Source organism: Suncus etruscus, chromosome 9 (genome assembly GCF_024139225.1).
Source record: "Suncus etruscus isolate mSunEtr1 chromosome 9, mSunEtr1.pri.cur, whole genome shotgun sequence".
NCBI classification, from domain to species: Eukaryota; Metazoa; Chordata; class Mammalia; order Eulipotyphla; family Soricidae; genus Suncus; species Suncus etruscus.
In genome coordinates, this window is record NC_064856.1 from 49,070,760 (window position 1) to 49,196,126 (window position 125,367).

General features: G+C 41.6%; 3 protein-coding genes across 8 annotated transcripts; 1 reads left to right on the forward strand and 2 right to left on the reverse strand.

Moving 5' to 3' along the window:
- Window positions 1-1,013: 1,013 nt before the first annotated feature.
- NEU3 (neuraminidase 3) lies at window positions 1,014-16,452 on the reverse strand. Its single transcript, XM_049780565.1, has 3 exons — window positions 16,405-16,452; window positions 12,039-12,250; window positions 1,014-2,030 (listed from the first exon to the last, which is right to left on the reverse strand). Exons 1-3 carry the CDS (start codon window positions 16,427-16,429, stop codon window positions 1,014-1,016), a joined length of 1,254 nt encoding a protein of 417 aa, XP_049636522.1. The 5' UTR covers window positions 16,430-16,452.
- Window positions 16,453-22,643: 6,191 nt separating this feature from the next.
- Window positions 22,644-45,800, reverse strand: SPCS2 (signal peptidase complex subunit 2). Its single transcript, XM_049780566.1, has 7 exons — window positions 45,793-45,800; window positions 43,161-43,353; window positions 42,866-43,114; window positions 29,574-29,657; window positions 28,365-28,525; window positions 25,590-25,724; window positions 22,644-23,520 (listed from the first exon to the last, which is right to left on the reverse strand). The coding sequence occupies exons 1-7, from the start codon at window positions 45,798-45,800 to the stop codon at window positions 23,334-23,336; spliced, it is 1,017 nt and encodes a 338-aa protein (XP_049636523.1). The 3' UTR covers window positions 22,644-23,333.
- Window positions 45,801-50,481: 4,681 nt separating this feature from the next.
- XRRA1 (X-ray radiation resistance associated 1) lies at window positions 50,482-117,393 on the forward strand. 6 transcript variants are annotated; one of them, XM_049780270.1, is made up of 17 exons: window positions 50,482-50,578; window positions 56,532-56,713; window positions 58,545-58,616; window positions 61,845-61,917; window positions 64,813-64,910; window positions 71,473-71,606; window positions 85,112-85,240; window positions 85,915-86,132; window positions 101,468-101,508; window positions 104,920-105,045; window positions 109,694-109,787; window positions 110,326-110,441; window positions 113,056-113,388; window positions 115,410-115,590; window positions 116,324-116,439; window positions 116,618-116,723; window positions 117,129-117,393. In XM_049780270.1, exons 1-17 carry the CDS (start codon window positions 50,485-50,487, stop codon window positions 117,377-117,379), a joined length of 2,364 nt encoding a protein of 787 aa, XP_049636227.1. In that variant the 5' UTR covers window positions 50,482-50,484; the 3' UTR covers window positions 117,380-117,393. The 6 variants fall into 6 exon arrangements, with proteins under 6 accessions (XP_049636227.1, XP_049636225.1, XP_049636224.1 ...); XM_049780268.1 differs by having other exon boundaries at window positions 50,485-50,578; window positions 109,694-109,742; XM_049780267.1 differs by having other exon boundaries at window positions 50,485-50,578; window positions 58,545-58,592.
- Window positions 117,394-125,367: the final 7,974 nt, after the last annotated feature.

Below are 125,367 nucleotides of genomic sequence, written 5' to 3' on the forward strand. Positions count from 1 at the left end.
AGGAAATAATGCTTTCCTGAGCCAAGAAAAGGGAGAGCAGAGCTACAAAAGCTTAAAAAAGGTGGATGACCTCTTAAGCTTTTATAGGATTCTGCTTCGTCTAGTTCTCTAGAATATAGAGCCTATGAAACTCTGAGCGTAATTAAAAGGCATGGGTGTTTTTGTTATTAAAAAACAGAACCATGGGACCTGAGAGATAGCATGGAGGAAAGGCATTTGCCTTTCATGCAGAATGACGGTAGTTCGAATCCCAGCATCCCATATGGTCCCCCGTGCCTGCCAGGGGCGATTTTCTGAGCATGGAGCCAGGAGTAACCCCTGAGCGCTGCTGGGTGTGACCCAAAAACAAACAAACAAAAAGAACCATTTGGACCTTCATTCAACTGTATTTTTGGATGAGTTATGAGTCTCTGACAAGATGCGTCTTCTGGTATCAGTCTCAGACAAAGCCAACCCTTGCTGATCAAAGAACACAAAAGGAGCTCTGTTTCCATTTTTTTTTTTTTTTTTGGTCACACCCGGCAGTGCTCAGGAATTGCTCCTGGCAGGCTCAGGGGACCATATGGGATGTCGGGATTCGAACCACAGACCTTCTGCATGAAAGGCAAACGCCTTAACTCCATGCTATCTCTCCAACCATGTTTCCTTATGGGAAGAAAGACAGAAGTCATAGCCAATCCTCTCATGTCACAAATGGAGATTTTAGAGATCAGATGACATTGTCCAAGGTTCAAAGCCAGCTAGTTGCACAGTCGGGATCACAGTGTGGCCTGCTAGTCCTGTTCAGTGCTCTTTTGCCTGCAGAAGCTACTGCAAAATTTTCACTTTGCTCTTCGGAAAAGAAGTGATAAGTAGGGGACAGAATATTTGTTTTGGTTGTCTGTGAGTGTCAGCAACCTCTGCTGCACTGGCTTCCTTCCCTACCCCTTCCATAGTTCCCCGTCTTGGAAAAGGCACATCCCATATCAAGCTCTGAACTGCCTCAGAGTTTCTTATCAGTTTGGATAGTTTGTTTACACATGACTCAAGATCTCTTGGTCTGTAAACAGGCGAAAACCAATCTTTTCACACTCTTGCTCAATCCCACACTCAAACAAGCACCCAAATAAACCCTCCTTGTCCACAGTAGCCAGATCAGAATAGCCAGAGGGTCCCCAGTACAGGACCCAGGGATCGGACCAGGAAGTAGCCTCCAAAGGAGTCCGGTTGAGGTAGATGCCCAAGTCAACCCTCTGTGTCTTACTGGTTGGGTGTGAAAACAAAAGCCACATTTCAGTTCCAGCTTCCCTCTGTGACTTGTCGAGCAGATGGTGTGGCTTCTCGGTAGAAGAGTCTTTGTCCCTAGAGTTCTGGAACTCCTGTAGGTGCTCCCGTGGTTGGAAACTCACCACACTGCCCTGACAGCCATGCGGGGGCTCCAAAAGCAGTTGGTTCAGGACTTGACTCTGAAAGCTTTCACCGTTGTCAGTGCTGACTGCTTCTGCCCTATACCTCTTTCGTGTCCGGGCACTGCAGTACAATACTGGGTGGCCAGTTTTCCCAGTCACCTCTGCCACTTGGCACTCCCCTGTTACTAAGGACTGAAGGAACTGGCCATGGTGCCAAGTAGCACCTAGGTCATCACTATAGATCATCAGGGAATGGGGCTTGGTGGTACATGGCACTGAAAAATGACAGCACCAGTGGGTGATGTAGTAGGCATAGGCAGGGATGACCAGCCTTCCTGACTGCAGCTGAACACCATGACCTGGGCCCACAGCAAATGTTGCCCAATTCTTCACCTCAGATCCAATGACCTCTGACGTCAGATCCCTCACTTTACCCCACGAACGGCCATGATCCTCACTACAGATGACGCAGAGGCGGGCTGCATTCCTGCCTGACAGGATCTGTTGTTGCTCAGTAACATGGTCACACACACAGGTGAAGAAGAGGTACACACGGCCATGCTGCTTCTCCCACACCGGACAGGGGTTCATGGTCCGATACCCAGGTAATGTGGCTTCCATTAGAGGTGTCAGGGGTCCCCACTGGACAAGAGAAATGAGGAGAGAACAGGTGTGAGAGACTAATAAATACAAAGATATATTTCATTTCAAAGCATTAGCATTTGTCCAAGATTATAAATAGTACCAAAAATAACTGTAATGGCCCAAATATTTTATAATTATTATTTTGGTTTTGGGGCCATACTTGGCAATTCTCAGGGATTACTCCTGGATCTAATCAGGAATTCTCTTGGCGGTGCTTAGGGGGACCATATGGATGCTAGATATCAAACCTGGACTGGCCATGTGCAAATCAATAGTACACCCTACCTGCTGTACTAATATCAATCTAGCTCCAACTAATTCTAAAACATTATAAATCCGTAAAGCAGCAATGCTTTGGTATATGCTATCCTCTTTGTCTAGAATATTCTTTCTCACTTTGTCTAGATACCTAATTCATTTTCCAGCCTCAAAGTCGTCTTCTTTATGAAGTTGCCATGAAACTCCTCTCCCCTTCAAAGGTAACTAAGTGACTTTCTCTTCATAAATTCAGAAAACTTATAACAGTTGGTACAAAAGAAAATTTGCAATGTTATATGTAACTGGTTTCCTACTTGTCAAGCCTGTTAGGCTTAGAAACCAAATTATTCTAAGTTTGCATATCTGTGCCTAGTCTTGAAAGGAGCCAAATAAACATTTTATTTATTTTTATTTTAATTTATTGTTTGATTCATTGATTGATTGGTTTCTGGGCCACACCCAGTGAAGCTCAGGGGTCTTCCTGGTTCTGCACTCAGAAATTGTCCCTGGCAGGCTGGGGGACCATATGGGATGCTGGGAATCAAACTGGGTCCCTTCTGGGTCACCCACATGCAAGGCAAATGCCCTACAGCTGTACTATCTCTCTGGCCCGAAATAAATATTTTTATAACAACGAAAAACATGGAGTAGCACAGCAGATAGAGTACTTTGGCACTGTATCAGTCCTGTCATTGCACTGGTCCCCCAAACACTTCCAGGGGTGCAGCTACCAAACATTATGCCAGAGGTAGTCCCTAAATACGACTTGGATATAGCCTCAAATGTAAAACAAAAAAGAAAATACAAACATGAAAGTTTGAGGCAAAGGGAAATTTAATACTAACACCCCCTTTTCTCTATTACCTGAGAGAGGAAATTATAACATAATTAAAATCTCAAGGGCTAATAGCCCAAAGGGCTAGCTAGTACACATGCTTTTTATTCTGAAGACTGGTTTAATTCCAAAACACCTTTGGTACCCTTAAAAACAAGTATTAAGTATGGGGCTGGAGTGATAGTACTGTAGTAGGGCATTTGCCTTGCATGTGGCTGACCCAGGATAGACCTGGGTTCGATCCCCAGAGTCCTATATGGTCCCCCAAGACAGGAGTGATTTCTGAGCACATAGCCAGGAGTAACCCAAGTGTTACTAGGTGTGCCCCAAAAAACTAACAAACAAAAAACAAATATTAAGTATGGTATCAAGTCCTAACCCTGTCTTCATCAGTCATTGAATTACCTTGGGCATGTACTTAATCATATTTTACCTTGATTCTTTCACAGTTAACTGGAAGAAGTAATATACAGAGTATATTACTCTGAGTTTTAATATTACTTTTAAGTTTTGAGAAGAGTTTTGAAGACAGAAAGGGACAATGTCTACTCAGACTTATTACAAAGAAAGATAATAGTAATATGTTTTTAAGATATAAGAAATTAGTAAGAAAATTTCCATAAATTGGGGCCAGAGAAATAGCACAGCAGTAGGGCGTATGCCTTGCATGTGGCTGACCTGGGACTGACCTGGGTTCCGATACCTGACATCCCATTTGGTCCCTAGTGGCCGCCAGGGGTGATTTCTGAGTCAGAGCCAGGAGTAACCCCTGAGCACTGCTAGGTGTGGCCCCAAACAAAACAAAACAAAACAAGAACCACACACAAACACACAAAATTCCAGAAATTAATAGAAAAGAGCAAGATCAACTTTCAGAAATAAAAATTCAAAATATTCAGTCTCTTTCTCCCTCTCCTCTAGAGAAACCCAGTCTCTTTTAAATGTTTAACTGTTTTTCTGTCTCTGTCTGTATCTCTCCTCCATCCCCTGCCCCCCAATAAAACTACTTTACTGTTCTCCTCCTGAAATTCTTTCCAAGGAAAGATGACAAACCTAGAAATGTGGCCTGACAATCTCTTTCCCACAGGAGCTCCTTGCTCCAGCCTGAGTCCACTGCTCTCCCTGAGTCCACTGTTCCCCTGCTGTGGAGCTCAAGAAGTCTTTGGGGGTAGCTTGAGATCTGCCGGCCTAGAGGGATTGGTGGGACACTGGCATCTGTTTTATGCAGGGTTTGCAGTTGACCTGACTGACCACTTCCTCTCAGGCACTTCTGGGGCGGTCAAGATGGACCTAAAAGAGAGGCAGTAGTATCTGTTTCTCAGGGCCATTACCTAACCACTCACTTTACCCAAGTCACCCATATCATTCAGTGAAATGCAACATTTTCACAAGCTACCCAGGAGTTCTCCTTTTGGTGAGCCACTTTTCCCACCTGTATCAGGATGATCTCAAAAATACAATGATAAAATTTTTTAATATATTTTTGTTTTGTTTTGTTTTTTAATTCTGAGGAATTACTCTGGCTCTGCACTCAGGAATTAGCTCCTAGGGGGGCTTGAGGGCTCCATATGGAATACCTGGGATTGAACCCAAGTTGGCTGCATGCAAGGCACACCCTACCAACTGTATGTATTATTGCTCCAGCTCCTGAAGTAAATAAGTGAGCAAAACAAAATACAGAACAGAATGATACTTCTTACATCACACATGTATATTAAAATATTTTTAATTATTTCAGCCATATTTTGCAGTCCTTTTCCCCTCAGACTTTCTCTGTTAAATCTCAAGGAAATAGCTGGATGGCTGAGGAACTGAACAACATCTTTCACCATATAACAGCCTTTGGAGGACAAAAATTAGAGGCTCTGGTAAAACCAGAGTTAAACCATTGAGTTAAACCCTTCTATGTTAAACCTTGAAAGAGTGAAACCCAGATATCACGGTAAAACAACAAAATTAGCTATTACAATTGAGACAGGCAGGTAGATATTTGGAAGGCTTCAGTAGTGAGGATTTTTGGTATATGATTTAAAGAAGTTGCCCTGTCATCAGTCCTGATGTAACAATATCTCTTTTGATGCTCAAATACTGAGCTCTTTGGAAATACAAAAAATGAACAAATCAAAAAAGAAATTGCCAATAATTGAAGTCCTAAAATCAATTCTGAGTATTAATTCTTTGAAAAAGGATACTCAGATTCCAGAATAGTTTTCAAGGGACCAGAAACCAAATCAGGACAATCAGACCTAAGTCGTCTCTAGTAGAACTAAGCTGTTGAGTATAGAACAAAAGAAGATAGAGAGGACAACGATATCAAAGAGCATTTGTTTTTCAGAAAGGGGCTTTAGATATGTATACAATAAGGCACAAGAAGATCAATTGGACATTATAGATACATATAGATTGTCTTATTAAAAAAACACAGACAAGGGGCCAGAGACAAAGCATAGCGGTAAGGCCTTTGCCTTGCACGCAGCCAACATAGGACAGACCCTGGTTTAAATCCCGGCATCTCATATGGTCCCCCAGGCCTGCCAGGAGTGACTTCTGAGTGCAGAGCCAGAGTAACTCCTGAGCACCACTGGGTGTGAGCCCAAAACAAAACAAAAAACCAAACTGAGCTATAGAAGAATTAGAAGAACCATCTGAGACTATCAAGTATCCAAGGTCAGTAAATAAACAGTAGGCTTTTTTTTTTTTTTTGGTTTTTGTGCCACACCTCTCGGTGCTTAGGGGTTACTCCTGACTCTACACTCAGAAATTACTCCTGGAAGTGCTCAGAACTATTGGAATGCAGAGATTGAACCCAAGTCAGTCACCTCCAAGGCAACTACCATATTTTCCGGCGTATAAGACGACTTTTGAAACAAAAAAGAAGTCAACCAAAAATCGGGGGTCATCTTATACGCTGAGTATATCCCAAAAAATGTTTCAATATGCCACTAAACGAAAATTGTCAGAATATTGCCACAAAACGAATTTTCCAACTCGATCCTGCACCAATCACTGCTAGGCTGCTCAGACTGCCTCTCTAACTCAGCCAATCCAAGCGGGCTTTTTATGCATGCAAATTAGACAATGTTCTGGACCGAATCTACACTGTAAAAAGCCTGCTCAAATTGGCCAGAGTCAGAGGGGAAGTCTATTACAGTATAACCTTTGAACCTTTGCTTGCTGTGATTGGCTCACTGTGGTACATAGAGTTGCAGCACAGGAACACTCTGTCTTATACAGCAAATATAGGCCTAAACCTATGTTTTAACTGTAAAATTAGGGGGTCGTCTTATATGCCTGGTCGTCTAAATATGCCGGAAAATACGGTAAATACCCTGGCCTGCTCTAGCCCCAGTAGGTCTTTCTTGATTCCAAAGCCATTGTCTAAAATATTAATAGCTATAAAAGGAATATAGATTTCTATACTGGTGTTCTATATATCTTATGGTTTTGGGGCTGATATCGAGGTCTTTAATCCATTTGGATTTTACCTTTGTACATGATGTTAGCTGGGGGTCTAAGTTTAATTTTTTGCAAGTGGCTATCCAATTGTGCCAACACCACTTGTTGAAGAGGCTTTCCCTGCTCCATTTAGGATTTCCTGCTCCTTTATCAAAAATTAGATGGTTGTATCTCTGGGGAACATTTTCTGAGTATTCAAGCCTATTCCACTGATCTGAGGACCTATCCTTATTCCAATACCATGCTGTTTTGATAACTGTTGCTTTGTAGTACAGTTTAAAGTTGGGAAAAGTAATTCCTCCCATATTCTTTTTCCCAATGATTGCTTTAGCTATTCGAGGGTGTTTATTGTTCCAAATGAATTTCAAAAGTGTCTGATCCACTTCTTTGAAGAATGTCATGGGTATCTTTAGAGGGATGGCATTAAATCTGTATAATGCCTTGGGGAGTATTGACATTTTGATGATGTTAATCCTGCCAATCCATGAGCAGGGTATGTGTTTCCATTTCCGTGTGTCCTCTCTTATTTCTTGGAGCAGAGTTTTATAGTTTTCTTTGTATAGGTCCTTCACATATTTAGTCAAGTTGATTCCAAGATATTTGAGTTTGTGTGGTACTATTGTGAATGGGGTTGTTTTCTCTACAGGACATTACAGGCATCTTCAAGGAGGAAACTGCACTCTCCAAGCAAGTGAAAGCAGAGATTAACAGATGGGAATATATTAAGCTGAGAAGCTTCTGCACCTCAAAGGAAATAGTGCCCAGGATACAAGAGCCACCCACTGAGTGGGAGAAACTATTCACCCAATACCCATCAGATAAGGGGCTAATCTCCAAAATATACAAGGCACTGACAGAACTTTACAAGAAAAAAACATCTAACCCCATCAAAAAATGGGGAGAAGAAATGAACAGACACTTTGACAAAGAAGAAATACGCATGGCCAAAAGACACATGAAAAAATGTTCCACATCACTAATCATCAGGGAGATGCAAATCAAAACAACGATGAGATACCACCTCACACCCCAGAGAATGGCACACATCACAAAGAATGAGAATAAACAGTGTTGGCGGGGATGTGGAGAGAAAGGAACTCTTATCCACTGCTGGTGGGAATGCTGTCTAGTTCAACCTTTATGGAAAGCGATATGGAGATTCCTCCAAAAACTGGAAATCGAGCTCCCATACGATCCAGCTATACCACTCCTAGGAATATACCCTAGGAACACAAAAATACAATACAAAAACCCCTTCCTTACACCTATATTCATTGCAGCTCTATTTACCATAGCAAGACTCTGGAAACAACCAAGATGCCCTTCAACAGATGAATGGCTAAAGAAACTGTGGTACATATACACAATGGAATATTATGCAGCTGTCAGGAGAGATGAAGTCATGAAATTTTCCTATACATGGATGTACATGGAATCTATTATGCTGAGTGAAATAAGTCAGAGAGAGAGAGAAAAACGCAGAATGGTCTCACTCATCTATGGGTTTTAAGAAAAATGAAAGACACCCTTGTAATAATAATTTTCAGACACAAAAGAGAAAAGAGCTGGAAGTTCCAGCTCACCTCAGGAAGCTCACCACAAAGAGTGATGAGTTTAGTTAGAGAAATAACTACATTTTGAACTGTCCTAATATTGAGAATGTATGAGGGAAATGTAGAGCCTGTTTAGGGTACAGGCGGGGGTTGGGTGGGGAGGAGGGTGATTTGGGACTTGGGTGATGGGAATGTTGCACTGGTGATGGGTGGTGTTCCTTTTATGACTGAAACCCAAACACAATCATGTATGTAATCAAGGTGTTTAAATAAAAAAAAAAAAAAAAAAAAAAAAAGATTTCTATACTGGGATAAAAAGTTGGGCTAAAGATTTTCAGTTAAAAAAGCTGAATAAAAATAAAAAAAAGTGAAGAAACTGAGGCAGACAGGATGACAGTGAGGTCCTCTTTGTGACTCAGAAAAGACATTTTCACACCCAGGTCAGTGTGCCCCAAAGAAAAGAAAAGCACCAGGACAAGGGGAGGGATCTTCCAAACATGTCAGCTGTGCTCTGCTCAGCCAAACAGTCCCAAGAAACTTTTGAATATAGACAGAGTGGCAGCAGGGTCATCTTTGTGATTCAAAAGAAGCATTTCCATACCCAGATCAGTGCACCCTGAGAATTTCTTTCAGTCAATGAGCCAGTCTGTAATACATAAAAAATACCATCACATTGCAACAGTCACAATGAAGAACCCGACCACACATAGTGAATAAAGATGGTAGTTCTGAAGACCCAAGCAGTATGAGACATGTCCATAGCTCTCAGATAAGGACTTTGGAGAAGAAAGGCTGGGGATGTTCAAAGAACTCAAAAAGACCATGGAAACCACCAATAAGACTCAAGAAGATGAGCTGGAGTGATAATAGTACAAGAGGTAGGGCATTTGACTTGCATGTGATCAATCTGGATCTAGCATCCTAGGTGGTCCCCTGAGCACTTCCAGAAATAATTCCTGAGTGCAGAGCCAAGAATAACCCATAAGCACTGCCAGATTTGGCTCAAAAACAAACAAAATACCTAAGAGGATATGATAGTAGAAATAAGAAAACTTCAAACAGAAATGACAAAACTGAAAAACTTGGTAGGTGAAATGAAAAACTCACTAGAAGGCTTCACTAGCAGAGTAACAGTTGAGGATAGAATCAATGAGCTATAAGGTGAAGTGCAGAAAACCTCCAAATAACAGAAGTTAAAGAAGATGGAGAAATTTTTCTTAAGCAGATGACAACAGACCTTTGCGATAAATTTAACAGAAATAAGATAGGAATCACTGGGGCCCCAGAGAGCCAGGAAGAAAACCCCTATGAAGAAGCAACCAAGACATCATTATTGAGAAGTTCCCTGAGCTGAAGAGCACATGAACTCATATCCTGGAATCCTGAAGAGTACCAGCTAAAAGACCCCCAAATAAAAATACCCCAAGGCACATCCTAGTCATAATGAGAAAAATAAAAGTAAATTACATACAAAGAAGCATCCTTAAGATTTACAGCAGATTGGGGCCGGAGCTGTGGCGCTAGAGGAAAGGCATCTGCCTTGCAAGCGTGAGCCTAGGACAGACCTGGGTTCAATCCCCCGGCGTCCCATATGGTCCCCCCAAGCCAGGAGCAATTTCTGAGCGCATAGGAGTAACTCCTGAGCATCAAACAGATGTGGCCCAAAAAACAGAAACAAACAAACAAAAAAAAACTTTCCAGGCCAGATGGCATTAGTGGGCTATAATGAAAATAAGTAAAAAAGAGAATGAGTTAAAGTGGACATGCTTTGTGTGTGACTGTTGGTAGTGAAGTTCTAGATGATCTGATAAAAAATAGTAAATAATTCGATCTGCCTGTGGTAGAAAGCAAAGATAGCATTGTGATGAGATAATGCCTGTTCTGAAGCAAATAAAGAGCTACAACTCAAAAATGCATTCAAGCTAAGCTAAAGACTTGAGATTTTGGTGGGGTGTGAGGAGAGGCTAAGAGAGAAAAGTGATACAAGCAGTTTAGCCCAAAGAAGCTATAAAGACTCATAGCAAAAGAGCAGAAACTGGAAATTCCCAAAATTAATCATTTCACCATAGAAAATGTGAGCAAAGCATCAAAAATAGACTTGAGTGGCTGGTTGGGAAAACCTGTCTTTAGCAGAAAAGCATTTTAACTGTAATTTTTCATATGATAAATTTAAGTCCAGACCTACCTATGAACTTTATTGGTAATTTTACTAGCAGAAAAGCAGAGCAAAATAGGGCAGCTGAAGGAATCACCCCAGGTGGACGGGTCTGAAGAAAGGTAGCCACAAAAAATAAACCAAGCCAGTCAGGAGAGAATCATGGAGAATCATGGAGTTAGTGGTCAGCTCTGTGAGCTCCAAACCAAACTGAACCCTGTTTATTGCCCAACCAGGAAGGGGAGGATTGAGTGAGATCCAGTTGGACTTTTCCATATCAAAGGAATAGATGCAAAGGAAAGAGAAAATTGGGGAAGTACCTTTGTTTTGGGTAATAGCAGGGTGTCAACTAAGTACCTTCTAGCAGTGGTCCTTAAACTTTAAACGGGGCCAGTTCACTGTCCCTCAGACTGTTGAAGGGCCAGACTATAGTAACAACAAAAACTATGAACAAATTCCTATGCATACTGCATATATTTTATTTTGAAGTGAAGAAACAAAATGGAAACAAATACAACATGTGGCCCATGGGCCGTAGTTTGAGGACCACTGTTCTAGAGGGTTAGGTATTTAGTGCTGGCATACATACATGTGTTCCTCACGTATGGAATCTTGGATTTGACTCAGCCCCACCCCAATAAAATACCTACTAGAAATATTCTTATCTTTACTTTTTTGTTCTGGAAGACAAAGGAAGGCAATAATTTAAAAAAAAAAAAAACGTATCTGAAATAACCCTGGAGTCACAGGCCTCACAGCCACAATCATTCTATTCTTTCCCCCCTTAAAAATGCAGTTAAGGGACTGAAGCCATAGTACAGAGGACAGTACATTTACCTTACCCATGGAAGACCTGGGTTCAGTTCCCGGAATCCCCTAAATTCTAACCCCACTCCCTATCCTCAATCCCACCAGGAGTAAATCCTGAGCGCAGAGCCAGGAGAAGCCCTTAAGCATGCCAGGTATAGCCCCTAAACAAACAAAAACTTAAAAGTGAAGTAAAACTGTACCACTTGGAGTAAGGGATGCAATACACAGTCTTGCCACCTATTAGGTAAGTGCTTAAAGCAAATCACTAATTTTCCACCTTCTTTCCTCACGTAAAAGCAAGTGCTAACAGAGGAGTAGGAGGAATCACCTGCTAGTTGTTATCCTCAGAACCCACATTCTCTGCTAATGAGAGGTCAGGTCACCTGTTTCTATCTCTAGTGAGTCAAAGGAATAAAAAGGAAAATTACCCCTCTGTCAGGTGCACCTGAACAAAGTATGGAGGTCATTGGAGTCAGAGACAAAATTGGATGCCTGATTCCTTTATTTCATTATATTTTGAACTAGTAGACAATTCCTGTGGGTCTAGTTTTCGCTGAAAACTAACTGGCAGCTTTTTTGTTCGTTTATTTGTTTTGGATATACTTGGCGATGCTTAGGGGTTACTTCCTGGTTCTACATTCAAAGATCACAAATGGTGTTGCTTGGGAGACCACATGAGATGCCAGAGATTAAACCTGGGTCAGCTTTGTGCAAGGTAAATGACCTGTCTGCTGTTGGTCTAACCCCACCTGGCAGCCTTTTGATATCTGACTGGCTGAGAAAATTCAATAGGTTCCTGACAAACAATCACTGCTTTTACTCTTTTCCAGCTATCAATTGTTTTCCCTCCCCTTAGAAGACAAGGCATAGTTCTTGAAGTGCTGTTGAACAGTGTAGAGAGAAACAGGCCATGGTCCAGACCAGGGCTGAAGCATCACCTGCACTGAGCGGCCCTTCAACAGCCCTCGTCTCAGCACCAGATGGAGCGCATCGGAATCCCTGATTGTGGAACGTTTCTCTGCAAAGGCCAGGAAGGTGCGGACAGGGGGCATGTAGAGCAGGGCAGGAATTCGGTAAGTGATCCCTTTCTTATCTTCCTGCAGGAACAGAGGACTGCTGGAGGAGATCGAAGATACTTCTTCCAGGACCTCTGCAAGGACAGGAGACAGCTAAATGTATGTCCATAAAAACATAACTGAATGTTTTGTTCCAATGCTTTCCACATTACAGGGAGGCATAATTTTGATTTTAAATAGAGGTAACATCACCACCTCAACTGCACAAAGCAAGCATTGAACACAATTACTCTTCAGCCTTGTACATATCCTATGATGTGTAGATCATGTGCACAGCCTATGATATGTAGGTCCCTCCAGAGTAGTTCTGCAATTTCCAGGTATCCAGGGTCCCAGCAGCTCAAAGATATTTGGATAGTTTTAAATCACAGCTTCTTGGGTTGGTATTTTTAGGCCATTCAGGTTAATATAAATATAAATGTAAAACTGGGGCCAGGGAAAGAGTTTCAAGACTGGAATGGAATGCAGACCTGGCCTGAATTTTGATTCCTCACACCATATGACCCATGAACTAATAGGGGGCCATGTTGGCCCCTTGAGTACTGTATGGTAACCCCTCAATTTTAATTAATAAACCCAAATTTACATGAATCCATGTGTTTCAGAATTCTCCACTACCTGGGATATAGCGCAGTGACAGAGTACATTATAGACCTAGAATGTAAGGCCGTAGGTTCAATTTCTACTACTGCTTCTATTTCTCCAGGGCAGGCCAGAGAAATGGGCTAGAGCATTCCAACATTCCAGAATAATCCTAATCACGTGGAGTAGCTCAGGGTTCACTGGGTATGGCCTCCTCCAACATATATTTATTTTATAAAATTAAAATTTAAGAGGTTTCCAGGATCACTTACTTTCTCTATTGGAAACTAACATAAGAGGGAATCTCCTTTGGCTGGAGAGATATCCCAGTACATAGGGTGCTAGACTTGTACATGACTGACACGTTTGTTTTGATGCTTTTTTTTTTTTTTTTTTTTTTTGGAGGGATGGGAAGGCAGACATGGCAATGTTATGTGCTTAATTTCTAGTAGTGTTGGGGAGACCATTTAGAGCCAGAAATTGAACCAAGGTCAGCTACTTACCAGGCAAGGGCCTTAAATCCTCTTCCCAGCTCTCTAGGTATACTTCTTAAAGAAAAGCAGATGCTCTACTTTTTCTTTAAGCAGGTCCAAAAAAACCACAGATACCGATAGAGCAAAGTTCAGAATTTTTCTTTCCCTATCACTATCTATAGTGATAAGCCATCTGTAAAATTATTATTAGCCATCTATAAAATTCATTAGGCTTAAAGAATGAGGACTTACTCTTAAGGACTTACTTAGTAATTATTTCTGGATGCCTACCACAAGGCAGGCCCTGACATGTTTTCTGAGAGATCAGAAGGAATCAGAGTGCCTGTCACCCAATAGTCCTCCCATCGAAACCAGAAAAACAGACATATCCAGAGTCACGTACAATGCCGTTGTGCCACATTAGAAGTAAATATAAGGCTGTATCCAAATGCAGAAAAAGGTTAATCAACATTGAGCAACATTTTGGGAAAGGTAATGAGTAGGCCAGAGAGGAGTTTCTCACTTCTCCAATGCTTTGTGCTTACTTCTCCCCCTTACCGAGAGGTTCCAGAAGAGTAAATATGTTTATTTTCTTCACTGCTCTATCTTTATACCTAGCAATTGCTACTTAATTGGCAGGTTCACACATATTTTCTAAATGACTAATACTCAAACTGGATCTTAAAAGGGTAAACAATGCATTAGTCAATGTTAAGAATGAAAAAGGGGCCCTGTGTTGAAAAGTCTAAAGCGGAGATGACTCTATGTCATGAGAGATGACTATACTGTATAGAGAATCACTGAAATAGAATGTAAAGACCTGGACAGACAGAAGATTGGAGGGAGAATGGGAGAGTCCACAGTGAGAAAGGTTTCTTAACTTGTTATGGTAAATTCAGCTGGCAGTAATACCAGATACCTTCTCTCTGCTTCTGTTTGCATTTTCAACCAATCCTTCAAGACAGCCTGTGGGCAATGAACTGAAGGGGAAAATGGCAATGTTCTGGGCTCTTCCTTTACCCCACCCACCCAAGTTTTGCTTCATTTACTTTTGGTTTGGGGGCCTTATCTGGCTGTTCTCAGGGCTTACCATAGGGAATAGTCTTAGCAGTGCCTTGGAGATAAAGGGTTGTCAGGGATTGGATCTGGATAGGATTCACATAAAGCAAAAACCCTATCCACTATATCATCACTTTGGCCTTCCTGTTCATTAAAATAATCTTTAGGGCTTCTTACAACTTCATGTGGCAGCTATTTAAATGTAAGTGGGCTTATTTAAATGTCAGTTCATTGGGATTTTCTGCATAGAAAAATATTGTCATCTGCAGATATTGCTTCTTTTCCAATCTATATGTCTTTTATTTCATTTTCTTTTTTTACTAGGACTAAAGCTTCCAGCACCATATTTGATTAAGACTGAAGACAGAGAGACTCTTGCCTTGTTCTCTGTCTTGGGAGCAAAACATTCAATTCTCATCAGAAAGTTTAAAGAAATTTAAAATAGCTGTTAGAAGGCCCAAAACATAATTTGAGCTCGATCAATGTGACAGTTACTTTCAGACTCATTCACTGCATATTCTAGTCTTATTCCTCAGAACCTGTGGATAATAATGCAAATAATAATCACCACAATAAGGATTTCCTTTTTTAAGAGCAGTTAAACCTCACTATACCTCTGGAAGGGATAAAATCTAGGTTTTTATTAACTAGATACTATAATTTGATTTAGGAGTTAATATCACTTATTAGCAAACACATGATTATAGTTATAGTCAGCACATAAATAAGGTATCCCTGGATGAAGAAAGAAACAGAGCACAGCAGAATAGGAAGGAGCACAAGGGACAGGGAGAGAGCATGGGGAAAAAGGTACACCTCATATGAAATTGGACTCACATCCGGATCCCACTTCTTGGCCTGTGACCTTGTGCTAGTGACTTTGATTCCTAGCTTGTAAAAGAAAATAAAAATAATATGTGTCAGATGATGAATACGAAGAATGACTTCCAAGTGCCTTGTAAAATACTATAACAGTCCAAATTCCTTCCAGATTCTGATGCCATTACAATTTCACTTACTTGCCATGCTATCATTTTCAGGTCTGTCATTTCTGTTACCTTTCAGTCTGATGATGATCCACGGTGACTGGCAGGGGCAGCTGAGACACATGACTCTGACATTGAGTCCCCAACTATTTCACATCTGCCATCTTATGCTGAGAACAAGGGACAGAGGGAACTAAGATATTCTTTTAGCAGAGAATTCAAATTGCTGCTCTGCATTTCACCTTTTTTTTTTTTTTTTTGTGGTTTTTGGGTCACACCCGGCAGTGCTCAGGGGTTACTCCTGGCTCCAGGCTCAGAAATCGCTCCTGGCAGGTACAGGGGACCATATGGGATGCCGGGATTCGAACCGATGACCTCCTGCATGAAAGGCAAATGCCTTACCTCCATGCTATCTCTCCGGCCCCCTGCATTTCACCTTTTAATCAAGCCTGCCCTTTCGAGAGAGAGCATACTGCTTGTAGCTTTGGCATTTGCAAGTCACTTTACATCTGAGTAGTATTAAATGAAGAGGAGACTAATATCATCCTCCCACCCCGGGGTACCGGAATAGTTGTTAAACCCACATTTCATCCCCACCTGGGCAACGGACAGCCTGGAGGGTTCCTGTTTCCCTTCAGAACCCTGCACCAAAGCACAGACACCAGCGGATGCACCTCCGGTGGTTAACACTTGGCTGGTAACACAAAGTAACACAAATCGCAGCGCCTGCGTGAACTTGATAGGAAGCGCCTAACCATCACGTGTCAAGCTTTGAGGGGTGCAGTTGGGAAAGCTTAGACCCACAAAAGGGGGATACATTTGCCACTAGGTCGAATGCACAGCAAACGCCGGGGAGGGGGGCTAAATTACACTCAAGGCTCAGTCAGTCACCCACAGACACCGTCCCTTAGCAGGGCTTTCCTAGTCTAACTTGGCACACTATAAAGTTGAGAATGGAGGGAAAAGCAAACCCCCAAGGGGCCAGGACGCCCCTCTCACGGTCTGAGCAAGCTCTGCACGTCCAGCGAGGCTGAGTCAGTATTCTGCGGCTGCAGAGTTCCTGTTCCCCACCAACCATCCCCATAGCGCTTTCTGGGGGGCCCCTCCCAACCGCCCAGCCACGCTCACCGGCACTGACACCGGGCTTCTCCATCTCCCCGGAGACGTAGAGCTTCTTGGGGCGCGATAGCGGGTTCTTAGGTCTGGGGGCGCTGAAACCAAGAAAAGGCCGCGGCTTGGGAGACCGAGACAGCCGAGGCCGAGGGCAGACACCGACTCAAACCACGTACGAGAGGGAAAGCGGCGGCCGCCAGTTGCTCCGGGGAGGAAACGAAAACCGGGGGCAAGACGTGAGAACTGCAACGTGCAGAGGCCAGCAGCTGGCAACAACAGTTAAAGCGGCCAAGTCACCCCGCCCCTCCAAATGGTCACAGCCGAGGCCACGCCCCTTCAAGCAGGCCGCAGCCCAGGCCCCGCCCCTCCAGCAGGCCGCAGCCGAGGCCCCGCCCCTTCAAACAAGCCGCAGCCCAGGCCACGCCTCTCCAAGCAAGCCGCAGCCCAGGCCACGCCCATTCAACGGAACGTAGACGAGGCCACGGCCCCCAACAGGCCGCACCCGAGGCCCCGCCCATTCAAACAGGCCGCAGCCCCCTTCAACAGGCCGCAGCCCAGGGCAAGCCCCCAGGACGCCCTGTACCCAGCCTGCAGCCTGGGGAGGTTCACCTGTAAAGTAGGCCCTTTCCTCTCCGGTCAGTCCCAAATTCAGCTCAGAGCTCTTTGGCTTCGTGTCCCCATCTTCCTTGCACCCCCACTCCCCTTCTACCTATCTCATTAGTCCGCAATACCCTTTCCTGTTGGGATCCGGTCTATGGACAGTGACACCGCTTAACTTTTCCCTAGGGAGCCCGTGAGCCAAGAGAGAAGGTTCTAAGCATTAGAGGGGACTCCACAAGAAAGACCGGGTATTTTTAAAGTGTTAGGCCAGACACTTTTAAATAGTAACATCTGTCTCGTTATGTGCATGTGTAGATGGAAAATAGGAATCTTATATTTAAGGCACTACAGAAAATTAAAAGCCTTGGGCCAGGTGGTACAGTAGGTAGGGCGTTTGCCTTGCAGGCAAACCAACCTGGACTTGATTCCCAGCATCCTAGATGGAGTGATTCTTGAGTGTAGAAACATGAGTTTACCCCCTGAGTCCCGCCCAAAACGCAAAAAATAGATTACTGAGAACCCTCAAGCTAATGAACCTCAATTTCTGTTTGGTTTTAAAGCAAACTGTCCTATCATGTTAATGAGAATATTTGATGCCTGTACAGTAAATAGTAAAATATAACAGGCTTAAAAGCACCTTTCTTTGAAAGCAGTGTGATGTTCGAACTGTGAAATACATAAAATTTTTTCTAAAATAAAATGAAAATCCGTGAGCCCATATTGATAGGAGCAAGCTGGGGAGACAGGAAAGTTGTCCCTTTATAGTAAAATACTAATGACCGTGTGCCAACTAATTTAAGTATAGTATAGTATATATTGAATGTCTCATTTATTTTTGGGAATCTAAAAGTATTAGTAAATGCTAGCAAAGGATGTTCCAAAGGCAAGATCCTAGTAAAATTTTCAGGTGCTGAGTCTCTAACAGGTTCTTTATGTAAAAAGTAGAATAGGGAGTGTTTGTGACCGTACTGCAACCGTAAACATATCTTACTGTCTTGTATAGATCACCTCAAAAGGAAAGGCCTTGAGAATATTTCTTGCTATGAAATTGAGGTTACTGAAAAGGTATTGAACTAAACCAGTTTATACCACACACACACACACACACACACACACACACACACACACACACACCCTTCATTTTACTACTAACTAAACCAGTTTATGCCACACACACACACACACACACACACACACACACACACACACACCCTTCATTTTACTACTAACTAAACCAGTTTATGCCCCACACACACACCCTTCATTTCACACCCTTCATTTTACTACTAAAAAAAAATCACACTCAGGAGTAGAGCTTTAATGAGAAAAGAAATATACATGACTGATATATCAAAAACTGTACGTCATTCTAAAAATGACAAAAACTAACTCCCACTATAAAAAGAAATAAAACAAAAAAAGGAAAACTATCCCATGTTCATAAATTGGAACAATTAACTTCTGTTTGTTTTCTGGGTCACATCTGGTGCCCTCAGGGGTTAATCTTGGCTCTGCATTAAGAAATCTCTCCTGGCAGGCTCCAAATGCCCTACCCAGCCCTACCTGCTGTGCTATTGCTCCAGTCCAAAGAATTAACTCTTAAAATGAGCATCCTACCCAAATTATAATACAGACACAATGTAATCCCCATCTAAATACTGATAACATTATTCAAGAACTTAGTACAAATGCTAAGTATAAATAACATTATATGGGACATAAACTCCAGAATAGCCCAAGCAACACTGAGAAAACTGTAATTCCCTGACTTGAAATTCCATTAAAACTATTAGTAATCATTATGTGATACTGAAATAAGAGATTTCCAGACCAATGGAATTAAGAGCCAGAGATACACACACACCCTCAGATATATGGCCCAGTCATAATGAAGCAAGGGAAAGCCTGATGAGCAACATGATACTGAGAAAATAAGCCCTGTGGGAGGGAAGGGAAGTGGAGAGGGGACAGGAGAAAGGAGGAGTAAAGAAAAGAGAGGAGAGGGGAAGAGAAGGGAGAGGAGAAGAGCAGAGAGAGGAGAAGAGAGAGGAGAGGGGAGGGGAGGAGCAGAGAGAGGAGAGGAGGAAGGAGATTCTCTTACACTATACAAAAAAGTTCATTCAAAGTGGATTAAAGGGTGTTGGGGAGACAATACAATTAGTTGTTGGTAGGACATTTGCCTTGCAGCCGACTCCAGAATCCCACATGATCCACCAGGAGTGATCCCTGAGAGCAGAGCTAGGAGTAACCTATGATCACCATTATGTATATCCCCACCCCAAATAGAACAAAAATACCCAAAGTGGATTAAGGACCTTTAATCCAAAACTATACCAGAATCCAGAACTTTTTGTTTCTTTGTTTTTGTTTTTGGGTCACACCCGGCAGCACTTAGGGTTTACTCCTGGCTCTGTGCTCAGAAATCACTCCTGGCAGGCATGGGGAACCATATGGGATGCCAGATTTGAACCACTGTTGGTCCTGGGTCGGCCGCTTGCAAGGCAAGCTCCCTACCGCTGTGCTATCTCTCCGGCCCCCAGAATCCAGAAATTTTACCAGAATCTAGAAAGTACACAGAAGAAAAACTAGGCAGAAGCCTCTTAAGATATGAACTTCATGAAATCATTGGAGAGGTTATCTTTGATGATTTGATTCCATTGTAGCAATCAATCATCACAAATTGACCATTTTCTGTTAATTCTACTTGTCATGCCTTTAAACTTTGTTGGAACAAGTAATATGGAATAAATGTTATATGCTGTCAAGGGGGCAGGCAGAGGGGGTGGGAGGGAACCTGGGGACATTGGTGAAGGGGAGAGGACATTGGTGGTGAGATTGGCTTTAGAATATTGTATGACAAACAACTTTGTAAATCAAGGTATCTTAAGGGGTGGGGGATAGAGCACTTGCCTTGCATAAAGCTGACCTAGGTTTGATCCTTGGCCTCCTCTACTGCCCCTGAGCCCTGGCAGGAGTAATTTCTGAGCACAAAATAAGGAGTAACCCCCAAGCACTGTAGGTTGTCACCCAGAAACAAAACAAGAAAGCAGGATGCTAAAACAATGGCATCAAGTTTCCAAAAAAGGTGCTGCTGCTTAGTATGATGAGCAGTTTAACAGCACAGGAGACAGCTGCTGGACGAAACATTTGGTTAAATCAAGTGGTACAAGGTAGCCAAGGAAGATCCGCAGTCTCATGAACAAGTTTGATCAATAATGGGAAACAATCCTGTACCAAAAGTATGAGGGGGGAGGATTGGAAGACTACATACAACACAACGAGATGTTAACCCACTTCTTCAGCAAATCTGTTATCTATGAACTGGTTTTGGGTTAGAGAAAAGTCTTACACAATCCGTGAAGTCTTAGAAATCGTTAAGTGTAACACAGAAATATATTTAAGGTATCAGAGCACACATCTTCTTTATAGATTTAAGGACTGTTTTGTATGTCTGTCCTTCTATAGAGTATGTACTTGATAGTGGAGGGTAAAAAAACCATCATAATCTCAAAAGGGCTAGTTTCCTTATACTCTTTCCTATGTTCATAACTAGGTCCCAGAAAAGAAGTGGAGGGCCCGGAGAGATAGCACAGCGGCGTTTGCCTTGCAAGCAGCCAATCCAGGACCAAAGCTGGTTGGTTCGAATCCCGGTGTCCCATATGGTCCCCCGTGCCTGCCAGCAGCTATTTCTGAGCAGACAGCCAGGAGTAACCCCTGAGCATCGCCGGGTGTGGCCCAAAAACCAAAAAAAAAAAAAAAAAAAAAAAAGAAAAGAAGTGGAATTTATTCAATGTCACAATTTTGTTTCCCAGTGTATTTTTTCCCACTTGGAAATTTTTTGTTTTTTTTGGGGCCACACCTGGCGGCACTCAGGGGTTACTCCTAGCTCGGCGCTCAGAAATCGTTTAAGGCAAGTTGGGGGGACCATATGGGATGCCAGAAACTGAACCGGGAACTGTCTGGGGTTGGATGCATGCAAAGCAAATTGCCGTGCTATCGCTTCAGCCCATTTGAAATTTTAAATACCATAATTTATAAAGTTGTTCATAATAGTCATTTCATGTATTCAATATTCCAACACAAGTCCTTCCTTCACTAGTCCAAGTTACCCACCATTCACCCCACTCCAGCCTGCTTCCTTAAGCAGACACAAAATAGTTTACTTTATGTTGTTTGTTACAATATATATCTCTTAATGGTGTTACTGAAATTCTTGTCCACAGGTTTGCTGAGCTGTTAGGTGCTTGGTAGTTGAGCCTTCTGTGCTTACTGAACTTAGTGGGCATCTACACAACTTTCTCATCTATTTTCTGTGTTTCTACTGGGCAGTGAGTACTGTGGACTTTGGAGATGCCTTGTGGCCACATATGGAGGCAAGAGCTCCCACAGCAGTCATCACTAGTATGTTTAAGCATCACTGCATCTTAGATCTACAAGGTTTGGCAAGGAGGCAGCTTCTCACAGAAATCAGTCATGGGGCCAGCTTTTTAAATATGAGCAGAGGGTCTGAGTGGCTGGTTATGCTAGGTCCTCCAATAGGGCAAGGACTGGGCCAGCCCCATCGAGAAAAGGCTGATCAGACCTACCAGGTTCAGCATAGCAGAGCATCTCTCAATGTCACAAATTAAGATCAAGCCAGAAAAAAAAAACCAAAATCAGTTTCTTGCCTCTTACTTGAGGATCTAATTTTTCTCCGTCTCCCAAAACTCATTCCCCATTTCAAACAGTGAAAGATTGTTTAAAAAAACAAACAAACAAAAAAAAAAAAAGGGGCCGGTGAGGTGGCGCTAGAGGTGAGGTGTCTGCCTTGCAAGCGCTAGCCAAGGAAAGATCGCCACCGCGGTTCGATCCCCCCAAGCCAGGGGCAATTTCTGAGCGCCTAGCCAGGAGTAACCCCTGAGCATCAAATGGGTGTGGCCCGAAAAACCAAAAAAAAAAAAAAAACCCCCCAAAAAACCCAAACCCAGAAAAAACAAACAAAAAAACCTTTCTTACCAACGGAAAAATAGTTAAATAATAAACATTTATACTACAGAATATCCTACAGCTATTAAAAATGAGTATAGTGGGGGAAGCGGAGTGACAGTATAGTGTGTAGAGCACTTGCCTTGCACACGGCAGAGCCAGGTTCAATTCCTGGCATTCCACAAGGTCCCCTGAGTCAGGAGTGATTTGAGAAGAGAGCCAGGAGCAACCACTGAGCATCACTGAGTGTGGCACAAAACAAAAGAAAAAATGAATATAGAGTTGGAAAGTACAACGGTTTAGGTTTGGCATTGCAGTAACCTACTCTGATTTGATCCCCAGCACTACATAGGGAAGCCTAAGAAATGCCAAGAGTGATACCTGTGCATGAGGAATAGCATCTCACTCTACAAAAAAAAAAAAAAAAAAAAATGGGGGATGGGGAAGGGTTTGACATGTAATATTGTTTTTAAAATTTTATTTTGCTGGAAAGATATCTCAACCCCAGAAGAGTCTATATGGAGATTCATGTTCATATACTACTAGAAAACTATCTCAGATCTTTACCAACCAACAGTTTAACTAGAGGTCTCTGAATGAGAGAAAAACAAAACAAAACAAAAAACCAATGGTAGGTGTGAGAGTATTAAAATTCACTGTTCCGTTCTTCCATCAAAACTATGAATCCATTTTTTCACAGCTTTCCTTTTATTGAAAAAAATTTTAGAAAATGGGAGTTATAAAGGGCACAATTAAATCAATAGGATTTTACTGTGGAAAACATACAATATAAAACTGAAAATTCCAGTAGCTTCTTTAATTGGTTGAGCACAAAATGTAACAGGCAGAGGTCTGTTTTAAACAAATGAAAAAGGTATGATTCCCCCCCAGTTATCCCCAAGTATCAGATATACTAGATATACACACCCACAAAAATGGTGTGTGAATGAAAGCTGTAATACACAAGTTGTATCCTGAAGTAAGGGAAATAGCTGTTTAAATAGGAATTAACACAGGCAAGCCAGAGATTAATTTTAAAAGTCAAGTCTTTAAATGTTGCATGGCACAAAAGCTATATACTCTATAAAGTACTGCTACATAATAAGAACTCTATACAGCTTTTAGCAAAAATGCTTTTCTAGAAAAGCAAATAAAAACAATGTGATTGATCAGCAGACCAAGGAGGCTACAGCTAGATAGCATAGCTAAACTTCTCAGGTCTAAGTTAGAAAATCCTACTTATCCATAATGGACTAAAAACTCAGAACAAAACAGGGACTTTTTAAACACTTCTTTTTTTAACCATTTTACATTCTCTGTTTCTTCCCCTCTCACCCTGTAATTCAGTGTTATCCACAAAGTTGCTGCTTTTAGATTGGCTATTTTATTTTTCTTTCTATGGCAAGACTGTCATGGAGCCTGGAAATTTCAGGCTCATATGCATCCATGACCAGTGTCCCACTGTGGTCAAAGAACTTAGCAATGGACTTGGTGAATTCAGCTTCTCGCTGCTGCTTTGTTCTCCCACTGATGAAGGTCAGTTTCAGAGTGTACTTGTCATCAAACCTATGCAAAGACATAAAAATCAAATAGAGATTCAAACAATAATGGTAGTATCAAATATTTCCAAAGAATAGATAGATTTAACTACTGGTGATGTAGAAAAAACACAGCCTAGGCTTTAAAAAAAAATAACAAAACACTTACCAAGCCCTCCCACCAAGGCTCAAGATCTAATTCAAAGGTGTTGCCACATCTTCCCTGATTTGAATAATGTGTACTTCTTCTATCCTGTCATAAAATGCTATGCCTGATGATCATGATCTCTCACCTCTGGACCCAATAGCTGTTATGCTAATAGGGCCTTCATAGTTAACACTTCTCTCCCATCTCACACGATTAGTTCCCATTTGCTAATAGTATATTTGTACAGAAACTATTTTGGGAAAGCTTCCCCAAAGCACTCCCAAACTGGATCCTATGTTGCTTCTTTGTCCTCCAAAGCACCAATGATGGAGAGTATTCTCAAACAATGAATGCTTATAATGTGCCAGGCCTACTGGTAAGACTTCCCCCATATTGTTAATCTCTCATAACATCATCCCTTGATGTAAGTTTATGTATTTATATTCTTCACTAGACTGAGGGATTCTTCAGGGAAGGGGAGGAATGGTCCATACCAGCAATGCTCAGGATTATTTCCTGACTCTGTATAGGAGCTTAGACTCTGGTAGTGTTGCAGACCAGATGCCGTGCTGGGGACTGGATCTAAGCAAGGCAAGTGCTTTATCTCCTGTACTATCTCTACAGCCCTTAGACTGAGATTCTTGAGTGAAAACATTTGTCTTCCTGTGCTTTCTTTTTTTAGATTGACATTAACATTAGGCAAAGTTTTAGCAATGAATAAAAAAGCCTTTGTTTTCACAGATATTCCCTAACAGGTTTGATCATTCTGATATCAATCTGGCTTGATTACAGTTACTACCAAGATCCTAAGCTAGGGATATCACTACTTTACTACATAAATCTCACAGAAATTCCTTAGCTACATCTTCAAGAATCCAGAAAACCAGTACCAAGTTCACTTGGTTCAATGTTTATAATTGCCTCCTGGCAGGGAGACATTCCTCCCTCAATATTACAAGTTTCTTTCTGCATATAACTATAGTATATTCAATGAACTACCAGGCTGATATAACCTTCAGATAAGACAAAGCCTTGAGCACTTCCAGATCTGACCCCAAACAAACCACATTTAAAATTATTAACAAGGAGAAAATGATCCATGTGTCAAAAGCTGCTTAAGTGGAATGAGGAAAGGAAAAGTAAAGTCAAGAAGAGGAGCAAAGAAATATGAAGATCATGTATGAAGAACGAAAATAAAAATACTTTTTTTTTAAGCTGGGAGACATTACATTTGTATGCCAAAAATAAAGATTCCACAAAAGGAAGCATAATGGATATAATGGACAAATGGAAAGCCTTGAAATAGGACCTTGGAAAGAAGGTGGAGTAAGATAAGCACTAGATAATGTCCAGAAACTTATGAATGCTTTTCTCTTCTCAATTACAACACCACAACAACAAAAGCAGCTTAGAGTGAATATGAGGGAAAGTGCAAGATATATATATATATATATATATAGGGTCTGAAAACCCTCTAGGAAAATGAACAAATAACCAGTGAATTTTAGAAATGCAAGAAGCTGGGAAAGAGAGACAGTGAAAATGATTAGGCCCAAAGTACTGTGAATACCATTAGAGCTAAAGAATTTCTGAAAAAGGAGAAATTGGGTCATGGAGACAGAAAATGATGGGGTTCTTTGACAAGAATGGACTTCACATCTTTGCCATTTATATCTGTATTCTGCCTGGTTCAATTAACTGGCCAAAAGGAAAAAAGAAAATCCTTTTTCCACGAAGTATTTTTCCTTAGTTTATCCTCAGAGCATTTCTGTGATAATGCAATCTCAGAAGTGCAGAGCTTTAAAAACCCTTTTAATTACACCTTCTTTATTTTATATGACAAGTAATATAAATTTTACAGAGCAGTACGTAACAGTCTTGTTGACAATGGCTCAACATCCTGGTAAAATCCAACCTCAAGACTGAAGAATCTATAAAGTTACCCATACCTTTTGAGACTGGACGACAGTTGCCAAATATCATCAGGATCCATCCCTGTAGGATCTTTCCGGTGAGCCACAAGAAAGATGCTCTTCTCCTTATATGAGGTATAAATGGTCAGAATCCCCATCATCACAAAATAGGTTCAAATAAAGTTAAGGAGAACACATATAAACATACATGTAAATTGACTAGAAAAGGTAACACAAACTTTTCTAACCACCTAAAGAAGAGTTCTGTTGTCTTATACAAACACTGACATTTAATTACTTCACTCTCATCCTTTTATTTATGCATCACAAGAAGCAAACTTCAGACAGTTCTCCAGAGTAGAGGGAAAAAACAGCTTGCCCTTTTTTTTGTTCTCACTTAATTTCTCAAGACTTACATTTAATCCTAAGTACTCAACTAATTTTAATGATATTAGGTGGAAGAAAATTGGCTTCATCTTCATTTACCATATGAATATTTACATTCTACATATACATTGGCTAATATTTGGCTTTTAACAATAACTACCACATCTTGAGTTCCCACTGTGTGATACAAACTTCCTTAAGAGATGTGTACATATATCCTTGAAATTTTATGAGAGAGATAGAAAAATAGAATACACAGTGTTTGATCTTTGGAGTAAGGTAGACTAGATCTGATTTCTAGTTTTTAATGAATATAATCTTGACAAATTATTTTTTCCAAGTCATAGAATCATCATCACTAAAAATTACCATGAGACTTAGAAATATTATATTTGTATGTGATGTCCTAATATATACATATAAATGTATGTACATGTATATAAAATATTTGGTTATAAATTTTTGTTTTGGGGCCACTTCTGGTCTTAATTCCTGGCTCTGTGCTCAGGGATCAATCCTAGTGGTGCTCAGAGGACAAAACACAGTGCTGGAGATCAAATCAAAGTATATGTAAGGAAAACGACTTAACTTTTGGTTAATCCTAAAATTTTTTGTTTTAAACAAATTAATCCATCAAGATAATAATCTTATGAGACCAAATCTTTATAATAAAATTGCTCTCATTGTTCAGAAATCCTTGGAATTCCTTTGGAAACTGTCTCCAGAAATTAATGTATACTCTTGAATTCCAGTAATACAAAAAAATGCAGTAATTATTGTAATTATTATGTCAAATGCCAATGCTAAGGACTAGGATTTGGGTTTAATTTGGTGATAACAGTTTAGATTAGAACTGCTTTAATAAATGGCTTACTAACTGCTTCTAGAAGTAAACAGCAAAGTGAAGGTTTTAGAAATATTTCAGATAGGGGCCGGAGATAGCATGGAGGTAAGGCGTTTGCCTTTCATGCAGGAAGTCATCGGTTTGAATCCCGGCGCCCCATATGGTCCCCCGTGCCTGCCAGGAGCAATTTCTGAGCCTGGAGCCAGGAATAACCCGAGTGCTGCCGGGTGTGACCCAAAAACCACAAAAAAAAAAAAAAAATTTCAGATAGCAAAAACACTATTAAAAGAAGTAAACTGCTGACACCAGAGCAATAACATAATGGGTAGGGCATCTCTGCCTTGCACATAGCTGACCCATGTGCAAACCCTAGCATCTCATATGGTTCCCTGAGTCTGCCAGGAGCAATTTCTGACTACAGAACCAAAAATAGTCCCTGAGCACTGTGAGGTGTGTGGTCCAAAAACTTATAAAAAAGTAAAGCCTACCAAAAATGTTTTTAAATAATTAATGCATGGGGCTGTAGTGGTAGCACAGCAGTAGGGTGTTTGCCTTGCACATGGCCGAGCTGGGATGGACCCAGGTTCGAATCCTGGCCTCCCATCTAATCCCCCGAGCCTGCCAGGAGCAACTTCTGAGCGCCAGGAGTAACCCCTGAGTGCCACCAGGTAAGGCCCCAAAACCAAAATAAATAAATAAATAATGAACAGCTGACACACAGTAGTCTCTTAAAAGTATTATGCCTTTGAATAGGATTTTAAGCCTTTGTAATTTAAAATGGAAAAATACTCAAAATGAAGGAAAGTGCAGAGTCAAGGGAGTGATGGAGTGAGAAACTGGGGCCACAAACATGTACAACTGGGATTGTAACACTATAATAAATAAATATTCTATTTTTTTAAAATGCACAGAGTAAATAATAAATATGATTCTATATTATAAAAAAGAAAATAGGAAACATTCCAGGCTAATTCTATACCAAACACACTATATAATCACTTTGTATAATCTAATTCTGAGTGCACATTATTCATATTAACAGCAGTCTCAAAAAAAGTCAAGTTCTTATTTGCACAAAGATCACAAAACACCCTGGATTTCAGACCCAGGTTCCCAAACTTCTAAGTTCTCAATTCTAAAATTACACAAGCCATACTGTAACCTCATGCTTAGTACAGTACTCTCCAGTTCTGCCATCATCTTCAAGGAAAGCTGAATTGTCAAGATCTGATATTCTAATATCCTGGAATGAGTGGTTCTAAGTAGCCTGAATTCATGGGATAAATTCTGTTCTAGAAGTAAGAGCTAAAGTCTTAGAATTTTTAGAACTCTGTGTACTGCTATTAAGTGCTTATACTTGGATTATCATAACCATTATAACAACATCTAAACACAAATTGAAAATAGCCTTAAGAAATAAAAAATATTACCACATAAATTTACAGCTTCCACAACTCATAATGTTAAATTCTATTATTAGTAGACTAACATCGGTTTGTTTAGTGGGTTTTTTTTTTGGTAGGGAGGACAGAAAAGTAGTAATAATCACTAGAAAACAAACCTGATTTTAAAAAGGATATGATATGACGCACAAAGCCAGAACAGGCTTGGACTCTGGAAAGGGGTGCATATAATCCCAAATCAAAGCTACTATGGCAAAAAAACATGAGATGGTACAGATAGTAAGGCGTCCGTCAATCAGACCAAAATTCTCCACATACTTGTACTTTTCCAAAAGTACCTAATGAGAAAAACAAGAAATTGGACCAATTAAGAATGCTTCTTTCCAAATGTACCTGCTTTTATTTTTAATTTCTATGATAAAAGAATTATAAAAACAGTTGTCTCCAATCAAAAACCACATAATCAAAAAGTACTCAGACTATTTACAAGGGACTCCAAGGGGAATAATTCTGATCAAATTCTCAGAAATTTCCCCAAGAGAACCTAAACATTATTTATTTATTTATTTTTTGGTTTATGGGTCACACCCGGCAGCACTCAGAGGTTACTCCTGGCTCTCTGCTCAGAAATCACTCCTAGCAGGCTCGGTGGGACCATATGGGGTACCAGGATTCGAACCAATGACCTTCTGCATGAGAGACAACGCCTTACCTCCATGCTATCTCTCCGGCCCCAACATTTTTTTTTACTTTGTTAGAAATGAGAGACAATTAAGCATGAACAAATGTCCTATGTCCCCTGAACCTTCTCAACTCTTGAGAAATTAAACTCAAAACAATACCTTATACAAGCTCTCTTGAATTTAAATTAGAGAATTCATGGGAAAAGTTTGCATAGCTAGCATTACTTTTATTTATTCATTAATTTTTTGGATTTGGGGACCATAACTAGTGGTTCTCCAGAAACTATAGAGTTCAAGGAATTGAACCTAAACCTTTCATATGTGCATGCACTCCAGCCTGTTATCTGTTAAGTCCTAATACTTATTATATGTTAATATACATATATTGTATGGATTCTAGAAACTACCTTTGACTTAGTTCCTAACACTGAAAAGGAAGGTCACTCCAAATAAGATGAAAAAAAGAGTCTGTAGGGGCCAGAGAGATAGCATGGAGGTAAGGCATTTGCCTTGCATGCAGAAGGTCGGTGGTTCGAATCCCGGCATCCCATATGGTCCCCCGAGCCTGCCAGGAGTGATTTCTGAGCAGAGAGCCAGGAGTAACCCCTGAGACCTGCCGGGTGTAGCCAAAACAAAAACAAAGTCTGTGGCAGATGGGCCATCATTTGTATACAGGCTAACATTCCCCAACTCAAAAAAATACCTTTTTGGCAGAATCATCCAAAGAATTTTTCACAGCTGATCCATCCCATTTGTCAATTTTCACAGGCTTGTCATCAATCTTCCACTATAAAACAAACAAAAGAATTGTGCATCAAAGTTTGTGATGCCTTACTAAAAGTAAACAATGACTTTCTTAAGGGCATTCTCAAGTATACAGGACATCTATTAAGAAAAAAAATGCATGAGTCCTTGTATTCTGTGACCAAAAAACTCAGAAAGTACCTAAAAGCTAACTTTCAGATATTAATAAAGTGAGGCTCTGTCTTTTAACACATATTTGTTAACCACATTTTACTAGTATATCTGGTAAACCATTCATAACTCCACCCCAAATCCAGTGTTGTTTTTGGGAATTGTTTGAATTAAAAGCCAAGATCTTTGTAAGTTTTGAGACCCTCTCTACCTTTGTAGGTTCAGAAAATCCCCAGACTGAGCTCAGAAGAAGTGGTTCTCAGGCTGGGATGATACAGCATGCAGCCAACAAAGGTTCAACCCCAGCATTCCATATTCTCCCCAAGCCAGTTGGGAGCAATTTCTCAGCTCAGAGCCAGGAGTAACTCCTGAGCACGTCTAGGTGTGGCCCCAAAATAAAAAAAAGGAAAAAGAAAAAGAAATGGTTCTCTCAAATTGTTAACAGCTGCTCAAAATGATATAGCATCTATCAAATTAAAACAAAAAAGGCACCTGAAAATCAAATTTCTACCTCTCTAGAAATTTTTCTATACTTGCCTCTATGAAATAACATATAAGGCTACTCATTGCAGCACATTTATAATGGTAAAAAATCATAAGAAGGGGCCGGCGAGGTGGCGCTAGAGGTAAGGTGTCTGCCTTACAAGCGCTAGCCAAGAAAGGACCACGGTTCGATTCCCCGGCATCCCATATGGTCCCCCTCAAGCCAGGTGCAATTTCTGAGCGCTTAGCCAGGAGTAACCCCTGAGCATTAAACAGGTGTGGCCCAAAACACCAAAAAAAAAAAAAAGAAAGAAAAAAATCATAACTCAAAGGCTCATTTATCAAAGATCAGTAAAACAAACTATAATACAGCTCTAGAGAAGGCTCTCTATAGGAGGATAGAAAAAGAAAATATTGTTTGTTTAGGGGCCACACACAGTGAAGCTCAAGGCTGAGTCTGCACTCAGGAATTACTCTGGGCAATTTGAGGGAACATAGGGAATTCTAGGGATGGAATTTGAGGATGGAAGCCTCCTACAAGGCAAGTGCCCTATACTCTGGACTATCTCTGGAGCCCCTATCTTTACAGTTAAATGTGATTATTATACAGCAAAATAACTTCTCAAGTGAAGTAATTACATGAATATAGCTTAAATAGGAAGCTAAAAATAATCTGATGAATTCTTTCTATAAGAGCATACATAATAAAGCCCAACTTAATTTTTTAATAAACAGTGAAATGCTGGGGCCGGAGAGATAGCATGGAGGTAAGACAATTGCCTTGCATGCAGAAGGTCGGTGGTTAAAATCCCGGCATCCCACATGGTCCCCTGAGCCTGCCAGGAGCGATTTCTGAGCAGAGTCAGGAGTTACCCCTGAGCGCTGCCAGGTGTGACCCAAAAACCAAAAACAAAAAAACAAAACAAAACAAAAAAAAAGGTCGGGTCACAACTAGACAGGAACAATGAAATGCTGTCAATTTCATTAAATTATAAATCAGCTGGCAATCCAAATTTGACATCAGAACATTACCTAATTGAAGAACACAAAAGAGAACCCTCATTATCTTTTGAAATGAGCATAGTTCAGATATACCCTATAAGAAATAAGGAAACAACCAAAATACCTACAAAAGATAATTGGAAAAATTTTAAAGAAATGTAGAAATATAATTCACTTAAATTTTATTATTTTACTCGTTTTTTTTGTTTTTGTTTTTTTTTTTTAGAAGGCACAAACAGCAGTGCTCTGTGCTTGGGGAATCACTCCTGGCAGGACTTGTGGGACTAGATGGGGTTCTAAAGAATGAACCTGCCTCCTGAAATTGATTTATAAATTGTGATTCTACATGTTATAAAACTAAATTGTTGAGTAAAATTGAAATAAAACCACATTAAAGTGATTAAAATCTAATCAAGATTTGTTCTGCATCATTTCAAAAAAAAAAAGCATAAGAATTTTCCTTAAGAAAATGACTCACAAGGACTGAGAGATAATACAGAGATTGGTACTGCCCTCTTGAAGATCAATTCCAAAAATGGGTCTATCGCTTTAAGAGCAAAGGGTCCTTTCAATTAGAAACTCCAGTGTCAAACTGAGAAGGGGTTGCTTTCTGTACAGCATTGTTGCCCCGCTTTCTACCTGTTTTGTCCTATTAAACCTTTCAGAGAAAAGCCCGTTTGGCTGAAGTTGTTCAGAGCAACATCAGTAGGGAGACATGTTTGTTATGTTGCCCAGTATAGTCCTGGAGGCCAAAGAGTGGGGTGGCGTGGGTTATCCCTGCACTGCAGGATAGAATGGAACCACAACCTCAAGTGCCCCCAAAGAACTGGTGGCCAAGTACGTGAACTACTGAGAGGTGTGGGCTGGAAGTGGTCAGTGTCCTTGGGCCTCCCAAACACCACTTAGAAGTGTACCCGCCCCAGCAAAAGAAAAAAGAAAATTACTGGCAAGAGAATGTCACATTTGTTATCATAGCCTCTCAGTCTACAAATCTAACAGGACAACTAATTTTTTTTGGATTTTTGGCCACACCTGTGACGCTCAGGGGTTACCTCTGGCTATGTGCTCAGAAATCGCTCCTGGCTTGAGGGACCATATGGGACGCAGGATGAAATCTTGGTCTGTCCTGGGCAAGCGCCCTAACACAGTGCCATTGCTCCGCCCACTCCCACCCCCCATTTTTTGTTGTTGTCAAAAAGAGCTTTGTAAAATGGAAGATTTGGAATTCAGGGAGTTCTGGGCCACATCTGGTGGTGGCTCAGGAACCACTCCTCATCTCTTTGCCAAGGAACTATGTAGTGCTGGTGAGCAACCAAAGCCTTTCCACATGGAAAATAATGTGCCTTTGAGCTATCTTTCCAGCCCCATGACACCTAATTTTAAAATTGTAAAACGAACCAAGAAGAAAATGGCTTTCTAGCTAAACCTCATTTATAATGAAACCCTATGCAAAAAAAAAAAAAAAAAAAACCTATAGAGACAGAATCTACAATGCAATCTGATTTACTAAATACTGAAATTCATTAAAAAAACTAAGAGTCATTCCAAAAAGAAAAAATCTTATTCTCATAGAAACTCAGCCAGACATTCACTATCTGCACAGCCTTAAAGAGTCTTGTGCCTATAATTCAAAAGATAATTTCATGGCAATATTCAGGAATAAAGTAGAGAAACTATTACTGCATGTGCTAAAATAGCCTCAGCTCTAACCCCGTTGTTTGGAACGTAGAATCAATCTTCAGTACGTAGAAGAGGAACATTTTCAGTGAATTACACAAACCACAAATCCATAATCTAATTTCTAAGAAGATGTAACTATCATTTATTTTTGTCTGCATGATAAAACTAGTTATTTCAAGGCAAAAAACACCTTGGTTATAGTAAAGACACAGATATAAAGGCAGTATGTGCTTATTTTTTCTTTTATTTTAATGAAAATATTTTATTTATGCAACATAGTTACAAACATGTTCATAATTGGGTTTCAACCATAAAATGCCCAACCCCCCCTTCACCAGTGCAACTTTCCTGCCACCAATGTCTCTCATTTCCCTCCTTCCCCATCTCCTGCTGTATTCAAGACAGGTATTGTATTTCTCTATTATTGTCATGGTATTTGTTAGTGTAGTTACTTCTCTAACTGCACTTACCACTCTTTCTGGTAAGCTTCATATCATGGGCTGGTTCTTCTAGCCCTCATCTCTATTGTCTCTGGGTATTATTACTATTTTCTGTCTTTAGTATTTCTTAAATCTCACAGATAAGTGAGACTATTCTATGTCTATTTCTCTCCCTCTGACTTATTTCACTCAGCGTAATAGTCCATCCATGTATAGGCAAATTTTGACTTCATTTTTTTCTAACAGATACATAGTATTATACCATTGTGTAGAGTTTCTTTAGCAACTCATCTATTGTTGAGCATCTGAGTTGTTCCCAGATTTTGGCTATTGTAAATAGTGCTGCTATGGACATAATAGGGCAGAGGACATTCATTATTGTACTGTGTTTTTGTGGTCCGAGGGTATATCCTAGGAGTGGTACTGCTGGATCATCTGGGAGCTCAATGTCATTTTTTAAGGAATATCCATATTGTTTTCCAGAAAGGCTGGATTAGTCGGCATTCTAACCAGCAGTAATGAGAGTTCCTATCTCTGCACATCCACACCAGCAGTGGCTTTTCTTGTTCGTTGTAATGTATGCCAATCTCTGTGGCGTGAGATATCTCATTGTTGTTTTGATTTGTATCCCCTGATGATTAGTGGTATGGAGATTTTTTCATGTGCCTTTTGGTCATCTCTATTTCTTCCTTGAGGAAATGCCTGTTCATTTCTTCTCCCCATTTTTTGATGGGGTTAGATGCTTTTTCCTTGTTGTCAGGACCTTGTATACCTTACATATTATACTAGCCGCTTATCTGATGACTACTGGGTGAATAGTTTTCCCCATTTCTTTTTACCCTACTTTTTCTTATAAAGTGCAGAAGCTTCTCAGTTTGATGTAATCCCAATTTGTTTATCTCTGCTTCCACTTGTTGGACTGTGGTGTTTTCTCCTAGAAGATGCTATTAGTCTCAATGTCATGATATGTTTTGCCTGTTTTCTTCCATATAGTTTCAGGTCTGATAACAGGGGTTTTAGTTTTAATCCATTTGATTTGACCTTTGTGCATGGTGTCAGATGGAGGTCTGAGTTCTTTTTTGACGTGGCTGACCAGTTGTCCCAACACCACTGATTTAAAAGGCTTTCCTTGCTCCCTTTACAAAGATTTATTGATTGTATGGCTGGGGGGTCATTTTCAAATACTAGAGTCTATTCTACTGATCTGAGTATCTGTTTTTGTGCTTTTTTCCTTACTTTCTTTTTTTGGTTTTTGGGCCATAACTGATGATACTCAAGGGTTACTCCCGGCTATGTGCTCAGAAATCTCTCTTGACTTGGGAAACCATATAGGACGCTAGGGAATCGAACTGTGGTCTATCCTGGGTTAGCGTGTACAAGGCAGACGCCCTACCGCTTGTGCCACCACTCCAACTCCTATGCTTACTTTTTCTATTATTTTTTAATTTTTATTTTTTATTATGAGAACAATGATGCAAAGAAAGAGGACAAGGTAAGGACAATTACCCATAAACAGAGTTCTCAGAAAAAATCCTCTTGCTGATGCCTAACTTTTGAACTTACAAAGAACATTAAGAAAAATAAAACAGGGGCCGGGCGGTGGCGCTGGAGGTAAGGTGCCTGCCTTACCTGCGCTAGCCTAGGAGACGGACCGCGGTTCGATCCCCCGGCGTCCCATATGGTCCCCCAAGCCAGGAGCGACTTCTGAGCGCATAGCCAGGAGTAACCCCTGAGCGTCACTGGGTGTGGCCCAAAAACCAAAAAAAAAAAAAAAAAAAGAAAAATAAAACAGAAGCCATGTACAATTACTTTGTCCACAAGTCCCCAGATTGTAGTACAACTTTCTCTAATTTATTTTTCTTCATTCTCAAAAACTATTATTCAACCAAAATGGATCTTCATGTTCTACACTAATATTAACAGTAGCTTAAACTTATCCCTCACCCACACATTTTCAACAACCCTTACTGCCAAATTTGAGGGGTAGAAGAATAGTAAAATAATAATAAAAATAATAATAATAATAATAATAATAAAAAAGAAGGCAAAGATTGGTTTCCTTCTTGTGATATCCTGTAAGATGTTGAAAGGAAATGTTCTGTGCAGACAAGAGTTCACAGGGTGGGAGACTAATCCCCTTGCAAAACCTGCTTAAAATAATGGTTCTTGGCTGGGAAGGAGCTAGTATAGTATCCCTCACTGATTAAATATTAACTGCATTAAAAATGGTCTACTGTGTCCCAATCATTTATGTCAACAATATGGCTTATGAAAAACAAGAGTTTTTCCTTTCAGGAAGTCTGAAAATTGAGAATTAATAACGCAAAGAGCACCTATCAATTCCTTAAAAGAAAAAAAAAAGTGGGCACTGTGTTTCTACTGAACTTCTGGAAGATAACATCTCCCAGGTATTGTCACGTCATATTGTTTGTGGCAGAAGTACATTCTGTGTATTTTACTGGGACTTAGGCACCTTCACTAGGCTTCAAGTCAGTTCCTATGCACCCTTCTCCCTTGCTATAATACATCTTTCCCATGAGTATCATTATATACTGAGACCTGTGAATCCTAATGAAACACTTTAAAATGAGTCATCTGACCATAGCCCTCTTTTTCTCAGAAACCATGTCTTCCTTTTTTCTTGGTTTACTAGCCTCTTGATTCATACAAACACATCTAGTGGCTTGCTTCCTTGACAAATGACACAGGGGAAATAAATTTTGAGAATTTAAACTTAAAATGCATTTAAATACATTAAAATTCTCTTTATTGGTTTTTGGGCCATACCCAGCATGGTATGGTACCATATGGTACCATACCAGCATGGTAACCCAGGGGTTACTCCTGGCTATGCACTCAGAAATCACTGGCTCAAGGGACCATATGGGATGCTGGGGATCAAACCCAGGGATCGAACCCAGGTCTGTCCTGGGTCAGCCCTGTGCAAGGCAAACACCCTACTGCTGTGCCATTACTCTGGCCCCATTTAAAATATCTTTTTACACTATTACATGTTTAAGTAAAACAAGTAAACATTCTTCAAAAATCTGCTTCAACGTCCAATCACTGTTTTTTTTGTTTTTTTTTTTTTGTTTTTTGTTTTTTGCATTTTTAGAGTCAAAGACACAATAAACAGCAAACCATTTATTGGAACATAATGAGTAAAATTTCTAAAATATTAACTTTCTGCTGTAGTAAATGTGTACATGGCTGAAATAATCTAGCTTCTTGTCTACATAATTTAAAGGGATAAAGGCAAACACAAGGCATAACCAAAACCATCATTCACAAAATACACAGTAAATGCTATGTATTATGCTGTTGTTATTGCTTCTCCTTCAATCCTTAGAATAAATTAATAGATCACATACTACCTGCTAGGGATGGAAATTGGCATCCCTCCCTTCTCCCATACTCCTAATTAAGATTCTATACTTCATCAAGATCCTTGGAAGTGGAGCCAGTGGGAGAAAGCAGGTCATGAGCATTGAAGCTTCATGAACGAGATTAGTAGCTTTATAAAAACAATTTGTTCCCCCTTCCTCTGTTTTCCACCAAGTTAGGATTCTAGAAGACAGAAGTTCACAAGTTATTAGACTCTCACCAGAAACTCCTAACATGAGTGCCCCAATCTCAGGCTTCCCAGCCTCTAGAACTATTAAGAAATAAGTCTGTGTTTTCCTTCTAAATAGTATCCCAAATCAATTTTCTTGAATTGACTATGATACTTCTATTCTGCTTATGTTTTCTGAACTTAAGGAGATTGGAAGTCGGACAAGAGACAGTTTGATGAACTTGAGTGATGCTTTCACACAAGAGTTCTGGATTTAATTTCCAGCAATGCTGAACCCCCTGGAAAGCCTGAGAATAACCAGTTGTTATTCCATTTGTTTTCTGAAATAAAAATCTCAGAACTGGGGCGGAAGTGATAGCACAGCAGTAGGGTGTTTGCCTTGCATGCAGCTGACCCAGGATGAACACAGTTTGATCTCCGGTATTCCATATGGTCCCCTGAGCCTGTCAGTAGCGATTCTGAGCACAGAGCCAGAAATAACCCCTGAGCACTGCCAGGTATGGCCCAAATACAGAAAAAAAAAGTCTCAGAACTGGAAAAGACAAAAATTTTTAGAAATTGGAGAGTTCGAGTGGTAGAGTATATGGCACCCTGAGCCTCACTGGGTGTATCCCTGGTACCCCCTGAACTCTTCAGCCTTCAGGCCCATACCACAGGAAAAAGCATGGCCCTGGGTCCACCCCCACCATAACTGCATGAACACACTCATTCACATGCACACACATACTTTGCATAATGAAATAAGTCAAACACTACTGAAAGGTTGTTTTGTGAAAAAACAAGAAGTCCTACACCCCTAAGCACCACTAGGTATAGCCCCAGAATCAAAAATATAATATTGATAGAAACTGAGTTAGGTTAGTCTTTTCGTTATTGAGTTGGTATATGCCTTATTTTGTCTAAGTATATTATTAGATGTGTAATCTGCAAATATTCTCATTCTATGAATTGTTTTTTCATCTTAAAATTTTTCATTCTGATGAAGTAAAATTTTGGAATATTATAATTTAGTCTGCAGGCCAATATTTAAAGAGAAATGTTGTTTAAAGAGAAATGCACACAATTACAGGAATGTTGTAAAAATGCTAATCATTTTTGTAAAAGCCTTATCATAAGATATATGCAAACCACCGGAAATCTGCAAGGTAAGATACCATCAAGAAGAGCAACTAAGGATGGGGTGGGGGTGGTAGTTGATGAAACCTTTCGATCTTTCTTTCTTTTTTTTTTTTTTTTTTTGGTTTTTGGGCCACACCTGGCGGTGCTCAGGGGTTACTCCCGGCTGTCTGCTCAGAAATAGCTCCTGGCAGGCATGGGGACCATATGGGACACCGGGATTCGAACCAACCACCTTTGGTCCTGGATCGGCTGCTTGCAAGGCAAACACCGCTGTGCTATCTCTCCGGGCCCACCTTTCGATCTTTCAATCTCAAAACATGACTTTTGTGGACCTGGAGTGACAGCATAGCGGTAGGGCATTTGCCTTGCATGCAGCCAACCTGCGTTCAATTCCCAGCATCTTGAGCCTGCCAGGAGCAATTTCTGAGTGCAGAGCCAGGAGTAACCGCAGAGCACTGCCGGGTATGGTCCAAAAGACAAAACAATACAAAAAAACATGATTTTTGCACTATTAAATTAGTTAGTACACGATCTTTTCCAAATGTAGAATAGACTAACTCACTGTGTTGAAGCCAAGTTGCTTCATCTTTTGCTCTTTTAGATCATGTCCATATCTACAAAAGAGGAGTTGGAATAGAAATAGTTCAAGGTTTCTTCATCTTAAACATTTTAGAGGCCACTGATAAAGCAGAAACCATACACACAGATATACACATATCCCTAAAATTTAAGATGTCAGAAAACATACACCCCACACCTGAAAATGTCAGAACCAAAAAAAAAAAGGGATTGCCGTATTTATTCGAGTATAATGCGCACCCATGTATATAAAGTGCACCCCTAATTTTCTATTAAAAATCGGTATAATTTTGTTTCACACCAAGCAATGTAATTGACAAAAAAAACGTTGTTGAACACGTGCGGCCATAATGTAAATCATTTACTGACAAATCCGAAATAAAATGACCGGTAACAATATTTAAAATGCTTCAAAGTCAGATTCATCATCAGCTACACTAAAGAGTTGTTCCCATTCTTCTCGAGTTAATTTTTCATCAGTGTCCCAGCTGGCAGGAACATCTGTTTCTCCACTTTCTTCTGAGTCTGAATTCCACAGCAGGTCATCTTCTGTGCCATCCATTTGATTGCTGATGCCTGTCTTCAAAAAACTCTTGATGATCATTTCTTTTGTTATGTCTTCCCATGATGTCTTAACCCAGGATGTCAGGAGAGATAGGCCAGATTTCGAGGTTTTTTTCTTTTTTTTTTTTTTTTCTTTTTGGTTTTTGGGTCACACCTGGCAGTGCTCAGGGGTTATTCCTGGCTCCAGGCTCAGAAATTGCTCCTGGCAGGCACAGGGGACCATATGGGGCGCAGGGATTCGAACCGATGACCTCCTGCATGAAAGGCAAACGCCTTACCTCCATGCTATCTCTCCGGCCCCGAGGTTTTTTTCTTCACCCTCGTGTACAGTGTGTCCCTACAGCCCGGAAGAGGTGCAGTGCGAACTCACAATTTGCCTGCGCCCTCATTGGACCAGCCGCTACTGCCACCCCACTCCAGCCCTCGTTTATAACACGCACCCAAACTTTTTCTTTTTTGGGTAGAAAATTTTGCGCGTTGTACTTGAATAAATACGGTAAACTGTAACTACAAGTTAACTACAAGTACTGCGGAAACACACACACAGAACTAGGTTGCTCTCTATATTAAAACATGCTGCCATCCCAGGTTCCCACCTCCATAGAATCTTAATTGGGTCCAATATGAAGTCCAGAAATCTGTATTTTCAACTAAAATCCAAGGGAAACTGACATAGAATCTTCTTCATGCTATGGAAAAAAATTATTTGGATCAGAGTGGGTGGGTGCTTGCCTTGCATGTTGACCCAGGTTTGATCTGGTATTATTAGGTATAAGCTAAAAGATTATATTTGCATATCTCTTTTTAGAATCAGGAAACTAGAAATGCTTTACTCTTAAAGCAGTTTTATTTCAAAAGTCCGCATCTGTTTAGGGAAAGCTAGAATCACATCTGCCTCTTTTTATTACATTCTTCAAAGCAAATGAAACTAAAGCTACAGGAAACAAAATTTATAAACTATTCACAAAGATGTATACAAATCAAATTAGACTGCAAAGATACAACTCTCAATCTCAAGAGCAGAAGGCTCTCTATTCATTCAGATCCCCATTCCAAGTAAGAGTAAACAATTTTTTCCCACGTTCTGCAAGAGAGCATTCAGTTTTCAGAGGATCTGAGCAATCACCCCAATCACCCCCTAAGGCTGTCACTGAAGACAGTGGTAGCAGATTGGAGGGATTTTTCTCTACAAAATTCAAGGCTACAAATACTTTGTGCTGCTCCCTATAGAGAATTAAAGAACTTTGTGTCCAATTCACAAATAATTGGAAGCTGGCAGAAAACAAGATGACCTATCACTAAGTCTCATTTTAATATCCATGAGCAGTAAGTGCTAGGGTGGAGAACAACATAAAGAATGAACTGAATTTTTTCGTGAAAAAGTACCATAACAATTCTCTCTCTTCTCTCCCTCCCTCCTCCTCCTCCTCCTTCTCTCTCTCTCTCTTTCTTTGGTTTTGGGTCACACCCGGCAGTGCTCAGGGGTTACTCCTGGCTCTCTGCTCAGAAATTGCTCCTGGCAGGCACGGGGACCATATGGGATGACCAGATTAACATTTTTTTAAAAAGAAAAGTGGCTGCTTCTTTTAAATTGTATAATATCTGACCAGTCCTGGGTCTGCCACTTGCCAGGCTAATAATGCCCTACCGCTGTGTTATCTCTTCAGGCCCTGTTTTTCTTCTTTCACTCACTTCTGTCACATGCTGTTCGGTGAGGTCTTTTTTTTTTTTTTCATCGAATATTTCAGCTACATGAGTTTGGATTTTGTCAGTTTCATGTTATTCTTACAGCCTCTTTACAAAGAACACTTATCTTTATCATAAAATTTATCTTTTAAATGGGCTTATAATATGCCCCCAGTTTGCATAAAGAAAATTAGGTCTGTCCTAAAATGTAACTTATCTATAGCTATGTATGTAGCTTCAGAACAGTTTCATAATCTTTTCCAGTTGTGGCCACCTTTCCCTTGTTTCCCTCCTGTGGGCCAGGAGCAATTTCTGAGCACAGAGCCAGGAGTAATCCCTGAGCCCTGCTGGGTGTGAACCAAAATCCAAACAAACCAAAAAAAGTTAATCTTTTGTTAAAGATGCCCAAATCCAGTTCTTTCCATCACATCAGGGTGTCTCAGAGTGTTCTGCATGTCCCAGCATGCCCCTCTATGCCTTATGTCGAGAAGCTAAGCAAAGAGAAGAGCAAAGAGAATTGTACTAGAATAAGCATAGATGCAAGGAGTATCCCAGCAAGAAGACAGGATTTGTCTAAGATCACAGATTCCTAATTCTCTTAGGCTCTGGAGCAACCTGAACATGGGCTAAATGGAAAACCATGCAAAACCAATGGCACTCAAAAAGAAAGGTCAAAGTACTTAGGTCTGAATCCCTCAATGTGACCAAGTATTTCTTTTTATTTTTTTAAGTACCCATCACATGCAAAGCATAGATAAGCCTGTAAGTTGTTTTCCATTAAAGTAAAGCATTCTATTTAAAATTTCTCATCATACTAGTCCCTGGCTTTTCGATAACTGAAAGGATCCTGGGGTTACAATTAAGGCTTAGATCCCCTTCACAGACAAGCAAATGGGTGTATGAACTAGTAATAGTATTTCAAAGCTACAAAACAATGAGATTGGGGCCGGAGAGATAGCATGAAGGTAGGGCGTTTGCCTTGCATGTAGAAGGACGGTGGTTGGAATCCCGGCTTCCCATATAGTCCCCTGAGCCTGCCAGGAGCAATTTCTGAGGAAAGAGCCAGGAGTAACCACTGCCGGGGGTTACACTGCCGGGTATGACCCAAAAAACAAACAAACAAACAAACAAAATATAATTAGAGAGCAGAATCAGTATGAAAACCCTGATCCCCATGCAGCTGTGGCTGTCAAGAAGACATGCAAAGGACTAACAAGACGAAGCCTGAGCAGTATGCCTTTTGCCTTTCACAAGCCCAAGTGGCTGGGCTTCTTCGCTGCTGGGGTAAGGGGCCAATTTTTTGAATTGGACGAGAAGGGGCAGGGCAAGCAAGAGGCTAGTGAAAGAGAGAGATGGCAGCTGTCTCAGTAACACCACTCCGAGCACCGGCTGGGTGGCAGAGCGAGAAAGTGGGGACAGGTGGGTGGGTGGCCAGAGGCAAAAGCGATCAGCCGAAAGGCTTCCTACCAGCTAGCTCAGTAGGGGAAGCCAATCTTCCAGGATCGTCAATATTCCTGGGATGGTAAAGCAAAAGCCCTGACACGTCGCAAGCCGGAGAGAGGCCAACGGGGTGCTTTGGAATGTGCAGCGACGCGCAGGGCTGGCTGGTGATGGAGAATGTGGACTGAACATCCTGGCAGGTGCTGTTCTGATTTCTTCGGGGCTTCTGCTTTCCAGAACAAGGAACACTTGAGGCTTTGCACACACGACGGCATTGAAAAATAGGATGAATGCCCTCTTCGAATGCAGAAGAATTCCTGAGCAAAACTGTCGGATGTGGTGGTGCAGAGCATGGGCTGCAAGCGCTCCTGGGCTTTCCTGGAAGGTGGGACAGACCCAGAGGCTCCCTCGCAGGAGGCCACGGCGCGGGGATGCTGCCTCTCGCCTCGCTGAGCCTTCCTCGTTAAGGACCGTCCCCCCCTTTTCAACCCCGCCCGAGCCGACCCTCCTCACCTTATCCAACAAGCCACCTCGGCTCCCGCAGCTAAAGCCACCGCCCGCACCGCCGCCGCCGCCGCTAGATCTCCCGCCTTGAGCCGCCGCCGCCATCTTCTCTGCCTCCGCGGCTCCCGGGCCCTTCGACTTGTCGCCAGGCGATTGGCCGGAGCGGGCGGCGTGACGTACGGCGCGGAGCCCGTCGGGATCCGTAAGTGGGCGGGCCCACGAGGGCGCCGGCGGAAGTGGCCGCGGGGCTTGCCGGGACTTGTAGTTTCGGGAGCCGGTTGCCGAGAGACTGCCTGCTGCCTGCCTGCCTGCCAGCCGCCGCTGCGCGGTTGCTAAGGGGTGGGAGAAGCCGGACGACTGTGGCCGTCGCCACCGTGGAGCGGCTCAAAGGAAGTCGAGAGGGTCCCAGGCGCGCCTCCCGCCTGGCCGGGACGTCGCTTTTACGGACGCCTCGGAAGCGGCGCAAGCGACGCCGGAGACAGGTGCCGCTGCAGGAACTGGGTGTCCGCGAGGGTTAGCGAGCTCCCAGCCCTCGGGACAGCAGAGCAGAGGAGGCAGGAGTTCTCTCTCTCTCTCTTTCTCTCTCCTCTCTGTCTCTCCTCTTTTTTTGTCTCTCTCTCCTCTTTCTGTCTCTTTCCTCTTGCTGTCTCTCTCCTCTCTGTCACTCTGTCTCATTTCTGTCTCACCTCTCTCTTTCTCTCCTCCGTCTGTCTCTCTCCTCTTTTTCTGTCTCTCCTCTTCTGTCTCTTTCCTCTTTCTGTCTCTCTCCTCTGTCACTGTCTCCTCTTTCTCTGTCTCACCTCTCATTCTCTCCTTTCTCTCTCTCCTCTGTCTCTCTGTCTCTCCTCTTTCTCTGTCTCTTCTCTTTCTTCTCTGTCTCTCTCCTCTTTGTCTCTCCTCTCTGTCACTCTCTCTCCTCTTTCTCTGACTCTCTCTTTCTCTGTCTCTCCTTTCTGTCTCTCCTCTTTGTCTCTCCTCTTTCTCTGTCTCTCTTCTCTTTGTCTCTCTCTGTATCTCTCTTTCTGTCTCTCCTCTCTTTCTGTCTCTCCTCTCTCTCTGTCTCTCTTCCTGTCTGCCTCTCCTCTTTCTCTCTCCTCTCTGTCACCCTGTCTCTCTCTCCTCTTTCTCTTTCTCTCTCCTCTCTCTGTCTCTCCTCATTCTCTCTCTCTCCTCTCTCCTTTGTCTCTCTGTCTCTGTCTGTCTCTCTCTTTCTCTCTTCTCTTTCTGTTTCTCCTCTTCCTGTTTCTCCTCTTTCTCTCCTCTGTCTCTTTGTCTCTCTCCTCTGTCTCTCTTCTCTCTCCTCTTTCTCTCTCTTCTCTCCATCTCTCCTCTTCCTCTCTCTCCTTTCTGTCTCTCATCTTTCTCTTCTTTTTCTGCCTCTCTCCTCTTTCTGTCTCTCTTCTCTTCTGTCTCTCCTCTCTGTCTCTGTCTCTCTCTGTGTCTCTGTCTCTCCTCTTTCTCTCTCCTCTGTCTCTTTGTCTCTCTCCTCTGTCTCTCCTCTCTCCTCTTTCTCTCTCCTCTCTTCTCTCCATCTCTCCTCTTTCTGTCTCTCTTCTCTTCTGTCTCTCCTCTCTGATCTCTCTCTCCTCTCTGTGTCTCTGTCTCTCCTCTTCCTGTCTCTCCTCTTTCTGTCCCTCTGTCTCTCTCTCTCCTCTCTGTCTCTCAGTCTCTCCTCTCTCTCCTCCTCCCCTCTCCCCCTTTGTTGATTGGCAGTTATTAGTAGTAAAGCAATGGAGGACTCACCTTACTGAATACTTGCCTGCTGCTTCTGGATAGTGTCTGTTGTGGGTTTCCAGCCATCCTCTCTTGACAGTCTTGTGGGAGGAAAAGAAGATGCTCCCCAGAGTCGGACAACTTGGATCGATTGGCCTGGATGGTTCTACTTTTCCTCATTCAAAATGTATCTTATACTAGATTTTACTAATTCATCTTTTCCCCCTACCATTGACTGAGCATCAACGTTGCACGAAACTGAGGGATACAGGAAAATCAGAAGAGTCGTGTTCCTGTCATTCGTGGAACTCCTGACCCAGTGACAGATTTATCACAAGAGCATTGGCTTGTGCTGCGCCCTTTTAGAGTTTCATTTGTTATTTGAGCCCCTAGAATCTTTTTAAGTGACCAAATGATTGAATAAATACTGGTGCTTTCTCTGGAGTTCCGGTCCTTGTTGGCATCCCTGAGGCTATATCCTTGAGTAAATGGACAAAGTTATTGTCTGGATAAAGCTAGCATCCATGTTTTCCTATAGTGAAATAATATTAAAGAACTTTCTTCCCGCTGGAGAAACAATCCAAAGGCCCCTGTAACTTTTTGTTGTTTTTCATCTTGTCATACTTTTTTTCTTTTCCAAGTCAGCTCTAACGTCACCTCTTCCTGGAAGCCATCCCCAATCTTTCCTTCTTTCCTCTTCTCTAAACTGCATAGCTTTGAAACTGAATTCATCCATGGCTCAGATTCATTCAAAAGTCACTCTCCTTCTTTAATGGACTGGCCTCTGAAAAAGATGCCAAAGCATCTTTAGATAGTAGATCTTTAGATGATTAAATGTAGGGACCAGAGAGGTAGTCTAGTTGGCCTGGTGCTTACCTTCACTGCAACCAACCCAGTTTCTATCCTTGGTACCCAGTATGATCAATAATTATTTATTGTAAACCCACACCTTATCTACTATAGACTATCATCATTGAAAACATGTGTTTCATAGCATGACATAAAGACTTACCTCACCTTCCAAACTAGAATTCCTCAGCTTAACTTTTGGGTTTTGTTTTGTTTACTTATCTTGTGTTCCTCTACCTTTTTCCTTTGGTCTTGAAATGATGCTAACTTGTGCTGACTGGGAGTTGATGCATGCTTGGCTGACTGTTATCCTTAGACATTGTTTGCTGTGATGTCCACTGGAAGTTACACATCAGGTTGCAGTACTCACATACTTGGCCATGCTACTCTGAGGTTTGTGCTTCTTTCTGGATGGTGCCTTCACATGTATTCATTGTGGTGGCATATTTCCTACAGATCATGCTTCAACATCTTTTCAGTTGTGATGCTCCCTTAGCTGTGATGCAGCCAAGAAATTATTTGCAGAGACAGGGTTTACTGGCAGGCTCAAACAGCAGAACTTCCAGAATTAGGATCCCAGAATTTGAACTCAAGAACTTAGGTTTGCAAAGTAGATACTCTGAACACTGCATTATTATTCCAGGATGATAAGGAAGGAGTCTTTATTTTTCTTTTTGCTGTGCTAGGGAATCAGACTCAGGGCTTCACCCATGTAAGACTTGTGCTTTATTTCTTTTTTTAAATTATTTTTATAATTTCTTTATTTAAACATCATGATTACAAACATATTTGTAGTTGGGTTTTAATCATAACAAAAACACCCCCCTTCACCTGTGCAACCTTCCCATCACCAGTACCCCTATCTCTTCCCTCCCCCACCCCACCCCACTCCCCGCCTATCTTCGAGACAGTCTTTCTGCATCCCTCACTCATGGACATAGTTATTATAGTTCTCAGCATAGTTTTGTGCTTTATTTCTGAGCTCCATCCCTGGCCCTCAGAACTAGAATTTCTATGATTAGTTGTGTCTGGGTCTGTATCCATCCCTGGGACTAAATGAAGCAAACTTTGTGCTATATGCATAGAAAATACCATTTTCCAGATTGTATCTTCTCTTTTGACTTTGTCATTGCTACTTTTAACTGTGAATAAATATATTTTGTTTAGATAATCATATCACAGTTCCTATGTACCCCTGTGTGGGTAGGACCCCAAAATAAAATAAAATAAAAATAAATGCCAATAGCAGGTTAGGAGGAATATAACATCTATTTCACAGGTGAAGAAGAAAGTGAAGAAACAAAAAAAAAAGGAATTCAGGAGGTCCATATCAAAATCAAAAATCAAGTAAGTAGAGACCAGAAGGTCTCATATTCTATAAGTTATTATAGCCTACAACTGTATTCATCACAATATTGCCCTACCAGCCATAGCAGACAGGCATGGTCAGTCACAAATGAGATTTTCAGAGATAAACTGATTGAATTACTATTTATGTTTTTCATCCAAATGCCTTTCTATTCATATTCCCAATACATTTTTATTATTTTTATGTTGATCCCAGAGATTACAAAGGTAAATAATGCATTGTATGCCCCATAAGAGGTGGCAGATTGGTGAGGAGAGCAAATTTTTTTCTTTTTTTTCTTTTTTTTTTTTTTTTTTTTGGTTTTTGGGTCACACCTGGCAAAGCTCAGGGGTCACTCCTAGCTCTATGCTCAGAAATCGCTCTTGGCAGGCTCTGGGGACCATAGGGGATGCCAGGATTCAAACCACCGACCTTCTGCATGCAAAGTAAACACATTACCTCCATGCTATCACTACGGCTCAGGAAAGCAAACTTTTTTGCTGTTTGTTTCTGGGCCATATCCAGTGGTATGGACTGTTTACTCCTTGTTCTGCATTCAGGGATCACTTCTGCCAAGGCTTGGGGACATATTGGGGATACTGTGGATTAAACTTGAGTTGTCCACACTAAAGGCAAGCTCCTTACCTCCTTTACTATCTTTTTATCCCCAGGAAGAAAAATTTTACAAAATGATAAATATTAGGCATAAAATGGAGTGGTATGGGCACAATAGACAGGGCTTCTAGGGGTTGGAGGGGTGGTGCAACAATAGGGCATTTGCCTTGCATATGCTGACCTAGGACATACCATGGTTCAATCCCCCAGCATACCATATGGTCCCCCAAGTCAGCAGCGATTTCTGAGTGCATAGCCAGGAGTAAGCTCTGAGCATCACTGAGTGTGGCCCAAAAACAAAACAAAAAACAAAAAAAAAAAAGAAAGAAAGAAAAGGAAGGGGCTTCTAACTTGTTCAGTGTGATTAATGATCAGGAAATTCTCTGTGCTATATTGTAGACCAAAAGATACCAACATCATTGATTCCTCCCACAAGGTAATTCTTGGTATTACATTAGGTGGTGAGAATAAAGAGATGAACATGAACACCATAGAAACTGTTCTTCTTCTGGAGGAGCTTTGAGTCTAATTGGGGAGATCAAAATGATGTATAAAAATTCCCAGAATTAAAAAAAAAAAATTCCCAGAATTACTGTCACAGTCTTCATATGTTTATTGAGTGTTTCCTATAGTCATTCCAAGGATGGATGAGAGAAACAGTGAATTAGACAAGTATTCAAACCTGAAGGTTCATTGACCAGTTGGATGGAACGCCTTATGATTAGTAATCTTATGGCATGGAAAGAATTCCAGCAGTGGAAGGATTACCAAACAAATACTATAGTAATAATTATCTCTCTTTGGATATTTTAGTAAAGGTTTTATGGAAGGGATGGCCTCTGGACTAGAAATAAGCCAGTTTTTTTTCTTTTCCCTATATTAGGGGTCTCAAACTTGTGGCCCATGGGCCATTTGCAGTCCTCCGTACAACATTTTGTGGCCAGTGGCCGGCCTTCAAATATCGCAGTATTCGCGATTATTCACTTACCGAATAATAGCAATAAAAATCATATTAGTAAGAAAAAAATCACATTAAACTTTCGCATACCCCGAGCAAATGTTTAATGCGATTTTTTGCGACTTTTTTTTCTTACTGATGCAATTTTTTTATTGCGAATATTCAGTAAGCGAAATCCCTCATGTGGCCCTGCCTCACCCCGACTTTGCCTCCTGTGGCCCCCAGGTAAATTGAATTTGAGACCCCTGCCTATATATTTGTGTGTGTGTGTGTGTGTGTGTGCATACATGTACTATTGGTGATCAGAGTCAAGGTCTCTCATATTTGACCACTGGGCTGCATCACAAACCCTCAATTAATTCTTATAATAATTCTCCCATGCACATATTTATTTCTTTGTTGTTTGTTTGTTTTTGGGCCACACTCAGCGGTTCTCGGGCTACTCCTGGCTCTGCATTCAGAAATTGCTCCTGGCAGGCTTCAGGGACCATATACCACATGGTGAGGGACCAGAGTGACAGCACAGCGCATTTGCCTTGCACATGGCTGACCTGAGTCAGGCCTAGGTTTCATCCCTGGCATCCCATAAGGTCCCCTGAGCCTGCCAGGAGTGACTTCTGAATGGTCCCCAAACCCAAAAATCATTCTGAAAAGGGAAGAGATGGGGTTGGAGAGAGAGTACAGTAGATAATGTGTTTGCATTATACACTGACCCAGGTTTAATTTCAGTCAACACATATGACCAAGCCCTATCAGAAGTAATTCCTGAGCTCCACCAGGAAATTAACCCTCCCACCCCACCCACTGCCCCATATATACACAGGAAAAAGAGAAAAGGTAGCATATTCAACATAGAACCTAGACTTCTCCAGAGGGAAGAGAGTCTCATGATATAGAAGGAAAATATAATGCAGAGGGTAGAGTGTTTACCTTGTATATGGCATACCCAGGTTCAATCTTGGGCACCACATATGGTCCCCTGATCCCTGAATGCAGAGCTAGGAGTAATACCTGATCACAGTTGTATATGGGACCCTACCCCAAAAAGTAAGAAAAAAAAAAAAAAGATAGGAAGAAATTCCATATCCCAGGCTAGGTTATAGGCAATTCAAAAGTAGAATGTGCCCAGGCATATGCTCTCCTCCTATTTTACATGTGAGAAATATGAAGCCCAAAGATGTAAAAATGATTCACTCAAAGTCACTTTGCTGAGTGAAATGATAAACGAGATTGCAAACTGAAAACACTGGATGTAATGGTTACAGTGAGACATGGTATTTATTCAGTTCAAATATCATTATTGGCACATATATCTTTCCTCCTTTTTTTTTTTTTTTTTTTTGGTTTTTGGGTCATACCTGGCAGTGCTCAGGGGTTACTCCTGGCTGTCTGCTCAGAAATAGCTCCTGGCAGGCACGGGGGGCCATATGGGACACCGGGATTCGAACCAATCACCTTTGGTCCTGGATCGGCTGCTTGCAAGGCAAACGTCGCTGTGCTATCTCTCCGGGCCCTCTTTCCTCTTTTTTTTTTTTTTTTTTTTTTTTTTTTTGTGGCTTTTTCTTTTTCTGAACTCTGAAAACAAAATTTCAGGAGCCAGAGAATTACAGAGGACATGGTACTTTCTTTGCATGGCATACCTGGAATCAATCCCTGGAATACCATATTTTCCCCCAAGCCTTGTGAGGAATGATTCTTGAGTACATAGCCAGAAATATTCCCTGACTACTCTCAAGTGAGACCCTAAAACCAAAAAATAATAAAATTTCTGGTGAGCAATTCATATGAATCTTTCTAACTTGATCCTCAACTCAGCTATGAAGGTTTGATTAGACCCATTCTACAAATAAGGAAATTGGGCCATGCAGGAGTAAAATCACTTCCAGCTATTGAGTAAGGGATAATATAATGACTTCAAGCCAGGTTTGTCTGGTTCCAAATGTGTTGCTTTGCTTGTGTTGTACCAAGTTAGGATGAATGTCAGCTAAAAAAATAAACAACAACAAAAAATATCTGTTTCCCTCTTTTTTTTTTTAAAGGGCCAGCCCATTTCTAAAACTGGGGAGCAGGCCTTGAGGGCTTCAGAGAGAGAGAGCAATGACACTGTCTCACACTTCTTCACTCCTTTTTGCTTGACTCAGGGAAATGGCCTACTCAGGAATCTACAAAATGGACGAAGGGAAGCCTTCCATGAGCAACAGCTTTCCAGCAAAAAATTTGGTGCGACCCCTGGAGAAAGGTCAGGTGATTTCTCCAAATTGTCCTCTTCCTCCAGCTCCTGTTTTAGAATTTCTTTTTTTTTTTCCTTCTTGCCCTTTTCAGCCCTTCAGTCAAATCCCATCTCCCTCTGTTAGGGTCTAGTATCCGAAAGATCACACAAAGCAGTGAACTTTGTATTAAAGAATTTTATCACGCCCAAATCACAAGTCAAGCAAGTGTTGAGTCCCATAGCTTACTGGTCAGGATAGTCCCCTTTAGAAGGAGATTGACCCTAACCTTGGGTAAGGGACTTCCTTTCATGCTCTAATACCTCAACTCACAATTTCCTTCTGCCCTTTTTAATGGTTGGTTAGGTCCACCTAGAGGGTATACTGTTATATTCTTGGGAACTGTTAGACCACCAGTTTCTTCCTTCTTTTTGATGGATTGGCACTTTATTCAGACATGGTTGGGAGGTTCAAGACTTGGTTGGGAGATAACTGCTAGGTCAGCTCATTCTGCCTTACACAATGCCTCATTCTGGAGAGGGGGGTTGCTTCAAGACATGGTTGAGGATGGTGACTGAGAGGCCAGCCAGTGTGTATAAAATGACTGATATCTTAAGATGGAGGAACTTATGGTAAGTCTTAATTCAGGGTGACCTTACACTTCAGCCTGTCCACAGGAGCTTTCTGAGGTGAACCTCTGACCCTGAAACATCTAACCTAATCTTTTGCTTTATTCAGTGATGTTTTGCAGGTTCCTTTACCTATTCCTCTGTGGTTAAAGTCTAGCCTCCCCTCAACCTCTTATAACATTGACAGATCTACTCTTTTTAATTTTTAATTGAATCTCTGTGAGATACAAAATTGTTAATGATTGGGTTTCAGTTATACAATGTCTTAACACCCATCCCTCCACCATTACACACATCTTTCTATGTTCCCTATCCCTAGTGTTCTCTTTTCAGTTTTATTTTACTTACCCCAGAATGTTCTAACTCTCATTCCAATGGTTCAAACTCCTCTCATCCCATAAAGCCCAGCTCTTGCTCCACTTTTTCCAATAAACCATGTATTACTACTCCAGCCCTCAGTTCTATCCTATCTACTATCTGTCTTTCTCTCTTGCCCATTTGTTAAGTAATCATAACTTAGAATCATAACATAGAAATTAGAACTCATTTTCTAAGTAAAATCACTTAAATTGAACTCCACTGAGTAAATACTCATCACATTGAGTAATTCTATCCTTAGCGATGGCATATAGTTCAGAATTATAGGTTTACTAGATTATATGTGTGTCCTACTCTATATGTGAAATCTTGGAGAGAACTTCTTCTTGGATTGGTACTCCTCACTTCTCTGGCCTGATGACAATTTTTATATAGGAACTTTTTTTGTTTCTTTTGGGGGACACATCCAGCAGTGATCAAGGCTTATTCCTGACTGTTGTGCTTAGGGATCATTCCTCACTGGGCTTATTGAGTGCAGTGGATCAAACCTGGGTGGGACATGTACAAGGCAAGCAATCTACTCACTGTTACTATCTCTCTGACCCACATAGAAACATTCTTTTTTATTTTATTTCATTTTATTATTTTATTTTTGGTTTTTGGGTAACACCCGGCATACTCAGGGGTTACTCCTGGCTCTATGCTCAGAAATCGCTCCTGGCAGGCTCAGGGACCATATGGGATGCCGGGATTCGAACCAATGACCTTCTGCATGCAAGGCAACGCCTTACCTCCATGCTATCTCTCCAGCCCCATAGAAACATTCTCTTTTTTTTTTTTTTTTTTTTGGTTTTTGGGCCACACCCAGCAGTGCTCAGGGGTTACTCCTGGCTGTCTGCTCAGAAATAGCTCCTGGCAGGCACGGGGGACCATATGGGACACCGGGATTTGAACCAACCACCTTAGGTCCTGGATCGGCTGCTTGCAAGGCAAATACCACTGTGCTATCTCTCCACACCCCCCATAGAAATTAATCCACAGTCTTGTTTAAAATTTTTTCAGGGAATCATCAAATGACCTCATCAACTCATATTCATCAACTCATTCATATATATACAAATAGACAAATATAGATATTTGTAGCTATATGTGTTTATATATAAAATATTTGTATAAATATTTCCTAGTCTAGTGATTCCTTGGCCATGAAGAGCATCCATGAAATTTAGAACTGGGTTTCTAAACACCATTTTTCAATAAAATGCCTAGGTCTTCTCAGAAAAAAATATTGTCTCCTCAGGACTGGGGCAGGAAAAACACAAATTGAGTCCAGAACAACTTGTGGTCCTAGATTGCTTAGAAAATTGATGGAAAATTTTGAAAAGCCATAGAGCTCCCAGTGACATTAAGACTATTTGGGCAACAAATTTAATCAAGGTTCCTTGTCAGATAAAGGATAAACTTCAAAATAATAACTTGTAGTACATATGTTCCTTGGGCCCATGTGTGTTGCGAGCTCATTTACGTGGTACCTACATAAACATATGCCCTATTGCCCATATCACCCTTCTTGAGATGTGTGCTTTCCTATTTTTATGCTGGGATGTGTATTGGGTCTCTTTACCTTTGGAGAAGTCCATTTTCTCTAGAGTGTGTGTGTGTGTGTGTGTGTGTGTGTGTGTGTGTGTGTGTGTGTGTGTATGCGTGTGTGCTTGCATGCATGCACACGCGTGCCTCTTTCTCTTCCTCTCTCTCTGATTTAGGAATCGGATTTCCTTTTTGTTTGTTTGTTTGTTTTTTGTTTTTGTTTTTTGGGTCACACCTGGAGAGCTCAGGGGTTACTCCTGGCTCTACGCTCAGAAATCGCTCTTGGCAGGCTCGAGGGACCATATGGGATGCCGGGATTCAAACCACCGTCCTGTATGCAAGGCAAATGCCCTACTTCTATGCTATCTCTCTGTCCCCAAGGAATCAGATCTCCTAAATAAAAATCTGATTTCACTTCAAACAAAATAATAACTTGCTGGTGAGAAATGTCTATGACTGCTTTATAAGTAGAGATCTCCAGAGACATATAGTCAGAGAAGTCTATTTTTTATCCATAGATATAGATGTATTTCTGTCTTCTTTTCAACATATGTTTATTTTTATATTTTATATATAAATATATATATTTAATTTATATTTTATATTTTATATTCATATGTGTATATGTGTATTTCAAGAAGTTAGCTTTTGAATTAATGGGGTCTATTAAATCTGAATTTTTGAGGGGTCGTATAGACTAAAAAAAAAGTCAGGGAAGAGCTGACTCTGTATAATCAGGCAATTTTTTTCATTCTTTGTGAAGTCTCGTCTTTTGCATTTAAAGACTTTTTCAAATTTAAGTCTTTTATCTGCCTGGGTAAGATCCACACAAGTTCTCTTCAAGATCACACAGAAAAAGAAAGCCTGAAGAACTGTCTCAAGTTGGGGGGGGGGAGACTAAGAACCATGAGAACAAAATAAAATGTGAGATCTGGATTGGTTTCTGGATCAGCAACAGGACACAACCCATTGGGGTTGGTTGGAGGCTGATAAACACATCTCAGAGCAGTTCTGCCTGGTACCAATCTTTCATCCTCTGGGTACTTTTTGGGCTTTTTTGGGCTCTCTTCAATAAACAGCTGGCCAGGTTTTTTTTTTTCCCTAGTAATTTATGGCCTGTTGTTTTAATATATTAATTAAAGAGTCCTAGAGTTGGTGTGGGGATGGTGAGGCCTTTCTCGGTTCGGCCTGACTCCTGCCTTTTATGACCAAGGGTCTGAAAGCTGCAGGGTAATGGCCAAAAAACTCACAAAGCAGTCAGATGAAGTTCCAGGAGTTAGCCCGCTTTATTTCACTGTCCCTACGAGCTTTATTTCCCTGCCTTGTACACCACCTCACATGGCCTCTATACTAAGCTTTTTCCTAGCAGCTACTTCTCTACTTTTTCTGGCTCTCTCGGCCTCTGTCTCCCTTTCAGCTGCTTTTTCCAGGCTTTCTAGTTGGCTAACTCCCTTTGCTGAAGCTACTGCTGCTGCTTCTTTGATGATGCTGAATTGCTGATACTGAATCTGATGCCGAATCTCTCTGTTGAATCGCACTTCTGCCTCACTTCTCTAAATCTCCTTAATCCCTCTTTCCCCTCATACAGACTCCTTTACTTACCCATTCTAGGTGTGGGCAGTTCTGATCACTCAGGTGGAATAAATAAGAAGTTGGGGGAGTGGATACCCACAATGTCCTTTCAGTTTACTAGATTTAGCTCACATCCTAAGCCGGTAGCTACCTATCCCTTCTGTGTGTCCACAGCACCATTTATACTATTGAATCCCTATGAGTCAGAGCTTCAGTCTTCCCTATTCCTGTCCCCCAGCTTTCAGCACAAATTAGATTCTCAGAAAATATATGAATGCATGATTGTAGACAGTTAAGTTCTGTGCAGAGATGAAAGAGTCAGACAGCCAGGATCCATTCTCTTGGAGCTTTCATGTTAAAAGCAAAATACATTGAGCAAATGAATACATATATATATATATATGTATATATATACTCATTACAGATTGCAGTAAATTCCTTGACATAGGAGAAAACAATTTCTAGAAATTCTAGAACACTGATCACTTTTGTTATATGGGATTAGTGGTAATCCAATATTCTTTGTACTTGTACATATTTTCTAATTTTTCTATACCGAATAGGTATTTTTTAACTATACCATAATTATTTTTTATCCTAAGCCAGGGGTCTCGAACTTGCGACCCGCAGGCCGCAAACGGCCCTCTGTACAACATTTAGTGGCCCTGCCCTAGAGGAATCTTTTTATGTTTTGTTTTGTTTTAGTTGTTTGGGTCACACCCCCCAATGTTCAAGGCTTACTACTGACTTTGCACTCAAGGATCACCCCGACTTTGCCTCCTGCGGCCCCCAGGTAAATTGAATTTGAGACCCCTGTTAGCCATTGCATAACCTTTTTTCTACTGTGATTAAAATTAGGCTTAGGCCCAGAGATGAGAGCCGGAAGGACTGGCTCATGATCTGAAGCTTACTACAGAGTAATCAGTACAGTTAGAGAAATATGTACACTAACAACTACTATGACATTGTTAATCGGTGACAATATTAATGAGAGTAGTAGAATGCCTATCGAATACAGGCAGGGGTGGGGGAGGCAGGAAGAGTAGAAGGGAAAAAGGGGACATTGGTCATGGGAATGTTGCACTGATGAAGGGGGTGTTTTTTTTTTTGTTTGTTTGTTTGTTTTACTGAAACCCAACTACAATCATATTTGTAATCACAGTGTTTAGATAAATATATTATTTAAAATAAAGTAAAAAATAATAAAATAAAAATAAATAAAATTAGGCTTAGGTCTGAAAAGAGGGATCCTGTTGAGTTGACATGGCACTTTGGCCATGAGTTGACAAATCAGAGACTAGCTAACACAAGAGAGAAGAATCAGCTTTGTAGATAGGAGTAGAGCAAAGTGTCATCAAAGAAAGGGATACTTGGGGCTGGAGCAGTGACACAAGCAGTAAGGCATTTGGCTTGCATGCGATAACCTAGGACAGATCCCCCAGCATCCCATATGGTCCCAAGCCAGGGGAGATTTCTGAGCATATAGCTAAGGAGTAACCTCTGAGCCTCACTGTGTGTGATCCAAAAAAGAAAAAAAAAAAAAGGATACTTGATCTGGAATCTCAAAGTAACTCTTTGAATTTGGGTACAAAAACGAATGTGGAGGAAATAATCAGTCCATTCTCTCTGAGTCTTCAGTTTTAATCTTTCCAGGTTGGGGAGGGGAGCACAGAAATATGTTGTTCACTAGGTGTGGGGGCCCACTATATAGGATCCCTAAAGAGATCCCCACAGAAAAAATAGCACAGTGGTGCCTGTTAGGGGGCAAAGAACTATTATATTATTGGTTTGAAAGTTTTATTTTTATAACTGCAGTTATAACTGTAGTTGTGACTCTAGAAGAATTTGAACCTTCTCACTGTTATGATCTTCTCAACAGGCCGAGGACACTGGGTGGTAGCTCGGAAAGGCAACATCAAAAAGAAGCCTAAGGGTGTACTCGAAGTACCAGTGGAAGAACAGGCGAGCCAAGTTTCTTTGGAGGTTTTGGAAAAGAAAGTGTCTCCATGGAAAAACCAAGGGGAGCATTCTAAATATCAGATTCTGGATCGAAATTTGCTGGTGAGAATTAATACACCACACAATGACTGGGTGGTAGTAACTCATAATTGTCCTGAATGGGGTGGGGAGTAAGAACTTGCCATATTCTACTCTAGTACTACTGCCCTGATTGTCTCAATCAGATTCTAAGCATTGGCAGATTGAATATAATGGGGGTAATGTACAGCCAAAGTTTACTTTTTATGCAAAACTTCCTTTATATACTTTTTGTGTGAGAGTTTTTATTGTCTCTATTTGTTATTGCCATTATGAAGATGGGAAATTGAGGTCCCCAAAGGTGATTTGCCTTGACCATGACTTATTTGTAAGTAGAACACTAATTGTCTTAATTAGAACTATGCAGGTTTGGATTTTTGATACTGTCTCTAGAGCTTGTGTCTTTATTATATCAGGTGATACCTCTAAAAACAAAGGAGCATTTCCATGGAAACTATACACTGAAAAGTTCATTTTAGCCTCAAATTAGATATAGAGATTCCTGCTCTGTTCTGGGAAATCTATCCAGGAGAGAGCATGTTCTGAAAATTATACACATGGGGTCAGAAGGGTAGCACACTGGTAGGACATTTGCAATGAATTTTTCATTTCACTTACCAGTTTTTCAGTACTGACATTTCTGTTTGTATTTTTCTCATTTCTGCTCTCATGTTCTCCTGTGGTTAATTAGCCATCTATTTTAATGTTTCTCTGAACTCGTTGAACATTCTTAAGTATTTCCACTCTGAACTCCATTTCAGAAAGGTTTTATAGGTCATTACTACTAATTGGGTCTGCAGAATTTCAGTCTTCACCCATAAGGTTTGGTGATATTTTGAGCTGCTTTACTCCTATATTCATTACAGCACTATTTACAATAACCAAAATCTGGAAACTCTCCCAAGTGTCCAAAAACAGAAGAGTGGATAAAAAATTTGGTATATCCACACAATGAAATATATAGCTAAAATAGAGCGGAGGACTAGAAGCTTGCCACAAAGAATAGGGGATTGTAGATAGGTAAGAGAATAGACCACTGTGACAATCATTGAGTTGAAAATGACTATTCTGGACAAGAATTGAGGCTGAAAGGAGGTGAAGTGATATATATAATATCCCTACAATAACAATACTGTAAATCACAGTGTCTAAAATGGGAGAAAGAGGGACCGGAGAGATAGCATGGAGGTAAGGCCTTTCATGCAGAAGGTCACTGTTTGAATCCCAGTATCCCATATGGTCCCCCAAGCCTGCCAGGAGCGATTTCTGAGCGTGGAGCCAGGAGTAACCCCTGAGCACTGAGTGTGACCCCCCCAAACAAAACAATACAAAACAAAAAATAAAATGGGGGGAAAGGATAGCAGGGAGAGACAGAAGAAAAATGTCTGCCATAGTGGGTGGCAGCAGGGAAAGGAGGTGGGGGAGCTAAACTGGGACATTGATTGTGGGAAATGTGCACTAGTGAAGGACTGAGTATTGGATATTGTATGATATAAACTCAATCATGAACAACTTTGTAACTGTGAATCTCATGATGATTTAATTAAAGAATTTATTTAATTTAAAAAAATCTCATTTTACACACAAAAAAATCATTTTTTTTAATTTAAATAGAGGACATGTAGGTCAGGAAAAAAAATAAAAGGACAGTGGATATCCTCCCAATAACCACATAAAGCTACTGTCTCCAATGGAAAATGGAGGGGCAGAAAGACTGAGATGGCAGCTTTTCTGAGCAAATCCAAAGTCCCTAGGCTACCTTCTCTACTAGGCCACCTTCCTGAGTAAGCATCATTGATTATCTTAGACAATTATATAAGCTTTGTTGCCTATTGAGCACTATACTGTGTTCCAGCTGAAGCACCACTGTGTCTTGAAGCCTTCAGATTTGTGCAACGTCAATGTGAGTGGACTGAAGCTTTCCAAGGTAAGATCAGTGTGGCAGAGGTGTGATTGCCCTAGGCCAGATCTGTGGGGGCACACTGAAGTCTCTGGATACTGAAAATCTTAAAGAAAGAGGGTCAGCTAAGGACTCACTGTATGCAAACAATATTGAGATACCAAGTTTACTTTTATTTGGGATGTTGCTATTGTTCTCTTGAGGTGAAGAAGAAAAATCACCTCATAAAACTGGGTTTGAATTCACCAGGATTTGCTGTGTGATGTAGAATCTCCATTAAAAGAACCACCAGGAGAAATTTCTCACAGGTTCAGTGCCAGAGTGACTGTGAGTGCTTCTTCCCTCATGCTTGTTGGTTCCAGACTTGTAGACAGTGTGACTCATTTAATGAATCATGGTTCTTCTTTTGCAGAGACTAATAGGTAATTCAGAGTCAAATCTGTGACCCTCCATTTAGCCAGTGTAAATGCAGGGTTTTACTTATGGCATAAACCTTTGGTCTGTCAGCCTTCCGGGGCATCTGGAGACAGACTACTTGTCTCAGCCAGTCCCGGGGAGTTCTGAGCCCCAGGATGGTCATAGACACAGTGGAGCCCACTGCTTCCTAATAGTCTGCCTTGCTGCACTTAGCATTCATATTTCCCGAATTGAATTACACAGGGATAGTAACTCAATTATTAAGTTCCTTAGGAAGGCTTTCAGCTCTGGGCAGAGTTCCTCCAGAACAGACCAGCACACTGATGATCCCCAGAGATATTAATATGTAGTTCACATGTCATTGTGAGACAAAGCAGACATTGGCAGGGATCTCTCTCAGTGCAGCTTTGGAGGGCTGCAGTATGGACAACCAAATCTCTGCCCCCTCCACTAAGATCAGAGTTATTCCCTCCCTTATCAGTTTACTTCCCCACCTTCTGGGCATCTTTTGGGACCCCTGAACCTCCTCTTTCTTATCCACTAGAGAACTCACACCCTTGGCCCTCTGGAGCATCTTTTCCAACAGAGAGGGACAACTGAAATAAGCATGGAGACAGCTATGGAAATAAATAGACAAGGACTAACTCAGTCAGTGAATGAAGGAAGCATGAGAAGCTAGCTCAGAAAATGGGTCCCTCATGCTACCTTTTACTCAGAAAAAAGGCACCCTAACAGGATTAAGCTGAGTTGAGCTCCAAAGACTGAGTTTCTATGCTGCTATTTCCCCCATTAGACAGCTTACAGAATACTTAAAAGTTGAAAGAACACTTAAAGATATTTGAAGAATATAAAGCAAAGTTAGTTCTTTGTTGTCTGAAAGAGGGTGCAGTCATCAGAAGCAGCACTTGTGCCATATAAGTGGCATCCAGGTCTATATGGGCTATTTCAGGCCTCTTGAACCTAATTTCTTCTAATTGAAGAAATGCTCTGGAGAAATAATGGCTTTTTAGACAAGACACAAAGGCCTAAACCATAGAGAGTATACATAGAATTTAACTTTAAGTATCTGTTTAATAAAAGGAACCAAAGTCAAATGTGAATGCAGGCTTGGGGAAATCATTATAGCAATATAATTAAAAGGGATCAGATCCCAGAATATGCAAAGAGCTATCCAAACACATTCATAGAAAAAAATACATGAACTACCGAGGAGATACTTGGGCTATTGATACAAATATGTTAGATCATAGAGGAGAAATACAAAAATGTAACACTTTTTAGGAAGACTATTGAGCTTCAGATAGAATCAGAAAAATGAAAATACTCTGATGCAATCATCAGATGGAAATTGGAGGTTTTAATAATGTTTCTTGCAAAGATGTAAAGAAAAAAGAATCATTAGTCATCATATTTTGACTATCAGTTGATTTAGCTATTGGAAAGCAGTGAATTTCTTTCTTTTAAAGTAGGAGAGGTGCATTTCTTTCAACCCAGCAGCATATATCATTAGAAATGGGAGGAGCAGGTATATATAAGAATGGTCTTGGCATCATTTATTCAGAATAATCAAAAACCTTGAAATAGAAGAAATGTGCATCCAAAGGAACCAATAACTTGCAGTATATGCAAGCAATGGTACAGTGCAAGCAATTAAAATGAAGTAGAGCTCCATATATCACAATAACTAGATCTCAGAAGCAGGGCTGAGTGAAAAGAGAGGCTGCAGAATGCTATTTACAATACAATTGCCTTTCATAGAAAGATTTAAAATAATGCTACCTAGAGTTTATAGGCATTCACATATGCATACATAAAGTATAAAATAGGTCTGAGAATGACCATCACCAATTCAATATAGCTGTTACCTGGGAGAGAGGGTGAAGGGTAATAGAATCGGGTGGCTTTATTGCTTTTGAGGGTCAGATTATCTCTTAAGAAACTTGAATTATGGGGCCAGAGAAATAGTACAGCAGATAGGGTGTATTCCTGGCATGCAGCCAACCTGGGTTTGATCTCCAGCATCCCATATGGTTTACTGAGCATTACCAGGAATAATTCCTGCATGTAAAGCCAGAAATAACCCTGTGGCTCAAATACACACACACACACACACACACACACACACACATGCAAGGTTTCTTCGCCGTTATCTTGGCTGGGTAATTGTGAATCCAAGAACAGTCCCCAGAATGAGAAATTACTTCCCATCCCCTTGTCCCCTTTTCGGGGGAAGACCTTGGTAATATTTATCCGCAGCAAATAATAATCCACACAGACAAGAACGATAGGGTTTAAAAGATCGGGCAAGGAGAGCCAGAGAATCCTCCTGCAGCCAGCAGCTTTTTCACAGAAGGACCCCTCACTCCTGTCCCTCCAGCTATTTATTGCCAACTCCACAGCGCCCCACCTGGAAGGGTTAGGTGGGGCAAAAGTCACAGAACAATCCTAAGGAAACACTTTTATATACAATTCCAAGAATCATCTTATGGAAACTTTTTCATATGCTACACACACACACACACACACACACACACACACACACACACACACACACACACACACTGAAGCAAAGACACCAAAGTGTTCCAATTTATTAAAACCGGAGAGTAGTTCCACATAGGTTTCATTGGCTCTGCTTTTCTGACTATTTGAATTTTTTATAGAAAACAGGAAGCAGAAAAGGCCTCCCAGGCTTAGCAAATGACTAGTCTTACTCTCAGGAAGTGTCCTAGCTCTTGGGTTCTTGGATCCTTCTGACAACAGCTCTGGAGCTTCAGTCAAGTCTCCAGGCAGTTACTAATTGCATTTTTTTTTCTTTTTTGAAATGACTTTCCACAGGCTAAGGAAAAGGATTTCAAGCATTTTCATTCTGTGATTTATATCAATGCCTCTGAAAACCTACTGCCTCTAGGTAAGCTTTTTCTTCTTGTCAGTCGCTCATGTTAGGATTTGTCCACCCCTGACTGACCCGGCATCTTTCTTCTGGAGTGCACTGATCTAAATTCCAACCCACAGCTGGCACTATCTAATTAGAACATTTCTCTGTGAGCTGCTGCCTCTATAAATGGGGATAATTCCCTTCTTTCTTCCTCCCAAAGCAGGAAGCTTTGTAGGCTCAGATGAGATAGGTATATAAAAATGTTTCTAAGCCCTTGAAAGCTCCTGGAGGAAGAGACCCTTCTTATTTATTCAGCAAATCCACAGCGACCCCTGCTGGGCATCAGTATTATGTGCATGCTTGGCTTTTTTTAATTTATTGCTGTTAGTGCCAATGAGCTGGTAGTTTGGAAGGGAGATGGGCTGACAGTCATCACAAGGTACTTACTGACAGGGCAGTGATACAAGGAATCATTTTTTTAAAAAGAGAAATAACTACACAAAAAGAAAAATTGGCCTTCATCCGGGGTTGAAATTCCAGAAGAAACTTCAGAGTAAAGAGGGACCTAAGCCGAGACCCCCAAAATGAGTCACCTTCACAGAAATGAGAAGGTGAAAAGAAGTTCAAGCCCATGGAACCGATGTGGAGCAATGGGTCTGGCAAGGACCTATGAAAAGGCTTCGTAGGGAAGAATGGACCCAGGAAAGATTGGTAAGGACTCAAGGGCTCTGAGTGGCCTAAACCAATGTCCTGAAAACAAAGATCCTCAGAAGGCTTCTAAAGAGAGAGGTTCAGTGGTGGCTAAAGACCAGTGGATGATGAGAGAAGAAGATGAGCATTTTAGGGGTGCAGTTTTGTCCTTATAACTGGACAGGGGGTGTGGAGAGTGGGAGAGACCAAGGGAATTTACTAACAGAGTTGGGTTAGGGAGATACCTCTTTCTCCCTGAGCTGAACATGAATATGGTCAATTTGAGAGAGATTGTAAGGAAGTGTGCAGCTGAGTCCCTGCCCTTGAGGAAATAGTAAGGTCTGTCAGGAGCTTGGATTTGAAGTACAAAGGCTAATGCTCAGCCTCAAAGATATTGTAACAGAGTCACAGTACAATGCTCTGGTTAATAAATATTGACCAGAAATGAGAAAGATTTATGTCAGTCATATTGGCAGAGAGACACTGTCCTATTCAACTGGCACAGGCATAATAAATTGGTGCAGCATCTTTGGAAGGCAATTTGGTGACATCTCTGAAAATAGTTACTGTCTTTGATTTAGTAGTTCCACTTTCAGAAACGTTCCACAGACTCAGAAATATTCTATAGATACACACTTATAAAAGGGTATTCATTAAGAATAACCTGTTAGCCCTTCCCAACAGCCTTTTTTTAGAGTTTACTTAACATTTTATCCATGGGATTGGGAGATAGTTTGGTGGTTAAAGTGCAGTGCCTATCGTGTGGCCAACCTAGGTTCAAGTCCCAATACCACACAGATATATCCACAGTAGAACCAGATATAGCTTTGGAGATCCCCCAGACTCCAGTGGATATGGCTGTAGAGGGCCCAGCACTGCCAAAGTGGCCCAGGTATCCCTAGCACTACAGGACTCAAGTAGCATCGCATCCAGTGTCCCAATTGGCTGAGAATTTCTAGTGGGGCCCTGTTGAATAACAGCCCGAGATGGGGCTGATGGTGATGGGATGGATGGGGAGGCCTTTTTTTTCCAGCCTGGACCATGAGCCTCCAAGCCCCTTCAGTCAGCAGGTCAGGGTAGCTACTAGAAAATGATCCACAGTCAGGTTTCAGGAGACATGAAGTTTTATTCAAGGCCCTAGCCAACAGGTGTTCATGGATCATTCTTAGTGGTGATTCAAGGATCATATGTGATGCCAAAGAGCCAACAGAGATAGTTGCTACATGCAAGGCCAGCACCTTACCTTTTTTTTTTTTTTGGTTTTTGGGTCACACCCAGCAGCACTCAGGGGTTACTCCTGGCTCTATGCTTAGAAATCGCTCCTGGCAGGCTTGGGGGACCATATGGGATGTCGGGATTCGAACCACCGACCTTCTGCATGCAAGGCAAATGCTTTACTTCCATGCTATTTCTCTGGCCCCAACCTTTTTTTATTATTACTCCAGCCCCCATTACCTTTCAACAGTTATCCCCAGAGGAATAAATATTGAGGTTTTTGAGTGGTATTTTTGGTTTTGATATTTGGTTTTTGGACCACACAAAACATACTGGGGCTTAATCTTGGCTCTTAACTCAGGGATCACTTCTGGTGGGTCTCATGGGAATATATGGGATGCTGAGGATCAGTCCTGTCTCACTTCACTCTCTGCTGCTGTACTATCTCTCTTGCCCCTAAATATTGAGATTATAGGGAACATTTTCTAGGGCCAGAACATTAATATAGTGAATAGGGTGTTAAGCTTGCATGCAGCTGACCTGGGTTCAATCTGTACCACCCTATATGGTGCCTGAGATTATCAGGAGTGACCCCTATGCACAGAGCCAAGAGTAAGCCATGAACACTGTAAGGTGCTGTAAGGTGTAAGCCTAAATAAATAAAAAGTTACAGGAACATTTTCTGTCCTGCTTGGCATTTGGATGGGTTCTTAACTTTTTAAACTAAAATGATAAAAAATAATTATGATAAGAAAAATATAGATTCAATGTTTGTCTCTACTACCGACCAGTAATTATATATCTAGAAAATAACTTCACATGACTGAGCCTCAGTTTGATTAACTATAGAATAGAAGTAGTAATCCTTATATTTCAGGATGTTAGAGATTTAGAAGTCATGTGTAAGTCCCTCAGTTAATGCCTGGTAAGTCATTTTGGGGACCCCAAAGTGAACATTGTTTGGTATCTTTTTCTAAGAACTTCACAGACTTCAGAGTTTTTCGTTCTCTTCTCCCCCTCTAGAGGCATTCCACACCTTTCCGAGTTTAAAAGAATTGGAGCTTGCATTCAATGGCATCAAAACAATCTACGTGAAATATGGAGACTTTAGGTTCTTGGAAGTAAGTTGGAGGTAGGGAGTGTTTATACCACCTATTCTTCTGTAAGGAATGTAACTATTTGGAAGGGCTCTTTGGATCTTTCCAGCCACACCTTTGTTTCAGTGCTATCTCCAATGAGGGTGGTGGGGGATTGGTCACAGTGGTGGCAGTAGTGGTCGCAGCTATGGCAAAAAGATGACATGTCTGTCACCAAAGTGCATGGTCTTGGAAAATGAATGGCAGCAGCCATGTCCCAAGAAGCCTATGCAGAAAAGTAGGTTTAAACTGAATATTAGAGGAAGATATGTTTGAGAGAAAATCTGGATCCAGGAGGTGTTGAGGAACCATAGAGGAGGTAGGCACAGCGGAGTAGAGAAGCTAAAAATTAAGCATTAGGGGGCTTGTTCCAGAAACCAATTCTGGTCTGAGCAGGTCCGATTGGTTCCAAGGTAAGACTGGGCTGAATCTTAGTTAATAGGTCCAGAAATGAAAGTGAAATGAAGAATTACTGTGAGTTATGAAATAACAGTCTTGTCCTGCAACAGATGTATCATTTCTACCTCCACAGCTTTTGCCTAAAGCTCAAATTTAAAAACAAAACAAACTTTTTATTTGTATTCTTAGTTTTATCCCATATTAATTTCATTAATTACGTAGTTTGTATGCATGTCCTCATACTTTAAGTTAAACATGTAAACAAAACTTTAGTTACTCCCTGGGAATCAGTGCACACATGAGAGAGTGGAGAAAAGAGTCAGAGAGAGGTGTCCGGCTGGTTGTCCAGCCAGAAGTACTGGAGAATAGTGGACTCATCCCCACAAACTAATCTTATAGTAGAAATGATTCAGATGGAAACCTCAGTGAAGTTTCTGCATAGCATTAATCTTCGGCTTGACTCCAAAGAGTAGGTAACTTAAACCTTTATACCTGCAGAAATCAAGGATCAGCTAATCAGTCTTTATAATAGTCCCCGTTGGGCCCGGAGAGATAGCACAGCAGCATTTGCCTTGCAAGCAGCCGATCCAGGACCAAAGGTGGTTGGTTCGAGTCCCGGTGTCCCATATGGTCCCCCGTGCCTGCCAGGAGCTATTTCTGAGCAGACAGCCAGGAGTAACCCCTGAGCACCGCCGGGTGTGGCCCAAAAACCAAATAATAATAATAATAATAATAATAATAATAATAATAATAATCGTCCCCCTTAAGTTAATACCATTTAATTGCAAGTTTGAAAAAAAGCCTCAGATTATTTTATAAAATCATAAAATGGTTTCATAAAATGATTCATATGAGTCTGATGGTCTTTCATGCTTACAGCTTGCTGAAGATGTAATGGTTCTTTTTCTCCATGTGTTCAAGTCATTCCAGTCAAGTGGAGGACAACAGTGATATAAGATAATTTGGGACTAGAGGGTTTCTCAATTTTGTCCAAGAGGTCAAGTCCTCAAAAACCTAATGAATAGGAAGGGAATACTATAACAGTGGTAACATTGAGCAGTAATGCATCTGCTTTACGGGCACTAGCCTAGAATGGACCACAGTTCGACCCCATGGGCGTCCCACATGGTCACCCAAGCCAGGAGAGATTTCTGAGCAGATAGCCAGGAGTAACCCCTGAGCATCACCAGGTGTGGAACAAAAAACAAAAACAAAACGAAACAAAAAAACCTGTTTGTTATGCTGAAATTTTGTAGAGATAGTGGGAAACAGATGCCAGATGCTCTAGAGATGGAGTCAGGAAAATTTTGGCAAACTTACACTTACTTGTTTTGTAAAGGGTTGGATCTTTGTTGTTTTTTATTTTTGAAATAAAATAGTTATTTGGGTTTTGCGTGTCTTTACCAGGCATCTTTTTGTTGTTTGTTTATTTTTGTTTGGTTGTTTTGCTTTTTGTTTTTGTTTTTATTTTTGGTAGAATTTCTGACTCTGCTTTTAGTAATCATGCCTGAAAATGCTTGGGGGACCATATAGGATTCCAGGGTTCAAACCCAGGTGGGCCATATGCAAGGCAAGCGCCCTACCTCTATACTATCTCTTCAGTTTCTGTATCAGGCATCTCAAGGCTCTTGGAGAGAGGAACCTAAATATAAGCTCTGACATAGTCAGTGGGTCTAGTCATCAATTGCATTAAACTTTTAGGAGTTCTCACTTCATAGTCTGATAGTATCTGATATAAAAATATATTATATAATATAATAGTATAATAATATTTTATTATCCAACAGACCCACACTTACCTAAAGGAATTTATTTGCATGAAAGAATATCAGGGCTTTATAGTTTAAGCAAGGTCCTGTCATTACATCTGACTGATCACAGCTTGATTCCTTGTGTCACATATGGGTTCCTGAACTTCTAGAGATCACTTAGAAGCATGGAGCCAGGAAGAACCCTGAGCACTATCAGTTATGGCCAGAAAATGCAAAAAGAGAGAGAGGGATATATGAAGAAAGAACAAACTCAAAATGCAGAATATAAATGAAAAAGGAAAAACAATCTCCTGGGAAATCATTTGTTTTTGTTTCTATGACTTATGGTCTCTTGAAGGAAAGTCTAATCTGTCAATATCCAGAATTTGCAGCTCACACTAATGAATACTTGGATATATGATAAGACTTGATGTGACTCACCAGATTAGTTTATAGCTTAGAGATCTTCTGTCCTTGTTTGCCAAAAAGGCTGCCACCTTGAGTATAATTCTTAAAGAGTCAAGAAAAAGTTAACTATGCCAAACTTGATTTTCTGTGTACAAGTCTTAAATGGAGGCTCTGTTTCTCTTCCTTGAGAATTATGAGACTTGGTTCCTTGTCTTGGTCTGATCCCTGATTTGTCATATTTTTTGGTTCAAGTCAATTTCTTTTTGGGGGGCCACACCCATGTGATGCTCATGGGTTACTCCTGGCTATGAGCTCAAAATCGCCCCTGGCTTGGGGGGACCAAATGGGACACCGGGGAATCGAACCACGGTCCATCCTAGGCTAGCCTTGCAAGGCAGACGCCTTACCTCTAGCGCCACCTCTCCAACCCTGATCCAAGTAATTTAAATTCCCCTTCCCCTTCAGGATATTCTGAGCCAGCTATGAAATTTAGTAACCTGTGACTTTCAGCTTCTTCATTCCTCTGAACTGTCAATTGTATGGAAAGTACATTTGGACCCAACAGCTAGCACAGCCACGATAAGGTTTAGCAATTTTTTTCTATGATAGATTATTTTCTACAGGATAACTCATTTTTGGCTTTGTGGTCCATGTATTCATAACTAATCCTACTGTCATAACCAGTCAGCTCTGCTGATGTGGAAGGAAAACAGCCATGGTAATATGTAAGCAAATGAGCATTACTGCACTCCAGTAAAATTTTGTGATGCTAAAATGTGAATATACTATCATTTTCACACATATTTATTTGTATTCATTTATATAAAAATCAATTTTAGCTCATGGACTATAAAAAACAAGTAGCAGACTGGACTTGCTAGCCTTTGTTTGCACTACCCCAGATAGAACACTGATGATATGTTTCAAAATAGTAGGAAAGCAAGTCAGACACAGTCAAGTGTAGTTACAGATGAACCTCAAGAAGTAGGAAAAGTGGAGGGAACATGTGTAAGAGATAATAAAGAAACAGAATCCATAGATCTGTTGAATTCCCACATATGGATATGGGAGAAAAATTTTCCTACCCTTATATGTTGTTCTTATTCAAACTATCTTTTTAAATGTTCTTCCTTGGAGGCATATGTTTTTTGTTTGTTTGTTTGTTTGTTTTGGTTTTTCGGGCCATACCCATTAGATGCTCAGGGGTTACTCCTGGCTACGCGCTCAGAAATTGCCCCTGGCTTGGGGGACCATATGGGACGCCGGGGGATCGAACCGTGGTCCTTTCCTTGGCTAGCGCTTGCAAGGCAGACACCTTACCTCTAGCGCCACCTCGCCGGCCCCTGGAGGCATATGTTTTTCCCTGACAAGTAGGAACATCTATTTGATCAAACTCTTAAAATCAGGGATTTGTTAATAGTAACATGAACTTATCGCTCCTTTGGTACATGTTGCTTTTCATGATGTGGCCTCTCATAGCATGAAGTCTTCCTTATGCCAAGTCATCTGCAATTCTCAGAATGAGCAAGTAATCTCCTGGCCTCTATACTACTTCCAGCATTGCTTGTCTTTTTGCCCTTAGCAACTTGGCAAATGTTTATGAGTCTCTGAGAATAGTTAAAGCATCCCTTGCTCTCTAAAGACTGTCCAAATATGCAGTTGCAACTAACAAGTCAACACTTAGTGTCCTGATTTGCTCTCTGACATCTTTCCCAGCTGCAAGTATCTGGTTACTGGACTCATTCAGAGGAAGCTTTCATTGTAAGGGGTGGAAAATTTGATTGAAGGGTTGTTGGTGATGAAGATGATGACAGCCAATATTAAATACACATCTACTGTTTTCCAGGCTCCAAGCTGAAAGTTTAACTCACATTATTTCTCATAAGAAACCATGTCTATTTCACTTTGTAGATTGGGAAACTTAGGTTACATAATTTGCTCAAGATCATACAAGTAGCCAGGACTAAAACCTAGGTGAACAGAGTCCATCATCTAATTACTGAAGCAAAGTCAGTTCTGATTCAGGTCTCTTGTATCTGGCCTGCAGCATACATGCGTGGTGTGTGTGTGTGTGTGTGTGTGTGTGTGTGTGTGTGTCTGTCTGTCTGTCTGTCTGTCTGTCTGTCTGTCTTCCTGAGATGGCTGGCCACATGCAGCACCCCTATACCAGTTAGATATGATGCCCAAACCTATCACATTTCCTAGGCTTAAGTGGGTGTGGTGATGCAGGGAATGGAAGGTAGTTGAATTATCTGTAAAAGCTAAGGAAGGTATTCAGAAAGTGTGAAAAGCAAGAATACAAAACCATCTGATGGTGTTTTGTTTTTTTTTTTTAATCCTTGATGCCTTTATCAGAGATAAGGCACTTTAACAGAGTGCCACTATTTCTTGACTGACTTTTCTATTTCATGTGTGAGTGTGTGTGTTTGTCTTTTTTTTTTATTTCTGGGCAATACCTAGCAGTGCTCAGAAGAAAATACTGCCTCTGTACTATACTCAGAAATCACTCCTGGAGGTTCTTGGAGGACCATATAGGATGCTGGGGATCAAACCCATGTGAGCTGCATGCAAGTTGTTGTACACTGGCCCCTTGACCCCAGTCAATTATCTTGTTTGTTTTTTTTTTTTGTTACCTGGTGGTGCTTATTCCTGGCTCTGTTTAGGTATCACTATTGGTGGAGCACGGGGAACATATGGGGTGCCAAGGATTGAATCCAGTTGGTTGTATGAGGCAAGCATTTTATTCACTGTTCTGTCACTCTGGCCCCACTGTCTCTTAAACAGGTGGCCAGTGGGGTCATTATCCTCATATTCCAGTTCATTTCAGCTGATGTTTACATGTACCTCTGTGCAGAGCCTAAGCCAGGTCTAAAGGTTAAAACAACACAGTGATATAGTTCTTTTTTTTTTTTTTTTTTTTGGTTTTTGGGCCACACCCGGTAACGCTCAGGGGTTACTCCTGGCTATGCGCTCAGAAGTCGCTCCTGGCTTGGGGGACCATATGGGACGCCGGGGGATCGAACCTCGGTCCGTCTCCTAGGCTAGCGCAGGTAAGGCAGGCACCTTACCTCCAGCGCCACCGCCCGGCCCCAGTGATATAGTTCTTAACCCTGCAGTTTGTGGTTGTGTCTACTACTAGGTTCCAGGACTCTGCTCAGCATATCGGTGTCCCAGCAGCAGTATTCTTCTGTTTGGGGATATTATCCTTAATATGTAACCTCAGATATGTAACCACCTAGTACATATCCACTTACTGTGGACTGTACCCCCAGGAACAGTCTATATATAAAACACTCAGTCCCAGAAGATGACAAGAGCCCATCTCACAAGGAGATTAGGAGAGATTTGCAAGGAGGCAACTAGTGGGCTAGGATTTTGAGACCTAGATTTGGACATACATAAAAAAAATATTTTAGGGCTCAAGGAACATATAAATGCCAGGGAGAGAACATGGGTCAGCTGCAAGGCAAGTGTCCTACCTGTTGTACTATTGCTCCAGCTCTAGAGAAGCATTTTTGTTTGAGTGACAAGATAAGTCTCACCAAGAACACTCAGTGGTTTGGACTAGAAGAGGGAAGAGATCACTTTGATCTGCAGTATATGACTACTAGTGGGAGCAATGGCTAGTAAATCAACTGAGATCTGATTCTCGTGGGCCTTGAACTTTAATCCAGAGTCATGAGGGACTAGCCTGGAAGTGATAAGGCAGGGAAATCTACCCCTACACACACACACACAAAAAAAAAACATTTTTAAAAATGAAGTTCTGGGGGCTGGAGAGATTATACAGCATGTGACCAACCAACTTTAGCCCCAGAGTTTGATCCCTAGCACACCATATGGTCCCCTGACCACTGCTAGAAATGATCCCTCAGCCTTGAGTTCCACCAGGTATTGTCCTCCCCAACAAAAAGTGGCTGGCTGTTCCCTCAGGTATGGTGTCCTGGTCACAAGTATGTCTGTTTGCACTTTTTCTCTTTGCACCACAGTTTCTGGACCTTTCCTTCAACAGCCTGACAGGGCAGGCCATCAGTGATCTGGGGATTCTGCCGCATCTCCGCGTTCTGCTCCTCACAGGAAATGGTCTCACCTCCCTGCCTGCCAATTTGGCTGTCACAGAACAGTAAGTTTTCCATCTTGTTCCCTGTGTTCTTTTCTGAACCTTTGTCTGGGAAAGACAGACTCCAGAGGAGTAGTATAGAGCAGCTCACAGGGCTGTACGCAGGGAAACGCTGCTGCGGCTCCCTAGAAAGGCAGTTTAGGAGCAAGGTGTCAGCCCAAAGGCTGAGCGGCCTCCTCTGGCTTCACTTCCCTGTGGTGTGAGAGAACCCCCATGTTGGCAGTTCCTGTTCCTAGCCTCTGATGGGTCACTGATAAATTGTTGCTATGCTCTCTCCAGACTCTTCTCCTTCCTAGCTCTACCTCTTCCAAATAATCTGTGTCTTCCCACTCTGTACCTTTGCTGGCCAGATTCCATGGTCCCTTCTCTCTTTTTTTTATATCTTTATTTAAACAGCTTGATTACAAATATGTAGTTGGGTTTTAGTCATGCAAAGAATACCACCCTCACCAGTGCAACATTCCCATTACCAGTGTCTCAGATCTCCCTCCTCCTCATCCCACCCCCGCCCATACTCTAGATAGGCTTCTACTTCCTTCGTTCATTCATATTGTTATGATAGTTCTCAATATAGTTATTTCTCTAGCAACACTCATCACTCTTTGTGGTGAGCTTCATGTAGTAAGCTGGACCTTCCAGCCTTCCTCTTTTTTGTCTCTGAGAATTACTGCAAAAGTGTCTTTTATTTTTCTTAAAACCCATAGATGAGTGAGACTATTCTGCGTTTTTCTCTCTCCCTCTGACTTATTTCACTCAGCATAATAGATTTCATGTACGTCCATGTATAGGAAAATTTCATGACTTCATCTCTCCTGATGGCTGCATAATATTCCATTGTGTATATGTACCAGTTTCTTTAGCCATTCATCTGTTGAAGGGCATCTTGGCTGTTTCCAGAGTCTGGCTATTGTAAATAGTGCTGCAATGAATATAGGTGTGAGGAAGGGATTTTTGTATTGTATTTTTATGTTCCTAGGGTATATCCCTAAGAGTGGTACAGCTGGATCATATAGGAGCTTAATTTCCAGTTTTTGGAGGAATATCCATATCGCTTTCCATAAAGGTTGGACTAGACGACATTCCCAGCAGTGAATAAGAGTTCCTTTCTCTCCACATCCCCACCAGCACTGCTTGTTTTCCTTCTTTGTGATGTGCACCAATCTCTGTGGTGTGAAATGGTATCTTATAGTTGTTTTGATTTGCATCTCTCTGATGATTAGTGATGTGGAGCATTTTTTCATGTGCCTTTTAGCCATTTGTATTTCTTCTTTGACAAAGTGTCTATTCATTTCTTCTCCCCATATTTTGATGGGATTAGATGTTTTTTTTTTAAAGTTCTGCCAGTACCTTGTATATTTTGGTTATTAGCCCCTTATCTGATGGGTATTGGGTGAATAGTTTCTCCCACTCAGTGGGTGGCTCTTGAATCCTAGGCACTATTTCCTGTGAAGTGCAGAAGCTTCTCAGCTTAATATAGTCCCATCTTTTTATCTCTGCTTCCACTTGTTTGGAGAGTGCTGTTTCCTCCTTAAAGATACCTATAGACTCAATGTCATGGAGTGTTTTACCTACGTGTTGTTCTATGTACCTTATGGTTTCAGGTCTGATATCAAGGTCTTTAATCCATTTGGACTTTACCTTTGTACATGGTGTTAGCTGGGGGTCTGAGTTCGCTTTTTTGCAAGTGGCTAGCCAGTTGTGCCAACACCACTTGTTGAAGAGGCTTTCTTTGCTCCATTTCAAGTTCACTGTGGGTTTCACCCACGGTGGAGATGGAAGATGGTAGGAGATGGGGGAGGGGCCCCAGGTGGTTCCTTCTCTCTTAAAGAGTGACACAGTGAGCACCAGAAAGAGTACAGTAGGCAAGGCACTTGTATTACACATAGCTGACTCAGATTTGATCCCCAGTACCCTATATGGTCTTCTAAATACCTGCCAAGAGTAATCCCTGAGCACAGATCTAGAAGCCCTGAGTACTTCCAGGTGTGTCCCACACCCCCTTCCCCAAATAAAGAGTAACACAGTGTTATTGTATACCATGCCAGTCACTTCTCACACAGCCCATATATGAAATCACTTGACCCTAACAACTTACTAGATGAGAACATTGAGGCACTGCTATGTTTGCCTTGAGTTACAAAGCTAATAAATAGCAGATCCCAGATTTGAACCAAGACTGTCTACTCCAGAAACTTTGCTGTGACCATTTCCTTTTCCCTCTTAGGTTAATTCTACACTTTCTCTAAGACTTAGTTCAGACCCTCTGCCTTTCTACCAGAAACCTCCCCTGACTGTTCTAGTCCAAGCTTCATCCCATTCCTCTCAGCTTCTAGGGAATTTAGTGTTTTCCATTGAGCTAATTAAGAACAGAATACTTTTGACTGTAACAAATGTCTCAAAAGTATGCAGATATTTCTAATAAAGATAAATGGAGAGTGGATTTGGAGTCTTGCCAAGCAGACTGTGAGCTCTGGGGAGGCAGAAGTGGTGGGCTACTCATCTTTATCTGAGCACCTGGATGAAGACCCAGTGCTTTTACATAGGCAAGTTCACTGTCGGTGCACCTATGGTGGAGATAGAAGATGGTAGGAGATGGGGGGAGGGGCCCCAGGTGGTGATTACTATGAAGGTGATGGTTCACTGATGCTCAAAAGTTGGGCATGATAGTTATAATTGTTATCCTCTGAGGGGGTTATTAGAATAATTTTATTCATAAGCCAATTCAGACTAACCCAAAACATATAGAACATGTTTGGGCTCAGGTGTCTAAAACAATAAGGGAACAAAGGTAAATAGGTCTGATTCCTCTCAGGCTTGGTCTGGGATACAGGGTGTTGTCAGGGCTAATGGACCTCCATCAGCTTCGTGGGCCTCTCCTCCCTTGTTTAATAGGCAGGCCTCTTTATTGACATCAATGTGGCTGGACATTTCCAGTAGTCATCTACCCTACTCTGGAGAAAATGATTTTTCTCTCTGATCACAATCCCACTGGATATTTTATAACATAAAAAAATAAATTGCAGGGGCAGCATATAGTGCAGTATAGGAAAGTTATCTTGCACACAGCTGACCCAAGTTCCATCCCCAGCATACCAGATAGTCCCCTGAGCCTCTTTAGAAGTGATTACTGAAAGCAGAGCCATGAGTAAGCCCTGAATATCACTGTAAGTGGCCCCCCCAAAATTTATCAAGCCAGTTGCTCCCACATTCTATACACATATTCTTTACACCTCTGCCCTAAACATATACATAAAATAAGACATAAGTAAGGAAGAAAATATACATGAAAATGAACATTTGCTACAGTTGCTTAGCTGATCTGGAAACCATGTAATATGTGTATGAATTATCCTTCCCTTTCCTATTTAAAGTTTCCTTGGCCCATAGCCAGCTCCACAGCTGGTTGGGGTTCTTTCACTGATGTGAGATCCTAAGCATTCACCATGAAGAGTCTTGAGTCCATTAAGGACAGCTTTAATTGGGCTATTGCAGTCTTGCACAGACTTTTCTAAAAGCTAATAAAATACATCATACTGCTTATAGTGAAATTTGCCATCTTAGTCATTTCAAAGTGTACAGTTCAGTGGCATTAAATATGCCCTTATTATAGTGCAGTTGTCTCTTTCCACCCTCCACATCCAGAACTTTTTGCATCTTGCAAAAATTTCATTAGCTTTGACTAATGGACCTGACACTTCTAAGAGGAATATCAGCCAGTTCCCTGGTTTCCAAACACAATTATTTTTGCCTTTAGGGTATAGTAGCGACCATATCTACTTTTGACAATCAATCATCCAGCCAATATCTTAAACTGCACTTTTCCTGCCTATTGGTTTAAAGTAGGGGTGGGAAACATCGAGCCTGCAGGCTGTTGACCCTGATCCATGATGGGACAGATACGGATGTTTCCATTTGCCATGATTCACAGATGATGTTATAAATATAAATTTTCCTTGGCAGAAAATATGTCTCCTCTCTCCAAGTTTTGTGGAATGAAGACCTCAAGCTACCAATCAACTTCTAATTAAGTGGTATTCTTGTGTCCCCTTCAGAAGTATTCCTCCTATGAAATTTCAAAATTACAGAAAAGGAGAAAAATATGAGTGGATTGTGGGTTAAATCACAAGAGAACCTACTCTCATTCCCATTTATTAATTTCTGTTCTCTTATGTCCCTGATGCACTGGTTCTGAGAACTGCATCAGTAATTGTCATTGAGTTATCCATCAACTCAATACCCCAGCTTCATAGACAGTAGTCTCCTAACTAGAATAATAAGTAAGTTGCCAAGAGCCCCTTCTCAGTCTTTTGAGTGAGCTACTTTCACATGACAAATGTAAAAAATTGGACGTGGTGAAACAAAAACGTTGGATCTCATGCCTGTGAGTTTGAATGTTTGCCAAGAAATGTGTTGAAGTATGTAAAATATATTGGACACATGCATGAGACATCATGATAAAGGAAATCCACTAATAGAGATTCCAGCAGAACACTGTGCTCAAGGAATGCAACTTCAAAATACTTTATTTATCCTTGTAAGAAACAAAGCACTGCTTCTTTCAGGAAGGAAGTGTCCACAGTAGTCATCCTCCCAACTCCTCATTCCTTCCCATACTAAGAATCATCACTGTTTTCTGCTATTGGCTGGCTGGGTGACCTGCAAGAGTGGAAGCATTTCTTCTAACAGGTCTTTGGGATAGATTCACCTGGGACATAAATGACAGTTACACTCTTCACCAGTTCTGAGAGGTCCTTTCATACGCAGTTTCCCGGAAGCAGTTTTATACTGTTTCTTGTTTGATTATTGACAGCTTTCAGTAAAATTTTTAGCTACTACTATCAGTGAAAATATTAGCCACTACCCATGAATCAGCATAGGTCTATACTTCTGGCTCTCCCTCCAAGTGAAGTAAACTTTTGTAGCTTAATTTTAGAGCTGGCTTTCACTTGTCTATGCAGTACTGCTACACATTTCATTCATGCTGAGTAGTGACGTCCTATGATCAGGTTTCAGATTCTACAAATGTTCCATAAGAAATCAGAAACTGCTTTTCAAAAGTAAAGGAGTTCGTCCTCTGTAGAACAGGCATACCTTTGTACTAGAGAGTCTATAATTGGTGCCCACAACAGGCTTTTTTTCCCCAAGTGGCTATTTAATTTATCATCACAACCAGGATATGTTTGTTTAGGGATTTGAGTTTAAAATAATCTATGATCATTATTCAAGGCTTGTCTTCTATATAAGCCAAATAAACAAGCTATGCAAAGATGTATAGAACTCATCATCTCTACAGCCTTCTTATCTTTATGTTAGCAGTAATCCTTGCAATTAAACTCATGGATGCAAATTTTCTTTTGAGGTGAGGGCTTAGCCAGTGGTACTTGGGGTTAGCTCCTTGCTCTGAGCTCAGTGATCATTCCTGGAGGGGGTTGGGAATCATATGGGATGCAATGGCTTGAACCTGGGTTGGCTGTGGGCAAAGCAAATACCATACCCATTGTCCTCTCAATCTTCTGAAAAGTTCATTTTTGTATTATGTTCTGAAAGCAAATGTCCTGATGTTCCATTTAACCTTTCCACTATACTAGTCCTCTTATTGTTGGCCAGTAAACAGATGTTATTCTGTTCATTGTTTAGTCTGTCTATTCTAATGATGTATTTAAACACTGAGGAGAACCACAAAATAGGTGATGATCTCCTGACCTTCACAGGTTAAATTTTCTATCCTTTTACTTGATCTTCTGAATCTACCACTTTGAGGACTGACCACAGTGTCTTATATATCTCAAGAACTTAGCACCCACTCGTAGACACTGTCCAGTAATCGTAATAAGGCCTGGTATAGCTGTGCTAACTTGAACTTTCTGTAGTTTTCTACCTGTACAGTCCAATATGATGGTATTAGTTATATTGAGCACCTGAAATGTGCCTCGGGTGACTGAAGAACTGAACTTTTTTTGTTTGCTTTTTGGGTCATACCCGGTGACACTCAGGGGTTACTCCTAGCTATGCGCTCAGAAATTGCTCCTGGTATGGGGGACCATATGGGACGCAGGGGGACTGAACTGTGGTCCATCGTAGGTTAGCTGTGTGCAAGGCAAATGCCTTGCCGCTTACATCACCAGTCTGACCCCAGAGCTGAACTTTAAAAAAATTTTTTTAATTATTTTGAGTTTTGCCTCAAACCAAGAAGTACTTGATCTATATCCAAGTCTGTGCTTTGAAGCCCATGGAGTATCAGAAATCAGACCTACACTTCCCACATGCAAAGGATGTGCTCCATCTTTTGAGCTATCTACTGGCCTTGATTTTTTTTAAGTTTAATTAATTTTAACATAAATGTAAGTAGTCAGGAAATTGAATGGCAGCTCAAGCCTCTCCTCTGGGAGAAATTTGAATAATTTTTTCCTCTCTAGAGAATTTTTTATTGTTGAAGTTGTTTTATATGTCACTAATACTTCCAAATGATTTTAACCATTTCAGAAACTGAAGCTAGGGAAGGAACAATGGTACTTGCCTTGCATGAAGCCGACCTGGGTTGAGCCCCAGCAGCCCATATGGTCCTCCAAGCATTGTCAGGAATGAATCTGAGTGCAGAGCAAGGAGTAACCACTGAGCATTTCCAAGTGTGGCCAAAACCAAACCAACAAAAATTGAAGCCACACGAAGCTAGTGTTCAGTCAGTGCTAGAGCCAACACTGTTTCCATTTACATTTGGTCCTATGGATTTTATTCAGGCACATTCCTTGCCTGCACATTCCATTTGGAAAGCTTTGATCCCTGTCATTACAAGAGAGACCAGATCTTTGCTTTGCTCCTCAGCCACTCTGATACATCCTAACACTTCAGCAGTCTTAGGGGAAATGCGGCCCCAAATGGTGCATGGACATTTCTAATGCAAGGCAAACACCCTACCACTGTGATACTACTCCAGCCCCTCCTCTATGCATTCATTCAGTTGTGTTGTGAACTGTCTTTTTTCCATTTTCTTCAAATCTAATATGTCTGTTGCTTTCCTACCAAGTCTTTGTTTCTTTTTTGTCTCATCTGTTTTTCTTATTATCCAGAAGAGTGAATCTGAAATGTATGCTTGATTCTATCACTACCTACCTTGGCTTTCAGCAGCTTCCCCATGTTCTAAAGATAAATCCCATTAATTTTGAATTTCTGTAATCTGATTCTGCCTCCTCAACTTCCTCCTATTTCTCAATGTTTTCCATTCCATAATATAACTCATCTATTCTGAAAAATTTGTATCTCCACTTCTGGCCTAATCACATTATTATCTTTAGTCTGTGTGATTTAGGGCATTGTACTGACATACTCCATCTTAGATTGCTCTCTTCCTTGGTATGTCAGACATCTGATACTTTGACTTTCCCATTAGGCCTGTTTCCTTTCCCTCCTGAGACCACACAAGTCAGCACTCTCAGGCTTGAACATGTGGAGCAGAGTGAGAGTCTAGAAGTTAGAAGTCAGCACCAGTTAGAAGTCACAGAGAAAGCAGTGGCTACACAAGGACCACTGCTCCTCGTCTTCTTCCCTTGCTGTTTCTAACATGCGATACAACTTCTCATTCCTGTTTCAAAGCACTATAGTACACACTCTTAGCTTCTTAAAAATTAAATGGATTCATTTTAGATGCATTAATTCCTTTTACCAAGGGAATATGTAACAGACATAGCATCTCTAAGCAGCTAGAAATCCCAGCCACTCCTAGCAGACTCCAGCCACTTCAAAGTGCACTTCTTCCCAAATAGCCATGGAAGTGGCTCTGTGGAGAAGCCTGCTGCCTCCCCAAATGCCCTGTCGCTGTCCTCACCCACCTATTGACTGCCCTCTATTTTAAGACCTCTATTTCTGAGACCAAAATGAAACTACTTTATCATTAGGGTGACATGGCTCAAAGACAAAGTAGTGTCACTTGTCACAAAAGATAGGATTAAGCCAGTCTCACCATTATGGAATGTGAGAGAAACTTATTGATGGCTTGTTGGGTAACTTTTCCAGATTTTACTGAAGAAAGATTGGCCAATTAGTTATAAATCAATAGATCTTCTGTGTATCCTCCTCTAATCACTTTGAGGTAAAATCAAAATATATATTTTCTTGGGGCTGGAGAGATAGTATGGAGGTAGGGCATTTGCGTTGCATGCAGAAGGATTGTGGTTTGAATCCTGGCATCCCATATGGTCCCCTGAGCCTGCCAGGAGGAATTTCTGAGTGTAGAGCCAGGAATAACCCCTGAGCGCAGCCAGGTGTGACCCAAAAACCAAAAAAATTTTTTTTCTTAAAGATAGTTTGGTAATAATATCCAACGACAATAGAGATAAGCGGCAGGAGGACCAACCCATAAAGGGGGAGTGCAATTAGGGCAGATAAGGGACCACTATGACAATGATATTTGGAAATGATCACTCTGGACAAGAACTGAGTGCTGAAAGGAAATAAAGTGATAGGCATGATACTCTTCAATAATAATATTGCAAACCATAATGTCTAAAAGAAAAAGAAAGATAAAGAGAAAAATGTCTGCTATAGAGTTAGGCTGGGAGTAAGGAAGAGGGGACAGGCAGGAAGGAAACTAGGGTCATTGATGGTAGGAAATGTACACTGCTGAAGGAATGGGTGTTGGACCTTGTATGACTGAAACTCAATCATGAACAACTTTGTGTATCTTGTGGTGATTCAATTAAAGTGTTTATTAAAAAAAAAGAAAACAAATTTAAAATGAACATTAAAAAAAGAAAGCTGTGGACCCGGAGAGATAGCACAGCGGCGTTTGCCTTGCAAGCAGCTGATCCAGGACCAAAGGTGGTTGGTTCGAATCCCGGTGTCCCATATGGTCCCCCTGCCTGCCAAGAGCTATTTTTGAGCAACAGCCAGGAGTAACCCCTGAGCACCACTGGGTGTGGCCCAAAAACCAAAAAAAAAAAAAAAAAAAAAAAAAGAAAGCTGTGAACTGAAAGAGAACACAGGCTATTACAGACTTAACATACTCATGCAAAGAGTGTTTGAATATCTTTAGCTTTCTCGCTTAATGTATCAGAGCACTCTGCTTTTATTTTTATTTTTTTGAGAATACGCAATTTAAAAAATTGTGGCAAAACAAACTATAGAGACCTAGGAGATGATTAAAGAGCTGGAGTGTCAACTTTGCATGAAAGAACCCCATTTGTGTTTACCCTAGGATTATGTCAGGAGTAGCAGCTGAGAATCACCAGATATGGCCCCAAAACAAAAACAAAATATAAAAACAAACAAAAAATTATTTTTCTTTCCTGAATACTGCTGTCTCAGGTAGAATTTTTTTGAGGGGAGGCATACCTGGTGATGCTCAGAGGTGGGTTACTTCTAGCTCAGCACTCAAGAATTACTCATGGAGGGCTTGGGGGACCATCTGAGTTTCTTGGGAGCCAGTCCACATTGGCCACCTGCAAGGTAATTTCCTTATCTGCTGTACTATCACTCGGGCCCTGGGATAGAATTTTTTAAAATCCAGGTATGAAAATTGCTTTTTTCAGGAAGGGTAAGGAAGCCATTTATTGACCTTAAAGACCAAGAACTAAATGCTTCATGCTTCTTCTTTTTGTGTGTGTGTGTGTTTGTTTTTGTTTTTGGATCACACCTGGCAGCGCTCAGGGGTTACTCCTTGATCCACGCTCAGAAATTGATCCTTGCAGGCTCGGGGGACCAGATGGGATGCCGGGATTCGAACCAATGACCTTCTGCATGAAAGGCAAACGCCTTACCTCCATGCTCTCTCTCCGGCTCTGCTTCATGCTTCTTTACTGAGAGTTTCTGGTCTTTGGACTTCAAACTTCTGTCTCCCACACTGCCAGGGCTCTTTCTGAAAATACACAGCTGATCTGTGTCTATTTTAGTCAGAATTATCATGGTTATAACAGAAGTCTAGCCACAGGACTATAGGAAGTAACACCAAAGAGGGCATTTACTATAAGTATGCTGGTAAATCTCAAAGCTTTATTAAGATATACAGAATGCTCTCCCTGTGTCTCATGGAATAGCCTTGAAATCCTATCTCTCAGATTTTCCATGTGCTGTTTTCTATGACTTGTCCCAGTTTTCTTTATGAGGAAGTTGCCTGTGGCATCTCTGGACCCCTTAGGGAAAACTAGATGCCCAGCTAAATATATTAGAGATGTGGAATATTTTCTCATGTGCCTTTTGGCTATCTTTCTTTTTTGAGGAAATGTCTGTTCAATTCTTCTCCCCATTTTTGATGGGTTAGTTTTTTTTTTTATCTTGTAAGTTCTATCAATACCTTGTATGTCTGAGATTTTTACCCTCTTATCTAATGGGTATTGGGTGAATAAATTCTTCCATTCTATAGGTGACCTTTTTACTGTAGTTGCTATTTCCTTTGAAGTGAAAAGCTTCTTAGTTTGATGTAATCCCATTTGTTAATCTCTGCTTCCACTTGTTTGGACAGTGGTGTTTCCTTCTTGAAGATGCCTCTAGTCTCAATGTCATGGAGTGTTTTTACCTACATTTTTTCTATAGACCTTATAGTTTTAGGTCTGATATCAAGGTCTTTAATCCATTTTGTTTGACCTTTGTACATGGTATTAGATAGAAGTCTAAGTTCACTTTTTTGCATGTGGCTGACCAGTTATCCCAACACCACTTGTTTAAGAGGCTTTCCCTGCTCCATTTTGTATTTCTTGCCCCTTTTTCAAAGATAAATTGATTGTATATCTGGGGGTCATTCTCTGAATACTTGTCTTTTCCATTGATATGAGGGTCCTTCTTTATTCCAGTACTATGCTATTTTAATGATTATTGCTTTGTAGTACAATTTAAAGTTGGGGAAAGTGATACCTCATTCTTTTTTACCCTAAGGGTTTCTTGTGCTATTCTTGGGCATTTATTGTTCCAAATAAATTTTAGGAGTGTTCCATCCCTTTCTTTGAAGAATGTCATGGGTATCCTTAGAGGGATTTTATTAAATCTGTACAATGCATTGGTAAGTATTGTCATCACTAATCATCATGAAGATGCAAGTCAAAACAACAATGAGGTATCATCTCATTTCACAAAAACTAGCACACATCACAAAGAACAATCGCTGCTGGCATGGATGTGGGGAGAAAGGGACTCTCATTCGTTGCTGGTGGGAACACTGTCTAGTCTAGCCTTTCTGGAAAACAATATGATATTCCTTAAAAAACTGGACATTGAGTTCCCATATGATCTAGCAATAATACTACTAAGGATATACTATAGGACCACATAAAATAATACAATAATGCCCTCTGCACTCATATGTTCATAGCAGTGTTATACAATAGCCAAAATCTGGAAACAACACAGATGCCTGACAACAGATGAGTTACTAAAGAAACTGTGGTACATTTACACAATGGAATACTACACATGTGTTAGAAAAAATTAAGTTATGAAATTTGCCTATAATGTTGAGTGAAATGAGTCAGAGGGAGAGTGAGATAGATACAGAATAGTCTCACTCAGCTGATATTTAAGAAAAATAAAAGACAGTTTAGTAATAATACCAAGATATAATAGAGATGAGGGCTGGAAGGACCAGCCCATGTTATGAAGCTTACCATACAGTGATAAGTGCAGTTAGAAAAATAACTACACCAACAACTACCATGACAATGATAGAGAAATGAAATGCCTGTCTCGAATATAGGCAGGGATTGGGGAAGGATGGAAATGGGGTACATTAGTAGTGGGAACTTTGTGCCAGTGGAGAGGGGTATACATTTTATGGCTGAAACCCAATTATGAACATGTTTGTAATCATGATGCTTAAATTGAGGAATTATTATTTTCAAAAACAAAGATAACTAAGATAGTAACACTGTTCATTTGGGGGGGTGTAGTTTTTCTTTTGAGAATAAGAAAAGCTGAACATTTTAACCAAACTAATAAGTAATTAAAGGCATTTTTGTTGTTGTTAGATTGACCTTCAGAATTTCATCTGAACAGTAAATGTTTTCTGAGAGGAACAGTGAAAGTTAAAAAACTTTTAATTGCTATAAATAAATATGTTAGAGAGCTAAGTATATTAGCTCTCTAGCCATAGAGATTATTTTTCTCCCTAGTTCACTTTCTCATAAAAGAGAATGCCTCTCCATTATGTAATAGTTTAAGCGCTGCCTTCCTTCCCAGATCCTTCTCCAGCTGAGTCAGTGACTCCCAGAAAGCTTTGCACTTGTTTCTGTGATAGCATTGGTTTCTCTGTGGTCTGTGTGTCCATAGCCCTTCAAAAGATTGTGAGCATCTCAGGTGTGGTGAAATTTGTTCTTTTCCTCATTATACTTGGTACTCTAAATTCATGGGAGGATGACTGATTGATTGACTACTGTATTTCCTCTTTAAATTCACCTACAAAATGCTCCTGACTTCAGGTGTTCTACTAGTCAGCCGTTTGTACTTTTGAAAGACTATTGCCTATCTTTGTCTTGTTCTTTCTGGACTCCAGCAAAAACTCCCCTTTCATCTTCCCACTGTTTCATTCACATTGGACTTGAAGCTAGAATGAGAAATGGGTGCTGTAAGGGAAAGAACAGAGTTTGGATGTTGAATTTGACCTCTGACACTTTCCTACTGTGAGAAGGTAGGCAAGTCACCCTGCTGAGATTTTCCTCACCTGGAAAGGAGCTAGCTACTACCTGTTCTTCATGCTTTTCCAGGATAATCTATGTCAGACATCCCAGCCAGTGCCAGAAACAGGCTCCAGAATGCAGTAAACTCCAGAGAAATGTTCCTTCCTCTTACTGTATACATCTATGGTTTATTTGAGTGTATTGTGCTTGGGATTCAACCTTCCTTTATGTTTATTTTGGTGTTTAGAGGGCACAGAATTGGAGGGAGGAATGAAAACCTGGTTTGGGTCAATTTTCTTTTGTGGGCTTAAAATAAATGACCTCATCTACCAAGAGATGTCCATGAAGCCACATTATTGTTAATAATGTTAATAAGATGCCACCACATCCTGGAAATCGACAAAGGCTTTGAATCTGTGAGATGCCTCCACACCTCACTGATGTATGTATTTGATGAAATTGCCACAGTGGAGTATCTCATCATTTCCTGCTACCTTACCCCTCTCAGTGAAAAGCTGTAATCCAAGCCTAGGGCATTGTCCAAGTTTACCAATCCTAGGGGTACTCAGCAGACCTGGCTTATGCCCTGACCCCAAATTGGAGAGAATGTTTTCCCCATTCCATCATACTTTGTTCATAGCAGTATTTTCCATGAGTATTACAGGTGACCCCATCCTGCCCTAACCTGATCTTTACTGAGTCTGTCCACAAATGTGCCTATCAGTTCTCAAAGGGAAAAATCTAACTATATAAATGAGGGTGGGAGAATGGGTCAGCTGGGGAGGAAATGAAGTCTTTGACTACCAGCAAAATTCCCACTCTGATCAGGTCTCTTGGTAAAGTTTCTGCCCTCCACTGCTTCCTGGGGATGACAGAGCCCTTGCTTATTACTCAAGGTCTTTGCACTCACAGGGAGGTTTCTGTAACTTCGACAGCAAGGAAGAGGTACATTCTGAGATTCCCAGCGCTGGAGACACTAATGTTGGATGACAACAAACTCTCCAGCCCCAATTGCTTTGCCAGCCTGGCTGGGCTCAGGAGGTAAAGCCACCAGCCTCACTCTACAAGCCCTTTCTAACCCCAAGCTTGCTTATATGTTCAGGCTCCAACACTTACTTCTGCTATGTGTCCATGGGGATGCCTTTCCTCCCCTTTGAGCTCATCTATAAAAGCTTGTCCTTTGAGTTTATACATTAAAGCAAAGCCTCAGGAAGGACATTTTTTGATCAAGTGACCAGATTAGAAATTGCAAAGTGGGTCAATAGTCAGAGGAGATGTTATTTTAGATAGTATTCTGACTGAAATAGGGATGAACAGAAAGAAAAAAAAAGAATCTGAAAGAAATTTCCTGCTGAACTCTGACAGTTTGGTAAAGCTAATTTAAATCATGGCATTTCATTGATTATACCTTGGTTCTCTAGAAAATGTACTTTGATTCGGCTTCCATTTACTGAACACTATGTTGTACAAGTTAATTTAAATATTATCCCATCTAAAATTCTCAAAAATTTGGAGAGAGTAATAAGTATTAGTCCCATTTTAGCGACAGGGATAGTGTGGCCCAGCAAAACTAAGTCACAGGCTCAGAAAGGCTCTTATTCTAAGAGGAATAAGAATTCAAGCCCTGTTTCATGTTCTTTCCCTAAACTTGGTTGGTAAATGCCCCTGAGGTATCATTACTGCTGTGATTCTGTATTAACTTTCCTTAATTGAAGACTGAAGAAGTTAAGCCTGGAGCAAAACAGGATTTCCCGGATCCCGTACCTACAGCAGGTTCAGATCCAAAGTGAGACAGAAGACTGGGTTGAAGATAGGGGGAGTGCCCACAGAGAATCCCAATCCATACTGCATTCCAAGCCGTGGATGGATAAGGCTGAAGATGAGCAACCAGATTATACTGTACTGCCCATGAAAAAAGATGTTGACCGGACAGGTGAGTGATGTCTCTCTTTCAGAGACTCTAACTCAGTGATGGGAAGCAACTTTTCAGCATTATTCAAGAGTCCCTGGCTCCCTCAGGAGCTGCTACAGTTAGACTGTGGGACCTAGGGAAATGGAGGTCTCACAAAAGAGTAATTTCAGTGATTTTCTGACAGGTCCTGTTAGCCAAGAGCTTTCATTAACTGGTTAAAAGTGTTTTATTTTGTTTTGTTTTTATTCCCTTAATCCCAAAAACAAGAAACTCAGAAATAAGGTTTTCCAGAGATAGTTTAACTGACCCTCTTCCTTATCCTCTTTTCTTCCTTCCTTGGCCTGATTATCTTCTCAAGATGGTGTCCTCCATCCTGGTAGCACATATACATGACACCATTTAGAGGTAGAAAAATGAAAGAAATGTCATCTTATAAACCCTAATCCTTTTTATACAGGAGTCTAAATTGTTAAAAAAATTTTAGTAGGGGTGGGAGCTTTGGCTACACTACAAATGTTTAAAAGTTTTATTACTTGCTCTGCACTCAGGGATCACTCCTGACAATGCTAGGGAACTATATGGTGTGCCAGGACTTGAACTCATATTGGCCACATGCAGGAAACTGTTCTATCCCTCTTTCTAGATTCTATATTCTGCTCTAATTAGTAAGATACCTATTACTGTGCCAGTACTATACTTAATATGTATATTTTATTTTATTAATTTTAATAAATTTAAATAAATAAATTTATTTATTAATTTTTTGATAGGTAACCCATCTGGTATACATTTTTATGCTCACATGTATTACATGAGTTCTACAAACATCTTATGTGGTAGTTTTGTTTATTTATTATTGAGATAATTTATTATATAATAGTGGTTTTTGATGGTTAAAGTTAATGCACTTCATTCATGACCAGAATATCCCAGTGTCCTTGTGTCAACTCTAGTTCATCCTAAATGTTTAGTTTGCTTTATGTTATGAGCTAGTTGTTTTGGTTTGGTTTAGTTTTTCACCCATCAGCCATTCTCAGGGCTTACTCTTGGTTCTGGGCTAAGGGATCACTCCTGGAGATGTTCATGGAACTATATAGATGTTGGAAATTGAATCTAGGTTCGCCATGCGCAAGTACCATAACCACTGTGTTATTTCTATGACCCAAGTGCTAAAATTATTTTTATTTTATTATTTTTTTTCTTTGGGGAGTCTTACTTTGTGCCGGTGTCTGCTTTTCAGCTCACCTGGCAACATTGGGAGGACCAGGCATTGTGTGGCAGCTTGGGCACTCAGTTTGGGCTCAAAAAGGTTAGCCATCACTGTTAGAACATTCCTAGTGTCCCCTATGGTATCCTCCTAAATCAATTCTTTTTGTAAGAATCACCACCATTCTGATTTCTGTTGCCATAGTTTAGTTTTACTTGATATAAAATTCATGTTATATAGCAGGGGTTTTCAAACTTTTTAAACAGGCCAGTTCATTGTCCCGGAGGGACAGGTGGGCTGGACTATAGTAAAAACAAAAATTATGAATAAATTCCTATGCACATTGCATATATCTTATTTTGAAGTAAAGAAACAAAATGGGAACAAATGCAATACTTAAAATGAAGTAAAATTAAATCAACAAACTTATCAGTATTTCAATGGGAACTTTGGGCCTGCTTTTGGCTAATGAGATGATCAATGTCCGGTTCCATGTTTGTCACTGCTAGTTGTAACAAATGAGGCAAGTGTGCATCCGTTAGTCTTGATCTGGTGGGAGACTTCAAATGTTTCATTCTAGAAAAAAATCTGTTCACAGACATAAATGCTGCTAAAGATGCTTGCCATTTTGAGTGTGTTGTTTCTGAGATGAGGATATGTCTGAGGGATAGATGCATAAAAATTAAGAAGGGTTGACTTGAATGCATCTTTCAGAGAGTCACAATTCTGCAGTTCAGCCAGTTCCATTTGGTAAATCGTATCCACATTTTCAATGGAAAATGGGTTCCAGAAAAGCTGTATGTCCTGTTTATGGAGATGAAGCTCTTTAAATCTTATTTGGAACTTCTTTTGCAATATTTCCAGTGAATCCACACATGTTTTGTTTGGGAATACAACCGATGGGTTTTCAACCTTCACTGCCCACAAGCCACTGTGCATGCGGCCCTCCCAAATGATTTCTCTGAATCCTGTGTCGTTGTAGTCAGGCTGCGATGTTCGGATCCTCTCATTGCCTAAAGGCTGGACATCGATTCTCATAATTCCCCACCCCCTCTCCCACTGATAACTGTCCTTCTGGAAAAATAAAAATGACAGGCAGCAGCTGGCCTGGTGGGCCGGTGGGACAGATAAATGTCCTCAGCGGGCTACATATGACCCGTGGGTTGTAGTTTGAGGACCCCTGTTATATAGAAGTAAACATTGTGTGCTATTTTGTGTCTGGTTTATTTCACCCAACATGATGTCTTTAAAACTCCCTAATGTCACATATTTTGGTAGATCTTTCTCTTGTTATTTCTGAAGTCCATGTATACAATTATTTTAAAAAACCTATTTTACTTTAATAAATATTTTAGTCATTTCCAGTTTAGGGATATAATGCTGCTATGAAATTTCTCTTATCTTTTGGAGAGTCTCATTTCTGTTTGTCTGTGCCAGGTGTGGTTAGATCAATCATCAAATATCAAAGTACAGTTATCTTTAGCAGAGAGCACCAAACACTTTCAGTGTGTGTGTGGTTTTTTTTTTTACCAATTTTTAATTTCGCTATTAATAGAAGAGGTTTATGTTTATTCCCTGTATATTCCATATCCTTATTTTAAGTCTTTTAAATTTTACCTATTTTGTAAATTGGTATCTCATTTTGGTTTTAATTTTCATTTCTTAAGTTATTTTTACATATTTATTAGTCATTTTTATATCCTCACTTGAAAGTGTCTATTCAAGTTTTTATACCTATATTTAAAATGAATCTTTTCAAATTATATATTTGAGTTCTCATATATTTCAGACATAAATCTGTTTGAAAGAATTCATTAGTTAGTCCATCTGGGCCTGGCTTTTGTTTTTGGTAAGTCTTTTGATTACCATTTTAATTTCTCCAATAGTGATAGGTCTGTTCAAATATTCCAGATCATCTTGGTTCAAACTTTGGAGGTTATCAGAATCCAAAAATTTATTAATTTCTTCCAGGTTCTCTTGTTTTGTGGCACAAAGTTTCTCAAAATAATCTCTGATTACCTTTGAATTCTGTATTTGTGTTAATCTCTCCTGTAAAATAAATACCCAGAATTTGTGATATCACCCCACACACCATATCTCCAGGCAGACAAGTCTGAAGCAGGTAGCTATTCACAAATGATTAATAAACCAAGTCAGTTAGGAGAGAATCATATTGTTAGAGTGTACCCTATGGTGTCTCTCTCTCTCCCTCCCTCCCTCCCTCCCTCCCTCCCTCCCTCCCTCCCTCCCTCCCTCCCTCTCTCCCTCTCTCTCTCTCTCTCTCCCTCTCTCTCTCTCTCTCTCTCTCTCTCTCTCTCTCTCTCTCTCTCTCTCTCTCTCTCTCCCTCCCTCCCTCCCTCCCTCCCTCCCTCCCTCCCTCCCTCCCTCCCTCCCTCCCAGGCAGGGGCAGGGTGTACTTTTACATATCAAAGGAAAAGGTTTAAGAGAAAGAGGAGGGGCCGGAGAGATAGAATAGAGGTAAGGTGTTTGCCTTTCATGCAGAAGGTCATTGGTTCAAATCCCGGCATCCCATAAGGTCCCCGGTGCCTGCCAGGTGCAATTTCTGAGCATGAAGCCAGGAGTAACCCCTGCACACTGCCGGGTGTGACCCAAAAACCAAATAAATAAATAAATAAATAAACAAACAAATAAGAGAGAAAGAGGAAGGTGGGAAGTGGTAGCACATCGGTAGGGCACTTGCCTTGCATACGGCTGACCCAGGTGGACACAGGTTCGATTCCTGGCATCCCATATGGTCCTCTGAGCCAGGAGCGATTTCTGAGCACAGAGCCAGGAGTAACCCAAATGCCACCGGGTGTGGCCCAAAAACTCCCCATTAAAAAAGAGAGAGAGAAAGAGGAAGATGGGGGAATGCCTTTGTTTTGGGTTAATAGCTGGGTGTCATCTTATACTCCCCATTTTCATTTATAATGTTTCTCTTTGTGTCTTGCTAGTTGTTTATCAATCTTAGTTTTTTGTGTTTGTTTTCAAAGAACCAACTCTTGCTTTCATTGATCTTTAGAATTGATTTTTGGATTTTGAGCTCATTGATTTCTGCCTGAGCTTTGTTATTTCCTCTTATCTGCCTATTTTTGGTTCATTTTGTTAGTCAGTTTTTAATCTTAAGCTGTTCCATTAAGTTATTCATGTAGGCGCTTTCTTCCTGATGAATGGTCACAAAGCTATAAATTTTCTTTTTAATACCACTTTTGCTCTGTCCCACAAATTCTGTTAATTTGTGTCTTCAGTTATTTGTTTCCAAGAATCTTTTGATTTTCTCTATGATTTTATCTTTTCACCCACTGGCTGTTTAGTAGTGAGCTGTTTAATTTCCAGGTGTTAAAGTTATTTTTCTGTTTGTTTATAATTTACTTGTAATTTCAGTGCATGATTATCTGAGATCTCAATTGTAGTTGATACAACTTCTATCCTCTTGATTTTATGTTGAGTGTATGTTGTGTGGCCCAGCATGTGATCTATCTTGGAGAATGTTCCATGTTCATTGGATAATGTCCCATTTTTGTTGGAGAAGGTGTATCCAGCTTTTGGGAATGTGGAGCTTTTTTTTTTTTTTTGGTTTTTGGGCCACACCCAGCAGTGCTCAGGGGTTACTCCTGGCTGTCTGCTCAGAAATAGCTCCTGGCAGGCTCGGGGGACCATATGGGACACTGGGATTCGAACCAACCACCTTTGGTCCTGGATCGGCTGCTTGCAAGGCAAACGCCGCTGTGCTATCTCTCCGGGCCCGGGAATGTGGAGCTTTATGTATATCTATTATGCTGCTCTCTTCCATTTCTTCCTTCAGAGTCAGTATATTTTGTTGAGTTTTAGCCTGTCTTGGCTTATACTTCCATAAAAGGGATTTGTCCTTTTAAGAACAGAGAAATATTATAAAGGGCCCACTGGTAACTGTCATTTTGAGTCAATTGCCTGGGGGGATATCTTAGCTTAAGTGCTGAGTGCTGGGTGACTGTTTTCTCCTGTTTCTCCTGGATGCTGACTGCATTTTCCAGATGGCTTTGCTTGAAAACTGTTGGCTGAACTCTATTTCTACTACCTTGTAGCTCCTGCCTATACTCTCTTCTCTAGTCTCTCTCTTATTGAATAGAATACTTGTCCTGGTCCCAACCTCAGCTCTCTCTCCTCTCTCTGCCCAAGAATTGGCTGTAAGGCCCCTGGCTTCCCTATCCTGCCAGTTCCCTCATTAAACCTGGTCTCCAGAAAAATTCTTTCTTGTCAGAGTCATGTCATCTTGGCCTCTGGCAACTATGGTTGACTTATCTAGGGGTGACAAGATGGTTTTGAAGTCACTCGCTATTATTGTGTTGTTATTGATGTCTTTCTTCAAATCTATCAACAATTGTTTTAAATACTTTGCTGGCCCCACAATGGGTGCAAATATGTTTAGGAGTGTGATTTCTTCCTGTTGTACATATAATTGATTATTAAGAAATGTCCATATTTATCTCATAACTTTTTTAAGCTTAACATCTGTTGTCTGATATTAGTATGACCACCCAGCTTTTTTTTTTTTAAGGGAATTGTTTCTTTGAACAATTGTCCTCCAACTTTTGACTTTGAGTCTATGTTTGCTCTGACTATTCAGATGTGTTTCTTCCATGCAGCAAAATGTTTGGTTCAACATTTTTATCCATTTGCTACTCTATGTCTCTAAAATGGTGCATTTAGTCCATTGATAGCAAGAGAGATGTTTGTCATGGGATTAAGTGCCATCTTTTTGTAGAAGTTTGGTGTTTTTATTGAGTTTGCATTACCTTAAAATAGATCCTTCTCTTTTTTTAAAGTTGGGTTTGAGTCTGTAAAGTTTCTCAGCTGTTGTTTATCTGTGCAGCTGTATATCCTTTCTTCAAACCTGACTGAAAGTCTGGCTAGGGGAAGTATACCTGGCAAAGCATTTATACCATTAAATTTTGTCATTATATCCCACCACTGTCTTTGGGCCTTGAGAGTTGCTTGTGATAAATCTGCTGTAAATCTTAAGTATGCCTTTTTGCATATTTTCAGTATTCTTGTTTTTTTTTTTTTTCAGTATTCTATCCCTAGCTGTGGTTTTCATTATTGTGACTAGTATGTGCCTTGGAATGCCTTTCTTTGGATCTCTTTTATATGGTACTCTTTAGGCATACAGGATGTGGTTGCATGGATTCTTTAGTTCTGGGAATTTCTCAGCAATGATGTTCTTAACTATTGATTCTTCTTAGAGGTTTTCTTCCTGGGTCTCTGGAACCCTAATGATTTTTATATTTTATTATGTTTCTATTCTTAGTTTCTATTAAGTTTATTCCAGAGTTCCATTTTCTTCTGTTCACTTTTTTTTTTTTTTGAGGATTTTTTCCAGTCTTTTCTGTTGTATGGAATTGCTATGCAGCTTATCTTCTTTTTTTTTTTACTGATTCTGCCCTCAGCTGTTACTTAGCTGTCACTCTGCTGGTGAGGCTTTCCAGTGAGGTTTTCTTTTCACTTACCATGTTTTTCAGCCTGATATTTCAGTTTGAAGTTTCTCTTTACTACTTTCATATCATTTTGAGTCTTATGGGCTAGTCATTCCATCTTTAAGTTCTTTGAACATCTGTTGTTTTAATTAATTATGGATGGAGCTGGATGGATGGAGGGGCCTTTCTTTGCCATTTCAGGCCACATGGTTCCATTCCCCTTTAGCTGGCTGGTCTACCGGTTCAGGGATTCAGGAGAGCAGCAGGTATAAAACTCACAGGCAGTCAGGTTTCTTCAGGAGATAACTATCATCTTTATTTAGGTTATGATGTGGCCTATCATAACCATTTACACATGCTATTCTCAGCTTGCCCTGCGACTTAACTTTTGTCAGCCATCTCTTCTCCTGCTTCCTCCTCCATTCTGTATCCAGGCAAATCTCCCTTTGCCCCTCAGGCAAACCTTTTATAACCTTCCAAGACCCCTCCCAGAAATGGGAAGATCTATTAGCAGGTAAGATTACACCAGAGGTTGGGCCCGGAGAGATAGCACAGTGGCGTTTGCCTTGCAAGCAGCCGATCCAGGACCAAAGGTGGTTGGTTCGAATCCCGGTGTCCCATATGGTCCCCCGTGCCTGCCAGGAGCTATTTCTGAGCAGACAGCCAGGAGTAACCCCTGAGCACTGCTGGGTGTGGCCCAAAAACCAAAAAAAAAAAAAAAAGATTACACCAGAGGAAAGGGGGTTACATTCTGCCTCCTTTTTCAAAATTAATTAATAAAAGAAAATAAGTTTTTTTGTTTTCCTGGCTTACGCCCTTAGCCAAAGACGGGTAATATTTCCAAAGTAACAAAGTATACAGTGAGAAATTAATATATTAGCCTTTTCCAAAAGCATAACGTTTCTGCAAAATATACCACATACCTGTAACTTAAAATTTTTTCAATGCTTTCTACCAAGCACTATCCTGGAACTTCCTAGTTTCTAAACCTCTTAATGCTATTTAAAATCAAGCATTTATCTTGGAACTTTCATGTTCCTATATCCTTACCCTAAACACATAAGCACAAGAACATTTATACAGAACATACATTTTGAAAACAGACTAATACATTAAAATACACAGTAAAACATTTTGCAATTGAAAATATTAACTATGGAAAACTATAAAACACATTCAAATTGGCAAGAAAATGACTTAATCAAGAGATACACCTGAAACAAAGGTAGATGCAGGCGGATTTTTTTGTTTTGTTTTGTTTTGTTTTGTTTTTTTAGTTGGGCTATGCTGTATTACTACCCTTTTCTTATTTTTTATACCATCACCCAATTGTTCAAAAGTGAATACGCTGGACTTTTATCCCATTACCAACACCAATTGTTCAAACGCGTCTTTTTCCAGGCCAAACTCACCACGTGGTTTACTTCCATAGTCCCAGGCCCCATAGACGGGTCCACTCATGCTGTTTCACCTTCCTGATCTGGAGGATGGAACCAGTGGGAGCCGCCTGCCTGCCGCTTCTGGCCTGATTAGGAGCTTTTCTCTGCTTTTTTGCTGCAGGACGGGCGCTCTCTGCTGATTGCAGCTGCCTTTTTTCTGCAGGCGGCACTTTGGAAGCAATTACTACTGCTGCTGCAGCCACCGCAACTTCTCAGCAGCTTCTGCACAGGGCGCTTCTGGATGTACAGAGTTCAAAGTGATTCAAGCTAAAAGTCTAGTCTGAAATTTTTAAAGTCAAAATCCATTTTCAGGCTGTAGGTCGTATTCAGTAAATCAGTCCATTTAGATAGACTTTTTCTTCCTGGTCCATTTCCAATCAAGGCTTTCCATCAGTCTCTGAGGAGGCTGAGGTTTTTGTTTCTTGTAACAAAGTCTCAGTCCTGGGCCTGGGCCTGGGCCTGGGATGGGGGTGATCCAAGCTTTCACCTCCCATGTTTCAGTTGCCCTTCTGTCCCCAGAAGGGGTTTCGGCCATCTTTGGAAATGGCTCCACGTGGTGGCCCAAGGTTTTGGGCTCACTCCATTTGAAAAGAGCCATAATCACACACAAGAACAGGAATCTCACCATGATCTCTGTCCTCTTGGGTCCAGGATTCAAATCGACGTTCAGGCGCCATTTGCTGAATTAATTAATAATGAAGGCCCTTTGGATGGAACTGTATGGTGATGGGATGAATGGAGGGACCTTTCTCTGCCGTCCCATGCCACGTGGCTCCAAACCCCTCCAGCTGGCAGGTATCTGGGTTCAGGAGAGTGGCGGCTATAAAACTCACTCACAGGCAGGCTTCAGGAAGTATCAGTTTTATTCATGCCCTATCCAGCACATGTGTGGCCTATAATCTTAAGAACATGCCATTCTTTGTTTGCCCTGCGTCTTAGCTTCCTTCAGCCATCTCTCCACCTGCTTCCTTTCCATCCAGACAGGGTTGGCTCTAGGTGCTAGCAGCAGGCTGACAAAGGACTCTCCTCACCCAACCTTTTAACCCTTAATCCTCCTGTCTGTGTGGATTATTTGCTGCGGATGAATATTACCAAGAACTCCCCCCCCCCCCGCAAAGGGGAGAAGGGGATGGGAATCAATTTCTCATTCTGGGAGCATTTTGCAGATACACAAACAATCAACAAAGGTGAAAACGGGACCCAACAAATGGGGCAACAAACATTCTTAACATTTCCTCTCTAAAGTCCTGACTAGGGATTTTATATAGGTGGTTGGTGTTGGTTGAGTCTCAAAACTAGCATTTTCAGTCACAAGTTATGGTGGGGTTCTGCATAGTTTTTCTAGTGTGAACTTTCTTTTTGGTACTGTTATTATATGTTGTGGTGCAGCTTCTTCTCTTGCAGATCTCACACACCTTAGCTGGATTCAAACTGGGCTTCCCCTGCCCAAACTTTACCCACAACTGACAGGATGCTGCATCTTGTTTCATGTACCTCAGTTCAATTGAAACTGACACTTTTTAAATTCAAAATATGGCCACTGCCTATGGCCACTCCTGCTAGTCTCACACACCTCAGCTGGATTTTTTTTTCCCCAAAAAATTTTACTGACAATCAATAGGTTTCTACATCGGGTTTATGTACCTCAGTTTGATTGAAACTGGCACTTTTTAAAGCCAAAATCTGGTCACCACCTATGGCCTCTCCTGTTGGTCTCACACACCTTTTCACTGTTTCTATTTATTTATTTGCCTTTTTTTTTTTTAGTTTGTTTGAGGCCACACCTGGAAATCCTCAGGTATTATTTCTGACTCTACATTCAGGTAAAGGCTCAGTGGACCATATGAGATACCAGGGATTGAACCCAGGTTGCTGATTGCAAGGCAAGCACCCTATCCACTGTACTGTCCCTCTCAGGCCTTAATAAATTTATTTCTTTATTTTTTTGGATTAAGAATTCCAGTCCAATGTGTGTTGATGAAGAAGAGTGATAGTGATGCAGGAAAATATAGTTCAAGTAATTGAGCTTACCATTTACAGAGCCCTGAGTTAGTTCCTAAGAACACAATATCTACCTCACCATCCCACTACCTGTATATTTCTACTGTCTCTACTCAAGTAAATAGTGGTGATAGTGGATATTCTCTGTCTTTCCCACTTCAGGGAAAGTGTTATTTTTATTAGGTAGCTATGCATTTTTGTCAATTCTTTTTATCAGGTTGAAGAAATTTCCTCAGATTCTTAGTATGCTGGAAGCTTTCTTTTAACTGAATTCATGTTTTATTTGTTTTATCATATTTTTGTTAGCACTTTTTATATATAATTAATTTTTAGATGTGTAATTTTATCATTAATTTTCCAAAAGTCTTATGATAAATTAGATTTTTACTATTAACAGCAATTATAATAAAGTATGGGTAAATAAATCTGCAATAAGAATAGGGATATTTAGGATGTAATAATTTTAGTTATGAGTTTGAGAACTTGGCCCAGAATTCCAAATGAAGTATTTTATTTTTTAATATTTCTATTTAAACCATTGTGAGTTTGGATTTTTTGTCATTCAGTAGTTGGGTTTTAGACATACAATATTTCAGGATCAATCCTACCAGCAGTGTCAACCTCCTTCAACTAATGTTCCATTGAGTCCATTCCATGCACCACAACCCTCCCCCAGTGCTCAAAAATTTTATGAGTCTTGTCAAATGTATTTCCTGCATTGATTCAGATGATCATGTGATTTTCTTCTTAAGTATATCAATATGACTCATTAAATTGATTTTGAATATTGAATCAGTCTTTCATTCCTAGAACAAATCTCACTTGGTCAGAATGTATATTATTAGGTATTTTATTCCTCCCCCAAAATTGCATCTGTTTGGGATAAATGGGTGTGTTCTTTTCATTTGTTTTAATATTATTGCCAATGTATTAAGAATCAAGCTTATGTTTGTTTTATCAAATGAGTTTGGAAACATATAGTCATTTTTTTTGTTCTTTGGGAAAGTTAGTATAAAATTGATGTATTCCTTCTCTGACTTCTGTGAGAATTTACCCTGAAACCATCTGGGCCTGAATTTTTCCTTGTGAAAAGAGGTTGGCATAATTGTAGAAGTCTTTTGGGGATGAAGCTGAGAGCTCTGGGGAAGTTTCTATTTAGTTGGTGTTATCTGAACTCAGCTGGTTTTCCTGTGTTATGTCACCTGGATATCTGTAAGGATATTGGACTGGCTGATGTTAATGTCTTTGAAGGGTCAAATGTAGCTGGTTGATGGAAGTTGGACAAGATTTTTATTTTGCTGCTGGAAAAAAACTTATTGAAGCTATATTCCTAATACTTTCATAGTTACCTCCTACATGTGGGAAACCTCTGGAAAAGATATTGTAAGAAGCAAGCTTGCCCTTCTTCTTTCATGTTTACTGTCTCTCAAATCAACCTTTATTGTCAGAGTTAAACAGAAAACCAGCTGGAAAAATCAGAAACAGTTTTCAGAGCCTGGGATCCAGCATAATAGAGAAAGGTAGATTTGAAAGTAAAATGAAATAGCTTCCTGGGCCAGATTGTTAGTGTTGGCAGTAAGGCACTGAACTGCGTGTGGTCATTTTGGCCATGACCCTAGTTTAAATCCCTAGCACTGCATATGATCACCTGAACATCACCAGGTATCACTCCTATCATGGAGTCAGGAATAATCCCTAATCATTGCTGGTTTGCCCCCTAAAAGAGCTTCATAATTGGCAGTTATGTTATTCATATTTTCATTAAAATTATTTTGTACCTATTTGATTTGTTAACTTCAGGAATAGGTATATTTAAGTCTCTTGCCACTATTGTTCATTTGTCAATATCTACTTACAGTCCTGTAACTTTTTACTGTTAACCTGAATAAATTCCTTTTTATTAAGTACACAACTGGATTCTTAGTAGAGCACCTTTCATCACTATAAAATACTCCCACCTTGGGGCTGGAGTGATAGCACAGTGGGTAGGGTATTTACCTTGCACACAGCCAACCTGGGTTCAATTTCTAGCATCCCATATGGTTCCCTAAATCTGCCAGGGTAAGCCCTGCGCACCTCTGGGTGTAGAACCCTCCCCCTCAAAAAACACTCCCATCTTATCAATACTTGTGACCAGAGCCTAGGTTTCTGTTTTGTTTAATTTTATATTAATTTTAGGATATCTCAAAAACATATAACACTCATATTTTTTTCTAATGTTGTCTTTGACTTTTAATAGAAGAATTTAAATCACACTATACTTAATGACAACTTTTGAATTGTTTCTATATCAGTGATATATGATTTATATTTATTATGATTTTTTCTCTTGTACCTTTATTGACTACCAGTTGTTTCTCTTGCTTTCTTTTTCCAGGTGTAGTGGCCATAGCCTCCAGAGCAGAGTTCTAGGGTCATACTGATTTCCCTTGGGTATGTGGTACTCTGTGCCCCCAGAATGAAACCACTTGTCAGTAGCCTCAGTTGTTTTCTTCTAATTCTACTTTTTCCTCCAGTTGTTTCCTCATTTTTTTCTAACAATTACTTTAAAGCTTTCAGTATACATATTTAAATCACCTTTTCCTAATAACACATAGACTCAACCAAATTTAAGACTTCCCTTTAATTTAAAAAAAATCTTATTTTTAATCTGTTTTTAATTATGCATCAGCAGCCCATTACACTTAGAATATGGACTGTTTTGTTTGTTTATTTTTTATTTGAGGACACATGCAGCAGAACTCAGGGATCATGAGATTCAGGAGATTGAACCTAAGCTTCCTTTATGCAAAGCAATGCACTAGCCCTTTGAGCTCTCATCCTGGCCCTGAATTATTTAATTTTTTATTTGTCACAACTGCTTATACCTTAAGTTCCTTAGTGTATGTATATAAGTTTGTATAACTTAGAAATAGAGAGAGGAGTTAATACAATTCTGGTCATAGGACAGTATGAGTATTAATCTGAGGTAAGCTCCTTTTGTCTTATTTGTTCCCTTCATCCTATTCTTGCTTTCATTTCCCATCTTAATATAAATATTTATTTTGTTTTTAATATATTTTATTATACATTTTATTGAATATATGTGACTTTGTAAAAGTATATATTGTATATGTGGTATTTAATACATGATGGAAAAATTGAGCTCGCTATTTAACACCCAATTGAAAAGATTTTTCTTGTTGTATATCATCCAGTTCTTTACTTTTATTTATTTACTTTTTGGTTTTGTTTTTGGGGCCTCACATGGCTGTGCTCAGGGTTTACTCCTGGCTCTGTGCTCAGAAATCATCCTTGGTAGGCTCAGGGACCATATGGATTCTAGGGATTGAACCCAGGTTGGCTCATACAAGGCAAACACCCTATCCACTGTGGTATTGCTCTGACCCCTTTATTTTTAATTAAAGCATAATATTTTATACTATACTCTAATCACATTTTATTCATATGTTCCTTGTTGATGAACATCTAGGCTACCTATTACTTTGTTACCACAAGTAATACTGCACTGAACAGTTCTTATTTGTCTCTTATATATGTATATGCATATATAATATATATGATATGTATGCCTTTTGTTGCTTTTCTTTTCTTTTTTTTTTTGGTTTTTGGGCCACACCTGGTAATGCTCAGGGGTTACTCCTGGCTGTCTGCTCAGAAATAGCTCCTGGTAGGCACGGGGGACCATATGGGACACCGGAACTCGAACCAACCACGTTTGGTCCTGGATTGGCTGCTTGCAAGGCAAACACCGCTGTGCTATCTCTCCGGAGCCCCTTTTGTTGCTTTTCTAGTATACTTACATGTGGGTAGAGTAAAAGGATGATAGAATATATGTGTAAAATAAAAAAAACAGGGCCCGGAGAGATAGCACAGCGGCGTTTGCCTTGCAAGCAGCCGATCCAGGACCAAAGGTTGTTGGTTCGAATCCCGGTGTCCCATATGGTCCCCCGTGCCTGCCAGGAGCTATTTCAGAGCAGACAGCCAGGAGTAACCCCTGAGCACCGCTGGGTGTGGCCCAAAACAAACAAAAAAAAAAACCAAAAACTCAATGGGGTCGGAGAGATAGCATGGAGGTAGGGAGTTTGCCTTGCATGCAGAAGGATCGTGGTTTGAATCCTGGCATCCCATGTAGTCCCCTGAGCCTAGGCCAGGAGTGATTTCTGAGCTTAGAACCAGGAGTAACCTCTGAGCACTGCTTGGTGTGACCTCCCCCCCTGCAAAAAAAAAAGGCAAAAAAAATAGCAGCCAGTAGATCTGGGTCTCTTGGAGGAAGGTGACGAGTTCAAGGAATTCCCTGTGGAAGACTGGGTTGGTTTAGATGAAGATGAAGATGCACATGTCTGGGAGGATAATTGGAATGATGACAATGTTGAGGACGACTTTTCCAATTAGTTGCGCGCTGAGCTAGAGAAACATGGTTATAAGATGGAGACTTCATAACATCCAGAAGAAAGTATGGAAGCAATCTAAGTTTGAACTGTTGTTACCTAAATTCTAGGACAAAGGACCCAGGATGGCACACTTTTAAAAAGATGTTTATTTCATTACTTGCTTGGATTTATTTTTGTTTTTGTAACACATAATAAATGTTTTCATCTAATTTAAAAAAAAAGAATATATGTATAAAATTTAAATAAGTGCAAGATTGTTCTCCAAAAATGTTGACTTTAGAACCTTCACACATAGTACCTTAAGTTTACTCAGGTACTTTTGCTAAGTTTTATTTTGGGTATGTAAAATTATATTCCACTGTTTAAATTCTCATTTTTTATTACTGCTCATATGAGTTTCTTCATTTATTTAATCACATAGTTTTCAATTGTTTTTTGGTGTCATGTCATATTGTCATGTCATATCCATGGACAATGTTTTAAATGTTTTACTATATGATCATTTTATAATAGAGTTTCTATATTGAAGCAAAAGTCCTCATTTGAGGTGAATGCTCCCAAGTAGTGCTCAGGCATATGGAGATCCTACCACTGATTTTTTGGCTAACCAGCCATGTAGTTTAGCATAAGGGCCCACAGATATGATACTGGTCGAGCCCTGTGATACTGTGGATATCCTCGAGCATGGATAAGGAGTTTGGATTTTATTGTAAGTACAAAGGGCTAACATGTCACAGTGAGCTCTGGTTCACTGGAACTAAGAACCAGTGAGGCCCTACCTAGGAGTAGACTGTGTCTATGGGGAAAAAACCTGATCTGGAGGCACTGCTCTCACCAAGCTTCATTCTGTTTCTTGTTTCAGAGGTTGTGTTCACATCTTACCCCGGATTTTCAACCTCAGAGGTAAGAGCATCAATTTTATACTTGTGTTCTGTGCATTCCCAGTCATGAGCAGGCCCACCTTCAATGCCTAGTACCCCCTATGGTCTTCAGATACCACCAGGAGTGATCCTTGAGAACTTAGCTAGGACTTATGACTCTGAGTATCATCATTTGTGGCCTACCCTCCCCATCCCCAATTGACTTTTATCATAGGGTAGACAATCAGCTCAAAAAGATCGATGCACTAAATTATTATAGGTTGATTCATTCACAATATAAAATACAACTATTCAAGTTGCCAACTTGTGGCCTTATAAAGCAACTTAGTTATCATCTCCCCATAACTTACCAATGGGGGACAAATGTCTCTGCAACTAACAATAGCAATTTATTATTTCTCCCAATTATCTGGGCTGCATTAGCAGTTCTGATTTTCCTAGGGCTCATTCATGCTTAGTAGGTTAGAAGGGGCACTGGCTCATTGGCCATATGGTCTTTTAATAGTGGACATACATCACAGTGACCTTAGGGTTCCAAGAAATCCAGGAAGAATTGAGGGCTCTGAAAATATGAACTCTGGAACATCTTCCACATTCTATTGGTCATAGCATGTAAGTTATTGACACAGTTCTAAGACAAGTTCATGTTACAGACCCCAATGAAACAACCCACGATCAGGTATCAACTGCAAGTTTGGGGTTCCCAATCTTTCTGAACTTCTTGTCAAATAGCTATAAATCTCATTGTTCTTACACTCCCTTCAATTCAATAATTTGCTAGAATAACTAACCAAACTCAGGACTTAAATGACAGTGTTACTCTAGGACCCAGCTGAATGGGAAGATATATAAAGCAATATCTGGGAGGGTCCACGAAGTTTTGTTGCTTCTCCTCTGTGGAATTGGTGCTCATTGCACACTGATGTTTATCCCTGTGTCTCAGGATCCAGAAGTTTTATTGTGGTTTTCTGACACTGACAAGATTGATTTGTAGGTCAAGAAATTAAAAAAACTTAATTTCTGGTTCCCTCCTATTTCTCCAAAAGAAGAATGTTGGCTCAAAATCCTAACTCTCTACTTTCATTTTTGCTGACAAAAATTAAGTGCACTGTACCAGAGAGATAGTACAGGAGTTAAGGTGCTTGCCTTACATGCAGCCATCCCTGGTTCAAATTCCCAGATTCATATAGGGTCATTTTCAGAGCACTGCCAGGAATGGCCCCTGAGCACTGCCAGCTGTGACCCAAACCCCCTCTTCCAGATTTAAGTGCTGAAGTTGTGACACTAAAGATTAGATTCTAGTTATCTTTATGGCATGGCCAGCCCCAATCTTGCACCATATCATTAGCATAGACTCAGATGTGACCGAAGGGGTCAAGAATTTTACCCAATAGTGAAGACATTGCTATCACTCAAAATCCCAAAGAGCCAGAGATATAGTAATTGTAGGTAAAATACTTGCCTTGCACATAGCTGACCCCAGTTCAATCCTTTGCATTACATATATCTTCCTGCATTACTCTCCTCAGCTCTGCCAGAAATGATCCCTGAGCATAGAGCCAGGAATAAGTTAAGTATTGGTAGGTGTGACCAACCCAAACCAAAAGAAAACAAAACAAAACAAAATGACAGAGGGAAAATTTCAAGGGTTTTAGATGTTAATGCCAAGAACCCAAACAAAAACTAGAAAGGCTCTTTATGATATACCGAGTCTAATTTTAAAGGGGGTATACTTTAAAATGCCCAAGTGGAGGATCAGTTGGACCATACTTCAGAGACATGTAGGATGGAGGGACTATGTATTTTCACCCCCACCCTCTAGACACCAGAGATGAGAGGCAAGCTGGGTTGTTCAATGCTCCAAACCAACTTCCTGGTATCTGAGACCAAATGGAGGGTATGTTGAATGGTAAGACTTTAGTTTCTAGAAAAGCTAAATACATTCCCTATAAGACAAGGCCCTAGAACTGGGGAGAGAACTCAGTGGTTGAGCACATACCTAGGAGTGCAGGATTCTTAGATACTGTATGACCCCTCTGAGCACCGTATGTCTCCAGTATTCCCCAAGTATCCATCCTAAGTACCGCTGACATTATAGCTGAGCTCTTCTGCAATTTGGCCTGGGCCTTGTGTATTGCTGGTGTGGCCTTATTTTATTTTTTAAGCTTTTTTTTAATTATGATTTACAAAATTACTGATAGTTGAGTTTTACATATAACATTTCAACATCAATCCCACCATAAATGTCAACTTCCATTACCTATGTAGTATCTCTTATTTTAAGAGTATCAGGACCCTCTCCACCATCAGACCCAGCTAAGCCCTCATGTCAGGATGCTGATACTCTGTTACACTGAGCTGACTCTGCCTCTTTCCTGTGCTCCAGTCCAAGTTTCCCTTTAACTCACACAGCCTTGTTCCAGGCATGGAATGGTTATCTGTGGAGACTGCTGTCTTCCAGCCGCCTCCCTTTCTACTCTGCTCTCTCAGAGAAGACACTGAGAACAGTGAGTGTGACAGAACTAGGGTCCCAGAACACTGTCACAAGTGTTTTACTTACTCTACCTGTGACCAACCTGTCTCAACTTGGCTTGACAAGTTTGAAACTCAGAGGGACATACTACATGAGCTAAAGAGCTGTGCTCCGTTAATGTTCATTGAGGGAACTAGTGAAACTTAAGGGACTTGTTCAAGATTACACAGTGATGAATGCAACTTGGAACAGAAACTAGTTCATTTGAATCCAGAATTATCCCAACTATCCTGTAAAACCCTTGCATTAGTCCCATCTCCCTCAAGAAATCAGAGGACTAAGCTAAGTGTGGTTGAGCCCTAATTCTCTTTTCTGCTTGATCAAATAATTGAACCTAAGATGGTCTGGATTGTTCTGAGGTATTGACTCTACAATGACCCAGAGACATCTGCTGCTGTGAGAATTTAGCTGCTATTTGCTCCCAGAATGAAAAGCCTCATTGTAGGTACAGGTCAGTCCAACCAGGCATTCCAAAGCTCAGGCCATTGTCCCTTATACCTCCCCACTAGGAAAAGTGCCCCTAAATATGCAAACACCCTGCCTCTTTGCCTTTTGAGATAAATGCTGACTTGACTATGATGAAAAGCCCATTCAGAAGAAAATTATACAGCAGAGAGAGGTTATTCGTAGGACCATGGAAACCTGCCCCCACTTCTGGGTCAGTGGAGCTGGAACTTTGGGTGCTGAAGAATTAGGTCCCCTATGTGACCTCAGAACTAGAACTCTGGACTCTTGGTGACTCTTACCTCTGTGGCATAGATGCCTCTTCTGATTGAGTGTCTCCAGTGGGGATTCCCCCACCACCCTCCACATACACTCCAGGATGGGTCTGTTGGCCCTTTGCAGCATCCACTTTCTTAATCACCATAGCACTTTGACTTGGACTTTTTTCCTTCAAAGACAGGCAAGGTATGTTCACTTCCTCCCATATTCGAGATTCTTCCCGTGAAATCACTGAGAGCCAGGAACCAAACGCTGGCCCCGCCCTTCCCGGAGCTGAGGTGTCTGAGCCTGGCCTACAACAAGGTAATTTTCTGTTTCTTTATTTAGTTCCTCAGGGGCACAAAATGGCAGGTGTGATACAGGTTGCTCTGACCTGGAAGTCAACCACTGCACATCCCAGCATCCCTGGCACACAGGTTCAAAACTCAGGGCAGGGAAAGGAAGTGCAGTCTGGTGACTGGAATTTGCCATTGTTCTCACTGTTATTTCTGTCATATGCCAGCTTCTGTGCTAGGCACATGGGATACAGCCATATGAAGAAAGGGCCATGCTCTGCTCTTCTGAGAAGCCTGATCCTGGACAAACGCCACAGACACTAGCCTGGACAGTGTGTCAGACAGTGTGATGGGAAGGAGGCATATCAGGGAAAGTTGCTAAAAGAGAAGTTTCAGTTGAGACTCAAAACAGTGACTTTTATCCACAAAAGAGTGAAAGAATTCTAACAGGAATAGTAGATTTAAAGTCCATGAAACAGATTTAATGTGCTTTTCCTATATATTTTTCAAGATCTGCATCTTGTTCTATTACCTATAGTCTATTAAAGTTCTATTAAAGTTCTATTAAAGTATAAAATAGAGTATTGGAATTCATACTTATAGTCTCTTAGACATATATTTTCTTTCCTAAAATAAAAACTTGCAAGGGGTTCTGCTAACTTTCCTGTTGTGACAAGCACTCAGGACAACTGAACTTCCTGATTGCTATCTTCTAAGTACTTTGTCATTTTAGCACTTACATTTAGGTTCCTGAGTCATTTTAAACTTCAGCTGTGATTAGGGATCCAATTTCAGCTATGTTCATGAGCATTTTTTGAAATGTTTTGAAAAGACTGCTCATGACCCCACTGAATAGTGGTTATACCCTAAGAAGAAAATCAGTGACCTGCTGTGTGACCTTCTTTTTATTCTTGAGATTAGTATTGATGGCTTTTTAAAAAATTAATTTTTTATTAAGGCACCATTAATGACAAAGTTATTCACAGTTGTGTTTTAGGTATATAGTATTCCAGTGTCAATCCCTCTCTGGTGTCATTTTCCTTCTATCCAATTCTCTTCCTGAGCATTCTATGTCTTGCTGTCAATTTCATTTGTAGTTCACTTTAGATTTTGCTTTTTTGTTTGTTGTTTATTGTTTTTCTGGTTTTTTGTTGTTGTTGTTGTTGTTGTGACTTATTGTGGCTTTTTGTTGGGGGTATTTTGGACTACTCCTTGCTCTGTGCTTGGCAGACCAGCAGTATATGGGATCAAACACAGGCCTCCTGCATGCACTCAGCCCTCAGCCCTATGAGTTCTCTTTCTGGTCCTTTATTATTTTTGTTTTTGTTTTAACCATCTGACATGGGTGTATAGAGTTCTGTAGCTTGACCAAATTACACTAAAATCCTACTTTGGGTTGGGATTTCTTCTTGACCACATCTGACTTGCATTTCAGATACACTCCTTTAACCATCAGCATGCAGTTATTTATCTGTGAATTTAAGTTTATTTGTAACTTAATTACCCTTGTTTTCTCATTAATGTCTTGAAGAAGTCAGCCAATGTTTTCTCTCAGGGCCAGATAGCAAATGTAATATTCTCACCGTTACTCAATACTGCCCTTGGATGAAGAGCATGTCTTTGTTCTCATGGAAAATTATGAAACAGATGTAGTGGACAGATTAGGCCCATAAACTTTTAAATCCTGGGTTTTGTACATCTTCTAAGCCAATAAACTTTTTGTTTTGGGGTCACAGCCAGAGATGATATGGGATCGTTCCTGGTTCTTTACTCAGGAATTATTCCTGGCAGTGCTCCGGAATGTATGGGATGCTGAAAATCAAACCCGGGTCAGCCATGTGCAAAGTGAACACTGTTTTCTGGCCCCTAAGCTAATAATTTGTACATTTGTAAATGACTGAGGGGAATGATAAGCTTGGGGATGATACTTCCTGACATGGTATTACAACTTCAGAGTCCCTGGGTGAATATTGTGGTAGAGAGATGCCATACTTGTTTACTCCAGCAGCAAGGTGAAATAACCATATTACAGACAGTCAGGCCCGCAAAACCAAAAAGCACATGTGGTATGTGGTCCAAAGGGTATTCTGAGCCATTGTCAGGATAATCATGAGTGCATCCTCCAGCCTGCTCCATATTCCTTTCATTCACCTCACTCTGTTCTCTCTAGCACAGCGACTGCATACATTACTCATTCTCATCACTCCTGGGCTTATCGTGCACATCAACCCTCTCCTTTACTCTGTGGCAACATAGCCACTGTTTACCTGATTTCACTACTTGATCTGCAAAGACATCTCCAATATGCACATATGCAAAGTGTCTTAGTGATCTTTCCCTTTGAGTGTGATGTTCCTCATTGTATCAAAGTATAGTGAATATTCCCACCATCCATCCAAATTCTCCAGTCAAAATGTGATGACCATCCTTGATATCCTTTCTCTTCCATCCCTCCTCACCACCCACACGAATTCATTACTATTATCTTTACCTAGTGGTGATTATCATTACCAAGTCTTATCCAATGTGGGCTCTCATAGTTGTAAAAACCGATCTTATTGATCCCCAAAGGATCAAAATCTTGAACTCCCTTGGATCTGTCCCGTTTGCCTCTCCAGCCTCATTCTCACCAGCTCCTCTGTAGTCTTAAGAACCCTCCAACAGGCTTTTCTCCTTGACTGGGCACTCTCTTTTGAAAATGGTGAAAGGAATCCTTGCTGCTACAGTAAATTAAAAATGTTCAGTGACTTAAAATGGACAGGTGCATGCACCTCAGAGACACTGAGGTTGGCAGCCAGAAAGCAAATGATAAACAAGTCCCACAGTTTGGTTTTCCAGTGTGTGGAAGTTATATTTATGCCATAGTTTTGAACAGGAGGGATCACACCTTGGAGCTCATCCCTAACTGCACTCAGCAATCATTCCTGGTAGGGCTCAGGGGAACATGTGAGATTTTGGGGATAGAATGAAGTCACCTACAGGAGAAGCAGGCACCTTATGTACTGTTCTATCTTTGGTCCCTATAGCATAATGTCCGTCCATTCAGTGTGTGGCTAAAACAATACTGTATCCATCTTGATTCAAGACTGAAAATAAGAAACTACTGTAGTAAAAGGTTGCTCAATGCATGGCTTAAAAACCTTAAGTTTTTTGTTTGTTTGTTTGGTTTGGCTTGGTTTTGAAATGTATTATACAGCAGCACAATACAATGAGGTGTGCCTGAATGTTTTGCTTGTACAAAATTCATTGCATACGTTTCACGTTGGCTAATAAACTTCCACACTCCCTTTCTGACTGTGGCTCTGGCATCTTATAGAGATTTAGGAGGGACTTGACATGATTTCTTCCATATCTGCTTGATGGATGGTTGAATGGAAGAGAATGAGGAGAGATGTAGAGGATCATGCAGGAGGGGTTGATGGCCTAGAAACAACATGAATCACTCCCAGGTTTCATTGGCTTCATCTAGTACCGGGGAGCAGAAAAACAGTGTAGCTGGGTGCCTGGAGAACAGACAAGAGTGAGGGCCAGTACAGAGGTTGCCCTGTTGGTGTCCAGCCCAGCTCTTCTCTCCCACCTAGTCTTCAACCCTCAGCACTTTTGCTCTACCTCCTCCCATGAAATCAGACCACCACTGTCCCATGGCTGTCTCTTTGGTGGTCCTTCTCCACCTGTAGGTCAATTTTCCTTCTGTCACTGTCCTTCAATGCCTATTTCACACTAGGTAGTGCTTCTTGAAGACAAGATTTTGTTTCACTCATTCCTAAACCAGAGCTTGACCAGGGCCAGTGTTAAGTACTTATTTGTTTACTGAATGGACAGCAATCTAGGAGAATGATGAATAACTTCATTACCCCCCCCCAGAAGTCTCATGCTGCCCAGGGAGGTTCTCAAGGAAGCCATACTCCTGTGCTCCAGCCCTTAGGCCTGCATGGCCTCTGAAAGCTTCATCCTGAACCCAGCACCTTCCCTTGTGTCCATGCACCAGAAAAGCCAAACCCTGTGGCTGGCTGTCACTTTGAGGGGTCTATCCTGTTTTATGACTATAGATACCCTTTCCTGGAAGTCCTGGGATGCTCTCACACTGATCCACCAGTGTAGCAGTTTTCTGGCCGCTGGAGGCTGGTTTGCCTAATCTGTCACCCCTTGCACATTGACCTCACAGACTAGGAGCAGCCCAGATGGTTCCCTCCTACTGTCCTGCTTAACTAAGACAAGATTGCCATGTTCTGTCCTTACAACTACCAGTATCTACATGGGCATAGTGAGGCAATCAGGAGGGCCTGGGGTGAAAAGTTGGTATGTAGTACTGGAGAAGGGGACATAGCAGATAGATTGTATCATGATTGCAAGCAATGCCAAGCCTATCTTCAGAGTTTGTGGGATATGAGTGTCCCATGGCTATCTTTGCTCCCAGTTCCTGGTGTCTCAGGCACTGAGTCCCAAGTGGAGAAGAGAGACACATTATTCATCTTCCAAGGTGAAACAGCGAGGGTGGAATTTCACCTGCAAGGTGGAATGTGAACAGGTGGGATGCCAGGGCTGGCGAGAGGCAACTGTACTCTCAGGAAACCTACCCACTGCTGCCACCCAGGCTCATGTGTGTACTCTTCTGTAGGAAAGCACTGGGCAGAGGTGAAAATGGAGTGATCTTATTTTTTCTGCTTTCCTGACAGATCAGCAAGGAAGATGCCATCCTACCCGTGGCTCTCTTCCCATCTCTCTGTGAGCTCATCTTTCATAACAACCCTCTGGTGGCCCATACACGAGGTACAGTGCCTGCCAAAGCCACCACTTCATTGCCCAAGAAGCAAGTTGTGCACCTTCACCCCACTTCACTGCTACCAGAGCTTGGTCTTGGCATGGCCAAAGGCAGGTCAAGGGTCAAGCATTGGGATAAAGAGAAATAGCACCTTTCTGGCTTCTGTGCACAGAAGGGAAAATGAGGCTGAGAGGCATTGTGGTGAGTCTGCAGGACAGAGGGAGCTGGAATGGATTTAGTTATCTCGGCCTACAGACTGGGACTGACAAGACCTTCTCTCATTTCCCATGAGTGAGGGAGTACAGGCCCCTGTATCATCTCCCCTTCCCGTGGTGGTCATGGAACCATGACTGCCATATAAGCCATGTCCTTGTCTTTGCTTCCTTAACCTCTTTGGGATTGGCCCCATCCCTGCCCAGGGAGGGTGTTAGGGTCCATACATCTATGTATTCCAGGATTTGAATTCATTCTGGGCCTTAAACCAAGCACCATAAAAAGAAGACAAGATCACCTAGTCATGACTTTCTTTTCCCCTCGTGACTCCAGGGCTCCCTCCATTGCTCAAAAGCTTCCTACGGGAACGGCTGGGGATCCACCTAGTTCGAAAGAAGGTAGTAAAGTCCAAGCATCACCTGATGATACCACAGAAAAAATCACGAAAGGTGAGGAGTTCCCACTGCAGGCCCAGGAGTTGTGGGCAAGAGCAGGACAGCCATGCTCAGGCATCCAAGAGCAGCAAACTGATGATCCCTGCCTTGCTCTGTGACTATGGATGTTCACAGGAGGGAAAAGACCCAAAAATCAGACTCAAAAGTCAGATGCAAGAAGTCCTAGGAGGTTGTCAAGTCTGACCCCTTGATTTTACAAAGCAACTGAGGCCCTGAGGAGCTGTGGCAATTGGTACCTGATAAGAAATCAGAAGACCCAGCCTAGCTCTTTGGTCATTGCATAGCAAGAGTTAAACTCTTGACTTCAGTTTTCTCCACTCTGGCCCCTTCTTAGGGCTGCTGAGAGAACTGTCTGAGGCCTTGGGGTCAAAGGTCCCATCAGGTCCCACCATTTCTGAGCAGTGCCAGGTGGTGTTAGGCCTTGCTAGCCCAAATGACTCCAGTAGCCTAATTGTCCCTCCTGCCTGAGTTGCCAGAATGAATCTCCTCCTGGCTGCTCTCCTCCCCACCCTCCGGACCATCCAATGGCCAGGATTGCGGGCTTGTCCCTGTTATCTCTACCTTTCTGAGCAGTCCTTCCACATCCCGGGCTGAATCAGCCATTGCTCTTCCCAGAGTTTTGTGCACTTCTTTCTCAGCCACAGTTGCCTGGAGACCTCAGGGCACCCAGTGGGTCTTTTCCAAACCTGAAATAGGACTTCGAAAAGTTTCCTTCCTCTTCCCTATCTCTGTTGCCTCCTCAAAGGACCCCAGCACCTCTTTCCTTGCTCACCAGACAGGGTGTGGGTCCCAAGCACATCCCTTTACTGCCCCGCATAGAGCACCCATAGATTTCTGCCCAGCACAGAAGCCAGTGGCGCTAATAGTGCAACTCTGTGATACTGAGGATGGAACCCGGGCTCTCCCATGCCAAGCAGGTGCTCTACCTCTGAGTTTCACCCCAGCTCTCAGGTGAAGGTTCCTCCAGGCCCCAGTGCTCACAGGAGATGAGGTTTGTGGTGCAGTAACAAAGGCAGAGGCAGCAGCCTGTCCTCCCTGATGCCCAAGCATGGACAAGAGGAGGAAATTGGAGATGCTGTCCCCCCCACCCCCATAATGACCCAGGAGGACACAGAGACAATAAAATGGCCCTCTTTAAGGAGGTAGGCACAGCGACTTCAACCTTCCACCCACTGACTCTGCAGACCCCCTCAAAAGGGACTGCAGGTGAGGGTGGAGGGCTTGATGCCTCTCCTAAAGGAATCCATGTTTTCTCTCCCTGCAGACACACATGGTGGCTCTGAGACTGGTGTTTTGGACATTGTGGCATAGCTTAATTTAAAAAGCAAAACACCTGCATCCCCTATGCTGCTAGGCTACCATGAGGTTGGATAATTTATGACTGGAGCTTTGTTCTTAAGCAGTAGCTTGCTTTACACTGGACACTGACCATGACCTGCACACCCGTGAGGGATGCGCCTGGCTGGGGGTGGAACCATACAGTGTGAGCTGGGTGGGGACTTAGCTCAGGCCCTAGGAGAAGGACAATCACAGCTCAAACTTCTTTTTCTAACCACAGTGCTCAGAATCTACACTCAACATGGCATGGCCTGTTAAAGAAAGGTTGTATATAGCCACATACCTTTAATGTTGAATAGACTCATCTCTAGGGGCATCAGATTAGGGAGGGCAATAACTGAACCCCACTAAGATGGAGTTTGGAAGCATCAGTTAAGGAAGTGGGGCAGTTGGGCCAGACAGATTCCCTGGTCCTGACCTCTAAGAGAGATCTGATAGATCATTGTAGAAGGTGCTGGAACCAGCAGCCAGACCAATGCCTAGGCATGTTCTTGAAGATGGGTATTGCCCCATTTGTTGGGTCCCGTTTACTCCTTTGTTGATTGATTGAGTATCTGCAAAGAGCTCCCAGAATAAGAAATTGATTCCCATCCTCTTGTCCCCTTTTTTGGGGAGATCTTGGTAATATTTATCTGTAGCAAATAATCCACACAGACAGGAGGGTTAAGGGGTACAAGGTTGGGCGAAGAGAGTCCTTTGTCAGCCTGCTGCTAACTCCAAAACACACCTCGAGCCAGTCAGCCAACTCTGGCAAAAGACTCTGAACACCTCACTCCCAAACTATTTATTCGGCTCTCAACAGCGCCCCTACCTGGAAGGTCAAGGTGGGACAATAGGCAAAGAATAATCTTATGGAAATATTTTCATATACAACAGATGGGGTGCTTTGTGTGCAAGGCCATGGAAGGCCTGGCTCCAAGAGCAAAAGTTACTGTTCATTTTACCTCTCTGAGTCCCAGTTCCCTCTTCTCTAAAGTGAGGAGGATTATTCACCAGGAAGTTTTGAGATGTCAATTTAACACCCTTGGTCATATCTCTTTAATCACTCACATGGAAAGGCTGAAACTCTGATTTGCCATGGTGGAGCTGTGGCCTACTGCCCACACAGGTGCAGGAAAGTTGACGGGTGCTGCCCTAGGGCATGCAAGAACCTAACTGATGCCCAAGTATCATTTGCTCCCTCCCACCTCCTCAGTCCTCATCAGTCCTGAGGCCCCAGAGGTGAGGTAATGGAGGCCTCCTGCTCACTGGCCCTTCTCTTCTCCAAAAGGTGAAAACTCAAGTCCCGAAGGTGCCAAAGCAGCAGATGCTTCTCCAAAGCCAGCCCTCAAGCAAGTCTCCCTCCAAGGATCTGCTGAGGTCATCAGTGTCGGGTCAGCCTGAGGAGCTATGTCTGACCAGAAGTGTCTCCCCAAAACCAGAGATGCCCGTGGAAGGTGTCCGTTTGCCCCACCAGACCTTTGTGCCTCTGCCTCCCATCTGCTCCGACTCCACCTTGCAAAGCGAAGAGACCACACCCCACCAAAACAGCACCAGCCACCTCAGTCCAGAGTACATTTCAGAGGAGGACACCAAGAGCACTGAGTCCTTCTTCCTGACCCAGGTGCCACGTCTTGCTAGCCCCTACCTCCAGGCCCTACCTCCTCCCACAGGCTTCACAGGCACTTCAGGACAGCCCAGATTCTGGGGGGTCCAGTGCTCTCCAAACCCCTATCACCACCATCATGACCCCTCTAAACCTGTTCTGGGAGATGCATTGATTCAAAGCACCTGGAGTGGAAACAGGGGACTGTTATTGACAGGCTGTAGTCATGGGTTGGGGTGTAGATACAGGTCTCTGGCCGGGAGGTGTTCTGAACATTTATTTTTGGTTTGTCACTGTCTTTGTTGGCCAGGTTAAAGTCACCTCTCCTGATGCCACCCATAAATCCTAGGAACACAGACCCCAGTCCAAGATGTCCTCAGTTGATTAGGGAATCTAGACACAAATGATGCAGGCAGGTAGTGCTGAGACTTAAGGAAACTCAGGGGCAGGGAGCCTTAGAAGAAGAGATGCCTCAGCTTCAGATCAAGAGGATTTCCTGGAAGAGGTTTAAATGAGTTCATTTTTTGAGACTGAGTAGGAGTTCACAAGGAGCATTTGGGAACAGCAGAGGTATTTTGGGAAAAGTAAATAGGATGAGGCAAGGTGCTCGAATATAGTGGATAAGGTGCTTGCCTTGCATGTGGCTGACCCAGGTTCAATCCTCGACGTCCCATATATTCCTCAGAGCCTGCCAGGAGTAATTTCTGCATGCAGATCAGGAGTAACACCTGATCACCCCTAAAACCTAAACCAAAACCAAAAAATAGGATTAGGCAAGGTTGAGAGGAAGGACATGAAGCTAATATGAGTAGAAGCCTCTACTGGTTTAATGTCCATACAGCAGAAGGGTGACATGTAGGGAAGGGAAAGCATTAGGTTGGAGGACTTGTTATGGCCTCTACAAGCTTGATGATTCTACCATCTGGTCTTGCCCCCCCCCCCATCTGCACAAAAACAGATCTTTTCAAGGTACATTGCTGTTCAAACATTCTTTTTGTTTGTTTATTTGGGGGCCACACTGAATAGTGCTCAGTTCTTACTCGTGGCTCTGCCTTCATTGGTCACTACTGAAAGGCTTGAGAGAACCATATGGGTAATGGAATTGAACCCAGGTAGGCCATGTGCAAGGCAAATGTTCTGTTCACTCTACTTTCTCCTCAGGGTGCCCTCTTTGAGATTTTTGGAAGAGTAAAGAATTCTTGAAATATTAGAATTTTCTGTTTAGTAGAGAGCATGTCCTTGGATTATCTTTGTGGAAGCTTTTAAACGACTAATTGAGTTTTGTTATTTATGGGTCAACTTGTATTCTCTCTGTCTTCTTTAGTCAGTTCTATGATTCCATAAAGGGCCTTACTACTCCCTACAGGCTGTCTCTTCCCACCCTGCAACCACCATGGCTTGTTTTCATAGTGAAGAAAAATAAAATACAGTATGATCCAAGACAGGTGAGCTTGGTGGAATTTAAAAGTGCTTATTGTGGGACCAGAGAGAGAAAGTGCAGTGAGTAGGGCATTTTTTCTTACATGTGGCTAAACAACATTCAATCTCTGGCACCCGATACTGTCCCCTGAGCACTGCCTGGAGTGATCCTTGAGCACAGATCTAGGAGTAAGCCTTGAGTCTTGCTAGATGTGACCCCCAAACAAAATGCTTACTGATGTGGGTCTTGTTTTTTCCCAGCAGCTTCTCCCTCAGTGGTGCATTCCGATTAGACCAAAGTTGAGCTCCCCCACATGCCCATCACTGTCTCTCCTGTGCCCACTTACATGCCAGTCTGTGCTCCCCTACACTCGTCCGTTCTCATCCTGAGTAGCTTATTCCTTTTTCCACCTCTGCCTGGTGCAGCATGCCTGTTAAGCTCAGGATAAGGCATCACTTTTTTCAGGAAGCTTCCTGCCACCTCTGGCTGAGTTAGAGTTTCCTGTGGCCTCACTCAGGTGTGTGGTCACGGCTTCCTCCTGTCCTGTGCAGGGCTCCATGTGGGGCAGCAAGGAGCTGAGACTGGGATGATGATGAAAGTGTTTTTCTTCTTGGTACAGGTGAGCGGGCTGCCTTCCTCTGTTCTCCAGCGAGTGACCTCAGAGAGCATCTCACCCAAATCCTCCAAAGAGGTAAAGAAGACACAGAAGAATGTCTCATCTGTCTCCCTCCCCAGCAAGTACCGGGGCTACGAGGAGCTGCTGACAGTCAAGTCGGATCCCTCCTTCTCAGCGCCCAGAGGTTCGTGAGAAGAGCAGTTGCCAGGGTCTCCTTGCACCCTTTCTGGTAGTACTCCCCAGTTCTAGAGAGTCACAGCTTGTTCAGATTCTGCAGAACTGGGCATAATTACAGGGCTGAGCAAGTCTTGAAGAAGCAAACTCAAGGTGGGGTGGCTGGATTCTCCTCTCAGTCTAGAGAAGCCCTGGACTTACCTGTTGTATCTCCCAGTAGATCAGAGGGTGTAACTCCCTCTCCCACACCTAAGTTCCCCTGTGATGTTAGTACCACCTCCAAAGAAGGCCACTCTATGTTCCCTAGAGTTACTGGAGTTATATGTAACTAACTCCCCAAGACATTTACTCTTTATTTTTGTATTATTTTGTTTTTTTGGGGGGAGGGGTGTCACAATCATTGGTGCTCAGGGGTTATTCTTGTTCTACACTCAGAAATCACTCTTGGCAGGGCTCAGGTACCATATGGTGTGCCGGGGATCAAACCTAGGCCAGCCACATGCAAGGCAAGAGCCGAACCCACTGTACCAGTGATCCGGCCCTGGCCCAACACTTTTCTCTATATCCGTGCTCAGAGAAGGAAGAGCAATCTCTGGCAGTGGAAATGCAGACTCTACAGTGGGTAGAGGGCTGGGAACAGAGATGGGGTGTGACTGAACATGGAGGAGATAGGGATAAAGGAGGAGACATTGCAGCTGCTGGCCTCAATGACTCAGCCTTGTCCCCTTCAACCTCCACTGCAGGGATCCAGAGGAGCAAGCAGGCCCTACAGCACATGCTGAAGCACCCAGTCGTGTACCGTTCCAACAAGCCCAGGCTGGACCCCCTTCAGAAGCAGTTTGTCCCCAAGGAGAGACGGGTAACTGACACTTCACCCAGCGTGTGGCTGGCCCTAGCGACCCTGCTGATGGCTCTACTAAGACACTTTCCCTGCACTCCCTGGGCACCCTGCCTATTGCTGTGACAGTAGGAGGGAGGAGGCCTGGGCAGTGTGAGCAGTAGCTGGGATGACACTCTTTTCCTCTAATTTCTGTCAGGCCCAGAGGGTCCCCGTGCCACCCCCACGGAAGACTCGAGCTCAGCTGCTGGATGACCTCCTCATTCGAATGCGAGACCCCCGGAACATAACAGAGGCTCCATTAGGTACCATCCGACGAAAGATGCTTGAGTTTCATGTCAGAATGGGGTGCTGCTGCCCTTCTTGTTTGCAGATGCGGAAAAAGGCCCAGGGGGAAGGGAGGGAGCAGCTGGCATCAAAATACTTTAGCAACAGTGCCCCCAATTTGGAGAGGCCACTTTTTCATGGGGGAACACATCAGGCAGTGCTCAGGGGTTACTCCTGACTCTGAAGGATCCTCCTGGCAGACTGGGAGACCAGATGGAAGGCCAGGGTAGCACCCAGGTCGGCCACCAGCAAGGCAAACGCTCTACGGGCTCTACCACTTTGAAGAGGCCACTTCCATCTCTGTGGGGGATAGGCAGAGGACCCTAGGGTTCCAGGGGATGGGGCCCTTAGTGACAGGGCCCTTCTGGTGACTGTCTCTGCAGGAGCGGTTCTGCGACGGCGCACGGAACAGCGGCAGATGAACCAGAAGCAGTTCCAGGAGGCCAAGCGGCTGCTGAAGGAGTTCCGAGCGCGCTACCAGCGCCTGGTGCATGCCTCCCTGCGCAGTGTGTTCCAGAACCGCGAGCCGCCTCAGGCCCGGCATTTGCTAAACGAAGGCCGCAAGTTCGGCCACTTCCTCCAGGTCATGGATGACTTTTACCCGGAGGCCCCGGCCGCCCACTCTAAAGGCTAAGTGCTATGTACCGGGGCTGTGCGTGCCTCCAAGTCTGCGCCCCACGACCTCCTTGAGGGCTTCCCGCCCTGAGACTACTGCTGCTGCAGGCACCGACCTCAGAACATGGTGAGGCCTCAACTAGCTGGCCCAAAGAGCGGGAGCTCACCTGGACCTCCCCTCCCCAGACCAGGCAGGCCCTGGGCCTGCGCCAATACAATAAAGAGAGGGTACATAGCGCAAGAGCTCCACTCCACCGTCTTTCTTGACCTGGCTGACACTGGGAACCTATTTCTGATCAAAGTCCAGCCCTGGAGTCCAGTGGGGAACTGGCAAGGTGAGAATGGGGTAAGGGGGCCAACTCCACCCCTTTCCTGAAGAATGGGGTAGGACATGCATTAGGGTAGAAAATGGGGTAGATGGAACAGAAAAGTAGCAAATTCCAAGATTCCCTGGTCCACGGACAGTGGAGGGCAGGGATGGTTGGGGGTAGAGAGCGGAGTGTAGGGGATGAGACACAGGAAGCATCCAGGTTCCAGTAGGGGGGCGCTTTACTGTTGGGCACTTCCACTGTGAGGGCAGTGTTGTGAGTTTCTCCAGGGGCTCTCTGCTAGGTTATCTAGGATGTGGTATGTAGACATTGGGTTGAGTTAGGTAAGTCTGGTCTCCTACTTTAGTCCAAGGCAGCCTGTGTGGCTCCCCCATGCCTCTGTAACCTACTAGTCAGCAGCGGCTTCCATGGGGTAGGCCAGAGCCACAACACAGTGGTAAGACATTTGCCAACCGCTGATCTGGTTTCAATCTCCAGCATCTCATATTGTCCCTCAGCCCACCAGGAGTAATTCCTGAATTCAGAGCTTGGATTAACCCCAAAGCATGGAGTAATCACATTACCTCGGTGTGCCCCCTTCCCCGAATTAAAAAAGCAAAAACAAAAAACTAAACAAAACAGTGACCTTGGGGCCGGATTCCAGGATGTGTCCATGGGATCGACGCAAGATGTGACTTGGTGGCCTGGAGGTAGAAGGAAGGTTATAAACCCTTGGCAAGGCACAGACCCCTAATTTAATCATCTACCTGAGCATTGAAGTGGAAGTCTGTGTTCATAGTGTGATGACCAGGTGTAGGACTTGGAGCCTCAGTGATGATCTATTGTCCTCCACAGCCCTAAAGACACCCACATGGCCCATCCAGTGTCCCCAGCCAAGGCCATGATGGAAACATCACATCACTGGTCACTTTTAGTCACTTGGACAGGTGCTGGTCAGTTACCTACTTATAAGCACTTATATTGCTGACTCAGTATAATGGATCTCCCTTCCTCTGCTGTGAGAAAGGAGAATCCACACTAAGATCAACACCTTAGGCCTTGCTAGTTCCAGTTCCGGAAATATCTGGATTGCTCCCTTGGGTAGAAATGCTGTCAAGCCATAGGCTCCTGGGCATATATCCCTCTCCAAGATGACCATTCAGTTCCTGCTTGTACACGTCTCAAATAGCTCAATCTCCCCTAGAAATCAACAACTCATTGTGGGAAAGTTCTTGGCAGTTTTTTCTTCCTAGCATCTAGAAATTGTCTAGATACATTGCAGTGATTGTCTTAGCTATGCTGCTTTATGGCCCAGAGGGAATCTATTTTCTGCCCAGCCAGGCCACACTGCACCAACAGACCATCCTGCATAATACCTGCTTCTAGTCTTTTGATTTGACTGTTTTGTTTTTAAGCCACATCAGTTGGTGCTCAGTTTCTATTCCTGGTGGTGCTCAGAGAACCTTGTGGTGCCAGGACTCAAATCTGGGCCTCCCACAGACAAAGCATATGCCCTAATTAGCCACTGAGCTCTCTCCCAGCCCCTTAATTGAGTTTTTGCCAACACAACTGTGCAACTGCATTAGAACTATTTTCACTTTTTCATTATGAAACTGCCATGGCAACTGATGCAGGATTTTTATATTCTTTATTTTTATTTCTGCCTAGAACTCTAGATTTCTGGAGCTTGGAATTCTTGATTAGCTTTTTCATTTTAGAGGCTAGTGACAGTGAAAGTAAGTCTGGAAACTCCCAGATGGCTGGCCCCTGGTCCCTCACATATTTTCAAATCCTCTGAATGTAGAAGTGCTAGAAAGCAACAAAAAGGCAACCAGTGTCTGCTGCTTAACAGGTAGAGTTGGCCTTATTCATAGGTCCCTTTTTAGCAACTGGAGTTCCCCAAGGGACCTGGGGGTTTCCTCCTATAATTCTTGGCCAAACAGACCAACCAGAAATGACCCAGACCACCCTAGTGATCATTGAAGGCTTCCAGGGCCATATTCAGTGGGTTATGGGGAGACTTCCAGGGCTGCATCTGGCATGTTTGGGGATTAGATGGTATGGAGGAGAAAACTGGCTCTACATATGCCACATTTTCTTACCCCTGCACTCTCCCCAGTCCCTCATTTCTAGAACTAGAAGACCTATTGAAGACAATGGAAGACTCATTATTTTAGCCTAAGTTCAGATATGTTCTTGAACTCTCTTCCCAAATGAATGCTTTCTCTTGGACCCTGTGTGATCCCTCTTAAGATCTCATGGTAGCTTGTTAATGGATCCAAAAAACACTCAAGTATACTAAGTGTTGGGAGGAATGGCAATAATTAGGTATCCTAATAGGAATACTCACAGCTATGGTTTAGGAGCATGCCAGTCCTGAGCATGTACGCATAGGCACTGGGCATTTCCCTAAATCTACCATGTTTAGGAGGTTGCGATAATACAAGGGATAAGGCATTGGCTTTGCATGGAGCGCACCCTAGCAACCCAAAAGAAATATTATTTACCACTAATTCTCAGGAGCGAGTAATCCATCCTGTCTTCTCTCATCAGTTTCTAAATTCATACAGGGAAGAATGCACACTGTACTTCACAACATTTCCTGCCTTGGAGCTAGAGCAATAGTCCAGTTCATAGGACACTCATGCAGTGACCTGGGATGGATCCCTGATACCCTATATGCCTCCCAAGCCCAACAGATGTGACCCCTGAGCACTTACCTTGTTACTTAACATCACTAATTATATGGGAGGTAAATGTACTCTTTGGGTTCTGGGTCTGTTAGGCTTAGAATAAGGATATCTAATTCAGAGAGAAATATGGTCCATACTTTTAACTAATGAGAAGAGGGCAGAAAGCACCACTCTAGGCAGCAAAAAATAGTGAGTGGAACCAGGCCATAGATAATTTGTCTAGTGCTTCAGATCTCCTAATTGAAAATCATTCCCAAAGGTCCAAAAATGCATGTGTGGAACCTAATCTATCACATAAGTGCTAAGGACAAAGAAGTTCTGTTCTTTTATTTCCAGCTAACTCCTTGTTTCTTGGTCTTTTTACCACCATTGTTTTGAAGAGGTTTAACTGTGGGTGTGATATGACTCTTCAGAGGGGTTCTACAAAGTCAGGTGAAATTGGAAGATATGTTCCCTGGAGGATAAAACTAACATTAAGCGGATCTGAGGAATCCCTGAATCATGATTTCAAACAAGGGCCTTTTGAAAAATCTGATGTTTATGTATAATCTAATATAAAAGGACTCAAAACTTTGTTGTGTCTTAGAAATATAAATTATTGAATATGAGGATGACACCATAAATTGGAAATAAGTTAGAAATTAAAAGCCATAGTTGTACAGCTCAGAATGCTAGCTCTAGTGTCTTCCATCATCCTGAGTGACAGAGCAAGACATGTCAACATGAGGCATCTCCCAAGGCAAAGACAGCACCAAATTAAACACCCAACTAGTGGCAGCTTGACCCAGGTTTGTCTGAGATAGATCACCAGAAACTTTAATGAGAAACAGACCATTCACATTTATGAGTTTGTTTTACCGTATTCTCAACTTGAGCCTCTCCTCAATCAGGCAAATATGCATTGAAAAATACACTTTGGTACTTTTTATTTTTAAAACTTTATTTATTGATTCATTGGTTTTGGGGCCATACCCATTGGTGCTCAGGGGTCACTTCTGGCTCTGCACTCAGAAATTGTCCCTGGAGGGCAGGGGCCCATATGGGATGCCAGGAATTGAACTGGGCCCTCCTGGGTTAGCCACATGCAAGGCAAAAGCCCTACCTCTGTGCTCTCTCTTCAGCCCCTCTTTGGTACTGTTTAAAAAAAACAACACACAATCCCATTTGATTCTGGGCCATTTCTTATTGGCAGAAGCACCCTGTAAGGGCATGCCCTGTTTTCAGTCCCTGTCAAAATGTTCTTTATGATGATTCTGAAAAGAGGCCATCATGAGGGGCAGCCACAAAGATCCAGGCTCCTTCCCCAAAGCTAATGAAGACAGCAGAGGTCGACCCAAACCATCACACAGTCCAGTTTTGGTTCTCTCTAGGTGGGAGTGGTAAGGGTCCTAAAATCTAATGTGTGTGTGTAAACAGCAATCAGGGAAAGAAAATCTATTCCCTGCTTTTAAGGTCATCATTTCTCCTTGCATAGTTCTCCTTTCTCTCATTAGGACTCCAAATGCTCAACTGTTGGCTTAGAGCTGATCCCAATTCATATGGTCCTAGACAGGCAGTGTCCATTTGGAAGTTCAGAAAGAGGGCTCTGAGTTCATTCTGAATTCTAACAGCTTGCTTTCACCCCGTATAAAATAAGGATAAAAGGAAGACAAATAAGTGTGGCCTTGTTGTTTTGCTCAACTAAATCTGAACACCCCAGAAGATGTAGGAAAGGAAGCCTCCCCAAACAGGCTACCTTCTGCCCTTATTACCAATGCATTAGGAAGCATTAACTCACAAAGTGTGTGAAACTTTTTCTTCTAAAGGAGAAAATACTGAATACATAGAACAGTGTCACATTTGATCTTGGCACTTTTCCTCAGCCCACTGAAGGAGCCCTGCAAATCCTTGAAGTCCCTTCCTATGGAACTGTCTCCCTCGGAGGCCCAGAGTGGGGAGTACTCAGATGCATTTCCAGATTTTTTTGAAGGACAATCTATTCATCAACTTTGACTTCCTTTAATTCTGTCTCCCACCTAAAAAGTCATCCTGCTTTTCCATTGTCACAAGAATTCAGACAGTTAAGCTCACTTCTAAAACCGAAGCAAAAGTACACTCCATAAGGTGATAGTGGATAGGCTGGCAGAGAAAGACCAGTCCTTTAGGAATTGATTTTCAAAGGAAAACAAATGGCTCAATGTGGTACTTAAAAAAATGCTGCTGTGCCAATAAAAACACTTAACTTCATAAGAGTACATATTTATTCACAAGTTTCCTCTATGTGGGTGTATATTAAAGGGACACAGAGCCAGTTTAATTCTTTGAGGAAAAAAAATCAAGAAGAGAGGGCTGTTAAAAAAAAAACCCACCAGAGAGCTAGTATAGGAATAAGGTGCTTGTCACAGCCAACCCAGGTTCAACTGCATATGGTCCCCAAGCCCCACCAAGAGTGTTCCCTGAACTCTAAATCAGGAGTAAGCCCTGAGCACTGCTGGATATGGCCAAAGTTCAAAAACTAAAATAAAAAGTTCTCCTAAATCACTTGGGTGTTCCACTCATTAACAAACTGTGTGTGCATTTTCATGCTGTACGTATATAACAAAGAACTAAGACTTCAGACTCTTGAAAATCAGTCAAAAATGGGTCAGAACACTCTTGTCCTTCAATTATTTGGGGGAGGTCATACCCAGAATAGTCAGGAATTACTCCTGTCTCTTCTTCAGTAATCACTCTGGGCAGGTTCAGGGTCCATATGGGTACCAGAGATCAAACCCAGATCAGCTTCATACAAGGCAAATGCCATACCTGCTGTACTATTGTTCCAGCCCCTTATCTCAATTATTAAAAAAGAAGTGCTATCAGGGCCGGAGAGGTGGCGCTAGAAGTAAGGCATCTGCCTTGCAAATGCCAGCCGAGGGCGGACCTCGGTTCGATTCCCGGCATCCCATATGGTCCCCCAAGCCAGGGGTGATTTCTGAGCACATAGCCAGGAGTAACCCCTGAGCATCAAACAGGTGTGGCCCAAAAAACAAAACAAACAAAAAAAGAGGTGCTATGGGGTAGGAGCAGTAGCACAGTGGTAGGGCATTTTCTTTGCATGTGGCTGACCCAGGACAGACCTAAATTCAATACCTGGCATCCCATATGGTCCCCCAAGCCAGGAGCAATTTATGAGTATATCAGCCAGAAGTAGCCCCTGAGCATCACCGGGTATAGCCCAAAAACCAAAAAAAGAAAAAGAGGTGCTAGGAATAAGGCTCAAGCAGTAGAACACATACCTATCAGCATCTTCAAGGCCCTGAGTTTGACCCCCAGCACCAAACAGGTGTGCCCTAGTTTTAAAAAAGGGTGGGGTAAGAGGAAGTTGGATTTGCATGATCTCCATGCCCATTCCAGTTACATTTTATAAGTATTATCCAGCCTATAATTTTTATGTCCTTTCTTTCCTGCTAACCTTCATCCCAATGCAAATAAAGAGGAAACCTAGGCTGCTGCAAGTTCTGTCTGGTGAGGTGTTTGGTTGGGGTGTGGGTTAGGAGAGCATGAGCTGAAGAGCCTCCTTGAACCTGTCAGTGATCCACAATCTGCCTTATTTCTGAGGACTTGGGCTAAAAGCAGCTCACAGAGAAAAGTTCTTGTTCTACAAACACTGGAGAAAGTTCATTTCTTCAGGTAGTATTACTTAGAAAATTGAAAGCAGGGTTGCAAACAAATTCCCAAATACTGATGGGGTCTCTAAAATGGTCTGCTGGGACCAGACATATCCTGAAGGGAACAGTCTGAAGAAATAACAAACAGTCCTTAAGAGCACTAACAAACACTCTGGCCACACAGACATTCAAATACATCCCATTAGACATTGAGTTCAAGAGGGTGGCCTGTCCTTTATTCTTTGTTTCTCCGTGGTCCAGCACAGGTTGGCACAAGTTCAAAGCTCAGCAAACGCCTGTCAGACGAACAGAGAGGGTAAAGACACAGCCTCTGGTCAGTGGCTTCACGGGGCAAGCACAGCGGCAGCTTCTTGGGTTAACAGTGTCCATTTGGAATCATACAGCAACGAATCAAGCAGCTTTAATCTCTTATGGGCATTTTTTTCCTTTAAGGAAAACGAACGGCAACAACCAAAAATACATAGAGAAAGAAAAAGCATTCATTAACAGTGCTTCTTCCAGGCAAAGAGTCAAACTTAAAAGAACATACACACAGTATACATTTACAAAAAGTTTTACTGTGGGGGTAGGGGGACTCTGTTGTGCTCAGGGGTTACTCCTGGTTCTGTACTCAGGAATTACTCCTAGCAGATTTGGAGAATAATACAGGATACTGGGGCTGGTAGGCATTGTGCAAGACTATTGCTCCAGCCCTTGGAGAAATTCATCTATTAAAAGAGGCAATTCTAGAAGAGAGTCTGGAGGATGATCCCTGAATTGACACCAACCCAACAGACCCAGGCAACTTTATCCCAGAAGGATCCAACTGGGTGGGAACAGGGCCCAGTGAGACCCCTACCTGTTAGGGCCCCACATTTCCTGGACTGCCCATCAAAATGACTTTCATCCTCCAAGCTCTCATAATTTCCCTGTTAACTAGAAAAAAAAATGCATATACAGAATGAACCAAGTTAGAAAATAGGAAATATAGCGAGCTAGAGTCCACTGAACTTATGAAAACTATGTTGTCTTGGTGAAATAGTTTCTCTCCTAGCTCACAACTCCCTCACATTCTGTTTTCATTCTTCAACTTTTTTTTTCCAAAGACTTCATGTCACCAACTCCACTAGTGACCAACTTCACAAGCAATAGAAGACAAAGATTGTCCAGAAAGAAAAATTTTGTTTCAATTATTAAGTATGGGAAGCATTTTAAAATAGATAATACTTTAGTATTTTTTCTTTTTATAATGCCTTAAAGATCAAGTTGTCTTCCTCTTTAACCTGGATTTCTTGTCTGTATTTGAGAAATGACTGCTTAGCAGAAAATTAGAAAAGAACTACTACTGTCTAAACCATTCTAAATGCCACTAAGTAG

Excerpts from the sequence above, each read along its gene's own strand:
- NEU3 (XM_049780565.1), bottom strand. The coding sequence starts at position 16,429 with ATGGAGAAGCCCGGTGTCAGTGCCG. Across the intron at positions 12,251-16,404 it reads GAAGCCCGGTGTCAGTGCCG|AGGTCCTGGAAGAAGTATCT; the intron begins GTGAGCGTGGCT and ends CTGTCCTTGCAG. Across the intron at positions 2,031-12,038 it reads TGAAGGGCCGCTCAGTGCAG|TGGGGACCCCTGACACCTCT; the intron begins GTGATGCTTCAG and ends TCTCTTGTCCAG.
- SPCS2 (XM_049780566.1), bottom strand. Across the intron at positions 43,115-43,160 it reads CAGCGGCGGCTGGCAGGCAG|TCCCGGCAAGCCCCGCGGCC; the intron begins GCAGGCAGCAGG and ends CGAAACTACAAG. Across the intron at positions 28,526-29,573 it reads TGGATGATTCTGCCAAAAAG|GTACTTTTGGAAAAGTACAA; the intron begins GTATTTTTTTGA and ends TTTTCTCATTAG.
- XRRA1 (XM_049780270.1), top strand. The coding sequence starts at position 50,485 with ATGGCCTACTCAGGAATCTACAAAATGGACGAAGGGAAGCCTTCCATG. Across the intron at positions 86,133-101,467 it reads AAAAGATGTTGACCGGACAG|AGGTTGTGTTCACATCTTAC; the intron begins GTGAGTGATGTC and ends TTCTTGTTTCAG. Across the intron at positions 105,046-109,693 it reads TGAGCCTGGCCTACAACAAG|ATCAGCAAGGAAGATGCCAT; the intron begins GTAATTTTCTGT and ends CTTTCCTGACAG.